The sequence below is a fragment of the Ostrea edulis genome, chromosome 6 (assembly GCF_947568905.1).
Source record: "Ostrea edulis chromosome 6, xbOstEdul1.1, whole genome shotgun sequence".
NCBI classification, from domain to species: Eukaryota; Metazoa; Mollusca; class Bivalvia; order Ostreida; family Ostreidae; genus Ostrea; species Ostrea edulis.
In genome coordinates, this window is record NC_079169.1 from 64,678,928 (window position 1) to 64,821,450 (window position 142,523).

The 142,523-nt window shown below is 35.5% G+C and overlaps 8 protein-coding genes across 11 annotated transcripts in view; 6 read left to right on the forward strand and 2 right to left on the reverse strand.

Annotated features, from left to right (window-relative positions):
* The first annotated feature begins 7,932 nt into the window (after positions 1–7,932).
* LOC125683015 (branched-chain-amino-acid aminotransferase, cytosolic-like) lies at positions 7,933–29,220 on the forward strand. Of its 3 annotated transcripts, none has more exons than XM_048923686.2 (11): positions 7,933–7,986; positions 17,567–17,647; positions 17,818–18,021; positions 18,911–19,021; positions 20,486–20,605; positions 20,897–21,057; positions 22,192–22,334; positions 23,420–23,505; positions 23,908–23,976; positions 24,240–24,386; positions 24,590–29,220. In XM_048923686.2, the coding sequence occupies exons 1-11, from the start codon at positions 7,969–7,971 to the stop codon at positions 24,629–24,631; spliced, it is 1,182 nt and encodes a 393-aa protein (XP_048779643.1). In that variant the 5' UTR covers positions 7,933–7,968; the 3' UTR covers positions 24,632–29,220. The 3 variants fall into 3 exon arrangements, with proteins under 3 accessions (XP_048779643.1, XP_048779644.1, XP_048779642.1); XM_048923687.2 differs by lacking the exon at positions 7,933–7,986 and adding an exon at positions 15,880–15,901; XM_048923685.2 differs by lacking the exon at positions 7,933–7,986 and adding an exon at positions 15,979–16,079.
* Positions 29,221–34,514: 5,294 nt separating this feature from the next.
* On the reverse strand, positions 34,515–59,698 carry LOC125646068 (choline/ethanolaminephosphotransferase 1-like). Its single transcript, XM_048872201.2, has 8 exons — positions 59,316–59,698; positions 56,386–56,533; positions 49,986–50,127; positions 46,073–46,157; positions 42,565–42,696; positions 41,928–42,086; positions 40,155–40,280; positions 34,515–39,257 (listed from the first exon to the last, which is right to left on the reverse strand). Exons 1-8 carry the CDS (start codon positions 59,538–59,540, stop codon positions 39,129–39,131), a joined length of 1,146 nt encoding a protein of 381 aa, XP_048728158.1. The 5' UTR covers positions 59,541–59,698; the 3' UTR covers positions 34,515–39,128.
* Positions 59,699–68,078: 8,380 nt separating this feature from the next.
* Positions 68,079–73,719, forward strand: LOC125647311 (G-protein coupled receptor 157-like). The gene is given in 6 exon segments (XM_048873991.2): positions 68,079–68,089; positions 68,248–68,390; positions 68,393–68,698; positions 69,987–70,180; positions 70,619–70,795; positions 71,409–73,719. Coding segments are annotated over 6 exon segments (1,074 nt in total). The 3' UTR covers positions 71,652–73,719.
* Positions 73,720–76,711: 2,992 nt separating this feature from the next.
* On the forward strand, positions 76,712–79,049 carry LOC130047303 (GATA zinc finger domain-containing protein 14-like). The gene is made up of 2 exons (XM_056141963.1): positions 76,712–76,735; positions 77,373–79,049. Exons 1-2 carry the CDS (start codon positions 76,712–76,714, stop codon positions 79,047–79,049), a joined length of 1,701 nt encoding a protein of 566 aa, XP_055997938.1.
* Positions 79,050–82,466: 3,417 nt separating this feature from the next.
* Positions 82,467–92,772, forward strand: LOC125646965 (proteasomal ubiquitin receptor ADRM1-B-like). The gene is made up of 10 exons (XM_048873634.2): positions 82,467–82,774; positions 84,662–84,778; positions 85,136–85,265; positions 85,902–85,964; positions 88,973–89,060; positions 89,270–89,469; positions 90,295–90,318; positions 90,415–90,575; positions 90,807–90,909; positions 92,553–92,772. The coding sequence occupies exons 1-10, from the start codon at positions 82,577–82,579 to the stop codon at positions 92,642–92,644; spliced, it is 1,176 nt and encodes a 391-aa protein (XP_048729591.2). The 5' UTR covers positions 82,467–82,576; the 3' UTR covers positions 92,645–92,772.
* A 9,543-nt stretch (positions 92,773–102,315) lies between these two features.
* LOC125647734 (uncharacterized) lies at positions 102,316–113,054 on the forward strand. The gene is made up of 6 exons (XM_048874531.2): positions 102,316–102,462; positions 104,406–104,476; positions 106,513–106,634; positions 108,409–108,532; positions 112,479–112,601; positions 112,926–113,054. The coding sequence occupies exons 1-6, from the start codon at positions 102,360–102,362 to the stop codon at positions 113,052–113,054; spliced, it is 672 nt and encodes a 223-aa protein (XP_048730488.1). The 5' UTR covers positions 102,316–102,359.
* Positions 111,812–117,089, reverse strand: LOC125647732 (retinal homeobox protein Rx1-like). The gene is made up of 4 exons (XM_048874530.2): positions 116,732–117,089; positions 114,085–114,356; positions 113,828–113,974; positions 111,812–113,747 (listed from the first exon to the last, which is right to left on the reverse strand). Exons 1-4 carry the CDS (start codon positions 116,895–116,897, stop codon positions 113,466–113,468), a joined length of 867 nt encoding a protein of 288 aa, XP_048730487.2. The 5' UTR covers positions 116,898–117,089; the 3' UTR covers positions 111,812–113,465.
* Positions 117,090–136,215: 19,126 nt separating this feature from the next.
* LOC125683218 (short-chain collagen C4-like) overlaps positions 136,216–142,523 on the forward strand; it is a 10,411-nt gene continuing 4,103 nt past the window's right edge. For both annotated transcript variants that reach the window (XM_048924105.2, XM_056140414.1), the window contains exon 1: positions 136,216–136,494. In XM_048924105.2, the coding sequence (XP_048780062.2) occupies positions 136,260–136,494 (235 nt within the window). In that variant the 5' untranslated portion in view covers positions 136,216–136,259. The remainder of the gene's footprint in view (positions 136,495–142,523) is intronic.

The window sequence follows — 142,523 nt, forward strand, 5'->3', positions numbered from 1 at the left end:
TAAAAAATTTAAAAATACAAAAATGGAATATGAATGGTTAGACAATTGAAGTTGTTAATAAATTTGTATACCTTGGTGTTTTATGTAAGGGTTAATGTACGAGTATCGCTCCATTCCTTAAAAGTAATGGACCGAGGCCCCGAAGGGGCCGAGGTCCATTGCTTTTAAGGAATGGAGTGATACGACTTAAAATCCACCTTAATAAAAACTAAACTTTGTGCATTTTAATCATGTCTTACGTTTTTCATTCTTTTGTTGCATGCATTTATATCTACTTGTATAAAGATTGACCTACTTTCCGAACACTCCATTCCTGAAAAATAATGGAGTGTTCGAACAAAAGAATGACGTCATAGGTGGATTTTAATTAACTTTAACGGTACATGTAGCTACAATTTTACGCAAAAACAAATAGCCTGTCAAGGTAGAAAAGCTATGTTCTCATTAAAATCAAATGTTAAAAATGTGTGCCTTAACACAGAAACACTATTGACACATATGTACGAGTAGCAAGTATTCTGAATTATGGTTGTGACGTATGGCGTGGTCATGTAATGCCAGAGATGTAGAAAATATACAGTTAAAGTTTATAAAATCTGTTTGAGGTGTGCGAAAAAACAATTTTAACCCCGGTGTATTTTGAAGTTGGGATTCTTCAGAATGTTCAAATTTTGGTTTAAAGTGTTGCGTAGTGAACATTGTATAATTAGAAATTGTTACGATGAATTATATTACAACTGCGATAGAATGAAAACTGTAGCAAAAATTGGGCCTATTGCATTAAACAAAAATTGTTAGGATATATTTGGTGTGATCAGGAGAATGCAACTTCTAAATTTTTCTTTCCAATTATAAAACAGAGGTTGACTGATATATGTGTTCAAAGTTTAGTAGAACAAATTAAATGTTCTTCAATGTGTATTATTTATAAACATGTTATTAGTCACCTTTCTTTACAGTATTACCTTTGTAAAGCTATACATAATATGTATAAAAGGCACATTTGTCGAACATTGTAATTTAGGGAAATATCTATTTCTTGCAGTTACGTTCCCAGAAAACTTTGTTTAAAAGTTATTCTCCGTTGCTTGCTTGAATTTGTAAACCGCCATACAACACTTTATTTGTCATTGTTATATATATATATGTGTGTGTGTGTGTGTGTGTGTGTGTGTGTGTGTGTGTGTGTGTAACTGACGTGATAAGACATATGTCTTAGCAATAAAGAAAGTATCATAAGTATTCCTTATGTAAAATGTGTCTTCTTAAAAGTTAAATTTCTGACTGTGCAAAATTAAGATGCTTTCAGTTAGAAAATTGACATTTCACTGGTTTGTTTGTAAACATAAAAAGTCTCGAGTCTTTGTTTACATTTAAAGCTAAAATATTGTTTTTATTCTTGCAATCAGAAGGTCCAAATTTTGGCTGACAATATTGAATAAGCTATGTTTTTAATGTTTAACTTAAAAAATGAAAAACAAAAATCAGGAAAACGTGAACCAGTCCCTTTAAACTATATTGTGAAATCATTACACATCTAGAAATTTTACATGGGGGAATAAAATATAGGTATGATAAGTACTTTATTATCATGCATCCATATTCATATGCCAAAAAATAAGTGGGACTTTACCGACACAAATACAGTTCAGAAATAAATTTCATTTTTGAAAATACTCGAGGCCATGAACTGTGACGCTATACCCCAGCATGCTTCATAAAACGCATTAGCACTTCATGAAAAGCACGCTGGCATGAAGCACTGCTGTTCATACCCTTCCACACTCGTGTGACGTCATAGGATTTTGCAAAGTCAATAATTTAATGATAGGAACATAAATTTTGTTGGAATCTTTTTCAATAGTTATTGTAAAAAATCTTGTTAGCCATAAAATAATTCAAAATTCTTAGTTATATTTGAATAGTCAATTATATGTTTCAAAATATTGAATCCAAGGACAATAACTCTGTTTTCATTCAATTATTTATCAAGTCCATAATGCGATATATTTCCTTCATTTTTGACAAACCTTTTACCAAGGTGATAAGGAATCATTATCTGTGTTTTTTCATGAAATTACATACAAATTTAATCCCGAGTGATTTAAATAGCTCAGCTGTATGGTGCCAGACTTCAGTTTTTGATGGGGGTATACATAATCTGGAAGCTATAGATTTGAAATTATTAAGGAAAGGTATGGATTTTTCCCCATGAATAACTATAACAGATGTAACTCTACTAATATAAACAGAAAAAATGATATGTAAACCATGCTATAAGGAAAATGCGTCCACATTTGTTTGTTTTTTAACATTTTGGGGAATAACGCTAATTCAATAATTTTCCACATATTATTCTAAAACTTGATGAACATATTGAAAATGACATGCGTTTTAGTTATTGACATGTTTCCCGATAAATAAATGCAATTCAAAAAATATTTTGTTGTTTTTATATTAAAATGAATTTCATAAAAATCTACATCGGGGTATACGACTTTAGTGGTGTATGTAATGAAAATTAATATGGAAACCCTTAACTGTTTTGCCTTTTTTCATTACTCTGAATGTTAATTTATTGATTCCAAACAAAAAAATGCTACCTAAACCCCAAAAATCCAGGACTAAGGACCTACCTTAAGTATTCTTTAAAATGAAATTTAGTTTTTATATTTACATATTTTACTTTTATTTCTGTGGGAATATTCCCAGCTGTTAAGATAACCATACTATATTTATAAAGACCCGTACGCACATTGAACACATTCATGAGGAAATGACTATCATTCAATTGGTAAAAATAAAGAAGGTAAAAACATTGGAAGTGTAACTCTTAATGAATGAATTCGCATAGAAGCTCTAAATTTTAAGGAAATATCTGTTAAAACCCACTAAAACAGGTCGTTTAGGAGGCTTAGATAAACCCTGCGCAATGTCAGCCGAGCTAACTGTAAAGTCAGCAAAAAAAACAAAAAAACAAAAAAAACTTAAACGTCAACCAAACAAACTTTAATATCAGACAAACAAACTTAAATATCAGCTAAACAAACTGTAATGTCAGCTGAATTAACATAAGCTAAACAAACTGTAATGTCAGTCAAACAAATTTAAACATGAGACAAACAAACTTTAATGTCAACCAAACAAACTGTACTCTCAGCCAAACAAACTGTACTCTCAGCAAAACAAACCTTTACTCTCAGCAAAACAGACCTTTACTCTCAGTCCAACAAACTTTAATATCTACTAAACAAACTTTAATGTCAGCTGAACAAACTGTAATATCAGCTGAACAAACTTTATTGTCAGCGGAGCCAAGCAAAAATTTTAAGTTGGCTCATGATCCAGTTTTGAAGTAAGTAATTGAATTGATAAAATAGAAATAAAATCAGAAGGCCCTAATATGCTTCCATAGAGCATGATAAGCTCACTTTGCATCGTCACACACATGCCTTCACTCTGAAGAAAATGTGCCAGGCTAAGGCTATGCTACAAAAGACTGGTATATCATAGATATATAGAATACAGGGCAACTCTGCAAAAAAGTGGGAGCGGGTGAACTTGAATGATTCAATAGTTTATTCTAGTGTTTCTCACTAATTAGTCTGAAACCTGTGCACTTGCTATTTAAAACTGTCCTCATCTGGATGTGCTTGCTGTATTAACATATATATATCTTTGAGGTATTTTATCACATAGGTTTATGCATGAGCTACAGGGTGAAACTGGCACTACATGGGATGATCAGAAAACATGCATTATGATCTAGATAAAGATTTTTACTCCTGCTTAGAGCTTTAAATGCTTATATCGCTTTACAATGAACTTGACAAATTATGTTTCTGTTATGTTATAACGGATTTTGTTGGTTACACCTGTGATTTTGTTGGTTACACCTGTGATTTTGTTTGTTACACCTGTGATTTTGTTTGTTACACCTGTGATTTTGTTTGTTACATCTGTGATTTGTTTGTTACACCTGTGATTTGTTTGTTACACCTGTGATTTTGTTTGTTACACCTGTGATTTTGTTTGTTACACCTGTGATTTTGTTTGTTACACCTGTGATTTTGTTCGTTATGCCCGTGATTTGCTTGTTACACCTGTGATTTTCATTTTGTTCGTTACATCTGTGATTGGTTTGTTACACCTGTGTTTTGTTTGTTACACCTGTGATTTTAGTTGTTACCTCTGTTATTTGTTTATTACACCTATGTTTTTGTTTGTTAAACCTACCAGTATGTTTTTGTTTGCTACACCTGTGATTTTGTTTGTTACACTTGTGATTTTGATTTTTTTGGTTATATATCTATGTTTTTGTTTGTTACACCTGTGTTTTGTTTGTTACACCTGTGATTTGTTTGTTACACCTGTGGTTTGTTTGTTACACCTGTGGTTTGTTTGCTACACCTGTGATTTGTTTGTTACAGCTGTGTTTTTGTTTGTTACACCTGTGATTTTGTTTTTGTCCATGACATCAACCTCTATTGTTCTACACAGTTCAATAAACCTCGGTTTTATGTCCAGTAAGTTACTTGTTACGGTAGCTGTCCAAGAAGTTGGACCGGGATTCATAAACATGTTTAAAATATACTTACAAGTAAGTCTAAGAAATTGTATAACTACAGGTAGAATCAGAATGGAGAAGAAATTGGCACATCCTGGGCAGGTGAAATGGTTTGAACTACACAGACCAAGGATATTGTCCTGGATAACTCAGTGATTAGAGTATAGCTGCAGATCTGTACCTCCCAAAGAATGCCTGACTAATAGTGCAGGGATTCTGGGTTCAATTCCTGGCCCAGCCATAATTTTTCTCCTTACTCTGTTACACAGGTAATTAAGGCACTGAATTAATGAGGAATAACACAGCAGAGAAATCTAATACAGATAGAAAGTGGGAGATATGTACAATTATGTTTTAAAATTGAAAACTTTCAAATTTACCTCTTTAAAAAATATGCAGTTTTAGTAAAAAAAAAAAAAAAAATAATCTGAAAAAATTAAAACCCTAGCAAGACTCAACCCCACAATCTACAGGTCATCAGTCGACATATTCACCTCCTCGTACGGAGTTGCCCAATTATGTCAGTGCAGGTATTGCTAATATTTGTATGTCAGTGCAGGTATTGCTGATATTTATATTTTCATTCATGTAATGTGTCATATTCCTCCTTAGATTTCACAAATAATCCAGAGATGTTCACATGAATATGTTTTTAAACACAATAACTTTGTTAAATGCGAAGCCTGGGATGACCCTGGTTTAAAATACACTGTTTCAATGAATCCTGATAAATTAATGGGTTTTTCCCATACATAGTAAGTAAGTAATTTATTATAGTACATGACATGTGTTCTACAGTATCATTCACAACATTCTTAACTCTCTTTCTCTCTCCTACCAAACCTACTAAATGAGGACGTCCTCACAATGTGTAGAAAAGAATACACACATATATTATTCTAAAGGCAAAAAAGTACTATGTTAGATATAGCACATGTATCTGAATTTTAATCAGTAGATAGATATGAATAGAAAAAAGAAGAAGAAAAACCTACATAGCTATATCTATACATGTATATATAAATACATAAATATATTTATAGATATAGATATAGTTTTTAGCTCACCTGAGCTGAAAGCAGCTTTTCTGATCGCCTGTTGTCCATCTGTCTGCAAACTGCTTACATTTTCTACGTCTTCTCCAGAACCACTAAGCCAATTATAACCAAACTTGGCCAAAAGCATCCCTGGGTAAAGGGCTTTCAAGTTTGTTCAAATGAAGGGCCACATCCCCTTTAAAGGGGAGATAATTACATAAATGCAAAAATAAGGTGGGGTCATTTAAAAATCTTCTTCTCAAGAACCACTGGACCAGAAGAGCTGAAATTTACAAGAAAGCTTTCTGAGATAGTGCAGATTCAAGTTTCTTAAAAACATGGCCCTTGGGGATAGGATGGGGCCACAATAGGGGATCAAAGTTTTACATACAAATATATAGAGAAAATCTTTAAAAATCTTCTTCTCAAAAACTACTGGGCCAGGAAAGTGGAAATTTATACATGAAAGCTTCCTGACATATAGTGCAGATTCAAGTTTGTTAAAATCCAGACCCCTGGGGGTAAGATGAGGCGACAATAGGGGATAAAGTTTTACATACATATATATAGGGAAAATCTTGAAAAATCTTCTCAAGAGCCAGTGAGCCAGAAAAACTGAAATTTACAAAAAAGCTTCCTGACATAGTGCAGATTCATGTTGATTAAATCATGGCCCCTGGAGGTAAGATGAGGCCACAATAGGGGATTCAAGTTTTACATAACTAATAAATAGAAAAAAATCTTTAAAAATGTTCTCCTTAAGAACCATTGGGCCAAAGAAATTTACATTTGCATGAATGCTTCCTGACATAATGCAGATTCAAGTTTGCAAAAATCATGGTCCCCAGAGGTAAAATGGGGCCACAGTAGGAGATCAAAATTTTACACACAAATAGAAATCTTTAAAAATCTTCTGATGAAAAATCACTGGCCAGAAAAGTTTACATTTGAAAGTTTCCTGACATAGTGTAGATTCAAGTTTATAAAAACCATGGCCCCCAGAAGTAGGTTGGGGCCACAATAAAGATCAAAGTTTTACATGCGAATATATAAAAAAAAAAAAAAAATAGGAGCGAAGGTGACTCAGGTGAGCGATGTGGCCATGGGCTTCTTGTTTTTCTCTCTTTCTTTTTTCAGATACCTCACTGTGCTGTGGGTATAAGCTATAGGATATACCTATGAAAGTTTATCTAATACATGTATTCTCTTTCGAATTATGAAAAAAAGGTTTTTGAGAGAGATTATTAGTAAGGACATGTCTTTACACCACTTGTCCTCACTATTTGTATCTACACAGTGTGCAAAATTAACCAAGGACCGATAGACAATGTCTATAGAAAATCGAGTCGGTCTATAACAATCGTAATAGCTATAGACCGACTTGTCTATAGGAATTCTGAGTAAATAACTTATCAAACGTATACCAGTTTATATGTATTACGCTGATGTTTCTGTTCACCCCTTAACTGTAATAAAATGTTCCACAATGTAATTACAAATCATTCGAATCAGGTTATTCATTTTCAACAGGGGTGGGGGTGGGGATCAATTTGATATTTACTTAAATGGTCACCATTTTCGTGCAAATTTGGAATGTCCTTTTTTGAACGGTTAAAATATGTGGAAGGTGCACGCCCTGGAATCAAACGGAAAGTGGTCAGTACAAGTTCCAGCAAGGCTAAAGTCGCAGAAAATCATGAGAAAACGAAACGTAGCAGAAGTAACTTGACAGCGAAACTGAGCTGTAACAAAATGAAAAAGAAAATGGAATTCTAATTGAAAAGCTTGTGCATGAAATTGAAAAAGAATATAATTAAACTATGAACGAATTACCAAATCAAATTTGTGTCTATTTTTTATTTTTTAATAACATTGAATATAGCATGTTAAATTTTGGTCTATAAGAATTTGTTGTGGTCTATAGGAAATGAAATGACTATATATGGACCGAAAGTCTATAGGACTTTTAAGTTAGTTTCGCACACTGTCTACATCTTTCACATGCTGTAGATCACTTTTATGAGGACGTAATATTGTGAGGACATTTTCTTTTTTGTTTTTGTTTTTGTCCTCATAGTGCAATTCTGTCCTCACAACTTCTGTCCATTGGTTGAAATTTGTTCTCACTTTCCACATTTTACTTTCTCTCTCTCTCTCTCTCTCTCTCTCTCTCTCTCTCTCTCTCTCTCTCTCTCTCTCTCTCGCTCTCTCTCTCTCGCTTTCCCCCTCTCTCATGGAAAGCGCTCGTAGAGAGCGTAGTTGTTTCCCTTTATACACAAACTGCCAAAACTGATTTTAAACTTCGCGCGCGTTGTATTCAACATTTATTACCTTCAATCTAGAAGAGCATATATAAACAGGAAAATGGCGGTGAGCTGCATGGTAAGAACGTAAACAGATCTGTTAGCTATTAATTTTTCATTCATTTATTGTTTGTGTTTGATAGAATGAATTACATCCTTCAGGATATATTGAAAGTAAACAGGTTTAGCGTAAAAACTCTCGCAAAGGGATTGGTGTACATTAGAAAAATTACGAAACATTGATTTGCGCTAGCCGTGTTCTGTGTCAATCTTGCCTTTGAGAACCTATTTTCCATTTTTCAAGGTCGATGTAGATAGATTTATTTTTTCACTTCTTAATGTTAGAAATTATCATTGTTATTCTAATGGAAATTTAAATTTTGATAATTTGTTTCAATTTTCTTTTATTTCCACCGTGTTAAAATATAGATTCTAATGGCGGATACCCCGTTTGTTAATAGTTAGGCCTATTGTCCATGTATATGCTGTTGTTTTTCATTAATATGATTTATCAAGACTCTTGTGAAAGTAGAATCTGTAATATATATATATACATATAATGTATTATGTCCTCCATAGTGACATGTCTGTAAGAAAATGAAGTTCATAAATTCACTGTCACAATTTATTACGTGACTACACATAACTACTGGGTTCTAAAGCCTCTAGGTCCTGACAATAAACATGTTTATTGCCCTTTAGGCTTAATCTTACAGACTTATTCAACATGCATTCAATTAGTATTGTGATTGAGGATGTAATATGTAAACATGGGATGGTTTCTATTACGCACTTCATCATTACTTATGTCAGATTTGATTATCCAGATCATTAGAAATATTAAAGATGCTCATTTTATACTCTGAGTTTTAAAATGGATTTGATCCATATTTGTGTTGGTTTTGTATTGTCTATTTAATTCATAAATAATATGTTAAATGAGCTACATATCTTTTGTATCAGTTTTTGTATTTGACATGCTTGACCTCATTTTTGGAGGTGTGCCTGTTTACTAATTTCTGATTGGTTCTTTTGGAGGTGTGTGCTGTACTATGTCAGCTTATCTTTTGAGCATTTGATAGTCCATTATTTTGTAAAGTTGTAAACATTCCCCATTTTATAGAGTGATATAAAACTTATTAATCTAGCTGGAAACAAGATGTGGATAGACAGGTATAAGCTGGAAAACTTAATTGTATAATATATGATATATAATAATATTATATGGATATTGACTCACCCATGCCTGCATGCATGCTGTGAGTCTTGCTATGGGGATAAGAAGAGGCATATGATTTAGAAGGTGAAAGGTAATATAAAGGTCACATTCTGTGTGTGTTGGTACAGATTTAAATGCTCATTGAACTGATGCCCTATGTTCTTTAAAGAGGTTCCCATCTGAATTGTGATGTATTGTCAATTCTTTTTGAAGTATGTTTTTAATTTCTACATTCAAGGAGAATTTATAGAGACAATGATAGATCATAGTGCTTCTTGTGAACTAGACTAACAGTGTGTCAAACTTGACCTTTTTGCACTTGGAATCAACTTTAGAGGATTGATGCCAACTAGATTGTCAACACGAGATTAATGAACTTGCATATTCTTTAACATAAAAATTAATATGCAAAAGTAAAATTAATTAGTAAATTGAAAACAAATGATTGATACATTATTTTTTTTTTGCTTGTAAAATACTGTAGGCATACAAGTTAATTCCACAAGGTCAAAATTCCACAAATTGAAGTTTTCCATTTTCAAAACTGTCTAGGGTATTAATCTAGACACTTCACATTCAGGGTTGAAAAATGCTGAATTAAGCAGACTGAATCAGATTTTAAGTGGTGGTTCTGTGTCTTTATCATTTGACTGATGGGCAATATGAATTGTTTTTATTGCATTTTCTTAATGGTGTATTGAATGTGACATGGAAATTACATATATATTTATTCCATTGGTGTTCAAAGTAAATTGTTTTTATTGCACAGTGTATTATATCCAGTGCCAAAGAAATAATGACTTCACCAATGTGTGACATGCTTGGTAACTGCCTAATCACTGTTTGGCACCTGTGTCGTTTAAATGGCCAAATGACTTTAAAAACATACAAGTATGCAAGCATTCTCTCAAAAGTACTATTGAATTTTAAATTTTTTTAAGACATATACATCATGGTTGCTAGATGGTATAGGTTAATTTTGACTCTTATCAGAATGACAGTAAAATCCACAGTGTTTGGTCAGTTGTCAATACCCTACGTGTAGTATAATTTTCAAAGAAAAACAATGAACTCAAAGTACACTTGTTCAAAATTCTGCAGATTTCCTGTGACTGTGGATGTGGACTTAGCATGAATTTGTACCATAAAAAAAGTTTATAGTAAGTCATCTTCGCTAGCCAAGGGTTTTCGGTCCACTGCGCTCCCCATATGGAAAACGGAGTGGACTGAAAACCTTTGTCTAGCGAAGGTGACAGTGATTATATAAAAATTCATTGTATAGAAATTGAATATTAATTTTGAAAAACAGGTTAAAGGTATCATCAGTTTTAAAAATGCAACACAAGCTAAAATGTCTTGTCTCAAAGTTTAATAATGAGCATTAAAACACTTGCCAATGGGTTTATAGATTGATTTTTTTTTTTGTGAACAAAATTTTCATTCAAAATTTCAGGAAAGGTCATTAATGAATGCAGAATTTCTAAGACTCAGGGTTCTTTATTGTATCGGCCACATTAAAACATTGTTTTAAAATTAGTTCCAAATGTCTTATTTGTTTCATAAAGTACATGTATAGTGGCATAAATATTGACAATATATTAAAGGAAATAAAGATGACATAATCATGCAGATTTCTAGACCTTAATTTATAAAAAAAAAAATCCACCACATGATAAGAGTCCTTCCCAAAACCTTTCTAAATTTGAATTGACATGAAATAATAACTGAGAAATGAGTTTTTATGATTTCGAAAACTATTTGATATTATGTATTTTCCTATAAATTATATATATGCCTTATATAAAATAATATTATAATAAAATACATTCAATCCAATGGACCCCTGGCACCATTGGTGAGAATTAAGAGGGAGTATCCGAGGATATTTTATCCCAAATAGTATGTATACTTTTTAATAAATGATGAAAATATAAAAAAAAAACAACTGAGAAATGAGTCAATAACATAATCAGGTCAGTGAATAAGTATTCTTCTGAGAAATGAGTCAATAACATAATCAGGTCAGTGAATAAGTATTCTTCTACACAGCTATAGGACCACAGCCATTAAACTCAAAAGTTGAGGGGCTAACTTCCTTAGTACAGTCAGACCTGTGTTAAGCATTTTGTCATTAGAAAAAGTGGCTGATTGCTGTAATTCCAGGTCGGAAATATGAGCTTATCTTGTCATATGCTATGTGAATAACATTTATGCCAATTTAATTTGATTTTTTTTTTATTTGCATCCTTCTAATTTTGATATTGAAGGACAAACATGCATATTTTGGATTGCTTTAATCAAAGTATACAAAATCATGTTTAAATCATTTACATTGCATTGCTCGTGGGAAATGTTTTCTTTATTTTTTTATTTTTCAACAAACATTCTGTATATATTTCATAGTATATGATATAGAATTACAGAAGTGTTTAACTATATCAGAGAGAGAGAGAGAGCTATGAAAAGATTTGGTTCCATCTGTTCCAAAGGATAGATCAAATTTTTCAGTATCACCGTTTTTTGTAAGAAATTATTTTTTGTGTTAATCATAGAAGAACTTTAAAAATAATATTGCAAATAGCACACTCAAATTTTTCTCTGTACACCTTGCTGAATAAATATAATATTTTATACCCTTGTTTTTCTCAAGAATGCCTAATATAAAAGGCTTTTTTTTTTGTAAAGACTAGTTGACAATTTGTTCTCTGTTCTGAATAAACTTGTCTTTTTTTTCATGATATTTCTGAAATGTTCTTGTCAATCTCGAAATGTTGTAGACAATGTAATAAATTAACAGCTCGTTGGTAATTTAGCATAATTATATATGTAAACGGCATACTTTTCGTTGATAGTCTACAGATTACAGTCGTATTTATAACAAGATTTATTCAAATTTATTCTTTACTGCTCTCATAGATGGTCAGGCCAGTGGTTGAGGTAAAATTATCCCGACCACAATATTCTGACATATGTCACTCCTGGATCAGACATTCTATAAGATTTCTTAATGTCTGTAGGATTGAGGGGGGAGGGGGTGTGCATATTTGCCAAAAAATAAAGAAATATTTGTTCAACTTAGATGGTTATAATGCCTATATACTTAGTGTATTGTACAGATATCCTTTTGACAGCTGTAGATTTTGAAGAATTTTCCTCTGAAGGGGGGGGGGGGGGCAAAATGAATATTTAAAGAATTTGAACCACATACTGTACTAACGCACACTCTGCATCAAGGAAAAGTTTGTTTAATAACAGAATGAGCATCGGGAGCGGTCCTCTAGTGCCCAAAGGCCACGACACAGGGGTCACTCCAACAGGAAGTATGCATGAAAGACTGGTGTTTATTAAGTGAAACCCTGCCATATAACAGTTCAATTTTGAAGGGCATGGAAATCCAAAAAATGCTGTCATGAAATTCCTGATTCCTTGTCGCATATATTTAAGGATCTAAAATAAACAGAATAAAAGCAGACCTTTGTCCTCCCTTGGTGCACATCTCAGGGGCATTCTCTCACCAGAGGGCGCGTTACGCTAGCTTCACATACACCTCTGTCAATGCTTGGAATCACATGACAGTCATTCTCGGTTTCCTTTCCCTTTAAAATTTCAGGCAACAGTTGATACATCAGGCTCTTTTTATAGCCCACTGACACTTTAATAAGTACATATTTACCATTTAGCTGTTTGTCTCTTATTTTACAAGTTTTATCGTATTTTTACAGCCTTTCTTACTTTGGATTCCATGTTTACATTTAAATCACCACGTGTATGTCCTACATTCGTATGCATATTACGAAGTAGTTCCAACTTTATGATCAGAAAATGGCGATTTTAAACAATTTACAGTAAGCATCAATTTAACTGCACCAAAAACATATCATAATATGACTAAATATTTAGTCCAAAACATAAATGTTGGATAATAGAAACTTTTACAAGATTTCTGTAAAAAGCCGTTGACAGAGGTGTAGTGCGAGGAGCGCACAGAACTCTGGGTAGAGAATGATCTCAGGGGGTCACAATCTCTCTGACGGGGTCATTGGACCTACATCTCTCACACATGACCATTGCCAATACCTGGGTTGCAGCAGTGAGAACAGAGAAGCGAGTGTGCTTCCTCTAGACACCTTGTTTTAATTCTTTGTCTGTCTCACTCTAATTGTCTGCAACATTTATAACCTTGGTCATAACTTTTGAACCATACAAGAGAAACTTCATTCTTCATGATACTTCATGAATGGAAAAACCAGGGTTACAGTTACATGACTTAAAATGCTCAAGGTCATCAAGGACAATGTCCGAGTCCTATTTGACTAAACTAAGGAACAAATTATAGCTTTAGCTCACCTGAGCCAAAGATTTAATTTTTCTCATCTAATTTGTTTATCACAGTAGTTGTAAACTTTCCACATTTTAGACTTCTATAGAATTTCTGGACCAATTTCAAAATAAGGGGATTCCTGTTACTAAGGGGAGAATTTTAAGAAATATTGATAATAGGGTAGCATGTTTAAAAAATCTTCTTAAGGAGGTACTCTACATCGTCATAATGGCTGACTTCCTTTTAAAACATGGATGAAAATATGAATATTAGCAATATTTGTCTATTTATTTAGATTGTTATCACCTAGCTGAGTAGCTGACCGTAGGTTTGCACGCCAACTGTTAAACTGTTTTAAATGTTTTCAGATTGCTTTATACTAAAACTGTATTCTTTGACTAAATAAAGTAAATTTGAAAGTTTTCAATTTCAAAATATTGTTGTACATATTCTCCACTTTTCATCCATATGAAATTTCTCTGGTGTAGCATTCCTCCTTAAAAACTACTGGAACCAGAAAAACTAAGAAACTTCCTTATATAATATATTATGATTATACTCTATTTTATAAGGCTTATATTATTTTATGTACATGTGTTTGAAAAGTCAACACAATATTTCTGCCCTGTTTTCTATTAAAAATTTATATTTTATTTTAGTGATATAAGATATTTTATTGACCACAGATGTTTATGGCAAACTAACATTTCGACTTTATGATAAACAGGATGACTTCAGCTTATCCATCATGAACTTCCCATATTTATGTAGCAATATTCCTGGACCATTATCACTTGCATAATATGGTGTTTATAAATATCTCTCAACTGATTTGATAAACAAGAGCATGTTTTGTGTTGATCACTTAAATCGAGCCACACTACTGACAAACAAGTTGATGTTATAGGGGTTTCAACATTCTCATTTAAAGTCAACATCCCACAAATACTATGGTCATACAATGATCTAATTTACAAATACAACCTTTCATTAGGTTGAATGCATCTTTGCTAGCCAAGGGTGAAGCTCCAAAAGAGAAACCGTGGAGCGTCGTCCTTGTTTAGCGAAGATGTGCTGAATGCTGTCTGACATGTTTCATACCAATTATTAGGCATTTTTCTACATACTAATTTCGACTACGGATTACTCTGTTTACTTGATCAAGATATAGGGCTCATAGTGTGACTGGTGAACGGGATTCTTACTTCTCCTCGACACCTGATCCCACCTTTCTTGTTGTGGCATACATTACAAATAATGAAACTGCATAATCGATGAATGCCAGTTATTATTAATTCATGTCAGAATGTAACGTTTTTCACCCTTGGCCTAGAGAGAAAGGTTGAAGCCCTGACTGGGTTGAATATAGATATCCTTATATTCAGAGAATTCCTGCTTTTTACATGTAGATTGTACGTACAGTATCGATTTTCATGCAGGGCAGTTCTGTTGGTCAATTCATTGATAGTATTGAGTTTAACAATAATAGACAATTTATAGATCCATGCTATGGACTGAGGTGATCATGGGAAAGTTTGTGTAGTGTACCTACACTAAAACTACAACACATTACCTCAGTTTTGAAATTCTCATGCCACACTGGCGGAGAGCCATGGATAGTGAAGCAGTTTGTACCTTAGTGAAGGCCATTTAAAGTTTGACCCATATGGATTCAATCCAATTTTTCATTACCTAAATCTGCTGGTCTCAAGTCATGAAGCATATGGGTTCCAACTTAACATTTTGTAAGGTCTTTAAGACTTGTTTATGAGGTACATGTATGCATGTAAAGTATTTATAAATCCTTAATTGTGTGCATGCATATTCCATACTTAATGTATAGAGAAATAGGATATTAAATGCGCACCACAGCTTGCATCTTTTATCATTAAAGAGAATTACTAATATATATGTAAAATAGCATATATACTTATTCATTGGCTAGGAGGGTGTTAGCAGGTTTATTCAATATTATTCCCTGAGAAAGCAGTTATTTGAGCAGGGGAGAGAAATAAATTGTTATGGCGGGAAACAATAAACTTGCTGTTGCCCTCATAGATATTGAATAGGTGTTTTATTATACCAAAGCAGTTTAAACTTAATGCTCAAGACACTTCCAAATTACAATTTAGTTAAAAGCAAGAAAATGAAATAACTGACAGAGCTTTAAAATTGATGTAACAATGTGAATTAGCTTCGATGTATAGTTTGAAGGCTACTATCATGACTATATTTCCTTAAGATGAATATAGCACAAAAACTAGACATTTAGTGAAAATAGTGGGTTTATTGTCCTCTGTCTATAATGATACATGTGTATTTATATAGTTATTGTTGAGAAAATCTAGTGTTATTATATTCAACTGGTTAAACTTCCCGATTACACATGATAGTCTTGTTAATATATAGATTCTTTCTTTCTTTTTTTTTAGCTCATCTGAGCTGAAAACTCAAGTAAGCTTTTCTGATCACTGTTTTGTCTGGATTCCAGCCATATGTAAAATTTTAACATTTTCGACTTCTTCAGAACCACAGGGCTAATTTCAGCCAAACATGTCATTAAGCATGCTTGCATGGGTAAAGAGTATTCAAGTTTGTGCAAATGAAGTGCCATGTCCTTTATGAAGTGGAGGTAATTAAGAATTAGTGAAAATAAAAATTTTGGTATCTTTTAAAAATCTTCTCAAAAACCACTGAACCAATTTCAATCAAACTTTGCTCAAATCATCCTTGGGGTAAAGCGGGTTCAAGTTTGTTCAAATGAAGAGACATGCTCCCTCCAAAGAGGAGATAATCAAGAAAAGGCAAAAATAGGTTGAGGTCATTTAAAAATCTTCTCAACAAGAACCACTGGGCCAGAAAAATTGAAATTTACCTGAAAGCTTTTTGACATAGTGTAGATTCAAGTTTGTTCAAATCATGGCCCCTGGGAGTAGAATGGGGCCTCAATAGAGGATCTGAAGTTTTACATGGGGATGTATAGGGAAATATCTTTGATTTTTTTTTTTTTTTTTACTTAAGAACAGGGCCATATGACTCTTATTAATATGCAAGCATCACCTGGTAAACTAAGGTAGTGCAGATTGAAGTTTTTTCAAATTGTGGTCCCTGGGAGTTGGATGGGACCTCAATAGGGGATCAAAGTTTTACATGGGAATATAGGTTCACTTATTTCATATGTACAGTATTTGAGACAAGAGTTTTCTTCTTTCTTTCTTTTTTTTTTATGACCTTGTGACCTTGACCTTTGAGTTTGACTTACTTTTGAGAAAACCTAAGAAAGGCAATGTCTCTAGGACTTTATATTTTGTATATAGATTCTTTATGGCAAGAATGCACTGATGTCTGACTTCGGGACTTTGACTTTGTAATTTGACCCAAATTTAAAAATTTTAATCAAAACTTCAACCTTGCTCATAACTCTTGTATTAAGAAAAGTTAACGTAGGCAATATCTTCTGAACTGTTTAAGGTAGGGTTTTCATATTTTGTGTATAGATTCTTTATGGCAAGACCTTGCATTTTTACCTTCTGACCTTGTATCATGGTTATGTTGTGACCCTTTGGTGCTAGGTTGAGACCACAATATGGGGTCAAAATTTGCATAGGAATAATCTTTTAAAAATCCCAATAGTTGAAAAACAGCAGGGCCAAGGTGACTTGGATGAGCAATGTGGCCCATGGGCCTTTTGTTTCACTTCACTTGCTTTTTCAGAATGAGGAAGAAATGCTTAAAATTGTCACATTAAAGTAGTATTAAACACAAATTGAATCTAAATGAAAAATAAGGAAGAAAATTCAAAGCAATTTAATCAGATAGAGTGTCATCGGACATGTTTATTTGAAATAAAGCACAGATGCATAATTCTATAAGTATGGAAATGTGAACTAACGGTATTCATGAACTTGGAAGCTATAAACTATTCATGTCTATAAACTATTCGTGTCCACAATCCTATTCATATGGTTCCTGTCTTATTGCTTATCTTGTCTGTAAATGGAATGCAAATGACAGGCTGTTAATTTTTACACTACCACTTAGATATTAGATACTGGTTCCATTGTCAGAATACTGTTGATTCTTTTGCTTTTTATGACAATGTCTTTGTATTCAATACAGAACTTACTTAAGAATATCCAGCCTTTGAAGAGATGCCACATCTTATGCCAATACAGATATGCATCATCTAACACATTTAAGGTACATGGAACATTTTTTTTATAAATCTAAATTTCATGAGAAAAAAATCTCTTAGGCAGTATTATATATCATTTGCAGAGGATATTTAAAGGTATGGTAATCTATTGAAACAAAATCAGCCAGACAAATTTTATCTAGCATACAAGTTCTTACTGCTCTGTCTGTTAAAGTTTGCAGATCTACAGGTACAATTGACTAGTTCCCCCAAACCAAAGCCAGATGACCCAGACAATTTGCTTTTCGGTCACCACTTCAGTGACCACATGCTTGAGGTCCCCTGGTCAGCAGACAAGGGGTGGGGAAAGCCACTTATATCTCCATTCCATAACCTATCCCTCCATCCCGCGGCCAAGTGTCTCCATTATGCTACAGAGGTAAGAGCAGAGGGCCTATGTCATGCCTCTTAAGCTTATTGCATGCTAATCTGGACCTTTGTATCAGCAATGAGAAAGATGCTTGCAGTAAAACTGAAATATACATGAGGGGATGGGGTGTTTACATTGTATGATATATGTTAATTATACTCCCCGAACGAAGTTCTGGGGGGTATATAGGAATCACTCTGTCTGTCTGTCTGTGCAGATTCGTGTCCGGGCCATAACTTCTTTGTTCCTTGACTTAGGCATACCATATTTGGCACACAGGTAGATCACCATGAGACGATGTGTCGAGTATCTTCATGACCTCTATGACCTTGACCTCAAGGTCAAAATTAAAGGTTTTTTACAATGGATTCGTGTCAGGGCCATGACTTCTTTGTTCTTTGACATAGGCATATCATATTTGACACATGAGTGTATCACCATGAGACAATGTGTCGAGTACCTTCATGACCTCTATATGACCTTTAACTTTGACCTCAAGGTCAAAATTGATTATAGGGTTTTGACATAGTCATACCATAAGACATGGGTGTATCACCATGAGACTATGTGTCATGTACATTCATGACCTCTTTATGACCTTGACCTTTGATCTCAAGGTCAAAATTATAGGTTTATGCCATGGATTTGTGTTCGGACTATATCTTCCATTTTCTTCTACAAAGGCATACCATATTTTGACACTCAGGAAAGAGGTAATTTATACCTATTAACAACACCCTTTGGGAGATTGGGGTAAGCGGGGGGTATTCTTAGTGAGCATTGCTCACAGTACATCTTGTTTGAAATTTGATAATGGTCATTTTCTCAGTGATTAAATGGTACTCTGATGATAGTTTGGTGCACTTGATTCAATTTTACAAATTTTGCATGTTTTCAGTTGTTTGAAGGAATGAAGGCCTACAAGAGTGCAGAGGGGAAAATTAATATGTTTAGGCCATCAGAGAACATGGCCAGAATGACCAGCACCGCCAAACGGGCATCACTGCCAGTAAGAAATGCCCCAAAGACAAATTCACGCTAGATGTAGAATAGATTCCAAAACGGCTCACAAAAAGCAATAATGAGATACTAAGGCAATTGCTGTGATTGGCTGATAATGTTTGGCCTCAGTTGTGGAGCAACGCGAAATACAATAACACCATAAAATGTTATAAACTTACCATAATTAACACAAAATTACACAAAATGTAGGTTTTTTTTATATAATGTACATATCAAAACGAAATAATATTTTGAGATAGTCTCAATGCAGATTTCATAACCATAAATGTCATGTTTATTACATTTTGTGTGATTACATTTTTTGAAATGTGATATTTGTGCTCATACTTAAGACAATCAATGATAATTATTTCAATAAAAGAGAACAGTAACTCAATATTGCTCTCATTAATGGATAGTGTATATATCTTTGATTTGACATTTTAATTACGCATTAATTCAATGTTAAAGATATCATTATTAATGAGATTTATAACATTCTCTGTTATTTCATTCTGAATTGAACTCAACACAAAATATAATAATTTCTGTGATTTATAAAGATAACGATATCATTAATTTATCATTAACTTAATTTAAAAAGAGAATATTTACATTTTGAGTTAATGCATTCTGTATTGAACTTAACTCAAAATGTAATAAAAATGACACAATAGACAAAATGTAATAATTGAGTTTATTGCGTATTGTGTCTTTATTGCATTCTGTGTTGCTGCACAGCTGTGGTCACCCATTGGAGATAAAAGGTGATGACCTTGTAGAAATGGAGACATGTCTTGTCCCAGTATAAAATTAGGCACCAGCTGTAGGCTGATCACATCCATGGTATTCCCTGCAAAGGAAAAAAATCAACCAATCACAGCATTATTAAAACACACCCAGTTACTTAGGGTGTGGGCAGAAAAACAAATAGAGATTAATGCATAATACATGTTAATGTAAGCAAAATTTGTAGCTATATCCATAATTAGATTATCACAAAATCATACTATAACAGAATCTGACTCAAAGAAAACTTGTTTGTGTTTGTCTGAATGTTTTATTTTTTCACATTGAATCCTTGCCCATATGTTGGAAATGCTTGCATACTAGGGGAAGGGGGCGTGGCAACCAACATCATTTCATAGATGTGATTGGATACTTTGTTCCTCTTCTGCTTTCGACATATATCATTGTAACCGTCTTTAGACTTTCTTGCCAATACATTTTACAAGCTGTTTTGGAATCTATTATAGTCGTGTATTGCACAGGCTTGCATATCTGATACATATACATAAATAGACAATTTTGGATTGTTTAGGATAAAACTCGGAGAGATTGTAAAATATAGAAAGGGAAAATCATGGAAAACATTGAAGAAGTATTTTGTTGATTATGAAGAGAGCAGAAAGATTTAATCTTTGAAATCTCAGTATATGACTTGTAATATTATGAAATGAAACTTTTTCAGACTTTTGATGGTGATGAACTCATCATGTGTATCAAAAAGTTGGTCAGTATTGATAAAGAATGGGTGCCCAGGTCTGACAAAGCCTCCCTGTACATCAGACCTACTCTTATAGGAACGGAGGTATACAGTTTTCTCAGCATTTCAAAATTTAAAAAAAATCTTAGTACATATTCAGTCATTGATTGGTCTTTACTAGGATCATCAATTTTTGCTGTTGTTCTATATATCGGGTATATCAACCATCAGCTTATCACATTTGATGTGCGTAGATCAACCTGTTATGATTAATAACTTGAATTGTTTTGGAAACAATAACAAAGGCTTTAGATAAAAATCATTTTTATTTACTACTATTTATTGCACATTGAATTTAAGGTCTGAAGATTTCTATTTTGTCCCGTTTATTCACAGAGTGTGTTACGTGTGGATGCTCCAAAGCAGGCCCTATTATTTGTGTTGATTGGACCAGTGGGAGCATATTATCCAACAGGACTCAAACCAGTGTCCCTATTAGCTGATCCTAAGTATGTCAGAGCCTGGCCAGGAGGCAGTGGCAACTTCAAGATGGGCTGGTAGGTATCCTGTACATACCAGATCTAACCAGAATGAGGGAGTTCCATTTGTTGACTATGAGAGCAGAGTTATACCATACTTATTACAGTTTCACAGAAAACTTTCTATATAACAATGCTGCACATTCTGATTTTTTCTTTAAAGATAAGTCTTTACTATTAGAAAAATGGAGGGCCCAATTATTTTGTGGGCGAAATGTCTCGGAGTGAAACGTCTTGGGGCGAATCATCTTTCGGGGCAAATCATCTCAAGGCAAAATATCTTGGGGCAAATCATCTCGGGCAATACATCCCACATTCATTCGTGGCAGGGCCACAAGAAGAGATTAAAGTTTTTGTAGGAATATATCAGGAACAAGGGTACAATATGTGAAATTAAATGTGTAAGCATTTTGTTTAGATTTAATTTTGTCCATAACATGGGCCAGGGTGAATTTAATGTTTTAGGTGAGACATGGAAAGTCTATGGTGAGTCATGTGGCCCATGGGCCTCTTGTTTTTTCTTCAGATTTTTTCTGACAGACATCAGATGTGTAGATTGCACTTAATTTATTAGCTCACTTAAGCTGAAATCTCAAGTGAGCTTTTCTGATTGCCTGTTGTCTGACATCTGTCCATCCGTCTGTTTGTAAACTTCGCATTTTCGACTTCTTTTCCAGAACCACTGGGCCAATTTTAACCAAATGTAGCATAAAGCATCCTTGGGTGAAGGGCTTTCAAGTTTGTTCAAATGAAGGGGAGATTATCACAAAAATGCAAAAATAGGGTGGAGTCATTTAAAAATCTTCTCAAGAACCACTGGGCCAGAGAAGTTTACATCTACATGAAAGCTTCCTGACATAGTGCAGATTCAAGTGTGTAAAAAGCATGGCCTTTGGGAGTAGGTTGAGGCCACAATAGGGATCAAAGTTTTACATGCAAACATGTAGGGAAAATCTTTTAATATAGGCCAAGGTGATTCAGGTGAGCAATGTGGCCCATGGGCCTCTTGTTTAATTTGTTACAATTTTTTTTACTATTTGGACTGAATGAAAATGTGTTCAGTGATGTGTGACCATGTCTAGATAACGAAGTTTTGTAAGTTGATATTATATATACATTGAGATCCAAAACTTGTGATGTTGTTTTTTTTAGTAATTATGCCCCCACCATGTTCGTTCAGAAAGAGGCTGCTGCCAAGGGTTGTCAACAGGTACTGTGGCTGTACGGGGAGGAGGAACAGATTACTGAAGTGGGAGCCATGAACCTCTTCATGTACTGGACCAATGAAAACGGAGGTACAACTCTTTTGGTTGTGATGCACTGTTGATACAGCATAAATCGATATTCTACCACAGATATTGCAGAGATTGGAGAAATGTTGCGTCTTTTATTCTCCAATATATACCGATTAATCAATAGAGTATCAGAACAGTGTCACATATTAAACTTCCACAAGAAAAATAAATGGGTTTAAAATGTAATACCTATTGAGACCATATTGGTTTCATGTCTTCAACCTGATTAGACATTGTGTATTGCCTTTAATCATTTGTTAATTGTAGACCTATTTTATGGCTTCTCTGCAATCCTACCTACTGTTTTTACAATTTATGATTTACTAATGCAACAAGAAGATTGATAACTGATTATCATAAAAATTAATCAATGCATGTTACAAATTTATAAATGACTGAAGGATATTTGACATTCAACACATGTGTGTGTAGTTTTGTTGGGCTGCGTATTTAGAGCAGATCAGATAATTACATTACAGTGATATAATCTGCCAACATGAAGCTAAATACTTGAAATATCTTTCAAAAAAGTAGACTCTATAATCTCGCCTTTTTTGTTGGCAAAAATCTTGTATTCTGTTTCGGAAGCTGCCATGACGTTACGAAGTGACGTAATTCGTAGACGCACAGGGAAACAATAGAAATAAAGTTCTTGTTTTTGTGGATGATTTACTTGGTCTCAAAATGTTGTTGGAAATATAAAAGCTAAAGCTAACGGTTCAGCTTTTATTTCAAAACAACATTTCTCGATTTTGGCAATTATCCTGCAACGTCCACAAAAATGCATATTTTATTTCTTTATATGATTTCACTCTAATTTGCTGGAACACATTTGCATTTCTGTGTGCATTGTTTGTAATTTCACTTCTCAGATGTATAAAATCAAAGTTAGGTATGATTTTGAATTCGATAAATGTATATTTACTTGAATTATACAATATCTCTTGGTAAATCTTGGAGACCAACATGGAAGATGCATTAATGGCGAGATAGACAAACAGAATGCCTCTGCTTCTTGTAAGGGATACATTTTCTCAGTAGTTATGCCAAACATTTTGTTTTTACTTGTGGTTTTCCTTTGACAGAGGATGAACTGATCACATGTCCACTTAATGGGCTAGTGTTGCCAGGGGTTACCAGAAAGAGTTTGCTGGAACTGGCCAAATCATGGGTGAGTTAAGTGTAATAGAGCACTCAGAAGATTGTATTTATGAAAACATGAACAGTTATTACCACTGTTTTGTCAGTAATGCCCCTATTTTGCTATTTCATTGTTTGCAATTCTGTGTAATAAATTAAGCAATGAATTATTATTTTTTGAAAGATGTAGCCTATATAATTGCAACGCTGTTCACAAGCAAATTGAATAACATGTGTTAGTACGTTATTAGAACTGTGTCGTGTACCCTTGTGGCATAGTGTTCTGTGTTTAACAAATCAGCAACACTCATTTTTGAAACAAATGCAAAGTCACAATCAAAAAATAGATGACAGAGACACTTACTTATTAATATATCTTGGTTCTTTTAGAGAGAGTTTAAGGGACCCTTATTAATATATCTTGTACTTTTAGGGAGAGTTTAAGGTGTCAGAACGAGAGTATACTATGCAGGATATAATCAAAGGATTGAAAGAAAACAGGGTCAGTGAACTTTTTATTGTAAAATAAATTGACTTTTTGAACAAAGTTAATGAGGATCAAACCAATGATTGGATGCTGTATTTAAATATGGACAAATATTTTTTTTATCTTATAGAAAATGTTTCATAATGATTTGTTTTGACTAAATAAAAATCAGCATCTTGCAATGCATATAATGTTTTTGTTCCTGTTATAAGGGAAATGCCTTTTACTTTTAGTTATCATAGAACAAGTGTGTAATATGAATTCCATTTCACCGACAGGTAAAGGAGTTTTTTGGGGCAGGCACTGCCTGTGTTGTGTCCCCTGTAGAGAAGATTCTTTACAAATCCCAGTGGCTGAGTATCCCCACTATGTCCGAAGGAGCCCCCCTCACAATGCGCATGTATAATACTCTCCTAGATATACAGGTAACAGTTCTTATTTAAAGGTGACATAGCTTACACAGTATTTAAAGCAGATTTTGCACTTTGAATTTGTCATTTTATCTTTCTTAGCTCATTGAAGTGAACTTTCTTTTTTGGGATAGTTTTATCATATGTGTTGTATTTGAACAAGTTTTCAGAATAGCAGTTCAGATGCATTGATGTATTTAAACTATTATTTTTTTTAGTATGGGAGAACCCAACATGAATGGGCAGTTCCAGTGGAATAAATGACTTAACCCAATACAATTCGAGGCTACTACATTATTGTATTAGTGGATTAATAGTGCTTGGAGGTTCAATCACAGCCAATACTTCTGTTGGTGAATATTTAGCTGTTATAAATGGCTTTTTTTCTCTCAGGAATGTATGTATTTAATGAGTTATCCTAGTCTACATCGACTGCAATCTTGAGAAAAGAAAACAAAATGTATGATGCTGCTAGGGACATGCAGCTATGTAAAAAAAAAATTAAAGAGGCATATGCACATATGGGCAGTAGACTGGCTTACAAAAGTTTTTTGACTATATTTCCACAGTGAATAGGGCTCTATCAACTTATTTGGCAAACAATTGATCTAGAAATAAGGCTACATGCAATGCATAAAATACTCTGTATCAAAAAAGCTGGCTCGTGCCTTGTTTTTGACATTGTTTGCTTTGTCATTTGAAGAATTAGTCAACCATACCACATGTAATGACAACAAACCTAAACTATTTCATAGTGCAAGTAATAGTAATATTTCCTAGCTCCTGTTCAACTTCCCCCCCCCCCCCCCCCCCCCCCCCCCCCCCAGCAGCTGTTAAATAAGAGTGATACTTGGGAAAAATTGTAACAAAATCAAATTTGCATGCTTATGTTGTGCATTTTTGTACGAATAGAGGTTCCATCTGTAAACACAAGTTTCTAAGACTGTTTTGTCTTAAAGGGAAGCATATGTAATTGAAAGTAAGGCATCAATTAAAGTACATGGTTATTTCTCAAAATGTACATGAAATAGGTGTATTTGACTTGAGTAATGTGATGTTGTGCAATTTGAAAATTTGCGCCCCAGTTTCTTAACATTTGCACAATAAATGTCAAAAAGTAATTATTCAATGTTTATATTTACATTTTCTCAATAAATTGTTTTAATACTTTTAAATTTACTGCTTTCCTAGTACATGTGTTTGAACAGAACAGCACCTGTTGACTCTGCTGATACCGGGGTACACTGTGTGATAAGTTACGTAACATGAAGGAGCTTCTCTGTGCAGTGTTAAATCCCTGTTTAAAACACAAAGCTTGCAATGTAGTTTAATGAGAAAAATACAATGGAATGTAAATATAACTTATTACTTTACAATGTTATTTATATTTGATTATCTTTTTAAAAATTTCAAGCCCAGGTCACTCAACATGTGTATATATGTCCCTTTAAATTAGGTTTTATCACTATATATCCCCAGTGTTTGTTAATGAATGAATAATAGTTTGTAAAGCTTTCTGCAAATCCATTTGGCTTGTAACTTACCAATTTTTGAAAAGAGCAATGTTTGGAGATCCCAGATTATCATTTAAATTGACTATAACAGGAACTTAAAAACTTCTTGATCGTAGGGTTTATCTGTGATATTTTTTGATTTTGCCATTGTTTGAAGTTTTTGTATATGTGTGCTAGCAATATTCTGGTATTTTTACACTGTGTGCGCTACAAGTTGTATATTTTTACACCGAGTGATGGACGTGACTAAACATGCACATCAAATAACAATTTACCCAGTGCTACATCTTAACAGATTTTAGTGTATTTGTATTCTATGTAGAGGAATACAGTGTATCAGCAAAATGTCAAGATGGATGTATTCCCTTGAATGCTAAATTTCTTGCTAGAGACCAGAAAGGGTATCTCTTGGGAGCAGGAATTAGATGTCCATTGGGTGTGGAGTTTTTCCCTCATAAAATCTAATTGAGAAAATTTGGGAAAACAAAATAAAAAAAACCGAAATAATTGACGTGTTATCAAATATTTTGTCAAAATAAACGGATGAGTTTTCAAGATTACAAATTAACATAAATGCAATTTTACTATTGGTGTGAAGAGAACCCCTTAACTTTTTTTTTCTATATTTCTTTATAAGTAGAATCAGTTGATTAAAGAATATAATATCAATCATTTTATGTATGTTTTCCATTTTTGAAAAAGATTACTGTTATTAAATGCAAAAGGCTTCACCTTTTATCACAAAATGAAGGGAATCACTACCTATTAAAGAGGAATGGTCTGGTTAGAAATTCTCACTTAAAAGGAAATGCATCCAACTTGGTGGAGTATCATCATCACGGGTGTTTGATGGCAGAATGTGACTCATTTTAGTGCACTTATTCAATGTTATGATTTATACCAAATGTTACTTTTCTGTAAAAAGTATATGGTAGTAATAATATTGCAATATATTGATATTTCAGAGTGAATACATATTATTTTTTTAAACAATATTTAATCTGAACATATCCACAAAAATTTTTATTGTTAATTCATGTGGAACACAGTGCTGTTCAAGAATGATGTAATTGTAACTTTTTCAACCTTGAAATACGTACAATTTATGAAAGTACATGTAACAAACATTTGTTTTGATTTTTTATTTGATATAATATGTTATGAATTTCATCAGCATTATAATTGAATATTAATTATGCACACAAGTTTCATAGAAAACTGCCACAGCTTTAGTTTCACTGGTAATAAGTTAAGATGTGATTTGTTGTGGACAATCAAAACTTCTCCTTGAAATCCAATTTCCTCATTAGATTTGGTTTGATATAGAGGTAATATATGACTTTTGTAAATTTGTCATGAAACAGATACTCCACTAATTGTGCATGGATTTTACCCAGAATTTTTACTATATATAAATTCATAATTCAGAATCTTACTCAGAATATGCTCGTTATGAATGATTGCTGATTTTTAAGGTATACCGGTTTTTTGAATTATACAACGATTATTTTGTATTAAAAGAGAGATCAACATTCATAAGAACAGATGATGTGAACGAAGTAAAAATATTTCATATCATTTCTCCCATTATTAACTTTCGTTCGTTCTTATTTTGGTTTACTAACGTGTTCCCCTGGGACAATTCTGATTAGTGGCTTTTAATTTTTCAGTCTTTGAACTTTTTCTTGATTATTTCATTTTGACTGGTCAGAGAACCTGTGTTTAATACATGTGAATGTATATTTCAATAGAGTACATCAGTTGACCCCAAAAAACACAACCCAAAACCCTGCAAGGGTGCAATGGGAGAATCGGTTTCCATAATGTGCTTGTTAGTTACCAGTGCTGTTAAACTCATTCCTTACTAAGTTAGTTTTTGAATTTTCAGGAGACACTAGGCGAACCTCGTGTCTCTTGAAAATGAAAAAAATTAAGAAACAAGAGTTTGAGAAAAACTTGTTACTATCTCACATTGGTTATGGAATCTCGATATCTTTTTCAGAATGAATTTCTGATTGGTGCTTTGTTATGAAGTTGGTTTGAATCTCAGTATAGTAGATAATGTATAGAGGGAAAGGGTTACAAAGTCTCTCTTAATTGTCCTAGATATTAACTGACATCTTTTATGCAATTTTTTTTAAATAATTGTACGAACTTGCTTTATTTATGGCATTTTATTTTGATAAGAGGAATTGACAATTGGAGTTCACAGTTCTACAGATGGTAAGAGTTGTTGCTTTTATCTACTATTGGTAATTTTCCTTGGTTGCAAATTATCCACAATTGTGGTAGAATTGCCAACATGCATTTGGGGTATTTAGAGCCCTCTTTCAAAATGATGACTGGTCAAGCAATTGTGACACACTAATGACTCTTGTTCACAACTTACAATGCCTGCTACAGATGCACATTAGCATAAAGAGTATTAAGTCCTTATTATTGTCAACGAAGGTAGAATAGTTTTGGTGAGCAATACAGATAGTGTAGTTAATATGTATTAAATAGCATCTACAATTTTGCAAGTCTTTCCGCAACATGAAATACTAGGAAAATACACAGTAATGTGAGACATCGGAATTTACGTTGATTTACAGTTTTCATAGTTTTATCTATAATGAAAATGGTCGCAATAAATCGGAAGTGCTACAAAGTGAAATGTATTCCCTAACAAGTTAGAAATGGCAAGTTAAAGTAATTTTTATGGTTCTTTCAGATTTATTGATAATTCCAGTTATTTTTTACTTGTTTTAATATTGAAAAACAATGTATTGCTTTTACATTATACTTATAATATGTACTTAGCATACATGTTTCCCCTGTGTGACTGGTACGTTAGGAATTGTTGATTTTGTGTCTTGATTTTTTCTTTCATTTTTTAATAGCAAGAAAAGGGGTTGGGGTAATGGTGTCAGTATATTGATAAGCACATTTAATACTTTTTGCCTCATATTTTAAAAACTCATAATAATCAGTGGGTTGGCTCTTGTACAGTGGTCGAAAGCTGTATTTTAAAGAAGTATAGAATATGAAAAAAAATATGTATATATAGTTTTGTTGGGGCTTGCATGTGTGATTTAAATACTTAGTTGTGAATTAATACAGGTTTTTTGCTAGGAAAACTTTAAGTTTGTATTCAAAATTGTATCTCTATACACCGGCTACATTTATATCTATAGGCATAGTGTACCGTATTGTTTCTAGACTTAAACAATTTTCCCTTTATTAAGAAAAATGCATTTATGTATATTCATATTTTGGAAATCAAATTGTGTTTTAGAGAAGTGTTTTTTGAATCTATCTTGTTTTCAGTATACAATAAAGTTTTTGTTAACATAGTTGTGTTTTGGTGTTATGTTTTAATTTTCATGGTGGCACATTTCTTCCACTCACTTGTTACCTGATTAGGTGGACTAATCATTCTGATAACTAGAATCTTGATGTCCCAATATGATTAAAATCAGCTCCTTGGTCCACTTTATTTTAATGCCCCTGCCACAAAGTGGTCGGGGAATATAGTTGTACCCTTGTCCATCCTTCCTCAACACCCAGTTTTCCAGACTTTGTTTTTAAACGCCTTGAGGTATTGAATTGATGTTTTTGTATGCAGGTGTATATTGATGAGTAATTACAGATCAAGTTTGGATTTTGTTCTGTTTCATTGATTTTTGATTGAGTTATGCCTCTTAGAAAAATTACTATTGCAATGAGTTTTCCGGACTCTTTTCTAAATTAAGTTCTGTTCTGGTTCATTGAATATTGGGCATATAGTTTTACTCTTGTTCGTCCTTCCGCAACACCCAGTTTTCCAGACTTTTTTTCTAAACGCCTCGAGAATGTATTGATTTTTTGTATGCAGGTGTATATTGATGAGTTGACAGATTGAGTTTTGTTCTGGTTCATTGATGTTTGATTGAGTTGTGCCCCTTTAACATAGAAACATTACTGTTGCGACCAGTTTTCCTGACTTTTTAGCTCACCTGATCTTTTCTGATCACCCGTTCTCCGCTGTCTGTCTGTAAACTTTTCACATTTTTTACCTCTTCTCCAGAACCACTGGGCCAATTTCAACCAAACTTGGCAAAAAGCATCCTTGGGTGAAGGGCCCTTAAGTTTGTTCAAATGTAGGGTCATGCCCCCTTTAAAAGGGAGATAATAACAAAAGTGCAAAAATAGGGTGGGTTCATTTAAAAATCTAAAGAACCACTAGCTGGACCAGAAGAGCTGAAATTTACATGAAAACTTCCAGACATAGTGTAGATAAAACCATGATCCCCAGTTGTAGGTTGGAGCCACAATAAGGGATCAAAGTTTCACATGCCAATACATAGGGAAAACCACTGCATGGGCAAGGAAAGTACAAATTTACATAAAAACTTCCTGATATCGTGTAGTTTGTAAAAATCATAGCCCCTGCGGGTAGGTTGGGAACACAACAGAGGATTAAAGTTTTGCATACAAATATAATGGGGAAACTTTTAAAAATCTTCTCGCGAACCATTGAGCCAAAGAAGTTCACATGAAAGCTTCCTGACATAATGCAGATTCAAGTTTGTTTACATCACAGCCCCTCAGGGTAGGATGAGGCCACAATAGCGGATCAACTGATATAGTGCATATTCAAGTTTGTTTACATCACGGCCCCTTAGGGTAGGATGAGGCCACAATAGGGGATCAACTAACATAGTGCAGATTCAAGTTTGTTTACATCATGTCCCCGAGGGTAGGATGAGGCCACAATAGGGGATCAAAGTTTAACACACAAATATATAGGAAAAATCTTTAAAAATCCTCTCAAGAACTATTGGGCAAGGAAAGTTTACATGAAAGCTTCCTGACATCGTGCAGATTCAAGTTTGGTAACATCACAGCCCCTGAGGGTGGGATGAGGCCACAATAGGAGATCAAAGTTTTACATACAAATATATAGGGAAAGTCTTTAAAAATCTTCTTACGAACCACTGGGCCAAAAAAGTTTACATTTCTGAAAGCTTCCTGACATACATGTAGTGCAGATTCAAGCTTGTTACAAGATGTGTTTGTGAAATACAAATGCCCCCGATAATGGCCAATTCCAAAGATGGCCAAGGTCACAAGAACAAATATCTTGGTACCAGTAGAAAGATCTTGTCACAAGATATGCTCATGTGCAATATCAAAGCTCTAATATTTACCATTTAGAAGTTATGACCAATATCATTTTATTAAAAGTAGGTCAAATGCTAATGTCAAAAGGTTTAGTACCCACGGAAGGTCTTGTCACAAGGAATACTCATGTGAAATATCAAAGCTCTAACATTTACTGTTCAAAAGTTATTATAGCAAGGTTAAAGTTTCAGACAGAATGAAAGACGGGACAAAAACAATATGCCCCCCCCCCCAACTTCGATCTCAGGGGCATATACGAGGGCTGTTTGATATCTCAAAAGCATTCGACCCAAATAGTGAAATGAAAAGTATTTGTATGTAAAAGTATTCTCCGCGGTTTGAAATACAAAATTTCAATCTCTGAATCCATTTCTGAAATGCGTCACGGAACGCTGATTTAGGTAGACCTCTGAGGCACTGCATGATTGATGGCTGAGCCAAGGGCTTGTCGGGACTTGTAATGACGACCAGATAAGAACTTTTTAAGTTTTGGAAAAAGGAAAAAGTCACATGTGGCTAGATCTGGACGAATTTGACTCCAGTTTTTGGCACTCTGGTTTTCCTTTTAGTTCTTACAAGTTTATTGTTATTTTGAATATCCAAAATTTCAGCTTCAGCATCACTGAAGAGACATTATTTGTCGAAATGCGCATCTGGTGCATCAAAATTTGTACCATATAAGTTTTATATCTGGAGAGTATGGTGGGTGTGGCAAGACGGTAACCTTCTCCGACTTCAAAAATTGCTTCACAAGCTCAGATGTATGTGATGGAGCATTATCATGAAGTAGACGAACATGCCTAAATCCTGACACAGGGCATCGTTTATGATAATATTTCTTGAGTTTTAGTATAACATCTCGGTAATACCGACCTGTAACATTTTTGCCCTTCGACACCGGAATCTGTACGGCTATACCATCACATGATTAGAATATGCAATAAAGAACCTTCTTTGTGCATATGGTTCTTTTGGCAACCACAGGCCTTCTAGCGTGTTTAGTTAGCCATATTTTGTTTCCAATTTGTCTTACTGATTCGAAATAGTGAGCCAATGTTTCGTCACCAGTAACGATGTTTGCAAATTGTCTTTGATTGAATTTGGGAAACATTTTGAGCAATTGCTTAGTGGTTTGTACTCGTACCCGCTTTTGGTCATCTGTCAATATATGCGATATCCATCTGGCAATCTTTCGTACTTTCAAAATACGCTTCAAAATGAAATGCACCCCAAGATATTGAAATGCCAACAGCTTTGGCAATATCACGAATCGTGTATCTGCCATCACTTTCAATTATTTCCCTGACTTTTGAGACCTTTGCCTTGCCTGTTACAGTCACAGGTCGGCCAGATTTTGCTGCATCTCTGACGGACTCTGTGCCAGTCAGAAATTTCTTTCTCCACCGAACTGTCTTTTAAGACATCTTAATTATCAAACTCATAAACTTCCCCCAATTCAGTAAAAATCTGCATTATCGAATGACCGAGTTTTATGCGAACTTTTATACATGTATAAGCTCTAATTTCTTCAATATTCTCAACTCGTTTCCCAACCATTTTTACAACAGTGGTCAACGACTGGCATGACTCTATTGAAATGACTATAAGTTTAAAACTATGTGTAGCTGAAGGCTCGTGTTCAACCGTTGGAAAGGTATTGAATAGAGCTATTCAAGAGTATTATTATCCACGAAATCGTGCAAAGCGTTATTGCGCTGTGGTACAATACACATTACATATCGAACAGCCCTCGTAAATCCTGGCCCCCATAAATAACAAAAAAATTATGTCTGGAAAGAATATAATTTTTTTTACTGGGTATTGGTGTACACCCAGTGGGGGTTACAAAAATAGGTCATCAAGGGCGATAATTCATCAAGGGAGAAAATTCCAGGAGTTGAAACTAAGCCATTATATTTTGCCATTACATGGGCTCTTGTTTTCTAAACGCCTTGAGATATTGCAATTGGTTGTTGTCCGTTGTGCGTTAACAATTGAACATTTTAAACTCCTTCTTGATAACTACCAGTCCAATTCTTTTCACATTTGGCATGAAGCATCTTTGGGACAAGGGGAACATAAATTGTAAATTTCAGGACTCCAGCACCCCTGGGGCACTAGGGGCAAGACAAAAACTGCCCAAAATTGACCAATTTTCAAAAATCTTCTTCTCTACAACCGCACACGTGTAAGAAAAACTAAATGCATAGTGATGTAGAGCAGGAAGGCCTCCGCCAAAATTGAAACTTTCATCGTCCCCGGGGTAGGGGTTTTGACCTCAGGGCGGAGCCAAACTTGCTAAATAGTGTTTATGTGTAAAACACTTAAATAACATCTTCTTTAGTGTTATCTATACTAATTAATTGAAACTAAATCGATATTTAGAAAGAGCAGGTAGTCCTTTACCAAAAATTGTATATATTTTATGATACCAGGGTTAGAGGTTCTGACCCAGGGTGGGGCCAAACTTACTATATAGTGTTTAGATGTATAACACTTAGATTACATCTTCTTTAGTGTTATTGATACTAAATTAAAAGTAAATGGATATTAAGAAAGAGCAGGTAGTCCTTTACCAAAATTGTAAATTTGATGATCTCTGGGGTAGGGGTTTTGGTATTAGGGTGGGGCCAAAATTGTCAGTTATTAAATGTGTGAATAATAGAAATTTTCAACTTCTTGATAACTATCATTCCAATTCTTTTCAAAATTAATATGAAACATCTTTGGATCCCCGGGGTAGGGTTTCTGACCCAGGGTGGGGCCAAACTTAGTATAGAGTTTGCTGATACTGTACAAATCCAAATGCATACATACGAATAATAGAAAAGAATGTACAAAAAATGGTAATTTTACACATCTTTGTTTTATACTGTTGCTGAACATTAGAATTTAGCTTAGATATTCAGGACAGTAAAAAAAAATTCTAGATTTCATAGCCCTTTGGAGTAGTGATACTTTTTCACTAGTACTCAGGTGACCGATAAGGCCTGTGGGCCTCTTGTTTGTATGCAGGTGTATATTTTTAGTATTTGAGTTTTGTTCCGGTTCATTGATTTTTGATGGAGTTGTGCTCCTTTAACTTAGAATAATTAGAGCTGGGACCAGTTTTTTCATTTTTTATATAAACATTGAAAATACAACTCATTTAATGTTGACAGCCAAAAAAATGTAGACCTTCTGAATGCAAGAACAGAAGCAATATTTTAGCATTAACTCCTATGTAAACAAAGACTCAATTTTTTGTTTAAAGTTTACCTACAGACTCTTATCTAGACTTTACCCTGGAAGATGCGAAATGAATGAAATTTGTATTTATACTATAACGGAAATTTTATCAATCAAGTGTTGTCATTTCGAGATAAGTTTAAATTAAATCAACACCACACTATTTCCTCATTACCATATGCTCCTCCTTTGAAGATGATGTTGGCCTGCATTGTAATTAAATAGTATGACTATATAACAAAACAACACAATCACGTTCACATATCAATATATTTATTAATAATTTGATGAAATAAAAATCACAGATATACAACTGTTTTAAATTAAAAAGCAAAAACTTCTAAATTCTTTGAAAACTCAAAAAGAAAAACTTTGCATTGTTTTATTGGGAAGAGAGAGAGAGAGGGACAAATGAATATAGACTGACCTTTATTATGGTACACTTTTAAACTAGACCTAAACAATTTCAAATGAATAAAATGGACATCATGAAAATCATGATGTGAACATTTTAATTTTCACTAAGTGCATCTAGTACACACTTAATAAAGTGTGGATTTCAAAATCAAATTGCCAAATGACTGAAGTAGATCCTGAAGTTATCAATCCTACACAATGAAATATACAGGAGAAACATCACTTAGTGCCTGAAATATATCATGTATAATAAAGATTATCTGATTTATTTGCACAGAATGGCTACAATATTAAACATTCTATTTCATAGCATGTCTCCATATAAAGGCCCATCATAGTGGAGGAATACAATGTACCCCAAAACCTTGAAAACTAGCTAGTTTTGAAAATAACCCCCCCCCCCCCCCCCCCCCCCATTTCCCCGCAGTGATAAAATAAGTCAGCTATGATAACAAGCCCTACTTTGATTAAGCAATTTAAAAGGAGTCGTTTATATAAATAATTAATTTCTTTTTCCTTCAATTTGTAAAAACAGTTTTCTAAATACACAAGAGGCCCATTGGCCACATTGCTCATGTGAGTTACCTAGGCTCTGCTGTTGTTGTGATATTTGCAAGTTTTTTGCAATCTTTATTCCCATAAAAATTTTGACCCCATGAAAAGTTGTCTTGAGCTTTAGCTCATGAAAAATTATATCTAATCTTTTTATTTCATGATTGTTAAATAATTTGAAACAGTACTTTTTTAAAATTCATTTTCAAACTGATTTGAAAATAAGATGGCTTTGCAATTGAAAATAAGCCCCATTTTCTTACCAACACTACTGGTAAGTGACTTGCATAAAACCGCAGTTTATTTTCAAGGAATTAGGGTATATCTATAGAAGCTGTTGCATATAAATGATTTACACACTGTCAGGGGGAATATCCATTACATAAATACTTCTAAATCTGGCAATTACAATAATTTTCATTCAGAGTACTGTCTTTCCATCAAATATCACTCAGGAAATAACAATTAAACATGCACAATAAACAGAACAATCCCTGGCAAGTAATGATACTTTTCCTCTGTTAATGAGCTTACAACTAGAATAGCACAATGAAAAGGCCCTTTGTGTGAATATTTTCCAGTATTAGAAGTATTCATTAGTCAATATCTTTGAACCAGAGCTGAAGGCTTTCTGGAGCCTGAATACTGGGGCCAAATAACTTCAATCAAGTTAAAATGAAAAGAACACAAGGGCGCATACTGGTTCTGGAGAGAGAGAAAAGATTTTTTTCTTAGCCAGTTGAAAGTTGAAAGCCTTATACAGGAATTGAGACCCCCATAATTATCAATACTTATTTTGAGACCAATAGGGAGCAATGTTGTACCAGATATGGCGAATCTAAAAGATTGAACCATTCCGAGAAACCAATGGCAGTTACACTGTAATTCAGATCACTCAAAACACTTGTGGAGGGCCACAAGAGAAATGTGTATGCCAAATACAGGGACTAAGGATGCATCCATTCTTGTTATTATGTAGAAATAGCCTTATCTAATCCCCAACAATGGCATCTGATATTTTCACACAAGGTTTACAAAGTTTAACCAAGTTTTTGTACCCAGCGTTCTCTATACATGCTATTTATATATCGCAAAGTGCCAGTGGTTATCATAAATGCACAACTTTTCCCCGAACTTTTGATAAAGAGTGCACATTCTTGCATCATTTTCTTCTCTGTAGTGCAAATAGCAGGACCTGATTACTCTGTTGCTACTCTCTCTAACATGATTCTCTGGTAGGAAAACCATGTTACCCAATGTACTCAATGTATTTAGAACAAAACACTAGCAAATGACATTTTCAGTGGGGAAAAAAGGACTGCACATACTAAAATGCTTCATTTCTGACATGGTCCTGGGCTGGGATTCATATACAGTCTTAGACTGTACAAGTATAAGATTATTCTTAAAATCTATATGAATACCGGCCCTGATATATTATCATATTAATAATTTTTTTTTGGTAAAAACTGAAATACAAGAACTTGCAAATGAATACTTAGTATGTTTGGGACTCATTGAGATATCATGTGACCAAAATTCCACAGACAACACATAAAATTCTAATTCAATCTTTTGACATTATTCATATAAACACGCTCATAATACAATAAATAGTGCTGTACAGCAATGTAAACTTGAACTAAGGCTCTTGACTTACAAACTGATTACACCGGTAGTTGTATTAACTGATCATGCAATTCAATGAGTGCATCTTCCTAACCTACTGAATACAAATCTTATATTTCATTTTCTGGCATTGATACAAAAATATGTAATGTCTTATGGAATGTTACCCGCCTTGTGTACAATTACTACCAGATTAAAATGGCTGGACGTTAACCTAGCTAACTCGGAAGCAGGACTAGAAATCGCAGCACCAATGACATCTCAGCCTGCTTACAACAGTTCCTATCTCTGAATAAATTCTTCATACAGAACTTGGATCCACCAGCTAGTTTCATTACTTATTACCATTCACTGCTCCATGGGTGATAAAGAATACAGTTTGTGAGACACAGAAGTATGTATGTAACAGAGACCGTGTACCATATAAATTCAGCACAAACATCTGTGCATTCAGAAATTTAAGAACTCGTACAATTTTTCTCATCCAGGGTCCGACCAATCAAGTGTTTAAATTTTTCATACCTGTTGACCTTAAATTGCATCAAAAAATGTATTTTTTGTTAAATACCAGCTGGGATCCTGACCCCTCTTGACCCTCTGATGAAATCTGATAAACACTGTTTCTGGTGAATTGGGATTATCAGGTAAGAATAGTTTATAACAGTTCTGACTGCACACATACTATTACTATTTACATTAACAAGAATTTTAAGAATATCGAGAGTAACACACAGCAATAACACTTTTACACTACATGTACCAGTCACGTCTCAGATGTTGCATGTACATATGTATCACAACATTTCTCAGATAAGAGATTTAGCAGCATTACACATGAACATAAAATTATGAGCTACAAGATTTAAAGTTAAAATTAAACTTATTCCAAAAAACAAGACCTTAGTCATTCATCTGCAAAACATAGGTAATATACAGCATCCAAAGTAAGGCTTGATTTATACTAAATATCTCATCTGTCGATGACATATTCTATGAAAATTCTTAGAAATTGACCTGCTGAATAGAATTAACTAGGAATTCCTCTTCAAAATGTAGACCACTTGCAGTATATCACAAGCGCGACTGGTACTATATATCACTGACATTTTCAATGCATGGGTCCATGCTAGATTTATAAATATAGTAACTTGGCAATGAACATTCCCCCTAAATATGGTAAATATCAAACCCTCGACAATCATTAACTTGAAATATATAGTTAAAAAGTGAAAGGTTGTCAAGGTAAACCAAATATTGAGTGTTCTGTGAGTGTGATATTACACTGGTTACAGATCTGCAGCCAGACTTGTGATGTTCGGCCTCCAAATCCAATTCATTCTAACCAATGGGTCTTTTCACTTCTTATTTGAGCTATATGAGACTAGCATTCTTTATTGAGCTTTTCTTTTTAAAAAGAAACAATGAATATGATTATCTTTCAATTATACTTTTCTCAGCTGCTGATAATTATAGGTTATAGTGACTTAATATTGGCAAATATGCCCGCCCAGTCTCTGTGCAGTAAAGTGAGATACCCAAACACAACATTTAGTCAATAACCTTTTTATCAAATATTTTTAAAATTCTGTATAATCTTAATTCTAGAAGTGCACATTCATTAACATTACCAGAAGCAGACGAAATATTTATGACCATTATTATTTGTAAACAGATGTGATGTCACAATTGAGTTTCCACCTTTACTTGCAATCAGAAGTGATGTAAAACCCAGACATTTACAGTGTGAGCTTTTAGGGCTTAATAAAAGCCAAAATATTCTCTATAGAATTTATAGAAAAAATATATCAAAACGTAATATTAGTGAATGACAATGTCCAATAATATGTTCAACAGAGTAACTGTGTTACTATGGAAATGGCTGAGTATATATCTTAATGTATTGCATAATGTGACTAAATCACCCAACTTCTCAAACACTCCACAAACGATATTTTAAAAATGAAAAACAATGAAGCAAAGTAGAAAGCTATATATTTAAAAAAAAAAAAGAAAGAAAAAAGAAGAAGCATAAACTGATACCTAACAAGCTATAAAATATGTAAACCCTGGCCATAACACGAGTTGTCACTTTCATACCCCGAAATTTAAAAATCACATGATTGGATGATTGTCCACCTCATTCACACAATAAAATGAAAGCATCTGTTCCAGTTGAATTCGGCAACTCTTCTGGCCTGAATTGTTCTTACGCTGAAAATTTGTCTGAAGACCTTCGTACCCTGCCATCTTGACTTGATGCCAACATATTTCTTCATGATTGCTTACCGGACTTTTTTCCATGATATGGTGTCACAATGTCAAAACAATATATCCCTAAAAACTGACAAATCTGTTGGCACACTGCCATACAATATCGCAAGATGTCCTGGGAAACGTAAAACTGAAAAACAGAATGGTTTCAACTTGTTCATATGAATTTCCCCTGGTTTTCTTACTGAATCAACAGTACATTCCACAGAGTTTATTCCCATTTTGTAACTGAGGGTCATTGCAACTGTTACCAAAATGAAGTTAGCCCTCTGGGTTATAATCATGCTATTTTTAGAATTCAAGATACTAAAAATTAATGAGAGGTTTTTTTGTGAAATACTGTATCTAACAGTTTACAGTTATTGACTGGGCTCGAGGACAACAGCTGTTTTGTAGGCTGAGGGCAACAGATCCGCTCTCAGGTCAAACAAAACAGCTGCTGTCCGAGGACACAGTCTATAACTGTTTTGTTATACATCTTCATTTTTTGAAGGTTGTTTTTATGAGATGCACATGGTTCATTGGCTTCGAACTTTTAACGAGACAGTGTAATTGCGTACGTTTATCAACGTATCCACTAGTTTAAAAGAAAACATACCCAATATCCTAATTAATAATCAATCATTACATTTTTCGTATTCCTGCGTAGCGTTTCATCTAATAAATTCTGTATTTCATTATCAGTTAAATCACTGAACCTCGCTGTTGCGTAAGCAAAGCAGCTGACCAATAATCATGTGACTTGCGTAGCCAATGGAAAGAAGGCAGACTATTGCCCGGTCAACAGTTTGTAAACTGTTGACTGGTCAATAGACATGAGTGTGAGAATTGGTTTAACAGTTAAAATGTTGGTTCTAAATCGTATTAGTTTTATATAGGAAAGAAAATGAAGGTGTATAACAATATCTTTTATGCTCTTATGAGAATGGCTGCCCATGGTCAAAATTTCTTGTAAAATTTTCAAAATACTCAAATTAAAATCATTGAGGGTTGAAAAATTTATGGATAAAATGTTAATAATACTTACAAAGCAAATCCACAGGACAAATGTTTCATTTATTAAACAGTTAAAGTATTGATTTAAGAACAAGAGAAGTGGACCTAAAATTCCCGAGTCCAATAGGTCCATTTCACTCTTAGTCATGTGAGCTACCTGTAAAAAAAAAAATCAATCTGAATTAAGACTTCCATCATGCAAATTCATTGAGATGGTCACTACATCAATAAGCATCATAGTTTTTCAGATCATAGCTTTATTATAACAATCCTTCATAAACACTCTGTATAATAAGAAGATCCTCACTAGAAAACTTTTGGAGGAATTAGCTAGACAAATTATGTACCCTCCAAATAAAGGGACAAAACTCTTCCAAGAGAAGTCAAAACAGATGATCTAGAGGGACCCACAAAGAAGCTACACAGCAAGTCTCAGGTTGAAAAGTGACAGAAAAATAGAAACAGAAAACCCTGAACAGATGGACAGATGGATGGATGAACATATATCGCTATACCATAATACATCCGGTCTAAAAACAGGTGCATAAAAACTCTCATCTCTGTGACCACAACCTTTTCTCAGTGACAATGATTGAGAGTCATGACACACCTTCAGGTCATTAGTAATGTCTGTAGTTGTGAGTCTCCAATCTCTTTCTGCTACAAAGACATAGTCCAAACAGAGAATTCAGATTTAATTTTCTAATTACCTTGACATTGGCAAGGATCATAAAAACACTTTTATAAATCTGTGGCCCAGATAAGAACTGCACCCTCAAGTAATATACAATAAGTTTTTCTGTTACAAATCTACAACCCATATAAGGACTGTTCAGACAGATAGATAGTCATGGTGGTTTCTCGGTTTCTCTATACCCCACAAACTTCAGTTACCATGTTACATGTATATGTCTGTGATAAGTCATGATCCAAAGACGTAAAGCTTAGCACTAAGCTATCATTATATATTTTAGTACAGGAAAAAACAAAATGTGTTTGTGAAACGTGGATGCCCCCAGCAGGCTGTCCAGCACTCTCGGACAAAAAATAAGGGCTAATTTTAGGGATAAAATTACAAAAATCTAGGACTAAAATTGGGAATTTCATAACTAAATTAGGACAGTTTTAGACATTTAAATTGTCTTAATTTGCAAATTTGACAATAAAGAAACTCACAAAAAATACTCTACGTGCAGGAAGGGCGTTTTCCAGATATTATTGGCTATGACCTTAATAGTCACATCTTTGTCAGAGTCACAAGCAATAAACAGCTTGACACATGGATCCACTGGTCATTTAGTTTGAATGCATTTTCAAAATTGCTAGAATAGAAATATATTTTTTAAAAAATAGGAAATGACATGGAAAATTTGGGCTTTTTTTAAAAAGGATTTCTTCCATGAATTCAACGTTTTTAAAGGAATCTTAATAGCAAAACTAAAAAAAAATTAGGAATTTTAGGGCCACTGGATAGCCTGCTCCAGATTACAACAAAGTGGAACCAGGTCAAAGGTCAATGTTAAGGTCACCAGTTCAAATGTTTTGGTGTAAATGGAAAGGTCTTCCCACATGTGAATACCAGATATGAAAGATCTACCTCTTACAATGTAAAAGATGCATGTGACAAAGGTTAAATCTATTTGCCAAGCAGACAGACAGACAGACAGGTCAAAAACTATATGCCCCTAAATCTTCGATTCCAGGGACATAGAAATCAGTATAACACTCATTTAATATCTGTTTTGTATTCCTTTCATATCAGTCTGACTGTAAAATTAATTTCATTGCTATGATATACACTTACTATCAATCTGTTGATGACCTTTGCTGACAATATGCCAAAACTAAGGAGGTAGAGACAGGGATTATTTTCAAATAAATGTGATGGAGATTTGTGCGCTATCATCACAGCTAAAGCTATCACAATTCCTATAGGAAATGCTGGGAATATCGTGCTGGTTCCCTGAAAATGTCAAACTTAGTATCAATAAAGAGAGAAAATACAAAAAAATCATATAATTAATAAAGCTCAAATCATACACAATATACATGTAACAATACAATCAGGTTGTATCGAGTTTTCAAAAGAAGTGTATTGGCCCCAAGAACCAGGAGCCCATTCTATGAAAGGTCTTACGACGATTCAAGAAGACCAATATTCTTAATTTGTTGAAGTTTTCTCTGTAAAGTTTGTGAAAATATGCCGGTGTCTACTTTCATTCTAGGTTTGCCTACATTTGCATTTTTTATAATACTAAATAAATTGTAGAGTCTTTCTGAGCAGGCCCGGAGCCATAAAGCTAAATGGGCTTACTTTTGATTTCAGTTTCACCTTTATGGGCCCCAGATAATGAACATTTTAAGACCAAAGTCATAATAAATCAGAAATTCGTACGCAGTATGAACTGTCACTATATTCTGTTACTAGTTACCACACTTACAGCTATAGTGGACTTATTTTTCCCGGTGCCACCTTGTAAAATGATGCCAACGTTGTTATATAACTGAAGAAATGCAGGACCGAGGCTAAAATACACCATAGCCATACGTAGCGGAATCCCTAATAGAGGCAACTGAAAATATAAAAACTTGTTAATTTTTATGTTTCTAATAAAAAGTAAACAATTCTTTGCATGCCTTTACTATGCATCTCATCATTTATATAATAACCTTCAATATATATATAATATTGTAAAATTAAGGACTGTAGATCTGAAACAGGTGCTGTAGAAAATACACTGCATATATATATGTATAATATTTAAAAGAATAAAATCCAAAGTGATCACATAATAATCAACTATCAGTTCCTGCTAGCATCTTTCCCAACTGTCTGAAGAGCCGTAAGGCGAAAGTACTAGCAGGAACTGATCGTTGATTATTGTGTGATCATTTTGAATTTTATTCTTTTAAATTATTTAACAATTGTTCTTCATTCATTTTTTGACATTATATATATACATATATATATATATATATATATATATATATATATATATACTACTCAAAATTTGATAAGGATCATAGATATTTTTATATTTAAAAAATTAATAACTGCATAACTGGCAATATTGTGTCCAAGTGAAATAAAAAACGTCTTCAACAAACTTGCACGTGCATTTCATGCCATGGGAAATGCGTTTCTCATCACAGTTCATGCTTTTGCTACCATTGCACGATTTTCATTCAGGCATCGGTGTCTGATTCTTTCTAAAATTTCAAACTCACTTGAGTGTTTACACTACATTTATCAACACAATGCCCCCTCAACGTGTAAGGCGTCGCCTGACGACAGAACAACTGAGCAGATGTATTGGAATGCTTGACGCTGGCTATTCACAATGTGACGATGCAAATGCACTAAACGTCAGCCAGAGCATTGTAAACAGGGCCTGGAACCGACAGCAAACTTTTGGTACAGCAGTACACCGACATGGGGGTGGTCGTCAGAGGTCGACAACCCAACGCCAAGACCATTTTGTGGCTCTTCAGACACGACGACATCCCTTCTGGACAGCAACCAGCCTACGTAACGACCTCCTGAACGCCTCGGGGGTGAATGTGTTCACTCAGACGATAAGGAATCGGCTTCACAATGCAGGTCTCAACTCGAGAAGGGCATGTGTTCCGAGTTCCTCTGACTGTTCGACACCGGCGGGAGCAATTGGACTGGGCTGACGATCATGTCACATGGACACAGAATGATTGGGTTCAAGTTCTGTTCACCGATGAGTCCAGGTATTGTTTGGACTTTACAGACAGGAGGCACCGAGTGTGGCGACGACAACGTGAACGTTTCCATGATGCCAACATCAGTGTACATGACCGTTATGGTGGTGGTTCCATCATGGTCTGGGGTGGAATCAGCAGGGATGGAAGAACAGATCTTTATATCCTGGAGAGAGGAATAATGACGGGGGTGCGGTACCGGGATGAGATCCTCGATGTTTACGTCAGACCCTACGCTGGTGCTGTTGGCCCTGAGTTCTTCCTGATAGATGATAACGCCCATCCTCATTGCGCCAGGGTGGTGTAGCAGTACCTTCAGCAGGAGACAATTGTCTGTATGGACTGGCCAGCGCGCTCGTCGGACTTGAACCCGATTGAGCATGTATGGAACATGCTGCAGGTTGCCCTTTCACGCCGTAGAGCACAACCCACGACTTTGGCAGAGCTCGGAAACGCCCTCGTGGAAGAGTGGAACAACCTTCCCATTGGAAACGTCCGGGTGTTTATTGACAGCATGGCTCGACGTAGTCCAGCCGTCAATGATGCAAGGGGAGGCCATACCCGGTATTGACACTTCATCGATTAAGTGTAATGATGGACTATCCCCAAAAACTGTGTAATTCTTTCTCTGGTTTGCTGTTAACTTTTTGTAATGAAATGCCTTTTGGTGTGGTTATCAGATTTCAAGCATTCCATATTGATAAAAGTTCATGCCGTTTATGAATTTTCATTCATAGCCTGAGTAACCACGTTTCTGAGTCAAATTTATGTCTTTTGTTATGTTAGTGGTAAATTACACACATATAACCTAGTGATCCTTATCAAATTTTGAGTAGTATATATATATATATATATATATATATATATATATATATATACACATATTAAACAGGTGCTGTAGAGAATACATTGTATATATAAGGCCACTATTAAAAAATTGTTTGTTGGGCGTTTGCCTACCCTACCCCTTTGATGATGGGTAGGTAGGTAGGCTTTTTTTTTTTGGTCAGGATTATTTTTTTTGCGTGCATTAAATATTGTTCTCCCACATACGTCAGTGCTGCTGGAATTTTTTGTACATCGTCTAAATATATCTGTATATTTTGTTTGCTATATTATATCTCATCATTAGCTAAGTTCTTTGTCATTAATTAAATATGCTTTTAAATGTACATATGTGCCAGCCTTATCATATTCAGCTCTATCATATTTATATATCTGCTTTTGTATATAACATCACTATTCATCAGTACACCACTTTGCACCACTTTATAAATAAGAATTAGTTTTGCTTTGCACTTTTGTATTGTTCTGTGTATGCACCCTTTAGTTCTTAGTCATCCTCTGCTTTATGCTAACATCCACCGTGTCGGTTTTTTTTAATGTGTCATTTCCCATTGCTAGGGTGTCTTCCAAAACCTCTATCCACGTTGAATCCATGTCAAACTCAAGCAGTCTATTGGCTTTGCTTCGTTCCTTTGAGTTTTTAAACTCTATATTTACGCATAAAGTTGCGTACGATTTTGTCCTCTTCAGGTCGGACATTTTGAAACAAACCATCAAGGAAGCAAGGTGACTGTCAAGCGCTTTACTGACTCGGACGGCTAAAATCCGGCTCGAACTCAGTTCTGTTCCGCACCGGACAATAACCAAAAAAAACCCAAAAAACATCGCTGTTGGACCAATAAAAAAATTTTTGGGTCGGCGACCTTTTGAGAGGATCGGGCGGCTAATGCCCAACAAACAATTTTTTAATAGTGGCCTAAAATAGGTGCTATAGTGAACACATTGTATATATAAATTGAACACAAATTCTATTAAGTGATTTATGAACACTGAGTAGTTTTCAGCAACTGACGTTGATTACATTTATTCTTTGAGAAAGCAGCCTGATTAATGCCATACCTCTGTTTACAATATCGCTCTATGTCATAGCATAAATAGAGGGCTGGCTTTAGTCAGACTAGAATAGAAGGTTGCTATTGTTGCTTGGGGATGTTTTTGACACAATTCTAAATGTTGTTGGCCCTATGTCTGACAAATCGTTATCAAAGAAATTTTCAAAGAACTCGATCAGTATTTCTGCAATATAACCATTTCACATTTCTCTCCAAAAAATTCGAAACGATACTTCTATCAGAAGCATTGATTATACATTTAATTGCTAGTTACATGAACCAAAAAGTACATTAGTTTATTAACTTTAATCCAATTACAAACCTTGAAGTTCCATATATGAGATCCAAATAAAAAGTTGACAAAGTGTAATACAATGATCATAAACTGAGTTTCTGTGACATCAAACCTAAAACACAAATAACATTAAAAAATTACATCAAATTTAAAACTCCAGCTAAAATATTGCTTGTATGGAATAAAATCTAATTAAATCAAACTGTGTCGATTTGATTACAGTATTTTCCATTTGCAAGCATAGAGTTATGGCATCTTCTTAATGTACATGACCATATCAAATCTAAACCAAAGATACTTAATGCAAAATGCTTCTGTTATATATGCAAACCATTGTAAGGGCAACAGATATGTCTCAGTAAGAAAGAAAGTTGGTTTTATATTGCTTAACGTCCATCCCGAGAACTTTTCATTCATATTGTGATGTCACCATTGCTGGTGAAGGGCTGCAAAATTTAGGCCAATGCTTGGTGCTTACAGCCTTTGAGCAGGAAGGGATTTTTCAATCGTGCCACATCTGCTGTGACAAGGAGCCTCGATATTAGCAGTCTTATCCGAAGGACCGCCCCATTTAGTCACCTCTTACGACAAGCAAGGGATACTGAGGACCTATTCTACCTGTATCCCCACGGGTTAAGAAAGAAAGCAGAACCTTAACTATTTCACTGATTTGCTTTAATGCAATTACCAATAGAATTCTTACCAAACCAGAGCTAGCTAGCCGTCATAGTGGGGCTAGTACTCCCTGTGGGGCACATCCAAAGCAGGGTGTATTTCAAAAAAGGGGCCCTTGGGGCTTAATGGTTATCTGAGTAACATGTACCACCTCTTCAGTTTGATGGACAGCTCAATAAAACATGGTGTTCATATTTTGAAAAGATGAAAATAGCAATCAATAATTTTTGTTCAAAGCTTTATCCTTTGTCTAACTATGAGTCCAGTTTTCATTCAATACCTTTTATCTTGAAGAGGATTTTATAATATCAATTAAAGACATTTACAGTCTTACCATAAGATTTTAGCCCATACGATGGCCTAATTTGGCCCCAGAAATTTAAAATTTTGGCAGGCATCTTTATAGTCTTTCTAAATAATTATGCATTCAGTTTAGCAGAAGTAAAAAAAACTTTAAAATTTAAACAATTAATTATCTACTACACTAATTAATACCATTTGGCCCTGCCCTGGGGTCTGAATCCCTTCTCTGAGGGGCAGTTTTTTTTTTGTTTTTTTTTTGTTGTTGTTGTTGTTTTTTTACAATTTTGACAGAAGTAAGTTTTATTTCAGCTTTAAACATAACAGATATCATTACACTATATGTCCAATTTGGCCCTGCCCTAGAGATTGAAATCCTGCCCCAGAAGTCAAGAAATTTTCAATTTTGATTGAGGACTTTCAGTTCTGCATAACTACATATTCAATTTTCCTTTCAGATATGGCAGTGCGGAACTAAATAGAAAGATTTTTTTTTTTAAATTTACAGACATTAACACAATGTGTCCATTTTAGCTCCACCCTAGAGACTGAACCCCCAACCCAGAGGTCATTAAATTTACAATTTCGATGAAGGACTTCCTACTCTGCAAAATAATGAATGCAGTTTTCCATTCAGATATGTGGAACTAGAGATTGTAGAATTTTTTACATTACAGACATTAATGCTATATGCTCATTTTGGTCCCAACCTAGAGACTGAACCCCTGCCCCAGGGGTCATGAAATGTAAATTTTGATAGAGGGCTTCCTGCTCTGCATAGCTATGGCATTCAGCTTTCCTTTTTGAAGCCTTGGGACCTGAACTCCTCACCCAAGAGACATGAGTTCTACTATTCAGGTAGAAGCCTCCATGCTCATTACCACTTTGTACAAAGTTTATACACAGTATGTTCTGAAGTTTATTAAAAAAAATGTACTTTTATTATGTAACATAATAAAAGCCTCACCCTAGCACCAAAATCCCTGAACCCTCGAGACATAATTTTCAGTTTTGTTAGAGAAATCCCTGAACCCTGGAGACATGATTTCATAGTTTGGGTAGAGAAATCCCTGAACCCTGGAGACATGATTTTCATAGTTTGGGTAGAGAAATCTCTGAACCCTGGAGACATGATTTTCATAGTTTGGGTAGAGAAATCCCTGAACCCTGGAGACATGATTTTCAGTTTTGGTAGAGAAATCCCTGAACCCTGGAGACATGATTTCATAGTTTGGGTAGAGAAATCCCTGAACCCTGGAGACATGATTTTCATAGTTTGGGTAGAGAAATCTCTGAACCCTGGAGACATGATTTTCATAGTTTGGGTAGAGAAATCCCTGAACCCTGGAGACATGATTTTCAGTTTTGGTAGAGACCTGCATGCTCATGCCATCTTATTTTGTTATCTGATGTCCAGGAATCAAGATTTTTAAAATACTAATATAAAGCACCTCTACTATTTGAGCCATAGAATCCCAACCTATTACCAAAATCAGTGATCCAGGAGTCATTTTGATAGATGCAGCCTTGCTCATAAAGACTATGCACACCAATTGTTTGTCAAGTGGCAGTTAAAAAAAGATTTATTTTTTTTAAACTGCCTCAGTTTATAGGGTTTGACTAAGTTCCCTGAATTGTGTGCCCCTTAATCTATGCATGTTTCATGTAGTATGAAACATGCATAGATTAAGGGGCACACAATTCAGTAATAGAAAACAAGAGGCCCAAGGGCCACATCGCTGACCTGAGTCACCTTGGCTAATATTTAAAGATTTTCCCTATATATTTGTATGCAAAACTTTGATCCCCCACCTTGTGACCCCATCCTACCCCTGGGGGTCATGATTTGAACAAATTTGAATCTGCATTATGTCAGGAAGCTTTCATGTAAATCTCAGCTTTTCTGGCTCAGAGGTTCTTGAGAAGATTTTTAAAGATTTATCCTATATATTTGTATGTAAAACTGAGATCCCCTATTGTGGCCCCATCAAACTCCTGGGGGCCATGGTTTGAACAAACTTGAATCTGCACTATGTCAGGAAGCTTTCATGTAAATTTTAGTTTTTCTGGCCCAGTGGTTCTTGAGAAGAAGATTTTTCCTATATATTTGTATGTAAAACTTTGATCCCCTATTGTGGTCCCATCATACCCCCAGGGGCCATGATTTGAACAAACTTGAATCTGCATTATGTCAGAAAGCTTTCATGTAAATCTCAGCTTTTCTGGCTCAGTGGTTCTTGAGAAAAAGATTTTTAAAGAATTTTCCTATATATTTGCATGTAAAACTTTGATCCCCTATTGTGGCCCCATCCAACCCCCCGGGGCCATGATTTGAACAAACTTGAATCTGCATTATGTCAAGAAGCTTTCATGTAGATCTCAGCTTTTCTGGCTCAGTGGTTCTTGAGAAGAAGATTTTTAAAGATTTTTCCTATATATTTGTATGTAAAACTTTGATCCCCTATTGTGGCCCCATCATATCCCCAAGGGCCAAGATTTGAACAAACTTGAATCTGAATTATGTCAGGAAGCTTTCATGTAAATTTCAGCTTTTCTGGCCCAGTGGTTCTTGAGAAGAAGATTTTTAAATGACCCCACCCTATTTTTGCATTTTTGTGATTATCTCCCCTTTGAAAGGGACATGGCCATTCATTTGAACAAACTTGAAAGCCCTTCACCCAAGGATGCTTTGTGGCAAGTTTGGTTGAAATTGGCCCAGCGGTTCTTGAGAAGAAGTCGAAAATGTGAAAAGTTTACGACGACGTCGACGACAGAGAACGAAAAAATTTTGATCAGAATAGCTCACTTGAGCTAAAAAAAGGTTCTTTGGCACTTCAGAAGTTGAATATTTTACAATGTTCATGACAGACAATGGACAATGACAGACAAGCACAAATAGCAATAGGTCACCTGATTGATACAGAAGCCTAAAAGTTTATAAACTAAAACAGAGGGCTGCACATACTGTGAGAACCGTAGAGTCCCCGTGACATATGCCTGCCAGTGAGCCATGTAGAAGAGGAAGATGGCCATGAAGAATTCAAACATCATCCAGTACAGGTTTCTGCCTAGCTCCAAGCCAACGGACACACCAAGTCCAACAACCACTGTCAACAAGAGAGAAAACAAGTGTATACGAGTAAACTAAAGAACTAAAAATTCAAATGGATATACAAAAAAATCAATATATGCACCCAGGGGTGCATGAGCCGAGTTGCATGGGATACATTGTAAAGTCAGGAATGATGTGACATATTTATAATTGTGAAGAACTAATTTCAGTTTTAAACTTTTCAAGTTACTGTCCAGAAACCATATTTGTCTGAAGTTTTCAATCTATTTTCGGTCACTGTAACCTTGACCTTTGTTCTCCAAAATCAATAGGGGTCTTCCTTACCTGGTACCCAACAATATATCAAAGTTTCATTTGATTAGATTGTAAACTTTTCGAGTTATCATCCAGAAACCAATTGTTGACGCCCAACCGCCCGCCCGCATCACCAAACCAATAGCCGAGTTCAACTTCGTTGCAACTCGGCTAAAAATATATATTTGGAAAATATTCAGGAAAAAGTTAAAACTGTACTCCTAATAGTTACAGAATCCATACTCTCCATCTTCATAACAACTACTCAGTCAATCAGTTCCTCTCTCTTTAGATCAACCACTTTTCCCTCTCTTTAGATCAACCACTCCCTCTCTCTCTAGATCAACCACTCTCTCTCTCTCTCTTTAGATCAACCACTCTGACCTCTCTTTAAATAAACCACCCCCTATCTCTTTAAATCAACCACACCATCTCTCTCTAGATCACCCAATCTCTCTTTAGATCAACCATTCCCTCTCTCTCTCTCTCAAGATCAACCACTCTCCTCTCTTTCCATCAACCACTCTGCCCTCTCTTTAGATCAACCACTACCTCTCTGTTTAGATCAACCACTGCCCCTCTCTTTACTCAACCTCTCTCTATCTCTCTCTCTCTCAACCCATTCCTTCCCTGGAGTCTTCCTTTAGATCAAACACTCTCTTCCTCCTTAAATCAACCATTCCTTTCCCCCCTTAAATCAACCATCCCCTTCTCTTTAAATCAATCTCGCAAAACAATTGTATTTCCATCACAAAGGTCTACAGATTATTTTATATTTCCTTACACTAGAATGACCCTCTGTCTATGGATAAAATTCAGCACATGATTGCTAGTCATACCGTATAAACAGAATTTTTATCGAATATTTAATTTTATTAGCGAGAGTGATGAGATCACTAAAATTGAATATCGATATCAGAGGTAATCTTTCCAAGAATTATAAAGTCGCTAAAATTTGCTCTCACTAAGTATATAAAACCCATTTTCATGGAAAAATCACTAAATTTGTGTCTCACTAAAAATTCCACTTATACAATATTTCCATTGACAATCATTAGCTATTAAATATAGATTGCAAAATGGCAGACAGTCCAGACACTGCCTAAATTTATAAAGGATTCATAATAGGTCATAAATTGTTTGTTCAGGCATCGTCCTCAACAAAATAATAGTTATTAGGTTTGTTACTGATCATCTATGAATATTTATTTTTCTTCAGACTAAAATGTTGAGTTGATCAAGCCCATAAATGATGAGGCTTTGCCTTGCTGTCTAAGCCTTGATCAACCCAATATAATTCTGTACATGATCAGTAACAAAGCTAATAGTTAACAATATCAAATTTCACAGGAGTCTGAAGTTTTATTTTAATAGAAGGTGGTGGATAAATTTTTCTGGATTGGATAATTTTTTTCTAGATTTTATTTCAATTTAATTGATAAAACTTCAGACTCTTATGATTAAAGTATTAAAGATATAAATACACAAAAAATTCTGTAAAACATGCAGATTTTAAAATTGAAAACCACAACCCCTAATTTTATGGTAAACAGACAGTTAAGCACATGCACATAGATATCCACCAGAAATAATTATTGTCCTATAAAAACCAACCATGATGAAAGTTTGTTAAAAACTTTTATATGCTTGACATATTTCATGTTTTATAAGTTTACAGCAGCTGAAAAGCAGCATTATTCATAGATCAAAGGATCAATTTGTTAAAAATTGGAGAAATTTTCTCAACTTGAAAGGTATTTAATCACAATCTAGAAATTGTATGAACTGCTATGCTGGCATGCTTTATGCACTTCACAAAGTCTGATAGTGTGAAGTGTCACAGGTCATAACCTCATATATTTTAAGGAAATTAGCTCCTGAGCTTTTGAGCAAAACTGTGCAGGATGCTACAACTAAGTAAATACTGGTTCAATACAGATTCCATTGATGCAATCATATTACACATCTATTACTAAACCCTATCCAGTTGAAAAAGAAGTATGTTCATTCAAATTTTGAAAGGGTTTTGAAGGGACTATATTTTATGGTGGAAGGATTCATTAATCAAAAAGTTCTAAATCTGCGTGATATTACAGTTTCTGTTTCATCTAATACACTGAGCAAAATAGACTGTGTCATTCATTAAAATATTTTTGTACATACCCAAATATATACGAGTACAATGCATTCACAGTTGTTTAATTTGAACAAGAGTACGGGAAACAGTACATAGTACACCCGTCATAGGCTTATGTAAGGTGAAGATAACCAACAGTGATCAATCCCATAACTCCTATATGCAATACAAAATAGAGAGTTGGGCAAACACGGACCCCTGGACACACCAGAGGTGAGAGCAGATGCCTATAGGAGGAGTAAGCATCCCCTGTTGACCGGTCACACCCGCCATGAGCCCTATATCCTGATCAGGTAAACGGAGTTATCCGTAATCAAAATCAATGTGCCAAGTACGGTCTAACAATCGGTATAAAACATGTCAGACAGCTGCTTATGTAAGATGTTTTTACTAAGGAGTTTGATTTCTATAATTCTGATAAACAAGCCATGAGTTCTAGAACTTTACTGAAGATAGTGTCAGCCGTCATCAAACTAAGACATACTTTGTTTTGCAATGTAAAAATATCATTCGTTTTGGTGTCATAATACAAATGATTAAGTAGTGGATCTTAATTGACGATACATCTTGCACAACAAAAAGAAAAGATGGAAGAAAATAATAATTATATCAATAGGATTTTCCATAGAACAGTGGAGAGCCCTAATTAAGAATGAGGTTGTTTAACATGTATCAGACATGAATCTACATGAACAGTTATTTACTACAGTGTATATGTAAATGCTGAAACGTTAAATATCCTGATTCTATACTCTATAAGGGTTATTGACCTTGTGTTGGTACAGTATAAATATCCTGATTCTATACTCTATAAGGGTTATTGAACTTGTACTGGTATATATCCTGTACACTCGGTACATTGGGTTCAATTTATCTGTTCAACCTCACGAAATTACTACCATTCACAGTTACTATAATAATGATCAGTTAATAAATCAATCTTTACATGTAAAAATTAATAATAAACTGAATGTAATAATAATGGGATAAGTACATCACACGACAAGAAAAATGGGGCAGGTAGAGCAGCAGCCTACCCCACCCACTCATTGCTACGTGCCTAGAGATTAATGCATAAAACGTGATTATCATATCATATTCCATAGTGGTGGGTTGTTATAATTACATGAGAAAATCTGACAAACTGAGTAAATATTCACATACGGCAGAGGAAATAAGCAGTACTGTGATTTTTTTGTGTTGTCTTCCACAACCAAACATCACAAATTTAATGTAATAACTCATGTATTTGGTTCTAGAGTATTCCCTTGTGATATTCTGAAAAATAATTTTCAATTCAGGCAGATATTTTTGTATCAGAAATGAATTGTCTTTAACCATCACTAATTCCTAACGTACAAAAGTTGCAAAAGTGATGCATACTTTTCGTAACTTCTTTAAGTTTCTCTGAAGAATTCCAGAATTCTATAGTTTGGACATCCCGTATTAAAACAAAAAATTGCACACTGCATGCTGAGCACCGATGGGATAAGCTTGTAAACAAAGATAATAACGAAACTGTTACAGAACCGTACACCCAGTAATATGTACATATTACAGTAGTCAGGTATAAATGATGCAATTTATTTTCCACCACATGGATTGTTAGTATCAATTAAATATGACGGCTATTACGTAATTCACTAGGCATCTATTCTTTGTATAAATATAGACATCAACTATATTGTGATTAAGACCAGCCTCCATCACCTCGCCAGGTCACTCGTTATAATACACACTGCTAAAGCATTGTAATAGCTCAAAGTCTCTTACAACCTGTTACACAGCTTGACTGATAAATAACACTGGAGGGTATCCAGTTAAACCGGGATAGTGAATCAAACGAACTGTTATCAGAGGGAGAAGGTGGACTGAAATAGTACTCTGTAAACTGTCACAATATTTCCTGCATTGACTGTCAAGTATCGGATACAATACATTCTACTTGATTATAGATAACAGATGACGCACTGCAACTGTACACCCTAAGAGGAAATATGACATTTGCATACATCATGTTAATTAAATCAAAGTTGTTATCGCTTTACACTTATTTCTGTGCAAGCTACAACTTTCTAGCGGTCTGATATATGTATGCTAAAATACAGATTTATGTAAATGCAAATATGACAAAAGTGATCAGACAGGAAATCTCTATTGATTCCTAGCTTAGCTATCCTGGAAACCGAATGATCAGTGAGTCTCCCATTGTGGACAGAGGCTAATGACAGTTTATTACCCCTTAATGCATGCAGTCAGTCATAAATGCTACTAAACAACCTGCAAATTTAAAGAATACTTTGGTCTTCCACTTCGGAACTTGCGGTGGAGGTGTTAGTACATTTTGACTTTAATCAAATTGTATTGTGAAAGGAATGATTTGAGTTTGGTCTTTTTTGATAATGGTCATAGTGGTGTGGTGTGTGTGTAAAGGGGGTGGGGGTGGGGATTAGTTCACCCTAGTATACCTCAACAGGTAATAATTGTCACAGGAAGTATAAATACTGTATCCTGCCTCATTTTTGCTGCAGTTTAATTTTCACTTTTTGCAACAGTATGCCAAAACTGTGAAATTAAAACTGGTCAATGATATTGAATGGAGATATGAGTTCGATAGTTATTAAAATCATACATGTACTTTATTCAGCTTCTACAACAAGCAAAGTTGTATCAACTCCTGGCCACCACACTGAAAGTCAGTGGAGTGGTTAAGTTCATTACAAACCTATAAAGTAAAGTAGTATTTGCAATCATTGAAGGGTGTAACATACACACAGACAGACATACAAAGACAGAACAACCCCCTAGGCCTTACATTGCTTCCACACCAGAAGAAGATGTTGTGCCTCCTAATCTTATCATCATAAACCAGTATCAAATCTGAGAGAAACTAGGCACATCAATTCTATCACTGACCACTGTATCTACTAGTACATTGACCAGGAATGTGACCTTGGGAATATCACTGTACATACAAGATTGTTTGGAGAAAAGTATACACTTTACACAGCAAAATGGAACACCATTAATCTGATCGTGCTGATGTGAAAAATTAAGACCGTAATAATGTATATATTGATATTAGCATAGTACTGTACTTCAGTTTGAAAAGAACACAATATGAATACCGTATTATCACCGACTGTAAATGTCTTACATTTGGTGTATTTTTCTAAAGCAACATTGGTGGAAGTGAGCTTTCGTTGAATCAAATCATACATCGATAAATGATTGCTGATATTTTAGTTGTATTACTGAGTATGAGAAAAAAGTTAATCAACCTTTAGTTAGTATATTGCACATGCAATCATAAAATGTTTACTGCGCATATTCTGCAATACTTCATTTCTGTGACTTTGACTTGTTAAGATTTATCAGACAAAAACTTAAAAATTGTTCATTTTCTTATCTTAATCACTTTGAACATACATGTACACAGGATTATTTCATGAAAACCTTATCATATTGTAACCAAAAAATCGTATACATGATTATCCTAAATTATGTATAATGTACAATGATTGTCATTAACAGACTGAGATCTCTTTTAATTACCAGGTATTACTGTACAGTAAAGCCCAGTTATAGCAAACATGTTTATAATGAATTAATCCTTACAATGAAGTGATTTTTAATCCCCATGGTAAAAAAACTAATGAATAGCTTACAGGATATGATAAATTATGCTTATAACAATGCCAAACTGGTTGTCCTTCATGCTTCCTTATAACCATATTTTACTGTACCAGCGATATCCATTGCCTTATCATTTACCATTGAAGACCTCAATCACCCCCTATAAGTCTGTAAGGCAAGCCAAATAGCTTTAGCTAAATTTTCAAACACAAAGTACTTCTTTACCTGTTGAGATTGAGTCACACCCATGGTCAAACAGTTCTCCTAGAGGGGTGTTGGTTTTGGTTCGGCGGGCCTGCTTTCCGTCTATGGCATCAAGGGACTGGTAGATAAACAGGCCCAAGGAACACAAGAGGTATACGAATCCAGGAGCCTGTCAAAAGTTTCATAGAAGTACATGCGAAATGTCAGTATGTAATGATTAACATTCATTAATACAGTGATTAGAAATACCCATAATTCTTCTGTATGTAAACATCGCAGAATCAGTTCATAACTTATACTTACTTTAAACCTGCGACTACCAGACACTTGTGGTTCTTAATAAGGAGACATTTACAGATCATTTTCTAATATTGAACCCCAATTAAAAACTTCACAACCACTCTCTGTAGCCCTGCGGCTCATGGTTTTTACTCTATGTATGGATAATTTTAGCAAAGTTTGGTATATCCATTCCATTAATTTTTGATAATAAAGATTCTCGATACACCTTACCCTAATTTCACTATTTCCCAATTATCTATGCTTAGAAGGAAGTAACAGTCCCCTCATTGTACAAACATGAATTTCCCTTCATGCTAGGTTACTTTATGCCAAATTTGCTTAAAATTGGACTGGTGGTACCAGAGAAGTCTAGAATGTCAAAAGTATGTGATGTTGATGACAACAAAATGATGAACAATTTTAATTAGAGATAAGCTAAAATGGAGTTGTGATGTCAAACAACATTGTATTGCAATGAAACCAAAACTTTCCATATTAAAAGACTTAGACACTGCAATATTGATCTGGATAAAGTTTTCCTCATGATATGCGAATCCAGCACATTCTATTCCATCAGTACAAACAAATTAGCAAATCGAGGACATCAACAGAAAAAACAAACAAAGCATGTGCACATGTACATAGAGAATAAAACAATTAACTTTCTGTCTGTATGTCACACAATTGAGCATGTTTATGGTACCTTTATAGTGTTTGAGCATTAAGTCAAACCTTGCAGAACTTTTCTGATCTTTGCAAAAATAAACAGCGTAATCCAGTTGCAATGGACACATGTTTGGTAAAGCAATATTCATCTTGTCATTAAACATATCTAACTACTGATTTCTCTCAAATTCAGAATAACTATAATCTAAAACTTGACATATCATTTCAACACAAATTTCATTCTGTATCCAAGCATAGCCCTAAGATTTTAAAATAGACAATCATATATATATATATATATATTCACTACGTAAAGAGAGACTTGAGGTCCTTTACACTCTTTGTGTCACATAGTTTAAGTCTCTATATCCTGAAACTTGCATTTGAATTTATGAAGGATATCCTAATGGCTCCCTGCTCCTAGTACAATTTTTGTGTACGTTCTGATCTCTCTCTCTCTCTCTCTTTCACCAATTGCTCTAAAAATGGAACTTTTATTTGAGATAATCTACACCATATAACAGATTTTGCAGGGGGCGTCATCATCTAGTCTCACTAGGTGATGGCCATGCTTTGATAATGCTAACATTCTTGTCTCATAGAAAATATCAAACAGCTACTGTACATATTGGACACGAACATTTCTCGCCTTTATTAATATATATCAAAAAAATTTCACAGTGCTCTAATTATATCTTTTAATTAGATTTTGTGTAACAGTCTATAACCTAATAACAATATGGATTAATGAGTAATGTTATTCTTTTATATATAATTGACCTAATCTAGCAATAAGGATGGAATAAATACATCACACAGGTAACATGGAGTTAATCTTACACATGTGTAAATCAGGTAGTTCTAATATATCTACACATGCATGCACACTGATCATTTGTGAAGTGAAAGTTTACTATTTGAATTACATGTATACAGTATAATACCCTTAAAAATATCCGTAAATAATATTCATAATACAATGTTGAATTGTAATACTAAAAAATAATATATACATGTATAATAATTAATGATCTACTTTTTTCTCTCTGAGAGTTTAAGCTCTTTATTTAGTCCCTTAAACCTTATCAGTTGATTTGTGTCAATGTGTGTCCTCAAAATATAGCCATCTAGGTCATGAAGTTCTACCCAGAACAACAAACTTTGGGTAGTGGACTAAGTCTATGATATGTCAAAATGTTGGTTCCCCCCAACCCCTTTTTCAAATATGTGGTGACCCTGAGATAGTAATGGAGCTGCCTTGCTTTTACTTTAAGAAAGAAATTTTGAAAGTTCTCCAACGTGATGTCCTTCTCACTCATTACTTAGCTGTTTCAGGCATAATACAAAAAGTCATGATCTTATTAATTCACATATAGTGCTACAATTACAACATCAATGATGCTTATAATATTGACTTGATGAAAAAAAAAAATTAGCCTTGATGTAAAAAAAAAAAGAAGGCATTTTCTTTGATAAACAAAAGTTATGTGTCCCCTATGTGGGCCCATTCCAGCACTTGTACCAATAGGCCTCTATAGAGAGATCTACACAGAGAAGTTTCAATATGGCCCTGTACTTTGGACTATGTTTGGATGTTAAGCCTTATGATGTATTATTTAATGATATAACTCCATTGTTTTACCCTGATTTTCATAATGAGATCTCGCATCTCCTTCATATATGCACTATAAAGCTGGTTATGAAGTATTTCAATTCAAGTATAGGAAATAAAGAACAGGCTAGGGGTCGATGACTATATATCCTCATGTGACACTCCATCGTGTGTTTGTCTATGTTTATCGTGTTGACAACCCCATGTAATCATAACAGTGATGTACACGTACTAAGACGTTGGTAATATGATATTCACAATCAATGTTTTGATTGTTTTCCTATCAAAAGTCATACACCTTTCAATGTGCTAAGCCTGTAATACTTTTGAGATTTGCCCTAAAATTGCCCGTTCGAAACACCGGAAATAAACATTTAATCGTAATATTTACCTCTCTTACACTGTCTGGAGAACATACAACTAATAGAAGAGTGGTCACTATGTTAATAACAAGTCCGAGCAGTGTGATGCTATTTGGTGCCCATGTCACGGGAACTTGTTCAATCAGCCATCGCCAGTAAATTTGGAACCACGGCTCAATAAGCGACTGTCCCGTAGCACTGTACTTGTGCTCTTTTAAATTTTTTAACTGTGTTTGAGTAAGAACCTCTTTCATTATTTCACTGATATGTCCAGGAAATCTTATAGAATCTGCACCTCTATGGTAGTACAATTTTACCCAATGTGTTGCACATTGTCAGTGTACTATGACCTCAGCCTTCCAAAACAAACATGACAACATGGCGAGAAGTCATTGCACATGCGCAGCCGGAAATTCTGTGGGAGGGCAATATCAAAAGTTTTGATCGTATAATGGTCTATTGTTAAGGGGGGTGGGTGTATTTCTTTTATTTGGGGTGTGTGTGTGTCTTTTCCCCCCTTTCTTGTTTTGTTTTTGTTTGTTTGGTCTGGGTTTTTTTTTGGGGGGGGGGGGGAGTGAGGTTCAAACCACACGGGGATATGAAATATAAATACACTTAATATTAATGTCACGGAAAACTGTTAATATTTCTGTAACCTTTTTATGAAGCCAATTAATAATAATAATAATGGAATGAATAATACATGTCTCTGATGATGTAAAATTCCAAAAAAGAAAAAAAAGAAAAAGGCAGATAAGATTTAAAATCATAAAAAATTCAACTAAGAAGAATATATCTCAAACAAAAAGAGATACATCTCGAAGATAAACTGAGTTATCTTATATTCTGGTTGAATGCGCGCAAAATGCTCCACAAAGCGAAAAATGACCAGCCAAAATCATCCATTTGAAGATTCATAGATCGGGGGATTTCGATACTATTCAAATGAACATTAATCTTTACACTATAAGTACTACTAATTTTTGGGCCCAAACTCTGTGATACCATAAATATAAGCCCGTTTTGGACCCGAACTCTGTGATACCATAAATATAAGCCCGTTTTGGGCCCGAACTCTGTGATATCATAAATATAAGCCCATTTTGGGCCCGAACTTTGTGATACCATAGATATAAGCCCGTTTTTGGGCCCGAACTCTGTGATATCATAAGTATATAAAGCCCGTTTTTGGGCCCGAACTCTGTGACCATAGATATAAGTCCGTTTTGGGCCCGAACTCTGTGATATCATAAATATAAGCCCGTTTTGGGCCCGAACTCTTGTGATACCATAAATATATATTTATGGTATCACAGAGTTCGGGCCCAAAACGGGCTTAGCCCATGTGACCTGATGGTCATGCATCGGATAAATCATTAGTCAAATGGAAACATCGTCGCACGCCACGGCTGGAACGTACGTTCCCTTAGAGGAGCATACGTTTCAGCCGTGGCTTGCGACGGTGATGGAAAGAGATACCTAAGATATATATCTCTCTAGCATTTAGATATATACTACTCAAAATTTGATAAGGATCATAGATATTTTTCTGTTTAAAAAATTAATAACTGCATAACTGGCAATATTATGTCCAATTGAAATCAAAAACGTATTCAACAAACTTGCACGTGCATTTCATGCCATGGGAAATGCGTTTCTCATCACAGTTTATGCTTTTGCTACCATTGCACGATTTTCACTCCAAAATTTCTAAAATTTCAAACTCACTTGAGTGTTTACACTACATTTATCAACACAATGCCCCCTCAACGTGTAAGGCGTCGCCTGACGACAGAACAACTGGGCAGATGTATTGGAATGCTTGACGCTGGCTATTCACAACGTGACGTTGCAAATGCACTAAACGTCAGCCAGAGCGTTGTAAACAGGGCCTGGAACCGACAGCAAACTTTTGGTACAGCAGCACACCGACATGGGGGTGGTCGTCAGAGGTCGACAACCCAACGCCAAGACCATTTTGTGGCTCTTCAGACACGACGCCATCCCTTCTGGACAGCAACCAGCCTACGTAACGACCTCCTGAACGCCTCGGGGGTGAATGTGTTCACTCAGACGATACGGAATCGGTTTCACAATGCAGGTCTCAACTCGAGAAGGGCATGTGTTCGAGTCCCTCTGACTGTTCGACACCAGCGGGAGCGATTGGACTGGGCTGAAGATCATGTCACTTGGACATAGAACGATTGGGTTCAAGTTCTGTTCACCGATGAGTCCAGGTATTGTTTGGACTTTATAGACAGGAGGCATCGAGTGTGGCGACGACAACGTGAACGTTTCCATGATGCCAACATCAGTGAACATGACCGTTATGGTGGTGGTTCCATCATGGTCTGGGGTGGAATCAGCAGGGATGGAATAACAGATCTTCATGTCCTGGAGAGAGGAACAATGACGGGGGTGCGGTACCGGGATGAGATCCTCGATGTTTACGTCAGACCCTACGCTGGTGCTGTTGGCCCTGCGTTCATCCTGATGGATGATAACGCCCGTCCTCATCGCGCCAGGGTGGTGGAGCAGTACCTTCAGCAGGAGACAATTGTCCGTATGGACTGGCCAGCGCGCTCGTCGGACTTGAACCCGATTGAGCATGTATGGAACATGCTGCAGGTTGCCCTTTCACGCCGTAGAACACAACCCACGACTTTGGCAGAGCTCGGAAACGCCCTCGTGGAAGAGTGGAACAACCTTCCCATTGGAAACATATGGGTGCTTATTGACAGCATGGCTCAACGTTGTCAAGCCGTCATTGATGCCAGTGGAGGCCATACCCGGTATTGACACTTCATCGACTAAGTGTAATGAAGGACTATCCCCAAAAACTGTGTAATTCTTTCTCTGGTTTGCTGTTAACTTTTTGTAATGAAATGCCTTTTGGTGTTGTTATCAGATTTCAAGCATTCCGTATTGATAAAAGTTCATGCCGTTCATGAATTTTCATTCATAATCTGAGTAAACACGTTTCTGAGTCAAATTTATGTCTTTTGCTATGTTAGTGGTAAATTACACACATATAACCTAGTGATCCTTATCAAATTTTGAGTAGTATATATAATTATCTTAGAGATATATCTCTTCAAACTAAATAAAGCTTTAAGATAAATTACTTTTTCGTTAAAGATATATATATCTCTAGCTTTAAGATAAATTACCTCTTCGTTAAAGATATATCTCATTAGTTTGAAGAGATATCTCTCTAAGATAATTATATATCTAAATAGTAAAACAGCTTGCTATATAGTATTACCTTGTCGAATGAAAGCTATTCAAAGCTTATCAAATAAACATGTTTGCGCATATGATAAAACTTATATATAATGCATTAGGCCTAAATATATAAAAGTTATAAGTACTTGGCCTACCCCCTCCCCCTAAAATGACATTAATCTTTTTTTAAACAAAGTTTCAATAATGTACATTCAAATTCAGTTTTATTAGATACAGTGTACTTAAATTATTTTACAACCAGCCTTTTTCGTACCTTGAGTGCAGAAAAGTTATCCATATATATACCAAAAATACGTGATGAAGGTAGTTGCAAATGGGAACGAGTCATGACAGGATTAGAAACGTAAAATATCAAGAAAACAACGCGTCACACTGTTGTCTGAAAAGCTACAAATAAGCCACTCTGATATAACTTTCAAACATACATTCTTTATCTTCTCCAAAATTTGTTTGACTTGATAATGCTTTATCTTCAACAACTGTAATAAGTACAAAGAGATTGCCCGTTTAGTTTGCCAAAAAATCGAACAATATCATGGGTCCCATTTTATTACCATTTCTTTTCATTCATATCAAATTATATAGGGAATGCATGAAATTGTAAATTTAATCTTCAACCAAAGATATTATTTTCCAAACATAGGATTTTTCTTAAAATTGTTTGATATAGAAATATTTGACATTCAATGGCTGTGTACAATATGAGAAAAACCGTCCTCTCAATTTAAAAAGAAAAGAAAACACAGGACCAAGTCACTTATATCAGTCCCCCGACCCCTTCATCAGACTAAGTCTCTTAAATCAGTCCCCTGCCCCCTTCATCAGACTATCTCACTTATATCAGCCCCCTTCATCAAACCATGTCACTTATATCAGCCCCCTCCATCAGACTATGCCACTTATATCAGCCCCTTCACCAGACTAAGTCACTTATATCAGTCCCCCGCCCCCTTCACCAGACTATGTCACTTATATCAGTCCCCCGCCCCCTTCACCAGACTATGTCACTTATATCAGTCCCCTGTCCCCTTCACCAGACTATGTCACTTATATCAGTACCCCGCCCCCTTCACCGGACTATGTCACTTATATCAGTCCCCCGCCCCTTCACCGGACTATGTCACTTATATCAGTCCCCCGCCCCCTTCACCGGACTATGTCACTTATATCAGTACCCCGCCCCCTTCACCGGACTATGTCACTTATATCAGTACCCCGCCCCCTTCACCAGACTATGTCACTTATATCAGTACCCCGCCCCCTTCACCAGACTATGTCACTTATATCAGTCCCCTGCCCCCTTCATCAGACTATCTCACTTATATCAGTCCCCTGTCCCCTTCACCAGACTAAGTCACTTATATCAGTCCCCCGCCCCTTCACCAGACTATGTCACTTATATCAGCCCCTTCACCGGACTATGTCACTTATATCAGTCCCCCGCCCCCTTCACCGGACTATGTCACTTATATCAGTCCCTCGCCCCCTTCACCAGACTATGTCACTTATATCAGTCCCTCGCCCCCTTCACCGGACTATGTCACTTATATCAGTACCCCGCCCCCTTCACCGGACTATGTCACTTATATCAGTACCCCGCCCCCTTCACCGGACTATGTCACTTATATCAGTCCCCCGCCCCCTTCACCGGACTATGTCACTTATATCAGTCCCCCGCCCCCTTCATCAGGCTAAGTCACTTATATCAGTCCCCCGCCCCCTTCACCAGACTAAGTCACTTATATCAGTCCCCCGCCCCCTTCACCGGACTATGTCACTTATATCAGTCCCCCGCCCCCTTCATCAGGCTAAGTCACTTATATCAGTCCCCCGCCCCCTTCACCGGACTATGTCACTTATATCAGTACCCCGCCCCTTCACTGGACAAAGTTACTTATATTAGTCCCCCGCCCCCTTCCCACTTTCCTTATGACATGCATGAAAGTATGTAGGTGATGTATACGAGGTCCTGTTCGATATGTAATGTGTATTGTACCACAGCGCAATAACGCTTTGCACGATTTCGAGGATGATGATACTTGTGAATAGCTCTATTCAATACCTTTCCAACGTTATAAACACGAGCCTTCAGCTCCACATAGTTTTAAACTGTTAGTCATTTCAATAAAGCCAGTCTTTGACCACTGTTATAAAAATGGTTGGGAAACGGGTTGAGAATATTGAAGAAATTAGAGCTTATATAAAAGTTCGCACAAAACTCGGTCATTGGATAATGCAGATTTTTACTGAATTGGGGGAAGTTTATGGGTCTGATAAGGTATCTTGTGAGACAGTTCGTAGGTGGAGAAAGAAATTTCTAGCTGACGCAGAGTCCGTCAAAGATGCAAAAAAATCTGGCCGACCTGTGGCTGTAACAGGCAAGGCAAATATCTCAAAAGTCAGGGAAATAATTGAAAGTGATGGCAGACACACGATTCGTGATATTGCCAAAGCTGTTGGCATATCACTATCGCGGGTGCATTTCATTTTGAAGCGTATTTTGAAAGTACGAAAGATTTCTGCCAGATGGATACCTCATGTATTGACAGATGACCAAAAACGGGCACGAGTACAAACCGCTAAGCAATTGCTCAGATTGTTTTCCAAATTCAATCAAAGACAATTTGCAAACATTGTTACTGATGACGAAACATGGGTTCACTAATTTCAACCAGTAAGACAAATTGGAAACAAAATATGGCTAACTAAACACGGTAGAATGCCCGTAGTTGCCAAAAGACCCATAAGCACAAAGAAGGTTCTTTATTGCATATTCTTCTCATGTGATGGTATAGCAGTACAAATTCCGGTGCCGAAGGGCAAAATTGTTACAGGTCGGTATTACCGAGATGTTATACTAAAAAAGCTTAAGAAATATTATCATAAACAACGCCCTGTGTCAGGATTTAGGCATGTTCGTCTACTTTATGATAATGCTCCATCACATACATCTGAGTTTGTGAAGCAATTTTTGAAGTCGGAGAAGGTTACCGTCTTGCCACACCCACCATACTCTCCAGATCTAGCCCCATGCGATTTTTTCCTTTTTCCAAATCTTAAAAAGTTCTTATCTGGTCGTTACAAGTTCCGACAAGCCCTTGGCTCAGCCATCAGTCAGTGCCTCAGAGGTCTACCTAAATCAGCGTACCGTGACGCATTTTCAGAATCGGATTCAGAGATTAAAATTATGTATTTCAAACCGCGGAAAATACTTTGAAGGGATGTAATGTTCATTTCACTATTTGAGTCGAATGCTTTTGAGATATCGTACAATACACATTACATATCGAACAACCCTCGTACAACTACTCACGGTATATTTGTGGGCCGAAACGTCTGGGTCGAAGTGTCCAACTTTTGGGCCGAAGTGTCTTTGGTCCGAAACGTCCGACTACCCATCAGACATATCATTAGTAGTGTAACTACACGTGTAAAATAAACATGTGTTTTAAATGCCTATACATGTATTAATTCTTTGAACAAAGATTATTGTGATTTTGAAATGTAAAACGTCAAAACTATTTTCGAAAACTATTTTTGAATACCGATTTGGAAAAAAAAGTTGTTCATCTTATCGTTGTCTTATATTTACATTCTCTGTGTGTATTCTGTTTCGTTTCCATAGAAATCCATTATACTTGTCACTTGCAACTAAAAGGCACTTTTAAAGCCGTCTATTCGCGTGTGGATATATAGACCAGGGTTTTAGAGCCGTCTATTCGCGTGTGGATATATAGACCAGGGTTTTAGAGCCGTCTATTCGCGTGTGGATATATAGACCAGGGTTTTAGAGTCGTCTATTCGCGTGTGGATATATAGACCAGGGTTTTAGAGCCGTCTATTCGCGTGTGGATATATAGACCAGGGTTTTAGAGCCGTCTATTCGCGGTGGATATATAGACCAGGGTTTTAGAGTCGTCTATTCGCGTGTGGATATATAGACCAGGGTTTTAGAGCCGTCTATTCGCGTGTGGATATATAGACCAGGGTTTTAGAGTCGTCTATTCGCGTGTGGATATATAGACCAGGATTTTAGAGCCGTCTATTCGCGTGTGGATATATAGATCAGGGTTTCAGAGCCGTCTATTCGCGTGTGGATATATAGACCAGGGTTTCAGAGCCGTCTATTCGCGTGTGGATACACATATTCCATGAACTCCGCAACCTATTTCGCGACATTGTTGAAATTGTTGGGAAACATGTTTTCTGATTTATATTTTATTTGACCTTTGATTTGAATTTAAAATGATAGATAACGCCCACCTATATCATGCGATTCTTTATCTTCAGTTGTCCTTCTTAGACTATTTCCCTTTACCATCATTCAGATATGGAAATCATTATCAAATATGCATGTAGACAAGACAAGGAATAACTAACCTGTCAGTAATAATTTCTGTGGAAACGAGGGTGTTATTTATATTCAGTCTTTCGTATCGATGCTGTGGGTTTGTATAAACAAAATCAAATTCTAATTTTAAAAAACTCGACATCTATGGGCAACATCATTTTCGTCCAAGTATTCCATCGCAGTAACTTGTGAATAGCGTGTAAATAAAAAAAATACAGAATTCAGGGGAAACTAACTACATTTTTAGTATCCGTCGTATGAAATACACTACCCTTTGGGTTTAACGCTATATTAGTTTTTACTTTATTAATAATCATTATCTATAGAGTTTGTTCGTGGTAACTGTGCTTCGATGAGTTTAACACTATATTAGTTTTCATTTAATCTATAGAGTATACTCTTGGTAAATGTGCTTCGAAACAATGTTAAATACAACAGTAAAGCCGTTGAAATTTTCCAACCTGAGATTCGAGAAAAACAAAGCGCCAGTTCTTAATTGGTATGTTCGATAAAGGTCTAAAAAGACAGTGAGGTGCTTGGCATTAAAATATTGAAAATCGGGTAGATTCTATGCAGTTGTAGATCTAGTACATGTTTTGTATTTACAAATTGTAAGTAGGTGATTTTCAATGACAATGTGTTTGGGTGTGTTTTGTTGTTGTAATGTAAATGTCAAACCCGGGGATGCAAATATTTATTGGCACAGATAGAATTATAGTACTTTGCAAAGGCCCAACATATCCATAATGTTCATCAGTTTACTCAGCATTAGATATTACTATAACAAGTAGACAGGTATGATTATATATAAATTGTATAAACATACATGTGTACATTTATATACACATATACATGTATATATTCTAGATCTATTTTTGTATAGCATTTCTAGATAAAATACATTTGTTGATGAATGAGTATGGTATTTTAAAGTAATTTTGGGGATTTACTATTAAAACAGAGCTTGACGTTTTGAATATGTTTGTATCCGGATGCAAATTGACAAGTTTTGATCCAATCATGTACTGGTCAGTTGCCAGGAGCTGTCAACAACACACTCAATCCTAATGGAGGACTCTCTGACTGATACATTCCCTGAAACACAATCCTGGTTCTAAATCAGGGAAGCCTAATACTCTACCTAGAGGACCATCTGTCCACATAATTTGTTTCCACACGATGCTTGACAACCGCGATGTTTCACAGGTTTAATTAGTTGGTTTTTGATTCGTAATTACTCGAGGTGTATCAACCTCATTTCTGTCAATAAAATTACATTTAGATATGCCTGAAGTTTTATTAATTTTTATTCCGAGTAGATACAAAATAACTTAATACACCAAATCCTGGCAATCGTTCCACAGAGTTCGAAAAGTCATGTCGAACACAACCGACCAAGTATTTTTCCAGTTCACGATTAGGAACGAAATATATTCTGTTCTAACAGCACTGTCATCTTCATTGTCTATTTTGGGGGGTATTGGAATCATTGCCATATACGTATGGTTTAGGATCTCCGCACCTGTGGGAGAGAGTTGTTGGTGTATCTGAGTCTTATGGACGTTTTAACCGCGTTTGGTAACATTCTTGGTGTTGTCTGGTTGCTCTGTCGAGCCGGGACAACCTGTCGTTCCGTGTACCAGAGCATGGACTTCTGTCGGCTTCACGCTATTATAACCATTTTTTCAAGCATTAGTTCTTTTCTTTGGATGATAATAATTGGTGTGAGTTTAATGAAGAGCATCCTGTGGAACGCGCCCTCGTTCGCTCGGACACATATGAAAGTATTCTACATTATTGCGTGGTCAGTTCCAGGTAAAGTGCAATTTTTCGTTTTCTTTACTTTATCATTTGTGTGTGTCTACATAGTCCTTTGGACTGTCGTAAAAAGTCAGGAATACCAGTATCATTTACATAGTTTATTGATGTGCCAACTCAAACTACAGGTACTAGATTTACATAGTTCATTGATGTGCCAACTTAAACTACAGGTACTAAATTTACACAGTTCATTGACTCAAACTACAGGTACTAAATTTACACAGTTCATTGATGTGCCAACTCAAACTACATCTTGCACTAGTACATGCGCAATTTGTATATCTTTGAAAACAGTCATTTCATATTTGAACTTCAGTCACATACATCCAAGAGTTTGCAATTTTAATAAGATATGTGTATTAGTTCGAGGAATTCTTCACTACTTTGTGAAAATGTTCTGTTATATTTTATTTTTTTTCTATCATGTTTGAATTTGTTTGTATTTACAATCATATAGTAAATAAAAAAAATAGACATGTATAATAAAACACAATCGACGGTTGGATAAACACGAAAATACTTTATATGCATATTTGGTTTATTTTATCACCCACTGAGATGGTAACGTCAAAGTTATAATTATGTGCAATATTTTACTTTTTCAAGCTTGAATTTGCAACAGAATAAAATGATTACAAATTTCTTCGTTGAAACATTATCATGAAAATATTTCACAAAAATAGAATGAAACACAACTTGCAGTCGCAGTGGCCCAGTGGTTAAATTGTTCGTTTCGTGACCGAGCCGGGATGTCGTGGGTTTGACCCCCTAATCGTACCTTGACCGGGTCAAACATGGGTAGTGGTTGATCCTTTGCCAAACGCTCGGCAATTAAAAGTGAACAATTTTGATTACTTATACCTTAAAGATTATTTAGTACAGTTATTAAAATTATCATTTACAATTTTATTTGTTTATGAAAATTATTTCAAAGGTTGGCTGAATTCGAAATTTAGACTAAGTCTAGTCCTGAGACCCGAACTTGGTAAGCATGGTTAGCGACAATGGCGTTTTACAATCAAAAGAATATTACAGTTTGTCGTATCTGCTGTCAATTTACAAGGTTATATGAATCTTCACGATATAGGGGGATTTAGCAGAATTATATTTCATTCCGAATGTAGAAGCCAGGTGTGTGTGTGCGTGTGTGTGATGCTATTCGATAGGTTTAATTTCTTCATGGAATGGTGCGGTATGGAGTATCATGACATGGTATGACACGGTGCGGTTTGGTATGGTATGACACGGTACGATATGTTAACTATGCTATGCCATTTTATAGGACTGGTTGCCGTTTTGACCCTGTCACTGGACGTGATCGGTTACGACAAAAACATCGCCAGTTGGTGCTGGATTGATCCGAACACGCCTGCCATTTTATTCTGGCAGTTCTTTACCGGAAAGGCATGGGAGATGTCCGCCTACCTTCTGACCATAATCATGTACACTGTCGTCCGATGTTTCCTGCTCAAACATGCAAGTATAAAGGTGGAAGAGTGGTCCAGATCGGACTGCCGCGGTGGTTCAGTCAGTACTTCGTCAGCAGGATGTAGGTTTAAGACCAAGTCATGACAAACCGAATGCATTTTAGAATATGTAGCAATAGTTCCTTAGCGAAGCCCTCGGCATCATAAGTTAAAGTCGAGTTTTTTGGGTTTTTTTGTTTTTTGGTTTTTTTTTTTTTAGATCCGGGGTCTTATAAGTCATGATCGCCATTGACACGATATAGATCAGACAAGTTTAGTGGGGATATGTTTTTTTAAAATACCCACCACTATTTTAAAAAGTTCGAGGTGGCGATGCAAGGATGTAGCGATACCAGACCTCAATTGTGCACACTGTAAATCGAAGATTTTTAAAAAATATAAAAATTAAGTATTGAGTTCGCAGTAACATTGATTGAAATCATTTCAGGCAAATAAAAGTTTAGCAAAAAGTAAAAAGAAATCTCGGAAGGCTGCTCTACAAGAAGCAAACCTCAAGCTAACGTTTGTCCCGGTTGTTTTCATCGTTCTCAGGGTGTGGGGGACGCTTCGATTTCTGCTGTATAATCTGGCTCATTATGACGCTCCATGGATATCGTACCTACAGGTCTGCGTAGCTAGTGTGAAGAGATAGAAGGTCCTGTATTCAAATCAAAATCGGTAAAAACAGAAACGCCGTTGTTGCAAAATCGCCAGGACACAATTTTTTGAGAATTGGATATATATATATATATATATATATATATATATATATATATATACATGTATACAGCTTTATATTTAGTGCTGGTTTTTGTCAGGATTTTATTTTGTTTATACCCGTTTTTGCAAACCTTTTTAATTCATGGTGGGTTTTTAAATGTCCATTCTATATAAAGGTGGTGGCTAGCTAGAGTTTGTATTCATTCAAGATTTAATATCACAACTTTGTTCGATAGTAAAAGTAGCGAAGATTAAACTGCAGTAAAAATAAAGATAACTACAGTATCAAAACAGATCATCGGCCGTCATAGATATCTGCATGGATAAAAACCCACACGAGAAGGGGTTTATTCTGAATGGATAAAAACCCACACGAGAAGGGGCTTGTTCTGAATGGATAAAAACCCACACGAGAAGGGGCTTGTTCTAAACACAAATGAAAGTTCTCTATCGGAAAAGTGCAGTTTTCTTTATTAGACAAAATGTGAAAGTACAACTATTTTTGCGGATTTTTTCAGGGCATCGGCGATAGTTCCCAGGGATTTGCCAATTTTATCCTTTACTGTGCGTTGACGGACAAGGTGAGGGGAAAGGTGTATTCTGTCGTTTGTCTGCGTCAGAAATTTGCACAGTCCACTGAGAATCCCCAACAACCCCGTACATCAGCTGTTGATACACTACCTTCTCCAAACACTGCTGCACGGACAGAAGTCAGTCGGACCACGCGCTTGTCATTTTCCGCAACCGGGTTAGGGAAATAGCCGAGTAGTTACGATTGGGACAGAAGTGTTAATTAAACTAAGCGAAGACTATCGAATTCATAAAGTACGCTTACTGCAAAAGTATGTTTTAAAAAAAATGAGTGGTTCTTTATACACTCGTCACTAGTATTAGTATTATGTTATGGCACTGTCCGTGTCTGGCTGGCTGGTTGTCCGTCTGTCCGGTGTCATGTTTTCCGGACTTTTCCCGTAACATATGCATGTACAACTTTGAAATTTAATCACAATTTCTCTCTCTAGAATTGTAGGAGTTTGCATTTCAGCTGGATTGGTCTATCCTTGACCTACTTTAGGGCTATAAGTAGGTCAAATAGTTTCTGGACTTATTTTCTTACAGATACAGATATTGCCCTGAAATTTACACGTAAGCTTCCTCTCAGAGGAGTACAAGTTCAGTTTTCATTTCAGCTGGATTGGTCCGTCCGTCCGTGACCTACATTAAAACTAAAAGTAGGTCAACCAGTTTTCCGGGCTTTTTTCATTATGGATACATATATTGCCCTGAAATGTAGTCAACGGCTTCCTCTTGGAGGTTTACAAGTTCAGTGGTTCGATTCCATGTTAAGGAAAGCAATCCGAACTAGAAACACTCAAAAAGCAATAAAATCAAAAAAAAAGGAAAAGCACTGGATAAATTATAGGAGAGTTCGAAATAAGGTCAATAACATGAAAAAACATGCTATTCTTAACTACTACAATAACAACACATCTAAACGACCGCTCAAAAAATAATACTAAAATATATTGGAAATTAATTAAAGAGGTTTTTCAAGTTAAAGCAAATAATGATATTCCGCCTATACAAGTTATTTCCGATAATGGTATCAATATGCTAGCGTTTTCAGATAAAGAAAAAAATAGAAGTATTGAATAGATATTTTTCTTCAATATCAAATATCAACGACACAGGCCAAAATCTACCAAACTTATACTCCTTATGCAATGACAGTCTTAATGATATTTTTATCGATCAAGAAGTTAGAGATATAATTTCCACTCTCCTCGTAAACAAGGCTTTTGGGCCCGATATCATACATGTAAGTCATAATAGAATACTGAAATTAACAATGCACACTATTTCTATACCACTCTGTATGCCTTTCAATAAATCTCTGCGTGAAAAATCCTTTCCAAGATGCTGGAAAGTGGCTCATGTTTTACCTCTTTTTAAAGAGGAAGACGCGTCTTTGTCATGCAATTATAGACCAGTGTCCCTTTTAAGTTGTGTTAGCAAAGTTATGGAAAGAATAATTTTTAAACATGTATACAATTATTTTCACAAAAATAATCTATTTTACAAATATCAATCAGGATTTTTGCCTGGTCATTCTACAGTTTTCCAATTACTAGAGACTTATCATAGCATTGTAAAAAGTATCGATGATGGAAAATCTTGTTGTATGGTCTTCTGCGATCTATCTAAAGCATTTGATAGAGTTTGGCACAGAGGTCTTTTATTTAAACTACATACTTATGGATGGATGTAACTCACATGACAGCGATCTGTTAGAGAAGGTCCAATTATATGCGGCACGAATTATGGCCTTCCTATACTAGCTTTTAGAGATTCAACTGGCTTCTTCAATTAAACAGTTTCGTAAAAACGTTAGCTCTAATATCAGCAATCCCCCCCCCCCCCCTGTATACTTTTCATATGGTTCTCGTCTGTTGAATATAATTCATACCAAACTGAGGCATATATGTACATGTATTTTGAATTATGATCTTTATAAACGCAATATTGTTGATTCTCCATTATGTTCTTGTGGCATGCGTAAAGACGCATGTCTTATCTACTGAATTGAATAATTGTATTTTCTCTTATGTTCAGACGTATGTTCATGAAACCAAAAGATTTGGTTGCTGATCATATCGTATTCCATTGTTTATCTATAGAACACTTACCATTATGTATTCTGTGTATATTATTTTTAATGACAATTGTGTAACATGTATTAGATTATAAGGAGAAGAACTCGTAAGTTGTAAGAACTTGCTTCTGATCCTTTTGTATATATTATATACAATAAAATACGTTCAAATCAAATTAAACAAGTTCAGTTTGAATTTCAGCTGGATTGGTCCGTCCGTCCGTGACCTACATTTGGACTAAAAGTAGGTCAAACAGTTTTCCGGGCTTTTTTCATTACGAATACAGATATTGCGCTGAAATTTACACGTAAGCTTCTTCTCGGAGGAATACAAGTTCAGTTTGCATTTCAGCTGGATTGGTCCATCCTTGACCTACTTTTGAGCTAAAAATAGGTCAAAGTTTCCCGGTTTTTTTTTCATTACGGATACAAATATTCATATTGCCCTGATATTTAGTCAAAGGCTTCCTCTCAGAGGAATACAAGTTCAGTGTGCATTTCAGCTGGATTGGTCCATCCTTGACCGACAGTACTTTAGGGGTAGAAGTAGGCCAAACAGTTTTCCAGATTATTTTTGGTATGGTCACAGTTATTGCTCTATTAGTCACAACCTCCCTCTCAGAGAAATACGTAATCGGTTCACATTTCAAACATTTCAACTTAATTGGTGCACCATGACCTACTTTGGGGCTAAAAGTAGATCAAATGGTTTCCTTGGGTTTTTATCATCATAGATAGATATTGCACAGACATTTTGTCACAACCTCACTCTCAGAGAAATACATAATCAGTTCACATGTCAGATGGTTTGGTGCACCATGACCCACTTTATTAAAGGCTTTTCTATTCAGAATGTGTGTTGTATCAATTCAGAGTGCACAATATTCTTCCAGGTTGAATTTCACTGTCCGACGGACGTATATTGTACCGTTTGTTGAATTTCGCTGTCTGATGGGCGTATATTGTACCGTTTGTTGAATTTAACTGTCCGGCGGACGTATATTGTACCGTTTGTTGAATTTCACTGTCTGACGGACGTATATTGTACCGTTTGTTGAATTTCGCTGTCTGACGGACGTATATTGTACCGTTTGTTGAATTTCACTGTCCGATTGGCGTATATTGTACCGTTTGTTGAATTTCGCTGTCTGACAGGCGTATATTGTACCGTTTGTTGAATTTCACTGTCTGACGGACGTATATTGTACCGTTTGTTGAATTTCGCTGTCTGACGGACGTATATTGTACCGTTTGTTGAATTTCACTGTCCGATTGGCGTATATTGTACCGTTTGTTGAATTTCGCTGTCTGACGGACGTATATTGTACCGTTTGTTGAATTTCACTGTCCGATTGGCGTATATTGTACCGTTTGTTGAATTTCGCTGTCTGACAGGCGTATATTGTACCGTTTGTTGAATTTCGCTGTCTGACGGGCGTATATTGTACCGTTTGTTGAATTTCACTGTCTGACGGACGTGTATTGTACCGTTTGTTGAATTTCACTGTCTGACGGACGTATATTGTACCGTTTATTGAATTTCGCTGTCTGACGGACGTATATTGTACCGTTTGTTGAATTTCACTGTCTGACGGACGTATATTGTACCGTTTGCGGTACTCTTGTTCTACATACACTACTGTATTTCAATTCTGGTAATTATATATTCTGTACATGTATTAGTACCCGGCAGTCATTAACATGTTCTCGAGATTAATCTGTTGAATAGGCATAGTACCGTATTGCAAAGCAGATATCTAGGACACAAAAACTGTAAAATCGGTTACCACCAATAGCTTTTTCAATTTCTTAGGGAATTTAGATAGGGAATCAATTTCTTTCTGGATGAGCTGCCAACCAATACGCATGAGTCCCATATATAATCGACACCCTTGAGAACTTTTTGATCTTTCGGCGTCCGGTATCCATCCAATACCTCGGAGAAGTGTCGCGTGGGGAAGGTTATGTATTTGCAGGAGAGCCTGATGGACCTCTGTGATGAAGTTAATTTTCATTTTAGTTAGTTTTTTGTGGTGTTTTCTGTAAATAGTTGTTTATGCTTGTAAGGTGTTTCCATAGTGTGAGTGTTGGTCGATAAGGCTATTTTAGCATACCGGTTTGGTCAGTCAGAGTAGCGGCTGTTTGTCAAGCGTGCGGCCACGTTTTCATGCTGTCCAGCAGGGGTCTTTTCTTGGCGAATTCCAGAAGTTAGTCTGGGTAATGGGTAGGCAGAGAGACAAACATTTTACTGTGTTGGCATAGGTCTTCTCCAGCCGGTAAGCTATTTTTGTGTGAAAATATTTGCGAGGTTTTCGGGTTAATTTTCTCGTGTATTGTGTTTTCTATTTTGTTGTTACCCAAGTCACTTTGTGTATAGGTTTTAGGTTAAGTAATTGCTATTTCAGTGCAGAGGGGATTTAAGAAGCTATCTGGGTCATATCAGGCAGTACTCTCAGCGTTTCAGTAGGTGCTCGGCGTGGGAATCAAAACACGTGAGACCGCACTGTACATGGGTGTTCCACGTGGTGGACTTGGCAATAATTATTTTGTGAGCCTAGTGTTGCCATTGGTTCGAAGTTGGCGTTATACCCAGTATTGTTGTTCAGTGAGAGACCTGTGAGTCCGGGACTGGAAGCGGAGGGGTTGTTTGCGCTGTATGGAGGCCTGGTGGTGTCAAGTGTGACGTGGCGTTATATTGAATTGTGCTGAGTAGCCAAACTTTCATATTGTGTTTCAGTAAATTAACATTTTATCAAAAAGGAATTTGAGAAATTTGTACAAAACGTAATTTACTGCTGTTTAACCTTTTCTGTAGATAGCGGAATTAGCGACTATTCGAACCATTATGTAATACATTTATTACCAGTTATATTTTCAGCCTGGAATGACATACTTGTTGTATTAACTATTGAATTGTCTTGACAGTTATACGTTATATTGATTGTCAATATTGCCAGGTTTATTATACCAATTTATATTTCTTTCTCGGTGAGAGAGTATGGGTGTGTGAATGTGAAAGTGTGATTTCTTTGTTTTTCAAACATCTCTATATTTCTTATCTTATTGCTAAATAAATTTTCTTTTTATTTATTCTACGATTTATCATTTTCTCTATTGCCTACACAAAATCCAAAAGAACTTCATTACAACCTCATTCTATCAAAAAAGATGCTAGCTGACAGTGAAAAAATGGCAAGCACATAAAAACTACACAAACACCAGACACATCTCATCAACAACACCAGATACATCTCAACACCAACAACAGACACATCTCAACTCCAACAACAGACACATATCAACAACAACAGACATATCTCAACAACAACAGACACATCTCAACACCAACAACAGACACATAACAACAACAAACACATCTCAACACCAACAGGCACATCTCAACACCAACAACAGACACATCTCAACACCAACATACACATCTCAACAACAACAGACACATCTCAACAACAGACACATCTCAACAACAGACACATCTCAACACCAACAACAGACACATCTCAACAACAACAGACACATAACAACAACAACAGACACATCTCATCAACAACAGACACATCTCAACACCAACAGCAGACATATGTCAACACCAACAGACACATCTCAACAACAATAGACACATCTCAACAACAACAGACACATCTCAACACCAACAACTGACACATCTCAGCACCAACAGGCACATATCAACACCAACAGCAGACATATGTCAACACCCACAGACACATCACAACGCCAAAACGAACACATCTCAACACCAACAACGGGCACATCTCAACACCAACAACAGACATATTAACACTAACAACAGACACATCTCAACACCAACAACAGACACATCTCAACACCAACAGACATATCTCAACAACACCAACAACATACACATCTCAACACCAACAACAGACACATCTCAACACCAACACCAGACACATCTCAACAACAGACACATCTCAACACCAACAACAGGCACATCTCAACACCAACACCAGACACATCTCAACACCAACAGGCACATCTCAACACCAACAACAGACACATCTCAACACCAACAACAGACACATCTCAACACCAACAACAGACACATCTCAACACCAACACCAGACACATCTCAGCACAAACAACAGATACATATCAACACCAACAACTAACACATCTCAACACCAACAACAAACACATCTCAACACCAACAACGGACACATCTCAACAACAACAGACATATCTCAACAACAACAGACACATCTCAACACCAACAACGGACACATCTCAACACCAACAACAGACACATCTCAACACCAACAACAGACACATCTCACCAACAACACACATATCAACACCAACAACAGGTACATCTCAACACCAACAACAGACACATCTCACCAACAACACACATCTCACCAACAACAACAGACACATCTCACCAACAACAACAGACACATCTCAACAACAACGAACATATCAACACCAACAACAGGCACATCGCAACACCAACAACAGACACATCTCGCCAACAACACACATCTCACCAACAACAACAGACACATCTCAACACAAACAACAGACACATCTCAACAACAACAGGCACATCTCAACACCAACAACTAACACATCTCAACACCAACAACAGACATATCTCACCAACAACACATATCTCACCAACAACAACAGACACATCTCACCAACAACAACAGACACATCTCAACAACAACGAACATATCAACACCAACAACAGGCACATCTCAACACCAACAACAGACACATCTCACCAACAACACACATCTCACCAACAACAACAGACACATCTCAACACAAACAACAGACACATAACAACAACAGGCACATCTCAACACCAACAACTAACACATCTCAACACCAACAACAGACACATCTCAACACCAACAACAGACACATCTCACCAACAACACACATCTCACCAACAACAACAGACACATCTCAACACAAACAACAGACACATAACAACAACAGGCACATCTCAACACCAACAACTAACACATCTCAACACCAACAACAGACACATCTCAACACCAACAACAGACACATCTCACCAACAACAACAGGCACATCTCAACACAAACAACAGACACATCTCAACAACAGACACATCTCAACACCAACAACTAACACATCTCAACACCAACAACAGACACATCTCACCAACAACACACATCTCACCAACAACAACAGACACATCTCAACACCAACACCAGACATATCTCAACACCAACAACAGACACATCTCAACACCAACAGGCACATCTCAACACCAACAACGAACACATCTCAACACCAACAACAGACACATCTCAACACCAACAACAGACACATCTCAACACCAACAACAGGTACATCTCAACACCAACAACATACACATCTCAACACCAACAACAGACACATCTCAACACCAACAACGGACACATCGAAATTCAGTTATGATGCGCGCATCAAATCAATTGATCATTGCAGTAAATAATTCGATGCGCACATCAATTCAGTGGACAAGAGCAATAATTGATTTGTGGGCAAGAATTGAAATAATCATATTTTTAAAAGCTAATGCTATTGAATAAAAGAGCTTTAGGATGTTTATGACTCGCCGTTCTAAAATTGCCAAGAAAGATTGTTTGGAGAAATGATCACCATATTCATAAAAATGTTTGCTATATCCCGCTAAAAGTGGGATGGTGTATATATAATCTTTGAAACTGTAACATTATAATCCCACGATGATTTTTAACGATGTACTTTTCACACCAGTCTTCCTAATGATACAATCTTCCCAAATACGGAACAGGAACCCCTTTCCTTCCAGTCTAAGTAAAACCTCAGATTTTACGTCACTGAAACGAGAAACCATCGCTTCCAATACAGGCAACAGACGCACCGACGTACCAGTTTTAAATTATACGATTATGTGTTCATGTACTCCGGCTGTATTTATGTTACTTAGTTCATGCCAAGAAATCCCGTCCGGTCTTGAATTCGTTGGCTTCAATAGGACCATATTACATGCATATTACATGCTGATTAAAAGTAGCCGTCGCTTATCTCTTAATTGCGGTCACTGATTTATAACGGTTTTTCTACACCGGAGATTTTGCTAGGAATTTCTTGGCATGTTGACGTCACTTTGACCTTGGTCATGACTTTTGAATATACTAGATAGGGACTTCTACTTGATAAAATATAAGGCCACAGCTCTGTGGACAATAAAGGTCAGGGTATTCGCCAAGGGCAGCAATGGGCACACTCGGGAGCATATCCTGTCACAAACATGCGTTGTTTATTGCTGTGGTGTTTTAGTACATGTACATTGTGTATACGCATTCTGCGCTACAGCGGGTTACCCCTGGTAAACCATGTAATACGTACGTCTTTTAACTTCGTGAGTCTTCAGCAAAATTTACTTACTACTGTCATTTTCTGGTTCCACGAATCTGTTCTGCCGCGGGAACTAGATTTCAAAACAAACAAAAGAGTACACGTGTAACGTGTAGCGGTCACCCCGCCAAGAGCTGATCACGTTCGCCGTTGCTGAACTTGCGTGATCAATAGAGAGACTCTACCACATCGCTAGAAAAGCTAGCTCACTAGCGAGGCAGTATAAGTTCCCTCTTATACTGACCGCTACACTTCCCCCCGCCCGGGGAAGCTTCGTCCCGAAGCATAGCGTGAGTTCCCTCTGAATGTTTAACACCTCTTCACCAACGGCATCCGCCGTTACCAACGACAATCACCCGTCGTCCCCGAAAGAAACCACGTCCGTACATGGACACGAAGTCCCAGAGCTCCGAAGAGACTCTACCTGGGGAAGGCCCACCAAACACCAGAGTCACTACGCTGCCACCATTTTGTAATTAACGTGTAGCGGTCACCCAGCCAAGTGCTGATCACGCTTGCAGTTGCTGAACTTGCATAATCAAGAGACTCTATCAAATCGGTAGAAAAGCTAGCTCACTAGCGAGGTAGTGATTGCTCCTTCGACAAACGCTCAGCATTTACTTTCAATTCGAATGGAGCTCTGAAGGTATGTCTGGACACAAGTAAGTTGAGAAAATGTCTTAGGAATATTTTTGAGGTGGCTATTCATTATAATTTAAAACTACAGAAATATGTTAATCTAAATCGTATGCAGAAAAAGTCGATTGTGGCAAGGCTGTTACAAATCGATGAAAAGGTGCAATATCAGGTTTTTCCATACCACAAGAAAGAAAGAAAGAAAGAAAGAGAAAAAAAAAAGAAAGAAAAGAATATTTTTTTTTCAATATCTATATAACACTTTCTAGACCTTCAGTATTGTATTCATTCAGAATTAATTAAATGAGAATGTTCTACTCTCATTAATACTAGATATTTTTACTGGAGTACCCCAGGGTTGTATTTTAGGACCACTCCTATTTGATATATGTTGCCGTTGATTGATTGTATATTGTTTAACGTACCACTCAAGAATTTTTTGCTCATGGAGACGTCACCATTGCCGGTGATTTAGGCCTATGCTCAGCGTTTACGGCATTTGCTGTAAATATGTTATCAATGTGTAGTTGATTTGCTGATGACAATTCACTTCAATTTTCATTATTGAATACACGACTTACATAATTATATTGGAATCATGGTCAAATAAGTGGCTATTAAAATTCAATTCATATTAGATCCCGTGGGGATCCGGGTTAGAATACTGAGGTCCTCAGTAACCCTTGCTTGTTGTAAGAGGCGACTAAATGGGGGCGGTCCTTCGGATGAAAACGTAAAACCTAAGGTCCCGTTTCACAGTAGGTGTGACACCATAAAGATTCCTCCCTGCTCAATGGCCATTTTTAAAAGCACCGAGCATAGGCCTAAATGTTGTAGCCCTTCTGAGTGTTCAAAATATTTCCATATTAGACATTTACAAAGAAAGACAAATTTGTTTCACTTGAATTATTTTTCCTAGGTGACAGACTGGAGTGTGGTCCTGTTTTATTATAGATATTTAAAACGTAGAATGCTTGTGTAAAAAGCTTATTACGTTGACTTTTTTTAATGGCTTCTAAATAAAATTGGTAGAAAACATATTTCAAAATTGTACACAGCATTTATTAGACTAACACTTGAATATGCTTTGTTTGGGATGGTTGCTCTTGTCTTTTCATCATTTGAAAAAGTTATCCGAGTCATCCATCAAGTTCACGTAATATAATATAAGGTCATAAGCTGGAACTTGATTCGCAGCAAAATCGGGCCGCCGGTCATGTGACCGGGCTGAAAATGAATCAAGTGTGGCGGCACCCCCGGCTCCAAATCCAATATGGCTGCGCCTAGCATAACCGCTACAGTTTTATACACATTTTCAGAAGAAGAGCTTGACGATGATAACGACGAAGTATTCATTGCCGCAACAATGCCGTATGTGTCAGTTATGTTAATTAGACATCTATTGATAGCATGCCATATAGTTATTTTGACACAATAATTGGACAACCATACATAAACTACTGTCTGTCCTAGCCTCTCTTGCAACTGCAAGTGGCTTTTCTAGAACTATTTATTTAACCCTAATAAAAATAAAAATTGGCAACTGACCTGTAAGATTGGATGAGTCGTAACTAAACAACTCACATTCTTTTGTTATTTCATAAATGTAGGGTCTTCGAGGTGTATGCATTGACAAAAGTGATGAAATGAGTAATAAAAATATATGTTGTTACAAGATCTTGTAAAAATATATGCATAATGCACTTATGTAGAAGCTGCTGTTCGTTAATGAAACTGACAAAACTTGCATATCTAGAAACGACGCCATCTTGGTCCCGCTCACGCCTGTCAAAAAATTCGGCGCCATCGGGCCGGCCCGGTTGATGCGCACGCATTATCGGCTTCCAATCAAGTGTTCAGCCGGTCAAAAACCGGCGGCCCGGTAATACCGGCGAGGTCGAATCAAGTTCCAGAACGGGTTAACAATATACGACACTTCCGGAACTTTCGGACTGTCTCTGTGTCTTTTGTACAAAAAGTAAAATGGCTTCAGGAGCATTATTTGGCAGTACTGGTCGTTCCCAAAGCAAAAACCTGGTCGAGTTTAGGGCCGGGAAAATGTTTATGAAGGGTAAAATGGTTCATCCAGATAAGAGAAAGGGATTAGTGTATGTATACCAGTCGGAGGACGCCCTTATGCATTTCTGTTGGAAAGACCGCACCAACGGAACTGTTGAAGACGTGAGCCATTTTCCATTTGTCATCGTTAGAAATTCCGAATTATCTCTACATGATATAGAATTTTTTTTTTTTTATCTCCTTCGCTTAAAAGGAAGCATGTTATGAAACTAATATGTTTCTAGATAAGTTATTTCATTTATATCCATCGTTTTTGTGCATGTCGGTACTGTTGATTTCATAAGTCACTTAGTGCATTCGACTTTCGTAGGTTGCCACATACCACACTGTCACTGGGGTTCACTGATTCTCAATGTCCTCTAAAGACGATTACTTCACAATGCATGAACACACTTTTTGTAAAAGTTGACCAACAGCATCACAGATATACAGCATACACGAAACTTACTTTTGTCTTTTTGCCAAAAAGTTATCATGATCACCTAATGTGTTAAGTGGCTATATGATATATTTTAAAATATGTGTACACAGTCACTTTGCTCTGTATCATCATAAGAGTATCTAGATCACAGGGCTTGAAGCTAACTTTTTATGTCACCAGTCCAGCCGGACTGATGGGGTATAATTTCAACCAGTCTGCAGAAAAATTTACCAGTCCAACAGTTTTCCAGAAATAATTAAACATATTTCGTTAATGTTATTAAAATGAAATTTAACTCAAGATGCCTCAGACAATATTGAAACATTTAAATGTGGGATTTATATTTACGAACCAGATTCATCTAACATTTACAGATCGAAGAATGCCAAATGTGTGTATAAAATTTCATAAGTATATTTTCCAAAATGATGCTTTAGAAAATTAACCAGTCCCATCGGACTGACTAAAACAAATGTATGTCAGTCCGCCAGACTTTTAACCAGTCACAGACTGACGGGCATATGTTAATTTCGAGCCCTGAGATCAGAGGAGTAAGACCCACCCAAACCTCGCTCCATATCATCACTAGAATATTTAGATCAGAGGAGTAAGACCCACCCAAACCTCACTCCGTATCATCACTAGAATATCTAGATCAGAGGAGTAAGACCCACCCAAACCTTGCTCCGTGTCATCACTAGAATATCTAAATCAGAGGAGTAAGGCCCACCCAAACCTTGCTCCATATCATCACTAGAATGTCTAAATCAGAGGAGTAAGACACACCCAAACCTCGCTCTGTATCATCACTAGAATGTCTAAATCAGAGGAGTAAGACCCACCCAAACCTCGCTCCGTATCATCACTAGAATATCTAAATCAGAGGAGTAAGGCACACCCAAACCTCGCTCCCTATCATCACTAGCATATCTAAATCAGAGGAGTAAGACCATGTGACAGTAAAGCTGTGTGTAGGCCACAAGTCTGTAAACTGATTAGATACCATGCAATATCTATACTTAAAATATAAACTGTATTGCATTTAGTTCAATTATTGAAATTTTCCATTGAAAAGGTTAAATTTAACAGCAAAAATGGGTGACTTTTTTATTTTGGCACAACATTATTCCATGGATCTGTCTTTAAAGCAATATTACTATTTGTTTGGCAAACTGAGTGACATGATCTTCTGATTATTGACAAACAAGTAATTAACACCAAACACTAGCTCCCTCCCCCTCATTACATATGAGTTCACCAAACTATGACAATGTACTTCCAAGATTTCTGTGTAGACAATCGTCAGAACTACAAAAACGAGTTTTTCAAATACTTAGATGATTTTTTTTTAAAATCAAGTTTTGCTTTGATGGTGTTTTCAAGGATTTAAAAAAAAAATGTTTTCTACTGTATCCCAAATGATTTTGCTCGGTCTAGGATTGCATATTCATGTCTTAATATGGAAAACCGTGGATCATCAACATTTTTTCTGTATGTGTATAAAAATGTGCAGCATGCATTTTTCATCAAAATAAACTTTGTGTCAAAAACATTTGTTACTGTTGTAGGACCTGATCATATTTCCAGAGGACACAGAATTCAAACAGGTGTCACAGTGTACCACTGGTAGGGTGTATGTTCTCAAGTTCAAGTCACCAGCTCGCAAATTCTTCTTCTGGATGCAGGTAATTAAAGAAGAAGTGTCACTTAACTTGTTCATGAAAATACTATGGTTACAAAGATTTCAAGGGGATCAAATTTAAGGGTTTTCCTAAAGAATGCAATATTGTTGGCAAGTAAATTTGTGGACAACTACCGATTGTTCTTTTCTCATATGTAAAAAACTGGGCGCCACCAGATAACTGAAAAATTGTTTAGTGTGGCAGAAAACATCAATCAATCATATATAAGAATTGTAGATTACTTGATTTATTGGTCTTGCTTCACCATGAAAACAATGAAAATTGGTGCACACGAAATGATTATACTTTTAGTTCATGAGACCAGTCAAAATGAATTGACCATGATTTATATTTAAATAGGAACCAAAGACCGACAAAGATGATGAGTACTGTAAGAAGGTGAATGACAATTTAAACAACCCACCCACCCCAGGCTCCAGTAGAGGGGGAGGTCTGGCGTCCGGACTGCCCTCAGAACTCAGCGGACTCGGTATGGAGTTGTTTGATTTACATATGTTGTATAAGACCAATCTGAATCCAATAGGTCATCAATATACTACATATAACATGGTTACACCTCCAGTTATACAGAGCAGAGACCTAGCAAATTAATAGTAGAAGTGGGGGAGGGGTGAAGAAAAAATCTTCATTTTTAAAGTTTGTTTGCTGAATTAATTTATATTTCAATAGTATGAAGTTAAGAACACAAATTAATTCTCACTGATGAAAAATATTAGCTTTAATAATAAATAAATTTTTAACTGAATATATACATTAGAGTGCAATATTCCAATAATGATACAAACAGACAATGTGTTGTGTGTTCTTTAGACACCATATTGTGAGGGAGGTAGCATTCTAATGCTGAAATCAAAAAAGATTTTATCCAGAAAAATATTTTAATATCTAGTAGATTGAAGTTAAGGTACATGTAAAATTACATTTGAAGCACCTTTTTGAACAGATTCATAGAATTTATTTCTTGATGCCTAATGAATGCTAAGAGATACTGTACAGATGTGAAGGACACTTGAAATTTACACATTTACATTACTCAAAGTGTATTTTTGAAAAGAAATAAATTTCTTTACCAGTAATACTTTTCATCAAACATTGTAACTTACAGGAGAACAAGACCTGCAGAGTATCTTGGGTGGAATGAGTCAGCAACAGTTCATGCAGCTGATAGGTGAGATACTAAATATGTAACTAACAGTTCATGCAGCTGATTGGTGAGATACTAAATATGTAACTAACAGTTCATGCAGCTGATTGGTGATACTAAATATGTAACTAACAGTTCATGCAGCTGATAGGTGAGATACTAAATATGTAACTAACAGTTCATGCAGCTGATTGGTGAGATACTAAATATGTAACTAACGGTTCATGCAGCTGATTGGTGAGATACTAAATATGTAACTAACAGTTCATGCAGCTGATTGGTGAGATACTAAATATGTAACTAACAGTTCATGCAGCTGATTGGTGATACTAAATATGTAACTAACGGTTCATGCAGCTGATTGGTGAGATACTAAATATGTAACTAACGGTTCATGCAGCTGATTGGTGATACTAAATATGTAACTAACGGTTCATGCAGCTGATTGGTGAGATACTAAATATGTAACTAACAGTTCATGTAGCTGATTGGTGAGATACTAAATATGTAATTAACGGTTCATGCAGCTGATTGGTGATACTAAATATGTAACTAACGGTTCATGCAGCTGATTGGTGAGATACTAAATATGTAATTAACGGTTCATGCAGCTGATAGGTGAGATACTAAATATGTAACTAACAGTTCATGCAGCTGATTGGTGAGATACTGAATATGTAACTAACAGTTTATGCAGCTGATTGGTGAGATACTAAATATGTAACTAACAGTTCATGTAGCTGATTGGTGAGATACTAAATATGTAATTAACGGTTCATGCAGCTGATTGGTGATACTAAATATGTAACTAACGGTTCATGCAGCTGATTGGTGAGATACTAAATATGTAATTAACGGTTCATGCAGCTGATAGGTGAGATACTAAATATGTAACTAACAGTTCATGCAGCTGATTGGTGAGATACTGAATATGTAACTAACAGTTTATGCAGCTGATTGGTGAGATACTAAATATGTAACTAACAGTTCATGCAGCTGATTGGTGAGATACTTTATGTAACTAATGGTTCATGCAGCTGATTGGTGAGATACTTTATGTAACACTCTATAGATACAGTGTGCGAAATTAATGGTGGACCAATAGACAATGTCTACAGAAAATGTTGGTCTGTATTGATCGAAACGGCAATAGACTGACTTGTCTATGAGAAATCTGACCAAGTCTTATAAATGTCTGTGTAACCATACTTACGCTGATTTGTTTCTGCCCACCCCTTTGCTATACTAAAATATTCCACAATGTAATGACAAATCATTTGATTCAGAGTATTCCATTTTTGACGAGGTGGGGATGGAACAGAATCAACTTGATTTATTCTTTCGCTTTCATCTTTGTGCATTTCTCCGATCCAAACTTTCTTGTTGCATTTAGTAAAAAAGTAAATCCAAGTTTTATTACCAGTAATGATCTCATTTAATTGCTGTTGATCACAGTCTTCGTAATTGCTAAGTAACTTGGTGGCCATTTGTATTTTTGCTCTTCTGTAAGGAGTTAAGGGACCCCTCAGAGGCTTTAACTGTTCTGTTAGAATGCTGAAAACAGCTAACGAATCAATGTTTGGATTATTTGCAAGGTTTTCCATGGTATATCTTGCATCTTCAGATATTGCAGTTTTTATTTTGGTCGATGGAAATTTGTTGTGGTTTATAGGAAATAAAGTGATTGTAGACGGAATGTCTACAGGATGTAAAAGTTAATTTCGCACACTGTAGATATAACAGTTCATGCAGCTGATTGGTTAGATACTTTTATGTAATGTTCAATAAATACAATGTTGAAAAATATTGCATTACTGTTATGAAGGCAAAAATGTGTCATTCCATGATCAATACTGAAATTTTTATGATGCTTTTAATTTGTGATTGGGCCAAATAGGCATTGACCAAGATTTCCAGTAAATTTTGAATGTAGACATTCTGTGTAATTTAGAGTTGTCCTTGATAAGAGTTAACAATATTGAGATATCGAATGACAAAACATTGAATAAAAAATTTATTGAATTTCTCCATTAGCTAATCGGGTATAAAGATTAGCAACACATTTTTTATGGTTTTTCCTTTACCAATAAGAAAAGTAATTAAACTCTTTTTATGAAAACTATCATAAAATAAAGAGTTTGTTTTCTTTGAATTTATGTATTTTCATTTGTCATTGTACAAAGCCCCCCCCCCCCCCCCCCCCCCCCCCCCCCCCCCCCCCCCCCCCCCTTTGTTTCATTTTTTTTGTTGAACTTAAAGTTGTATGGTTTAAATTTCAACAAATTTTTTCCACCTTGTAAAAATGCTGTTAAATTATTGCACATGTTTATTCATGAGGCAGTATGGTATATGTATGTCCTACATGATTTCACCTGTTTTAACCAGAATTATTTGATTTTAAATCTGTTTACAAACAACCATCACTCAGCCATTTCTAATGTACGAATCAAGTAACTGTCACATGTCCAGTTCAGACTGATCATCGGTGGTCTTATCTGTGTAAACCAGTGTATTTTGTTACAACAGTACCGTGCCATAAGTTTAAGAGAAATAAAACTATCAAATACCTCTTAGTAATTTGTTGTTTTACGCTCTGTCAGCCTCAAAGTTAGATAGTTGCGTCTGAATTTTATACATCATGTTAGGATTCCTGTAACGTGTGGGGCTACTTATAGACACCTAATAAATAACGTGTAATTTATGCGTACCCACTATATTTACTTTTTAAATAATCTCACCGTTTTCTTTTTCATGCGAAAATAAAAGTTGCTGTAAATAGCATATAAACCTTGGTGATAGAATGAAAGCAATTTATTTGAGAAAGATAACTATCATAGAAACAGACTGAAAACAAATGAATGGTTTTTTTTTCAAGGGACAAAACTTTGGTCAACTGTTGATATGTCTGCTTGTAGACAAGCTTATTCCCCAAAATAAAAAGATGCAGTATGAGTATTGTTAAATTTTTGTCCATGTATAATCAACTTTGCAGTGTCACTGCATTACCAAAGTGTTTTATTACTGACTTTTAGGTGGGATGGGGATGGGAGGTCCAGGAGGAGGGTTGTCTGCTCTGATGGGAGGACGACCCAGCAGTGCTCAGTCGACCGCTTCAGAACCGTAAGTAACACATATCAAGTTCAGTGTAATGGAATTCTTTAATTAATCGTTAGGCAAGAGGTCTGATTAATTACAATACAAATTTTACATAGGCATCACTTGCACTAGGATTGATGTTAGATATATATGTATTTTGCATAGAACCAGGACTTCTTCCTCTTATAATGCATTATTTTTTAACATCTGTTAAACTAAATCTTGTATTTTAGGCCTATGAGGGTGCAGTCTTCCCCAGGAACCAGAGGGAGTGGGGGAGGGTCTGAGTCCTCCCAGCGACCAGTGACGGCGGCAGCCCTGCCCTCACAAACCCCTCCAACCACTGCTGCACAACAATCTTCTGGTGGCGCCACCACTCCTAGACAGGCAATCCGACTCAGCGATTTACAGAACATACTCTCAACCATGAATGGTTAGTATTGATTATTTTACTGTGGCACATTGAATATTGATAACACTTTGATAATTTTCGAACATAGAAATTTATGCTTGTTGATAGTTTTCACTGAATATACTCACCCCCTTCTATGAATAAACTGCTCAATGGAATTATTAGCCAGTCACAGGGCTGACTACTCAAAAGTTGCCAGCCGAGTTCAAAATCTGCTAGTCCTGATTTTCAGTTTTGTGATGTTATCATATTGCATGAATGAATGTTTTAATTAAGTTTATTTGTAACATTTGTTGTCACACACTGGCTGTTTAAATTCCTTTTTTCTTTGTTTCCTACTTTTCTTAGCAATCATGTCTCAGGCATTGACATGTGAGTCAGTGTGGGAATCAGTTGATATGTAGCGCTCTGGCATGGTGATTATTTTGATAGTTTAAGGTCTAGATGATGTTTATGGTACACCAGTGATTTGAACATATTTTATTGTCTAGATGTTATAACAAAAGGATTGAGCACAAGTTCTTAAAACTCAGAACACCCTCTCCAGTAATAGAAGTTACAAGAAGCATTTGTCTTGGGACCCTCTTACAGTTGCTAGAAACATTCAGAGCATAAAGAAATTGTGGTGACTTGTGTTAGATGGAGTCGCTTAATACTTCCCCTTTATTGAAAATAGTAATTTATATCATACAGTTGTATACAACAGAGTTGCTTCAGGGGAACACTAGGGCAGTCTAGACTGTATTTGATAACTGAAAGACAGAGAGTGTGTGTGAGAATATAAGATTTCATTGTTGAATGTTGTGTATACATTTTTATGAATGTGTTGTATCTTGTAATTTTTAGTGCCAGCTGGACCATCAAAGGACCGTAAGTAATGTTACTGTCATTTGATTCTGGAATGGGTGTATGAAACAAGAAAGAAGTCTTCGGAGAGATGATAAAAAATTTCATTTCTATTTCCAGAAGTGGACCTTGTCAGTGCTCTGAATCCGGAGTCAATGATTCCTATTCTGGCCAATAAGGATGTACAGGAGAGACTGATCAAGTTTCTGCCAGAAGGGGAATCCCTTCCAAAGACAGAGGCAGAGCTCAGAAACACTGTACAGTCTCCGCAATTCCAACAGGTGATGTACCAGAATTATTCTAAATTCCAGAAAGACACTGCTTCAAAGACAAAGTATCTTAATCTTTCTGAAAAATAGTCCATAAGTGAAATATGTTTCAGATTTTCCATATATAAGGCCTTACAAGTTGTATTTCTTTTTACATACAATTTGATGACAAATTAATCATATAAAGTCATGAGAGGATGTGTTCTGTAGTGTTACTAGAATTTCCTATGAATGTATTTGCAGGCGCTGTCATCCTTCAGCGCTGCCCTGCAGTCTGGACAGCTGGGCCCGCTGATGTCACAGTTTGACCTGGGAGAGGACGTGGCTAATGCTGCTGCACAAGGAGGTCAGTCATCCATTACTTCATTATGTACTTAAAACAAAGTGGATGTAATCAAGGAAGGAACATTGATTCTTTTCATTTATCTTGTAGACACAAATCATTCATCATGAGGACGTAGGTCATTTCTCGATTTTGTTGTTGTAAGAACATAGATCATTCATCAATTTATAGTGCTTTTTAATTTATCTTGTAGGGCATATGTCATTTTTTTTGAGTTGGCTCGCGATAGCGAGAAGGCCCTTGTTATCACCGGCACTGCACTTCAGACTTTGAGTGCAAACCTTTATTGATACATACACAAGATAATGCAAATAGTTCTTAATCACTGGTCATTGAAATTTCAGCAAAATATGGGAAATATTGTGCATATCAAAGTGGTTGGTTTAAACAAAGTATTGATTATTGTGTTCTTGCATTTAAAAGCAGTGTTATCTAATTACAATTATATGTTCTTTATCATTTGGTTTGGAGATAACATGAACGCGCATGAATAGGTTATGTACATTGTTCAATCTCTACCCAGAGTTATCGTTCCTTACACTCACATTAGCAGTGTTATTCCACATGTAAATCCAATATTCTAACAGAATTCTTATGAAAATATATCTGAAATGAATGAACGAATTCTATATTTGCTTTGTTTAAGTAAATAAACAACAAACGAGTTAACATCATTTACATACACATGTGGTACATTTTTGCAAGAATACTTCATGTAAACAGAAAGAAGGTAGAGCTCGGCGATCAAGATATTTGAAGACTTCAAGAGAATAATTTCTATCAATATCTGTTACAAATTGAGTCCGGGCTATTACTGTTTAGTCTTTTGCAGTAGGCTTTTGATATTTGTCATACATGTACCGATAAATGATCATCTCATGTAGATGTGCTGGGTTACCATGGGTAGTGACCTTTGATCTTGAACTTTTATGTTCGCACAATTTTTGAAGCTTTCACGGGTAAATTTCTCAAGCCGATGTATCATGTTCCTAGTTTGTAACGTTGCATTTCCATAGATATCTAGTTAAGCATAATACACATATTTTACCATACTTTAAAGATTCAGAATTAAAGCTTATAAGACGGTGCTGTATACCCCTACCCATTGTTGGAAATCGTGGGCACGTCGACTCTGAGGCCCTTGAGGCCTTTGATTAATTATCATGAGGACATAGGTGATTTCTCAGTTTATCATGAGGGCATAAATTATTTATATAATTTTTCATTAGAGCACAGATCATTCATTAATTTATCATAGACCTTTGTCATTTTTAAATACATCTTGAGGGCAAAAGTTATCTAGTATGAAGGCATACAGGAGGGTGTTGGGCATTTGTTGATTTATCATGATGACATAGGTCATTTATTTTGTGGGCATGGTCATTTATCAATTTACTTTCCCACTCTGAGACTTATAACTGTGATTATTTTGTAGTAGCCTAGTATCTTGTAACAATTTCAAAGTTGAATCATCACGTTTGCCTTGTTTTGACTGCAACAAACATTTCTACATTAACATTACTTACAAGTATTGCATGTGTGTGTTTCTCAAAAAATGAAATCTTTTCAGTTCAGACTGGCAATAAAAGAAAAAATTTTATAAGATGGATTATAGAATATTTTAAGTGAACCTCTCTTTTTTCCAGATTTGGATGCTTTCGTAAAGGCTATGCAGGAACAGCAGAAAAAGAAGAATGAGAAAGGAGAAAAGAAAGAAGAAACTATGGATACTGACTAGATACTGCCAAATTATTCATATCAAATACATGTATTGTGAGCAGTGCATAGATATAGGTTTGCTAAGTATGAATTCTTATTGTAATTAAAAGATTATTGTTTGATTGAAATAAAGGTCCATTATCAGAGTGAGATATGTGGATTTTTCAGTCACATGAGTCAGTCAGATGATCTATTTGTCTGTATCTGTACAGTCACATGAGTCAGTCAGATGATCTATTTGTCTGTATCTGTACAGTCACATGAGTCAGTCAGATGATCTATTTGTCTGTATCTGTACAGTCACATGAGTCACTCAGATGATCTATTTGTCTGTATCTGTACAGTCACTCAGATGATCTATTTGTATCTGTACAGTCACATGAGTCACTCAGATGATCTATTTGTCTGTATCTGTACAGTCACATGAGTCACTCAGATGATCTATTTGTCTGTATCTGTACAGTCACATGAGTCACTCAGATGATCTATTTGTCTGTATCTGTACAGTCACTCAGATGATCTATTTGTATCTGTACAGTCACATGAGTCACTCAGATGATCTATTTGTCTGTATCTGTACAGTCACATGAGTCACTCAGATGATCTATTTGTCTGTATCTGTACAGTCACATGAGTCAGTCAGATGATCTATTTGTCTGTATCTGTACAGTCACATGAGTCACTCAGATGATCTATTTGTCTGTGTATCTGTACAGTCACATGAGTCACTCAGATGATCTATTTGTCTGTATCTGTACAGTCACTCAGATGATATATTTGTCTTGTGTATCTGTACAGTCACATGAGTCAGTCAGATCTATTTGTCTGTGTATCTGTACAGTCACATGAGTCAGTCAGATGATCTATTTGTCTGTGTATCTGTACAGTCACATGAGTCATTCAGATGATCTATTTGTCTTGTGTATCTGTACAGTCACATGAGTCACTCAGATGATCTATTTGTCTGTATCTGTACAGTCACATGAGTCACTCAGATGATCTATTTGTCTGTATCTGTACAGTCACTCAGATGATCTATTTGTCTGTGTATCTGTACAGTCACATGAGTCACTCAGATGATCTATTTGTCTGTATCTGTACAGTCACATGAGTCACTCAGATGATCTATTTGTCTGTGTATCTGTACAGTCACATGAGTCAGTCAGATGATCTATTTGTCTTGTGTATCTGTACAGTCACATGAGTCACTCAGATGATCTATTTGTATCTGTACAGTCACATGAGTCACTCAGATGATCTATTTGTCTGTACAGTCACTCAGATGATCTATTTGTCATTGGTTGTGTATCTGTAGAGATGGGAACAAACACCTCTCAAACGGAGGCCTATGGGTTTCGTCACTCATCAAATGTATAACATCGATTCCTAATACTATGATGTCCATCTTGTGCAGGGGTCATGGTGTGAACAAACTTGAATGTACTCTTCATTCATTAATATGCTTTCATATTGATCTGACACATTGTAACACTCGTAAAGATTTTTAAATTAATTTTCTTGTATATATATATCCTATATATATAGAGAGAGAGACAGATACAATACAGTGTCACTTTCTTTAAATATAATATGATACTCCTCATGTTTTTACCATTATCTACCAGTAAGTATTTGTTTAATACATTTTATTAATCCTGCAACACAGTGCAAATAGTTTGCTGTGTGAAAATGGTTTATTTTGCTTCGAAACATGGATAACATCTGGCAGTTTTTCTTCTGACATCGTACAGTTTTACAACATTGAAAAACCTACAAGATTATATTGGGGCCTTTCTCCAGCATTGCCTGTTTTTCGAGTTGCTTTTATTGGTTAAGAAATTGGGAAAGTTGTACTACTTTCAACTCCCTCCTGTGAATATAAAGTGAACAGACGTTTGTAGCCTGGGATACTTCTAATTTAGAATTTGACACCAGCTTTGTGGTTTTGAGAAAATTTTGAATTCTTGCGGCCCTGCTCTAGCCTTTTCTGGTTCGTTGGTCCTTGAGATGGTGTCTTTAAAACAGTTATCCTCACTCTATAGTTTTTCATTATCTTGCATGCTTAAGAGGAAGCTTTGAGCTCAGTTAACAAAACAAAACACTATAGATGAAGGGAACTGGTACTCGTATTAGATTCTTGAGGTCATTGCTTGAATGCAAGATTTCCTTCTGGAAACCTCGACTGTTGATGTGATGCTGAATACGGCACTACGGAAATAACTTGTGTTGTTAAAAACAAGATGTGTTTGTGGAACACAATGCCTGAGATGGCAACAAAGAAAAGTAAACAAGATGATAAATTTTAGAACTAAAAGAAAGGTCTTGTTACGAGGACATGACACATCAAATACCTATTCGCCATTCAAAAGCTATGTACAGGGTTTACATTTTTAAATCTAGGTTAAACTCGATGCACAAGGTCAAAGAAATCTGAGTCAAACGTAAAGATTATGATATCAAATAAAAGGTCTTGTCATAAGGGATCTATCCGCTAGATTGATTTATTATTTTAAGTCCCATAGACAATTTTTCACTTATATTGAGACGTCACCGGCTGTAGGTGAAGTACCACAAATTTAGACCTGTCGCGACACGTAAGGTCATATCCGAAAGACCCGTGATTCTCGATTCTAAATGCCGAGCCTTTGGCGGAGGAGCAATCATTACCTATTTTAACGTCTTGGGTTTGCCATAGCACGAGCGGTGCTCGAACTCACGACCTTCCGGTTACGAAGCGAACGCTCTACCATCCGGATTAGAATAGGTCCTCTGTACCCCTTGCTTGTCGTAAGAGGCGATTAAATGGGGCGATCAGGATTCGGATGAGACCGCAAAAACCGAAGTCCCGTGTTACAGGAGGTGTGGCACGATAAAGATCCCTCCCTGCTCAAAGATCATAAGCACCGAGCATAGGCCTAAATTTTGCAGCGCTTCACCGGCAATGGTGACGTCTCCTTGTGAGTGAAATATTCTCGAGAGGGACGTTAAATATATGAACTACCGAGACCGGTAGATATGAAAACCCGACCTTAAGTAGTTACGAGATATTGCCTACATGTAGGTTAAGTTTACTTGAAAGTAGGTCAAGGTCAAACACTTTGTCACCAAAAGAAAGTTCTTGTCACAAGAAATTCACAAATGAAATATGAGAGCCCTATCACATTCCATTCAATTTTAATTCCTTCTGAGATATATCCACAGTGGCCTCTTTAATTGAATTGTTGCTCTCTTTAAAAGAATCGATGCGCGCATTTATAATTCCTTACACAAAATCGTTATAAATAATCAAAGATATCTTATATTTAATTTTAAAGAGATCGTCAAATCATTTATACCGAGCTCTGAATTATATTTTGTGTGCAATAATTCCACCACATTGATACGCGCTGAACAATAATGCACGCTTCACTGCGAGTTACGTCAGTGAGAAGCCAAGTTTACCAAATGTGAAAGGTCACTACTCTGAATTATAGCCAAGTATTATTATTTTTCATACATGTTTATGAGTTGCCTCACTCTCAAGTCAATTATTGCTCTCTTCTAATGAATTGATGCGAGCATTAACTTAATCATTGCCGCAATAATTTACTTGGTGCACGCTTGATGAGTGTATCAATTCAATTATTGTGCGCAATAATTCAATTAATGATATTTTCAATAATTAAAGATACTTCAATTATTTGAGTTTATATTAATTTGGCGCGCCATACGTCTGTACTGATCTTGGCCCTTTAGCCCTTTCCTCCATGGGGATCGTGATTTACATTTATGACAGTGATTGAAAATCAATACTTTATTAAGGAGGTACTCTACATCGTCATAATGGCTGACTTCCTTTAAAACATGGAGAGAAAAATCAATATCAGCAATATTTGACTTTTCCTTTTCAATTTAAATACCTAGACGAGTAGATCAGTAGGTTAGCATACCGACTGCTGAATCGTAGGTCGCAGGTTCGAGTCCAGCAGGGGTTTTAAATTTTTTTCAGATTATCTTCTACTAAAACTATATTTTTTGACAAAATAAAGTAAATTTGAAAAATTTCAACTTCAAAATATTGTTGTACATATCCTCCACTTTTCATCTACATCAAATTTCTCTGGTGTAGCATACCTCCTTAATAAAAGGGATTCGGCCTTCTTCGGGACTGGTGACCGGACATGGTGTATTGCAAACATCGTACCATGCCCTTGGCAATAGGATATCAAAGTAAAAAACTTTATAATTTATTTCTAAATTAATTCTACATAAAGTCAGTTATCACAGCAAAGCTCGAATTTCATCAAGGACGCATCCCGTCTCCTCCTGCCGTATCTAAAAAATAATTCACATCATTATTGTCAAAGAAAACTAATCCCCGTTCATATTCTTTCTCAAAATCTATTATAATCTTAGTGACTTTCCGTGGTGTAAAATTGAAATATGAAAAGACAGCACACTGTTTGTAATTGGAATCGATCGTGGGTTTCCAACAGTGAATCGCACACATACTATCGTAACATCACACACGCTATCGTAACATCACACACGCTATCGTAACATCACACACGCTATCGTAACATCACACACGCTATCGTAACATCACACACGCTATCGTAACATCACACACGCTATCGTAACATCACACACACTATCGTAACATCACACACACTATCGTAACATCACACACACTATCGTAACATCACACACACTATCGTAACATTACACACACTATCGTAACATCACACACACTATCGTAACATCACACACACTATCGTAACATCACACTAAGTTTGAAAATAGTTTCATATATATTCTTTTTTAGAAATACATCGTTGTAAGTTTGATGTGCTTTCAACAGCGTACTTTGCGGTAAAGCCACCGCAATTGAAAAATTGTACAATGTATTATCATTCTTCATCAACCAAATACCCTTCGTCCTTTTTAAAGGCTTTATGCTTAATTCTATGGATGATCACAAGTTCAAGGCATATGCGTAAAGTGTTGTTTTCTTTTTGTTTTTGGTTGTTGCTTGTTTATTTGTTTGTGTGTAGTTTTCGCTTGGCAAAGGAACAATCACTACCTCTCCCAAACATCTTAGGGTTGACGTGGCGCATTAATCAATATTGTTAATCAATATCTAATATTTACGCATTTCATTGATAAATTTTTAAATTTTTTAAATCTCCCTTGCCCAATGATTCTGACCCTTCTTTGTCAGATGGATTAGCGCATCTTTGTCAGATGGATTAGCGCAAGCTCTACGAAAACGGAAGCCTTATTAGATCTCGGATTTTCAATTTAACAGCCCTCTGAGTAGGTTTCCTTAGAAACGATACCTCTTCAATCCAGGAACCAGACTCATTCCCAATCTTAACCTCTCGGGTCTTTCCGGCGAGCGGGAAAACAAGTTTTTTCCGAGCTTGTCAGGGAGACTCAAGAACTGGACCCATTCCGGGTATTGTGCGCGTCATTCAGTGCACGTGTAATGACTTACCTCATTAGTTGGTAATATTGACAGTCTACATCTCCACAAACATTCCCCTGGCTGGCTCTTGCTATTATTGATGGTAAAGTTAGATCAGCTAAATACCTTTTATTTATTCTGGAAAAAAATTATGAAAATACGGTTTTACTATTTAATGTTGGAAAATTTATCCGGCAAATATTACTTTCTGGAATTAAAAGTTTGGGAGGGGATAATTTCTATAAATACAAATGAAATCAAATCGTAGAATTTATGTTTTAAAAGGCTGTCTTACGCATAGTATTCTCTGTGAATTTAGCACACACAAAAAAAATAAAATAAATCAGCCTTTGGTTCTTTGGTTATAATTGCAACGTAAATAATAAATCTTTACAAAAAAGATCATCAACATTTCTTACATCAACTAATCTAAAACATACATGAATACTGAGAACTTTGGAAACGCCTCGGGGGGGGGGGGGGGGGGGGGGGGGGACAGAGAGAAATTACATTCATATTTAGTGTTTAATCAATCTTAAATAATTTTTGATATTGAAGTTCAAAAGTACACATCTTTATTTTAAAATCATGTATTAAACATGTAGATGTTGTAAGTGACTATTATTTTGCTCAGTGAAAAAGTAAGTTCAATTAGAATTCTATTCAATCTCTTATCTCGGCATCACTAGAAACGGACACCCCCACGATAAAAACAAATGTCAAGTGATCTCACATTTCCGATTATTATCAAAGTTTTTTTTTATTTCATTAGATGGATGTAAAAAGCACAAGCAATCAAACCAATATTGAATATGTTTGTCTTACCTTTGTTGGTTCATAACATCTTCCTGAGCAAATATATGAAGTACAAGCACTGTCATCGCCATTACTACAGGTATTCTCATCTCTACCTAGGCTATAATAAAAATTGTGACGAAATGAAAATGGAATCATAGATTCATTGTCAAATTGTGTGAATTAGGTATTTGACTGCTCTATCGATAGCGTAATTAAGCTAACTGTTAATGCAAATCCCAAATGAATTGATTCTTTTTGACTATTGAATTTTGTACAGACAATATGACATATGAATTAACTTTCATAAAACATTGATAGTCCACAAAAAAAAAAAGGAAAAAAAAGTGGAAATTATCCAAGTATGTCAAATAGTCCCATTCAACAAATTGTTCATACTATACCATACGGAAGTATTACATGTTGAATGCTTCTCATCAAGCACTACTATGCACAACATGTACTAGATACGGGTTTCTTACCGCTTACCTCTGTAGCTCTCTTTTGTGAATAACTTCCTAACAGATCGACATTTATACAAACTCACCAGCTAAGCAAGTCGTTTATAATATTCTACAGGGGGATCCAATTCTAATTACTACGCAATAGGCCCCGATTGGCCCACATTCTCTATTACTCCACACCATCTGACAGCTAAGAAAGGATAAACAAATTGTGTTTTCCACTTCGTCCGCTATTAACTAATTACGAAAATCTACCCAATCATTACGTAGTCTTACGACTGACGAGATTTGGCCGATAAGACCACCCCCTTCTTTATGCTAAATCAAATTCATTTCGGACTCGAGCGCGTTATAGGAGACAGTGATAAAACTGGTGCCAATGTCAAACTGCTACCAGTGACAAACTGCAACAAGACAACGTCATCAACAGCAAGATTCTGAGAAAAAATGGGAAATTGGATGCCGATTTCTTGTAAGACTAGGTCGCAACACTGATCAAAAATAATTACAACTGATGAATCTTTTCGGTGTAGAACTTGTTTAACCAATCCGTACTAATGAAACTATTCAAACCAATTGGCAAGGACAAGACTTAGTCTCAGTTCAAATTCCTCTCTTGTGTGTTTGTTAGTTCTCAAAAGTGCGTATAATGGTGCCGTTTTGGATTTCAACAAATTGCAAATTTTCAATGATTATATGGCGCATATACTCAATGATGATTGAAAGGTGATAATTACTGAAAGGCCATAATATTGATTAAACAATAACGATATCACCCCCCCCCCTTTTTTTTCTCTCTCCAAAAAATACGACAGATGCATGTACTTTTTTGTTAGGCCAGAGAGAGAGAGAGAGAGAGAGAGAGAGAGAGAAAGAGAGAGAGAGAGAGAGAGAGAGAGAGAGAGAGAGAGAGTCATTGTGTCTGTGATATGGGGTTAAATGCTTCCCTGTGGTTAAGAATTTCAGTGCTTATTGCGATAATACATACCTAAAGTTGATCATTACCATAGTTTGTCCGATTTCAGGCCTATAAAAGCTGCCATTACTCTCGCATTCAGGGTACAGTGTTACAATCGATGACCATACATGCATAACTTTATATGACGACTGAGGTCGAACTACTTTTATCTTGTTACTTTATCATGAAAATGAATGCAAACATTTATAGTTATGATATCAAATGGAATACCTATAACTTTTTCCAAAGAATTTGATGAAAAGGCGGAAACTGGGAGAAACTCAGTATTCCAATGCCCAAATTTTGAGGTACTTTACTAAAAGAATAAAGAATATTATGTAAATCCACTTCTAATGCTTTTCTAATACAACAGATTGCGTAATTGCAAGTCTAATGTAGGCACGTAGGATCAAGGACGGGGCCCGCCCTTCCCATTCCCCCCGCACTTTTTTGAGAACGTACATTTCCCCTAATATTTACATACAAAGTTAGTTATTTTCACATACAAAGTAAGATGTATTGGATGATTGCCCATCCTTATGCAAGCTTAAGCTTGAAGCGATGAAATGTAACACCCACCACCACCACTACACACACTATCTAAGGTTTTATCTGGGTTTTTATTTTCGTTGGTGGTTTGTTTTGGCTTTTGTTTATATTTTATTTCATTTGTTGTTTAGTTTTTTTTTTTAATTTTGACTCGTGAGGAATTTTAGACAATAGTGAAGTCAACTTCTCCTCCGCCTATGAAATACGATGCAACATACAAGTAAACCCTAAACAATTGAATGGGTATACAGTATTCAACATTTCTATTTCTTTTAATCTATGAAAATAAATCAAGTCAAGTACATCTTATCATCACAAGTACGAAATAAATTCTAATTTGATTAACTTCTAATTTAATTATGTATAATATCTAAGTGTATGCATCATACTTATGTATCTAATCATAAAATTATGTGTGATTGAAATAAGAATGTGTTTAAAAGGCATTGGTGTATGTATTGCTAAAACTTCAAAACGAATGAAATTCAAATGTTTGCATCCCAACAGTAAGCGGTACCAACAAAAAAAAAACAAACAAAAAAACAAAACAAAACAAAAAAACAACAACAACAAAACACAAAAAAAAACCAACATCAAGTAAACAACAAAATCAAAACAACAGCAACAACAACACACAAAACAAAGACAAAAAAAATAGAAATAAACAAACAAACCTACAAATACAAAATTAATTCTAAAAATACGCGTTACAGCAGATTACGGTTGTCTTTTGATATATATATATATGCAAACATAAATGATAACGCTTTCTGGTGATTGTTAGGTGTTGTAACTCGATCCAGAAAGAACGAGGGCGTTGACACGATCACAAAGAAGCTAAGAAATTAACCTTAACATTTTCTGTTCGGAGGAGGTCGATGTATTAAGCATGTGGAAGATATGATCTCCTTAAGCATTGTTACGTGAGGTAGGGTTTCAGAGGGACCGTAATATCATTCATGATCAAGAACGCCAAGTAATTTAGTGAATTATTCATTTATCTTAGTTTGTAGTCAAGATGATACTTTAACGAAATCGATTGTTATGAACCCGATCAGCCTATGGTTCTAGCCATGACACGACTACAATACGTCTGATATTAGTACTATGGAGCATGATATATAGTTTATTGAAAATACATTCTTGTAATAAAATTTAATGCCTCCCCTCCCCCTTTTTTTCAATACATGCAGAAACGTAATTCATATTGTATAAACAAAATACACATGTAAACAAGTGTCCGACTGAGAAATGATTATTACTATCGTGCCAATCATTATCCGACAGCAATCGCATCTTTTGGGGCCTTTCCTGCAAGTTTTTTCTCTCTCCAAACATGCCGGAAAGACCCGAGAAGTTGAGATTGCGCAGATAGGCGAGTGTACGACAAAGCTTTGTGACGTCACAAAGACTATGACGTTGTTTATTGTGACGTTATCCAAAAAACCATCTAAGCGACACATTTTGAAGGCAAAAGAACAGAAAAGTAAAAGAAACATACATTAGGAGTGTTTGTTTAAAGATGTTTCGCGCCTACCAGTCGTTGACACCAGTCTCCAACGTATATTTGGGACGAAGATGGGACCAACAGTTTTATGAACACCATAAAAAGAAAATGTCTTTGGGCAAGTATCATGATAGATCTACGGTTGTCATTTTTATACAGTTTGTTTGTGAAAGTATTCACAATCGAAGGCTTTTGTAAATTGACCACAAATACATAAAGTAAAATTGTCTCATTATCGCCAAGTGGGTCAACATCTACACATACTTAAGTTAAGGGGATTTGTATACAATGGAAAAAAAGGAAAATTATTTTCTACATAACAGACAGGCATAAAAAATACTTTTTAATCTTGTATATATCTTGTTGGTCATTTAAGGTAAATTAAGACACTACCTCAATATTGTGTAGGCATGTATCTGTACGTTGTACTTTAGGGAATATAAAATTAATCAAGTTTGCCATAGGGAACTCTAATTAATACATGTACTATCTAATTGCTTATTATTTATTAAAAGCAAAACTACTTTTATTATGGGTTCGGTCCCCTAAAGTAATTTAAGGAAATCCCCTCACAAAGTAAATGAAATAGAGTATCAGTGATCATTAATGTAGAAAAGTCGTCTCTAGCAGTTCAATGGTGACAGAGGCGACAAAGGTCATGCATGGAAACCCAGGAGTAATTCAGTTGGTGGAACACTCCCTCTTTGAGCGGGGGATCAGCGGCTCGAGTCTCGATTGCGCAGACTTAAGTCGTTTTAAAAAGTTCATGACTGTGTTAACACTCGACAAAAGATATAATGATCTGTTCTTTGAGTTTTCCTCTAAAAAACTGTCGCTTTGAAATTTTGTTTCACGAGGGCATTTTTTGTAAATTTGAAAAAATCGAAACGACTTCACTAGTATTATTTTCAACTTCACCTGTACGTTAATTTTCCTCAGAAATGTATGGTCCACTGCGTGGTCCAGTGGATAAGGTCGTCGACTCTTAGATCTTAAAACCTAGACATACGTTTAAACATACGTTCCAATTGGTTCTGTCATATATTTGAATAACTTCAATTTTTCGATCTTCGATCTAAAGATGTTTTCTATTTTTAAAAAGACCGGGTTCGATTCCCTCACGAACATATTTTTTTTCATATTCCTTTTCCATCTAGATTTTTTTTAAATTCTTAATTGAAACACGCTTCTAGTTTTTATAAATGTTTCATGTTCCGAGTTTGAAATAAGCTTCCAACCTGGACACTGTTTAGTTTGTGAATAAGACTCAACAAACACGCCGAATACAACATGCAATACCTGTGTTTTGATAGTCAAGGCTGTTAACGAGAACTTGTCTTTTTTTTCTGAATGAAAGTTGTTGACAAAGGCATGGTGCCTTTTACGAAAAACCGTTGTGAACTTTGCAAAGCTTTGGAAGAAAAACTTTAAGGCCAAACGAGGTAAATAACCGTTAAACAGTTTGAGTTTATATCTTTTCCAGTAGCAAATTCCTATGTTGAATCAAATTTTACAGGTGCATGTACTTTGAATAATATTGAATTTTATTAATGCGTATTAAACTTCCCATATATTGTTTTGTGGCCAGAGTCATGTACAGTTGCCAATTGTTGGTTGTAGAAAATAAAACATACGAGTATAAGGGCTTTTGGACTGTAGTAGTATAGAATATCAAATATTTTATATACTCGTAACATGTAACCGTATACATTGTATCTGATACTCAGGAAAAAAAGAAGACAATTTAATTTTCACGATTTCAAAAATTATCTTTAGACTACATGTATAATGTATCGACACATAAAATGTATTAGGCTTGTCCCTAGTACTGGGGAATCCTTCAGGTATTTAAATGGCAAATGCGCAATGAGTATAAATATGAATGAAGGTCAGTTCTACGTCACGAATGTTGGCACGGAGCTCCGATTAGGGAAAATTCCCGCTTCTGTGCAACACCCTCTTTACATGTTTTAGTGTATTTCAAGGTTTTTTTTATGCAGTCATATCCGCTTACCTGTAAAGGGACACGTTTGTATGAATGAGTTTTTATGTTATTTTCAGCGAAGCCTGTTGTCGACAACAAACCCCCAAAGACTTACGTGCACCTCCACGTCAAACTAAACAAATTGCAGGTATAGTATAGACGGATAGTTATACAGTAATACAGCAACGTTTAATGGGTATCATGGAGGGAAATGTTTCGCACCAAATGATGTTCTTTAAATCTTGCGAGATATATTTTGATTGCGAACATTTTTTCCATTTCGATCGGAAACAAACTCCGGTGTTTTATCTTAATTTCATATATATGGTCTGACCTTCAAAATTCAATAATTTCAAAGATCACTGCATATTACATGTACTTACTCCAGTTCTGAGATTGGATGTGGTATGAAAAAGATTGGATCACAAGAATAGAAAACGTAATTTGCACCAATATTTTACACAGTGCTTTAGTTTGACATCAACTATTACATTCGGTCAATATCACTGGGCATCAATTACATAAGATCAATGTGTGTATGAAGTCTGAGAAAAAAATGGGTCAGAAGGAAGATAGATAACTTTTTTATTTGGGGGTCAAAGTATCCGTTTACCGCCTATAAGCGTCAATAAATGGGTGGCTGGATATTCCGTTAGACCTGCAGTGGGTGGACAGACAAACAGACGGAGGGTTGGACGGACCGTCATAAGGAGTCCCGATGATTGCTTAAAGGAGAGGACCAAAGATAAAAGACAAAATACAGTCTAAAATTGGTCTGGCTAGACCTTGACCTTTTCACTAGTAATTTAAAGGGACTGATTCACGATTTTCCACAAAATTTTCTTTTTCACTTTTAATGATCAAAATCTACTGTCTAATGTGTTTAAAAGATTTCACATAAAAATTATGGTTATGCATCATCACAGAAGCTCATTTTAGAGAGTTTGTTATGTTTTGTAAACAAAGATTGCGGTGTGTTATTGTTTACGAAATTTTCAAAAGAATTAGATATCGTTCTAAGTTTATCATATCTTTCACATTTCAAGCATTTTTGGGGTAAAATATGTCATCCAAAAGTTAAAATTTGTGACTATGCAAAATTAAGATGCTTTATATTACAAAATCAATATTTCACTTGTTTTTTTTTTGTATAAAAAGACTCGAGTATTTGTTTACATAACACATATTTAAGGTTAAAATATTGCTTTTATTCTTGCATTCAGAAGGTCAAAATTTTGACTGTCAACATTAAATGAGTTATATTTTTAATGTTTAACATCGAAAATGAAAAATATTTTTATCAAAATTCGTGAACCAGTCCCTTTAAACCAAGGCCAATATGTTTTAAAAAGAGATTATCATAGAGAAGGAAGAAACTTAACACACTATAGATAGAAAATTATCTCAGGCGGCATGATTCTTAAAATCCCTTTGCAAGGTTGATATGTTCTTATGTGGGTGAAATATGAAGGAAATTGAGTCACAAGGAAAGAAAATATACCTCATACAAGCTATATCGAATGGACATACAAGCTATATCAGACGGAAGAACAGCTGATCAATGATTGTACACCAAATATTTTATTATATGCTCGTTTTGATTGGCTGAGATCGACATATTCATTTCCACTTCCTATTTGATATTTCTAATATCAGACCAACATTGAATTGAGGATTTCCAAATTGATACTATTTATTATTTGTCGGTCGTTCAATGAAAATTCCCGTCTCTAATCACGTTAGACTAGGTCTTAAATTGTGACTGACTTCTATTTTGAACTGGAGTAATAGCAGTTGTTGATTTATAGTAACATCGAATCCAATATAAAGACGACAGACCATGTATTGTTTGCCGGTTTCAGTGTTTTGAATAATTCAGTCATATAACAAACAAAAACTCCCGTCTAAAATAACTTTCGGCTAAGTCTTTCACTTTAACTGTATACCAAGATGGCCGATCAGGTATCAGTTTTGAAAGCTCTAGTAACCATTTTCAAATTATTCAATCATATGATAAACCAATTATCAACCTGTTCTCAGTTAATACCGGTACAATGTTTAGCTACATTCACCTCGCCTGGTCTCGGTAAATATCACATACACTATGTACTTATCATGCATCTAAAACATTGTACTGACAAACAAAATGACCGATACAATATCAATAACTGAATTATATTACAGATGGATGGTGACAGACTAGCTATAGTGGAAAGAGACAACGAGAATCTGTTGAATAAAATGGCACACATCATGAAAACGGGCGGGCATGTGGATAACAAAAGAAAGGATTATAAACAGAAAAGGTAATTGGCATGGATATCATCAATATCATCATCATTAACAACAACAGCAAAATCACAATCAGATCATTTATCATTAGCATCAAAATCATCATCACATCACCAACAACAAAATCATCCATTATCATCACATCATCATCAGCAACATTATCATCCATATGTCATTAACAAAAACAAAATTATCATCGTATCATCATCAACAATATTAGCTGCAAAACTGTAGTTCGTGGGGGTGGGTGGGGTGGGGTGTAGTTGATGTTGTTGGTACATATCATTCGGCAAACTTCGGCAGATTCCGGTACCCTACATCTAGATGGAATCGACCGAGGTGATCCGAGTGGGTACAGACAAGAGAGCTACAGATTCACTACTTATGTAAACCTGCGCAGTTTTTTCCCCTCACGGTTGAGGCATTCATTGCTGTATTCTTGCATTGCTGCACCAAAATTTTGATATGAAATAATTTCTAACATATTTTCCCACTACTTTTGTGATAAAGATACAAAGATACGTATATCTTCAAATATTCATTATTTAAAGCCCTATGCGAACCGTAGCTAGAAAACCTCGCCGTAAATCGAGGTTTTAATGAGGGGTGGATCGGCAGCTCTCTGGTTATAAGGGGTGGATCTGTAGCTTTCTGGTTTTTATAAGGGGTGGATCATTGATGCGCGTATTACTTCAATTCTTGCGCGCAATAATTGAATTGATGCGCACATCAATTGAATTTATAAAAGCAACAATTCATATGATGCGCGCATTGATTCAGTTATTGCATGCTATAATTGAATTGATGATATCTTCAGTTTTTCTCACAGAATGTACCTATGTATAACAGTGTTTTCTGGTGTAAAATACCCCTGTAACACTTCTCCATCTTACACTGCTGATTGATTGATTATAGCACCATATATTTCTATGGTTTACATTACATGGTGTAGTGTTTTGTTCATATTTCAATTTGATGAGGATTTTGATAGTTTTGATTTTTTTTTCAAAGCTACTAAAATGCACGACAGTGGGTAAAATGTGAGAAAAATGACCCTTCATTATTTACTCATTTGTGATATGGAAATTCCATTTCTGGAACAAGATTTGCTGTCTAGGACTCGGCAAAGCCTCGTCCGAAACATCTCACTCGTTTTCAACACGATACAGGCTAAAAACTTAAACTTGACAAATGAAACTCTTCATAGCAAATTAAAAAAAAAAAGCAATCCCTCAGATAAAATATAATGCAAACTTACCACACAAATCCAAAATATTCAATATAAATGCAAACTTGCATAAAACACATGGAACAAATAATATAAGACCGGACACTTATACAATACTGTAACAGGAATAGAGCATGCAACGGACCAGATTCGAACCGGGGTCCCTAAATCTCTAATCTGGCGTTCTACCAACTTAGCTATCTGACCACCGTCGATCGAATCCGTCGGACCGCCACATTCCTCCCTCCATTAATGTCTTCACTCCTTGAAGATATCTATCCCTTAGCAAGCATTTTCAGTTCCAGGGGCTGGTCTACGGCACCGAAAGTAATGGAGACAATGCAACGTACTAGACCGGGATTCGAACTGAATCTCCAGTCAGGTGCTCTACCAACTGAGCTATCTGACCACCGGCGATCACTGCAATAGAAATGGAAAATATACAATACAAATTATATAATATATGTATAAATGGGATTATAGAAAATTATACAATACAAATATTGCAACGTTTGACATGCCATCATTTTGGAATAATGAATATAATTTTATTTTCACAGCCTCAATAAAGTCAAGCGACACCGAGATCTCCTGAGAATAACTCATGAGAATTTTGCTATACTGAAAAGATTGAATGCTGTAGAACCCTTTCATAATCACCTACAATGGCAGGACGATTGGAACGTAAGCCAAGCATTTGTGTAGTTTTTGTATTCATGTAACGAAAGTCTATATACAATTATGAAGACTGTATTCATGTACCTACATTTGAGAATGTTAAATAATTGTAAGGGAACGGTCATTTAATTCTAAATGGAGAAGTTGGCACATTTAAAAGGTTCAAATCATTTATTTTCAAATACCCTAAAACTAGTCATTTATTTCTTGTTTAGCCAAGGACAACATATGATATTCCAGTCAATGTTAAAACGCATGTTACAATGTTTAAAATAAAATAGACCCGTGGTACATGTCACTCACCTCAGCAGCTGCATTTTGCTTCTCCATTTACATGTATCTACACTCTGAATACCATCTTCGCTATCCAAGGGTTTTCGGTCCACTCCGCTACCCATATTTATGGGGAGCGGAGTGGATTGACCCTTGGCTAGCGAAGATGTCTGAACACCAGCATAGACTCTTGTAATAGTGATCGCACACAAACCATCTAGGGTTTTGAATGATTTAATACACGAGTATGTTTGTTCATTCCCTTTGCCTTAATGTTCTTGATTCTTGAAAGGACACCCCCAATGACCTCCATAAAAATTGATGCAATGCTTCATCCTTATCCTGAATGTCATACTTATTACTTTTAACTGTTTGTATATGAAGAGCTGGGTACGGTAAATATAGGACATCGGCCGTGTCCACACGGCGTAAAAAAATAGAATTATGCTATCTTCAATTTTATTGCTCCAAATAATTTGTTCAAGTCCTCCTGTGTATGGAAATTACTTCTGTTTTTGAAAATGCACGTGCGTCTTATGAATGTGTAACTTTGTGGATCTAAAAGGAAGGTTTCCCTGGGCAGACTTTGATCGTATGGTGTTTAAAGAGAATGCTACAGTATATTATTTGCTTTGTATATTTTGGTTCTTGTGAATTTTTTTTTCATTTTAGTAAACAATCAGTATATATCACAATGCAAGTACAAATATAGCTGCAGAACTGTAGCTCTCTGAAAAAATATTGTGACTGTCCGTTACAATATTTTTAGTTCACCTGAGCTAAAAGCTCAAGTGAGCTTTTCTGATCACCCGTATTCCGGCGTCCGTCCGTCTGTCCGTCTGTAAACTTTTAACATTTTTGACTTCTCCTCAAAAACCACTGGGCCAATTTCAACCAAAGTTGGCACAAAGCATCTTTAGGTAAAAATAGAGTAGGGTCATTAAAATATCTTCTCAAGAACCACTGGTCCAGAAAAAAAAAATGAAATTTATAGATAAGCTTTATTAGGTAGTGCAGATTCTAAATTGTTAAAATCATGGCCCCCGGGGGTCGGATGGGGCCACAATAGGAGATCAAAGTTTTACATACAAATATATAGGAAAAATCTTTAAAAATCTTCTTCTCAAGGACCACTGAGCCAGAAAAGCTGATATTTACATGAACGCTTTCTGACATAGTGTAGATTCATGTTTGTTCAAATCATGGCCCCCAGGGGTCGGATGGGGCCACAATAGGGGATCAAAGTTTTACATACAAATATATAGGGAAAATCTTTAAAAATCTTCTTCTCAAGAACCACTGAGCCAGAAAAGCTGATATTTACATGAAAGCTTTCTGACATAGTGCAGATTCAAGTTTGTTCAAATCATGGCCCCTGGGGATAGGATGGGGCCACAAGGGGGGATCAAAGTTTTACATACAAATATATAGGAAAAATCTTCTTCTCAAGAACCATTGGGCCAAAGAAGTTCACATTTACATGAAAGCTTTCTGACATAGTGTAGATTCAAGTTTGCAAAAACCATGACCTCCAGGGGTAGGTTGGGGCCATAATAGGGACTACGGTTTTACATGCAAATATATATGGAAAGTCTTCTGATCTGGACCAAGGTGACTCAGGTGAGCGATGTGGCCCATGGGCCTCTTGTTTCAGAGAGCTACAGTTCTGCAGCTAGTACAAATATGCATAGCAAAAATGGTGTAGGGATACAGACATGTTTTTTTTTTTAGAGAGATGACGGCGATGGTGTAGATTTATAGTGCAGACTGCCCAGTAGGGGCCCTGCTATACTTTTAGAGAGAGAGAAAAAGGTCATTTTATTCCAATTTTTTGAAGGAATTGAATTATGTCCAAATGACTCGTACAAGTCATTTTCTGTTAAAAATAACAATGTTATGCATTTATGTGCATTTTGTTCCAAATTCAAAACGATTATAATCTTCAAATTATGTCCCTTGAATTTTTGCTTCCTGGACAAAAAATCGATCTGCTATACAAGTTGGTTCCTAGTGTAACTCTTGACAAACACGCAGTCATTTCAAAGTTGAAAAATTTCATTATACGTGTATCTTTAAAAAAAAAAAAATCATATTAGAAAGGAATAAGATGATTTGGGGTGAGACATTTTTTCTCACCAAATTGAGCTTTACTATCTCTTTAAACAACATTTTATTCAAAATGAATGATATTTGGCAGCAGGCGCAGCCCATTTTAGCCCTCTCCCTACACCATGGTCAAAGCGTACGTTCCATCTGTTCCCCTGGGCATCAAATTTCTCGTTATCACCAATTTTGTGAAATGTGAATTTTTGTGTTTCATAAAAGAGTTCAAAGTAGGATATTGTAAAACGAATGCTCAGTGATATCTCAGTACATCTTGCTGTGTAAATATAGTGTAGCGCTTCTTGTAAATAAAAAAAAATCTCTTTTAAATCTTCACAACAGCGATTAGGCTGGCCTTAGGAACTTCGTTAATACTGTTGTAAAAGTGCATCTCAAATAATTATACACGATTTCATAAGGATTTCCAAGGATTGTGCGACGTCACGTGACTGTGTCCTAAATGAAAATTAAAAAGTACGCCCCTTTCCCCGTGACTACTGTTGATTGGAACTTCAACAAAGTACTGAAACAAATATAGATCAACGAGAAAATGTAAGAAATCTTCTAAATACATAGTGGCAATGGCAGCCGATGTGCTGTGTTGTCAGTTTTTGTAAACTTTCAAGAAGATATAGATATGCGAAGGTGAAACTCTGGAAAAGCGTGTACTATAGTTGTTTTCAATTTGTTTTTGGTTAAAAGTTTGATGTAAACTGGGAGCAATAGAATATGTTCCACTATGGGTTTTTTTCCACCAGAGCTTCAAGAAGACATCATTTTTTTTCTTGATTAGTAATCTCAATTTTGCTTGTACGAGGCAACTTTCATATTGATCTCAATATAAGCCAAGGTTGAATCTATAGTTCGATTTGATTTTCATGATAAAATGGGAACAAATAAATGTGTCAAAAAACTCTTTTTTTTTTATTTTACAAAAGATTCATACAAATCATGTACGAGGCAACTTTCATATTCATCTTAATATAAGCCAAGGTTGAATCTATAGTTCGATTTGATTTTCATGATAAAATGGGAACAAATAAATGTGTCAAACTCTCTTTTTTATTTTACAAAAGATTCATACAAATTCATACAAAATTCCGTTCTCAAGAATTTACATGCATCAGCCAATTATGAAACCATTCATACTGATCTCAAATTTACCCGCGCTTATGCAGGATAAACCGAAAAAGGCATTTTTTTCAAAAGCCAGCGTCGCTTTTTATCTACATTTCAACATAGTTTTTGTAAAAAAAAAAAAAAATATATATATATATAATTGAAATTGTGAAAAAATCTTAAAATTTCACAACTATCAAAATAGGAAAATATCTGCAACGTGTGATTATTAACAGTGCTCTCCTCAGATCTGTGGCTCTCTGGGGAAAATATTGGAACAGACCACGTCTTTCCCGATATTTCCCAGAGAGCTATAACAAACGCTAGCTCGCATTATTGAATTTGTCAATCTAAACATTGAGAGACATTTATCAGAATTCCGTGACAATGATACATACATGTATTCTCAGGAAAAGATAGGTCTCGTTTTATATACGGAAGTGATCATTTATTTCAGGTCAATCAAAAATATATGGCCAAGATCGAAAAGTTTCCCCAATACTGGAGGAATAAGCACCTGGATCCATACGATGTTCACAAGGAACAAATAGCTGCCGCCAACAAACGAATCAGGAATCGGGTAAAACTTACAAGACATATTGTGAAAAGTACAGAATTTCATAGGGAAAGCACGTGATATCAAAATGTTAAAAATCAAGAAAAACCTGCAACTGACGTCTGTAACTGAGCATAATCTCACCTTTCCCCCGATTACATGTACTATAATATAGATAAAAGGTCCGAATTGTCGATTTATATGCAAAAAGAAAATATAATAGCAATCGATATATTATACCTGGAAACAAAACATCATTTCTAAGAGTTCGAAATCTTGCGAAGTTAAGGGAAATATTATGCGTGTTGTATAGATCATGCTTACATTTATTTTGTGTCACCCATACAGTTGTTGCGGGAAGAACAACAAATAAGGAACGGTGACACAGGAACCAAAGTGAGTGACCACGCCTCTCCTCCTCCCAGACCCCTGAGCCCCCGGGCCAGTTCTAATCACCCCACAGAGAAGACACCATAGACAGGAAAAGAACATTTCAGTGATCATTCAAGAATACAAGTATTCAAACATTCAGTAATATTTATGTAATTATAGCAAAAATTAAAAAACAATAAAAATATGAATAAAATATTGTAGTTGAATTGTCATTACATACACATATATATACAGAACATGGCTGCACATACTTTCATTTGTTCAGCTCTCGGTATGCAAGCTCTCAATTCATTCACAAAATGAATCATCCGGTGTTTTATTTTACACCCAAACGCTTCATGTACATGGTACAATTGTTTATGTGTATATAATGTATATCACAGATAATTTATGAAATATAAAACTGCATATCTAAATGAAGACAATAGCCTCCCATGTGGCAAACATCGGAAAAATATGGAGGGGTGTATAAAATGTGAAGTTAAAAATCCGTTGCTATTTGAATGGAATTTGCATTCCCAGGGCTGCTTCGTGCTCACGTGCTTTCAGTCGGAGTGACGTAATACTTCCTGTGCGTTGAGATGGATCTGGAAATGGTGAACCATATTTTCCAAAAATGGACAAGGTAGCTGCATATGCAAAGGGATTCATTCCATAGAACGGAAATGTGGATGGGAAGTAAGGCACATGGGTTTTTGTTAGATTAAGGGGCGTGGCTTCATCATCGTCACTAACGGGTTCTTTCTTTGTAGCATCGTACATCTTTGGTATTGGTACCTAAAATAATACAGGAAAGATTTACAACAAGATAGAATTGCTGTACCTATAGATGATGATGATGATGATAAGGGGCTCACCTGGAGTGGCAAGGGTGTGCCGTCGGCTCTGAAAGTCGCGGTTTTAGGGGCAGGAACATAATTCACTTCTTTCAGGTCTTGCAGACCGCCAAAGTTACCGAGCTTTTCATATTTCCTCCACTTTGCTCTTCTGTTTTGGAACCAGATCTGCAACAATATTCATAACTAAATTAAATTGAAAGATTAAACCCAAAAGTAAAATTATGTTGAGTAAGCATACACGCGCTGAAACTATCTAGAGTATATAAAAGACTGACCTGTACCCTGGCCTCTGGGAGACCTGTTTTGTGTGACAGCTCCTCCCTGGAATTGACATCTGGGTAGTGTGTGACCCGGAAGACGTTTTCCAATGATTTTAGCTGATCAGCAGTAAAAGTAGTCCGGAATCTCCTCTTTTTGTGAGAATCCATATTCATATCTGGTTCTGGTGAACTGGATTTTCGTTTCAGCGTAGTTTCAGAAATAGAAATCGTGTCTGGCATGTGCGGGGAGTCTGGTGGCGATGTACTTGTCCCTAATTCCCCGTTCTCTGTTTTAAAGAAATAGTACAAGTATTTGTGAATGAGGAGACACAGTTATAAATTCTAAACTGTGAGAAGGAAAATATTGCCTCTTCACGTTATCAACAATTGAACGAAGACACGTGCGCATTTATGCAATTTAATCACACTAATTAAAGGAATAAATGTTTTATGGAATAAAGGAATGTCATTGAATTGTTATTGAATATGCCAATATCAACTTTGAAGTATCCTTCCTTAAATTTAGAGATAGCAATTTTGATCAAATTGATCTCGCACCTACTCGAAAAATGACAGTGCTTCGGAAACAATATGGTACGGTTCAAAGACGAGTTTATCCGGCGATAAAATTCTCTTCCTCGGCAACCGAAGAGACGGTGTTTGCTGAGTTGAAAATAAATACCTTGTCGGTTAAGAAATATTGCAACAATAGTCGTTTGAAGATGTAGTGACATCTCGGAAAATTTACAGATTATTTAGACAGCAGAGACAGAAATGTTAATTTGATGTCTATTGCAATAGTTATTAACCTCAAACGAAAGGTTCATAGAAGGCAACGTCATTCAAACCACCTCGTCTTTAAAACATCTTCCGTCTTTAAAGCTGTAAGTTTTGGGATGCTGAAAGTACTCTTTCATTGTTGATAAGAATCATCAACCAAATGCACCCAATTGGATATCATTGCTTATGTTGTAAAAATCACTGAATAACCAAAATTTGAATGATATATTTTGCCCTTATCAGCGTAGTAAAACGATTGTATTTTGGTCCAATACTTTAAATGTCGTTTGAATTACATTGATGACTATTTGGTGTTGTAAAATATATCAAAATAAGCCTATTGAGGTCAGATGGACATCATACATCGGATATACACAAGTCCCTGTCTTCTCTTGACTTTGAAGACCCGATAATTTATAGACCAGCCTACCGCTCCCGACTAGAGAAAAAGCACATTTTCTCGACATCTTTTATTTGGCATCTATTTAAACAGGATCAAAACAAAACCCCTTCTTATTAAACTTTTTTGAACCATGTTTGATAAAATTAACACTTTAGATCCTCAATTACCCAATAAAAGTAGACTGTGTTTGAATACCCACGGTGGACAAACGCGAGCTTCAATTTTAAACGACATAAATTACATTTTTGCAAACACGTTCATGGAGTTTCATCTTGTACTTTCTCTGAGAGGGTCAACTATAATTTACAATTTTGATAAGAATTTCCAGAGCTTTTTTTTCACAAGGATGATTCAGACAGCGGCAAAGGTTTCGAGTTTTTTTTTTTTTTTATTGGTGACAGCTCCTCGTTTGTACTGTCAAACCTTTTACCGTACCCATGTAAAAATAAATAATAATAATTTATTATTAGTTTTAGCGTTTAGATTGATCTTTTTTCTTGCTTGCTTTAAAAAGAATTTTTTTTCCGTTTTTTTTTTCCAATTTCAGATTATCCAGCAACACAAATCGAAATCGAAAACTTGTGGGAATGTAACACGTTTGCTAATACGGCCTTTTTCGCACACTACGATTTAGTGCTTTATCTGTGTGATAATGAACCGATACAAATTGGAATCCCACAGACGGAAATCCTAACCAGATTCTCATGCAGCTGTACTGATTGCAGAATACACCCCAAACCCGAATTTCATTTCATTCTGGAAAATAATGTCCATATCTTAACAAAAATATTTATACATTTTACAATGCAAGATTTAGTATTAGATAATTTATTCATCAAGTCAAATTTTTATATATAATTATAATCCAGAAATAAGTATAGAAAAATTTATACAAATAGCAGTATAATAAAAATATCCCCGGTCTCTGTCTTAATTGTCTTCCACGCTTTTCAGATTATCATAGTTCCAGCAATAAATAGACAATTTCTTAAAAATTGACAACACTAATCAATTCAACGTAAGCGCTTTCATTTTGATCAGCAGACGTTTTACATTCAAAGCAAGTGACGTTGAAACGTTGCAAATTAATGACGTTACGAACAATAGAATGCAAGTATCATACGGTAGTGCAAATTCAAGTGTGTTCAATATATATCTATATTCCGTACTGCCCAAAGACTATTCATTGCAATACCCATGTGGAAGGAGAGAAAATAAATAAAATAAAAAGTGCTAAATTGATCTGCATAATCTTTTATGTCATATTGATTTGCTTTTTACCATATCATTTAGATCATGTGTTTAAACGGATAAAAAAAAAAGGCAATTGCTGTATCTTTTAAATTAACAATTTGACGTAATGTTATAAAATTTGTAAATCATAGACTTGATTTGCATATTTAGGATTTAAAAATGTAGTAAACTCGAAGTGACATAGGTTTTTTTTTTTTAAAAACTGATAAATGATGTATTACATACCAGTTCTGTCCGTGTGTGGGGGCTTGACTCTGCTGTTGGTTCGATCTCCGTCTTGAGTCTCTTCTACTCTTGGCTTCTCAGATTTCAGAATAGCATCAATGGAATGTGGAGTCACTCGTCGTACTGAGGAAAAATCATCTTTTGCAACATCAACATCCGTTAACATTTTGTTATGTTCTCCTAAATTGTCTATTCGAATGAAATCAATATCTTTACAATACAACCCAGTGTACAATGAATGGGAGATTAAAGGATGTGTCAATGTTCATGTATCGATTGTTTAAATATGATAAAAGAAAAGGCCATAAATTTCCACCTTGTCAACTCCCTCTGATTCTTTTATTTCTTGTATTGGTTGCTTGAAGTCGTTTAATAGTTAGAACTAGATGATTGACACGAATGAAATCCTCTATTGCAAACAGGTAAAACGAAAGAGCACGCCTGTCTCTTACAGACTTCTGATAACATTTTAACTTGAATGGATTTTAGAACCCATAACAAAGAAATTTTATACAAAAAGATTGTCATCAATATAGGCAGATTACTTTACCGATTTTCAGTTCAAATTTCGAGAAAATTTAATAAGTAAATTCTCTTTATTACTTTAGTTTTAAATGATTTCATTTTGTTTCATCAAAAAGTAAAAGAATTTTCAGTCATCTAAATTGAAATCGTAAAACAGACATTTTTGTGAGGAAAATTTACGCTTCTACAACAACTTGAGAAATTAAGCAATATTTCGGCCTTGACGGGTGTACATAAGAATACAGTTTTATGCGTCCTGATCGATTAATTTAGACCCCCCCCCTCTCTCTCTCTATTTCACAATGTTGATCTTGTTCATCGTCTTAAACTAAATGTACAAAACAGAAACTTTATACTTGTGAACTGAAAGGTAAAGGTCAAAGCTAAGTATTTGAAAAAGGACATGTTCATCTATAAAAATTGAAGGAACCCAGTGTCGCTCGAAACAAAGCGTTTCACGGAAATTCATAAAAATAATTTGATGATTCGTAAAGGTGGTGAAAGCTGTGAGGCATGCATGCGTATTGTGTGGTTTTTGTTTTTGTTTTGCTGGAACATAGTTTAGTTCGCGAGGCATGTGAAAGAGATATAAAGTTTATTCATTTAACAAATAGTCATATTGTATGATAATCATGTCAAATCTCAAGACAAAAAACAAAAATAATGAACAAAACGGTGAAGAAAATCAATCAGAATTTGATGCTGAAGTCAAGGACTTTTAACTGCTAGATCCCGAAATTTAAATTATATACATACGTATGTAGTGCATGTAAAATCAGCAAATATTATCTAATTCAAGTAATTTTCGATAAATCACATTGGTCTTTGATATGAAATTTTAAGAAATTTTAGTATTATAATCGGAATAAACACATGTCATTCCCTATCTATTTAAAAAAGTTGTAATTATGAAAGACCTGCCAAGCGCGTGTGTTGCATTTGAAACGAACACGATTTCATTTTCAAACTTAACATATCAGATTATTGTTAAAATTAAGAATGTAAATTGTATTTCAATAAATATATAGTGTTACTACATATGCATTACCAATATCTCATAACAGACACTGCATACAAGTATATACTTACAATATGAATGTATTTCTATTGCCTATATTTTCATGTATTTTCCCCCTTTATTTCTTAACGATGCACTCTTTTCTTCATTTCTTTATATACTGTATTTAAGTTTTGTGTTTAAAGTGACATCTCGTATAGGCCCGATGGGCCGGGTGTTCGATTTATTTTTAAACTGCCAGTGAACAGAAGGTATACACATGTCACTATAGATAAATTACTTATTACTTACATATAAAGAAACACACAATATACATATGTACTTGTAACTCTTTAATTTCATGGCTTGATATGCTTTCTAGATTTACATTATTTGCATGTTTTCTAGCTAGCCGTCTTTTATTATATTCCTCATTCAATAGAAGTAACACATACGTATAACAGCTCTAGATATTTTCCAGGGTTCAGCTGCACATCTCCTTTTTTTTTTTTTTGGAAATAATTTTAGAAGAACTGTTCATCTCAAGTTCAGGAAATTGATTAATTCATTTTACGTATTTCTAAAATTTTTACAATTTTTTCAAATAAAAATATTTACATGTGCAAAAATGTAATATATATATATATATATATATATATATATATATATATATATATATATATATATATATATTAAAATTCATATAGAACACAAATTGCGTTCTAATGTTTGGATATACTTGACACACATCAATTATTCTCTAGAACGTGGGATGAGCTTATTCAAATTCTGCATATGTCAAAATATGATATCTTCCCATAAAAATCAAGAAATTTAAAAATCCACACACCAGGATCTTCCATAAATGAACTCTTTTGAATAAAAGAATGTTATCGCTAGTAAAAATTATAAAGTCTCAACATTTTATTATTCTTTAAAGAATAATAAAAAGTAAGGGCTTTATTAATTATTCGTTCAAACAAATTTGTTTGAACGAATAATTAGCATGGACATTTAATGTATTTTGTGAAATTAGTGTTTTATTTCTTCTTTTTTTGGTTGTCAGTTTATTCCCTAGACACCTTACTTCTTCGATACTTTTGAATGATAATTAAAAATAAACGAAAATGAACCAAACAATTTTAAGTCCAAAAGAATTTGTGGATAAATATTTATTGATAAATATCTATTTTATTAAATATCAATTTTGATTTTTAAAAAATCTTTATTTCAAGTAGACTATATAAAAATCAACATTTTCCGACTTCATAGATGAAAATGTGAATGAATATCAATCAAAGCGTCAGTAAAACACACATAAATCAAGAAATGAAATAGAACACCAGATGCATCGAACCCCCAGTAGAGATAACGTGCATACATAATGACGAAAGTTTAGGAAAAATGACACGTATAGATAAATATATTTATAGTACCATCAAATGAAAAAAATAAAATAAAACAACAGTAAAAAATGCTGCTGGAAAGCCTTGCATTTACACAAATCTGTAATACAACTGTGTGAATTTAAACTGATTAAGATTATTAACTTCTCTGAAAAAAATCAGGAAGAGAGTTTCACTGCTTAGCAGCAATGTACAGTATATATAAGATTACAATTGTTCTTATATTTGGTAAAATTGTCGTGGTTGCATATCTAAACGATCGGACTTTTTTTATTTCAATAAAAATCTTGCAAATGTAGTCTTGTATATTTGCAAGATTTCTATTTGTATAAAAAATCTTGCAAATATACAGGACAATTCTTATGTTTGATTTTTAAGGACTTTAACGCGTCTTAATGGTAGTTTTGATCTGTACAGCGGAACATCAAATGTACCTACGAAGTCATTCATACAAAAAGGAGGGCTCTTTTTGCCCCCCCCCCCCTCTATTAGTGCCAGATTGATGAAAAGGACATCAAGTACATGACTCTTCCGTATGCCATGGTTAACCAAATGTATTAAATTAGGCCCTCTTCGTGGCCACAAACGGATTTTCCAGAGATGTTTTAATGTCATATGAAGAAGTGAAAAACAAATGCTTCAGAGTATAACAGTTTCCTTCATTTGAATTTTATACAAAAACCGTGACCACAGTGTTTACATTCCGAAAACAAGAAAACTAACTTGGATCATGTAAAATCTGCAGGGCCGCCTATCCTTAATCTTACTTTTCTCCAAAATGATATGTCTTTGTTTTATTCTCTCCATAAATCTCTTTTTAACAGATTGGTATATAAAAGATAAAAAACTGCCATATATTTGTCAGTTCAGGCATTTACTTTCACTCGAATCGCTCTCCTGCCTCGCAAAGATCTGGCAGAAAATGGCTACTTCAGAAAGTTAATACACACTCAAATTTGAAGCAATTTAGCCGTAATTCGGCGGTTATTCCTATACTTTATCTACAATACAGACAACTCAATAGACCTCGTATGTTAAACAAATATTCCCCGTGGTAATTTATGGGGCATGTTTTAAAAGTCAATGGGAGTATATCGGCGTTTGCCTAACTTTCATATATATTCATTAAACAAGTATTTGGCTCGATTACGACCAATTGAAGACCAAAGTTTATGGCTTGTAGATAACAAACGTGTTTTAATTCTTGATAAAGAGCATATTTGTTTTCGTTTAAGGGTGTGAATAATGGTTCTAAATTTGACCGAAGGTGTGAACGGGAAAAAAGTATATATTTGCCAAAATCTTCAAATCTCAGTTTTACCAGTAAATTTACAGCTTTGGGACCATGCGATTCCCAGGTGTTAAAAGATCAAACTAAGTTTAACAATTTACTTACTTTCATCTGTTAGAGGGCGCTCTTTTTCTTCTTAAATCAATGATTTAAAAAGTCGCTGGGTATTCTTTGACATTGAACCATTAGCAGATATCCTGTTCCAAACACATACCCAAAGTGCATTAAAACAAATTGTTTTCCATTATCTATATCTCATTAAAAAATGCTGGGAATCTTACGTTTGATTAAAACTAATTTCATCCCAGTGGTCTCCCCTTTCTTTTTAAAGCATTGCCTAAATCGTGTGGGTTATATTCATACAACTTTAATAATTTATCAAATCAAATTAAATAATATACCGATAGGCACAAATTTATTCCGACCAAACTATATGGATTTAAAAGATCGTTTTTGATAGGGATTTCGCTAAGTGCAGCGGAAATAAATCAAAATCAAAATTTGTCTAGCCACCGAAGAAGTCAATAAAACCGAGATAACGACGAAAGACCAAAGCCACACTCTTCCTTCTTTTCTTCAATAATTATTCAGTAATCTTTACGTGGCGGAATTTGATGGTCGCAGGTGTATCGTGTGGGACTCGGGCTTCTGTATTTTTACACAAATATTCTTTTATGGTCCTCACTTGTCCGCACTGTTTATGGTACTTCATATTGATGATCTTGGCGCACCTGAGTCAACCTCTACAAGGTCATGAGATCCATGTGACATGCTACCTACTATCCCATTTAAGTTTTTGTGTGACAAAAGTTTCGAATAATTCTCCATAACATCATAAATTCTAAACGCTTCTGTAAAATTAAATTTGTTCTGGTCTTCATTGAAGGCATAATCATGAATGCATTGCTACCAAAAATACCCAAACAGTGCATCGACATTTTTGGAAACAGATTCATGTAAAAACTAAGCATCCTCAAATCGTGCATGATAAAGATCGTGTCATGCTATCTACAAACTGATACAATTTCGTTTCATGAGCAAGAAATGAATCGGATTGTACAATTATTCCTCAATATTGCAAAGATATCTTGTCTAAGTCGAATTTTGACATTTTGATTATACCTACGGCGATAGTTCGCGGAGAAGTATCAACAAAATTGAAAATCAAAATCCACAAATACCACAAGCACTCTACAAATTTATCGGCAATAGAAAATCAATTAAAGATTGTGAGGTGATCTGATCGTTTTCCTGTGTATGTAATCTGTGATAATTTGAAGGATCTGATTGCTGATATAACGGCAAATCTCGGAGCATATTATCGTGTCTCGTCGTACTGGTCTCGAGTGTTTCAACATATATATACAACAGAGATGACAGCTTATTTGATTTTAATAATTTTTACGGTCTCTAATAATTTTTCATAGATACTAGCCAGATATACATCTCTCGCATAAAACGAAGTTCCATTAACTATTTACACAGGTGGATCCAGAATTTTTTTAAGAGGGCTGGGTGTAACCAAAAGGATTAATTCAGGGTCACAAAAGTCCGGATCTGGTTTTAGTTTTTACAAAAAGCTCGCTCATATAATCGTTCTAGATTGTCATCAAAGGCTGATTAATGCATTTGATATTTCATATTTTTATGATAGTATAATACAGGCACTCGACGTTTTAAATACGGTATCTATGATAACAAAAATTGTCTTCCTGTAAACAAAATATTAACAAGGTATGCCTTGAAGGACTTCAAAGCCAAGATTCGTGTCCAAAGCGGTGCTTAAATGGAAAAAATGTTGTTTAGGTCAACTTTGAAGGTTAATGATAATAAAATCAATTATAGGTTCAATATGATTCCTATATATGTACGACAGAAAATAATGATGTATTGTTATATTGCAATCTTATTAAAATTAGATCTTTTATCCGCTCCCCGGTTTTCAATACGTCGTGTATTGAAAACCGGGGAGCGGATGGAGGATCTAATCTTAATTAGATTGTGTTATATTGCAGAAAAAACGATCGTGTAAGAAGTAACATCTTCCCAAGTCAAGGGTTTCTGATCCGCTCCTCTCCGCACAAGGAGACAACACTACTGGGCCAATCTTGATCAAATTTGGTATGTATAGCATCTGTAGGTGAAGGAGACCGCAAATTGTGAATTTCATGACTCCAACCATAGAGAAAGTGAGTATATAGTAATGATAAGCAAGGAAACTTCTACCGAAATTGTAAATTCATGATCCCCAGGGTAGGAGTTCTGACCCCTGGGTGGGGCCAAACTATAGTGTTTATGTGTAAAACACTTAAATAACATCTCCTTTAGTGCTATTGATACTAAATTGAAACTAAATACATATTTAGAAACAGCAGGTAGTTCTTTACTAAAATTGTAAATTTGATGATCCCAGGGGTAGGGGTTGTGGTATCAGGGTGGGGCCAAAATGGTCAGTTATTAAATGTGTGAGCAATAGAATTTTTTATCTTTTTCTTGATAACTATTCCATTTCTTTTCAAATTTAATATAAAGCATCTTTGGAACAAGGGGGACATCAATTGTAAATTTCAGGATTCCTGCACCCCTGGGCCCTAGGCGTGGGACAAAAACTACCCAAAATTGACCAATTTTCAAAAATATTCTCCTCAAGAACCGCACACGTGTAAGAAAAACCAAATGCATAGTGATGTAGAGCAGGAAAGACCTCTACCAAAATTATAAATTTCATGATCCCCAGGGTAGGGGTTCTGACCTCTGGGTGGGGCCAAACTTACTATATAGTGTTTATGTGTAAAACACTTACATAACATCTTCTTTAGTGCTATTGACACTAGATTGAAACTAAATGGATATTTAGAAAGAGCAAGTAGTCCTATTATAAATTTCATGAACCCCTTGGTAGGAGTTCTGACCCCAGGGTGGGGCCAAACTTGATATATAGTGTGTATGTGTAAAACACTTAAATAATATCTTCTTTAGTGCTATTCATACCAAATTAAAACTAAATGGATATTTAGAAAGAGCAGGTAGTCCTTTACCAAAATTGTAAATTTGATGATCCCTGGGGTAGGGGTTTTGGTATTAGGGTGGGGCCAAAATGGTCATTTATTAAATGTGGGAATAATAGAAATTTTCAACTTCTTGATAGCTATCATTCCAATTCTTTTCAAAATTTATATGAAACATCTTTGGAACAAGGAGGACATAAATTGCAAATTTCAGGATTCCTACACCCCAGGGGCCCTAGGGGCGGAGCAAAACTGCCCAAAATCGACCAATTTTCAAAAATCTTCTTCTTTACAACTGCACGTGTAAATGCATAGTGATGTAGAGCAGGAAAGCCTCTACCAAAATTGTAAATTTCACGATCCCTGGTGGGACCAAACTTAGTATAAAGTATTCATTTTGTTATATTTTCATGTACTATATTAATTTTATTCTGTCATAACTGACCTTTGACCTATGGCTTATACAGGCATTGTGTCTGCTGCCTAATCCTATTTATGTATGTATTTTCTATATACATGTATACATGAATAAGATAATGTTGAAATGAAAGTATAAAGTCTTTATGTGCAAGTTTGCTGATACTGTATAAAATCTAAATGCATACTTAGGAATAGCAGAAAAGGATGCACAAAAATGGTGTATTTCATAACCCAGGGTTTTGACTCTAGGACGGGTCCAAATTAGTCGCATCTTTTGTTTTAATGTTAATCCACCTATTATATTATGTAAAGCCTTTCATCAGCGTATGCACTTTTGAGGGCATTGAAGTTTTAAGAACACATCTTGTTTTATACTGTTGCTGAACATTATAATTTAGCTTAGCTTAGAACAGGACATTTTTTTCTAGATTTCATAGCCCTTAGGAGTAGTGATACTTTTTCACTAGTACTCAGGTAACCGAGAAGGCCTGTGGGCCTCTTGTTTTATCATTCCGGGAAAAATCACCAAAAAATATAATCATATAAAATAATTGAGAGCTTCTTTCACTCTTTCGATGGTGAACTCATACTTCATAGGGGGTGTTTTAACGAGCCATTAAATAAAATTTTAGTGTAATGAGCTATCTTAAATGCCAGCTGAGTCGGGTTTACCTGAGGAAGTTCATGCTCTTGCACGTTATAAAACTGAGATTTATCAGACAATCACAGCACTTCAAAAGTTAGCTACAGTGTATATTAGAACTTCTGAATCTCGAAAAGGACATCCCGAACAAAATCAGCTTTTGTAAAAGACGAGAGAGAGAGAGAGAGAGAGAGAGAGAGAGAGAGAGAGAGAGAGAGAGTCTGCAGGTGGGTACTGCCCTAGGCTTGGATGGTGTTTTCTAATATCAAAAGTATTAACTTACCAAAGTATCACAACATTAGGAAGATAATAATCTTGTTCTGACATTACCCCCACTAGATAATAATCTTGTTCTGGCATTACCCCCACTAGATAATAATCTTGTTTTGGCATTACCCCCACTAGATAATAATCTTGTTCTGGCATTACCCCCACTAGATAATAATCTTGTTCTGGCATTACCCCCACTAGATAATAATCTTGTTCTGGCATTACCCCCACTAGATAATAATCTTGTTCTGGCATTACCCCCACTAGATAATAATCTTGTTCTGGCATTACCCCCACTAGGATGGGCAGTCTCTCGGTCCAATTAACAATCTTGCACTCTTTATTTATTCTTTAAAGTTAGCTGTACATTGGTGTACCCCAAACAATCCACCGCCATATACAAACTGACGAAGTTGATATGGTACGAATTAGTTAATTAGTTACTCACAGTTTGTTCCTTTCTTATCAGTCTTTCTACACCAAAACGATCCAGAATGCCAAACTATTTCTCCATTATTCAAGGTGAATAATGTAAAGTAAGATTCAAACCACCTCTACCCTCAGTTCAGAATGTAACGTAAATCTGAGCCGTACTCACCTAGACCAGCTGTAAAAGTCTTACGTATAGGTTAAAATCCGACTACCTCTCCATTCCTTAAAAGTGTTACAGGAAGGGAGAAAATGCAACGGACCAGACCGGGATTTGAACCCGGGCCCCCTGAATCTCTAGTCAGGTGCTCTACCAACTAAGCTAACTGGCCACCGGCGATCGAACCCGGCTGACCGCTACATTCCTCCCTCCTGAAATGTCTTCACACCTGAAGACATCAACCCAGGATCTTTATCCCCTGGCAAGCATTTTCACCTGTCAGTTCCAGGGGCTGGTCTACGGTACCAAATGTAACAGGAAGGGAGAAAATGCAACGGACCAGACCGGGATTCGAACCCGGGCCCCCTGAATCTCTAGTCAGGTGCTCTACAAACTGAGCTAACTGGCCACTGGCGATCGAACCCGGCTGACCGCTACAAAAGTAATGGAGCCGAGCCTAATTCTGATATCTAATACAATATGTAGTAATTTTATAATTTACTAATATGAGTTACATTTATAGTTAGATTTAAACTAGGGGTGGATTTTAAATCGGTCAATATCCTCATTCCTCTCCATTCGTTAAAGCAATGGACCTCGGCTCCATTACTTTAAAGGAATGGAGAGGTACTCGGGCAACATATATACTAGCAGGCATAAATAAGACCGTAAAATTAACCGCTGTACAGAAATAGTACCTATACATAAATATAACGGGTATTTTCTGCTGTTGTCTATTTTAATTTTTTGCGGAATTTTGCACGCACGCACACTTTTGTTTTGTTATTATTCTCTGTTAAAGGGACTGATTCACGATTTCCCCCAAAATTTTCTTTCTTACTTTTAATGATCAAAATCTACTGTCTAATGCGTTTAAAAGTTAAAATTATACATTATCAAAGAAGCTCATTTTAGAGAGTTTATTATTTGTTTTGTAAACAAAGATTGCGGTATGTTATTGTTTATGAAATTTTCAAAAGAAATGGATATCGATCTAAGTTTATTATATCTTTCACATTTCGTAGCTGTTTTGGGGTAAATGTGTCATCTAAAAGTTTAAATTTGTGACTATGCAAAATAAAGATGCTTTATATTTCAAAATCAATATTTCACTTGTTTGTTTGTATACATGTACATAAAAAGACTCGAGTCTTTGTTTACATAACACAGATTTAAGGCCAAAATATTGCTTTAATTCTTGCATTCAGAAGGTCAAAATTTTGGCTGTCAATATTAAATGAGTTATATTTTTAATGTTTACCATCAAAAATGAAAAATAGTTTTATCAAAAATCGTGAACCAGTCCCTTTAATATTGGTAATTCTTTTCGTTTGTCCTGAAGAAGGGACAGGTCGTCCTGAAAATTTGACAATCTGGTTGTTCGTATCGTTGGTCATTTTAGTGCTTTGCATAATTTTTTTGTATTTGACCTTATATCCACGTTGTGGATCCGACACTTCAAGGTATCGGGAGTGGTTGGAACTTAGTACTTATACATACATACATACAGTCAGAACAGGACGAAAAACAGATATTACTTATATGTGGGAATTATTTAATAAAAGTATTTGCCATATACAAAAGAAACATGGAATTTAAACAGAAAGTTAGGAATACACTAAGTTCTTTGTATATCATATTTTCCTTCTTTTTTATTCATTTACATTTAATTTCATAGGCGTCGGAAGCAAATTGAATGGGGGGGGGGGGGGCTAAACAAACAAAAACGTTTCTACGTCGAACACACACACAAGCTACTTCCTACTGACTATTGAATCATATACAAATTGTAACTGAAACTACAGTACTTGAGTGAGCTGCCGGAAATGGCTGTTGGCTCATCAAAATTTCACAACTTTTCAGTCCGTTCATTAAAATTTTCCAAAAACGGATAGTCTGTGTTGATTTGCCACGCCCCGTAGATCCAGATTCTCGGTCTCTCCTTGATATACGTGAAGGATTATCAGGTTATTTGGTCTAACTTGGGTCATAGTTGATCGGGCGCAATTTTTTGGACGCCTCCAAGGATTAACTCACTTATGTATATATTGTATGCATGTTCCATGTACTCTATGACTTGTATTTGTACTTTCACTACATGTATTTTTCTAGTCAGTCTCAAAGGGGGATCACACTTTACGCGACACCTATCTACATGTTTCAGCAGGTATTGTTTATTCAGGTGATCCCCCTTAATGGTTTGTTATACATTTTACTTAACAATTTACCTTATGTCATTCAATAAATGACATATTCGACAAAACTGCATTACAGTGTTTGGTTATTTGTTACTGCTTGGACGGTTTCTTCTCATAGGAGGCATAAACAATTTGATGCGTTTCAGTGTGCTGAACATTCTTTCGCTGGTAACACTTGTTGCTGGCATTACAAGAAGTTTAATCAAAACTGCAATTTCGCTATACAGTAATATGCCTTCTGTTTTGATGAATTCAGTTATTGTCTGAATGGAAGGAGTGATGTCTTTGGGGAGATTGCTCCTGAGTGTTTGAAATTGAATACTGAAATTTTGGCATTGATGTCTGTACCGTGACCAACTCAAATTCCTTATCAAAATTTTCTCCTCTGGTCCCCTTCAACAAAAACAATTCCAGCTGCATATATTTGGCATATTCTGGCTGATCAAAACGATTTCTAATGCCATTCACAAGTAATCAATTACTTCAAAATATTTAACTCTATACAAATCTTCACAAGTGTCGTGGTGATACAGAGATCCTTCGTCAATTTTTTTTTTCGGAGGACGTCTTCGACGAGGCACTGCAGGACCAATATTAAAATCTGTGGCTCTTGTTTTGGCATCCTCATAGAATGAGAGAAAAGCTTCGTCTGTTCTAGAGACTCCTGAGATCACCGTACTGAGAGCCATTTTCTGACCTTCTGCAGCAGACAAAGTTTTTGTCTGAAGGGCTTTGCTAAGAATATCGCTATGACGGAGCAACTGTTCACCTAACAGACAGCCAAAGAGGAAGTCAAATTTCTTCATGTAGGTCATAACCCCTCTTATTCTTCATCTAATGTCTGAAACGTTTACATACTCCATCGATTCCTCCCATACGCCCAATAATACTTTGTAGTTAAGTATTACACTCTGAAGAGCATCTGCTCGAACTGACCACCTTGTTGGACACAAAACTCTTATTCCAGGTGATGAAGTCTCTAAATTCTCAAATTCTTTCAAATTTCTAAAAATTGCTTCTCTTCTTGGCGACTCTTTGATCAATTTTGTTATCTCACGCGTTACTTCAAGGGCATCTCTCATAATTGTAGATGATTTCACAGCATCAGAGCATGCCAAGTTAGAGCATGACCATAACAGTGCGAATAAAGAGCTCTGCTCTCTTTATCTAAAATTAGCTTTGCAACTCCACTTTTTGACCCTGTCATTGAGGCAGCCATATCATAACACTGACCCCGTAATTTAATAAAAGGAATATTGAACCTGGTCAAGGTATCGGTGATTACAGAAACGATTGTATCGGCTTTAATGTTGTGGACTTCATAAAAGCCAACAAAATTTCGAGTGCCACAAACTGGTCATCGATGTATCGGAGGCAAATACTGAATTGTTCTCTATTAGAAATGTTAGCCTCATAAGCCATTATGGTTAGAAATTTGACATTCTCTAAATCTTTCATAACATTTCTAAGAACTTGATTGGCCATTACTTTAAGTGCGTCGTTTTGAACTGGTACTGAAACCTATTTGTCAGTTTTTCTCTGAATCCATGTCTGCAAAACAGGATCACTCTCTATCTGCAGTTTAACCAACTCGTGAAAATTAGAAGAACTCTCCTGTTTCCCCCTGATTGGAATATTTTGTTTTGCTAGATATCTTAAACTCCCAAGTATTTTCAGGAAACAATATCTGTTGTCTTTTTTCTGTTCCGAGTGTTGTTTACTGAGAGATTCACCAACATCCTTCAATACTTTTGGAAGTGTAAACGATCTCTCAACTGCTTCTCAATGACACTTGCTGTTGGCATGTTTTTTGAAGCGGAATCCTGTTGAAAAAATGCCTTCTCCTTATTATGATTGGACAACATACCACCCTTGTAACAAAATGCTGCATCTAAGGATACATCATAGTGGAGCCATTTCCATTTCTCACACCAATATCCCTGAAAAGACCTTTTCTGACCCCCTAAACTTGATAAAGGAAATTTGAAATTGATGGGTTGGAAAGGAGACTTTATTATATGAGGTGTAGACCATCTGACAGAATGTTCTAAGTTTTCTGGTCCGTCCTTGTCCAGTTTTTGCTTTTAGGGCGTTGAAGTGTTACTTGGACTATCTTCAAGCTAAGACATCACACTATTTAGATCTCCATCACCCATTCTGAATGTAGAAGGATTTTCTTCTTTTGGCTTCATAACCGCTTTCCAAATCAGAGCTGCTAGGGTTTCTTGAACTCTCGGTAAGAACATCCGATGGAACACAGGGAACAAAGTGGTTAGAAGACCAATTCTGTTGTACCACATTGTATGTATGAGTCCACTTCACACATACTTCATTCGAAGACACATCGAAATCCTTGAACGGCTTTATTAGCTGATTAGGGCAGTTACTGCTGATAGCAGCATTCATCATCTCTGGGAAAATGCTTCGGATGGGCCTACAAATTGCATTGCAAACAGCATAAATGTGCAGTAATGAGGAATACTCGCCTAACTTTGCAGTTTTCAGAATTTCATTCTACAGCGGTTTTGTTGCATTACCAGTTAATCTGCATATATCTGATAGCGAAGTCTAAAAAATATGGCATCAAGAATGCACTTTCCGACATTTTGCCTAAAATTTCAGCATTTAAATACCATTTCTCATTATGAACCAGTTCAAATAAAGTTCTAACTCGCATTTCAACAAAGTGCTTTTCACATCCAAATATTGAAAGGGAAATTGAGCGGTAAAAACATATTACCATCACCTAACACTTTCACTGGAGTTTGACCTTGAGGAGCGTCAGAAGGATACAAGGTCAAAGATTGATCGTCTTTGAAAATCTTGCTTTCAAAATTGCTCTGAGATACGAATGGTAAACATACAGCCTCTATGCTCTTCTTTTTCAACATGACTAGGAATGTCAGTGCTGCCCGCCCTTTCATTGGTGCATTCAGAGCTTCACATAGTATTTTCTCGAAAAATGATACACTGGAATTGCCATCCATTTAGCTGCAATAATGTAGTCCTATCCATTTTTTTTTTTATTCTGACATTTTCGGGATAGGGCTACAATTCCATAGGATCTCCGTATGGTGCAAAATAATTTTATGAATAACCGATAATAAACTCTGTGTACTAGTCCCAAATGTTGTTTACACCAAAAGGAGTACCAACTTTGTGCTCGGGCATGTCTAATAAAGGTGTTTTTCATTAAATATTATGTACAGCATGCAAAATTCTTCGTCTGCTCCGCCATGCTTGTTATCGCGAGATCTCGTAGGTGGATCTAATGAAAAACCTAAACATTGACAATTAGCGCGAAAATGTAGTTACTCGAGCCACTTCGACAAAGAAAGGAAAATCATATTGTTGCAGAAAGAATTTACACTCTGCTGTTCGGTTTTTAACTTGATATTAAATTCAAACCTTTTCAATACCGACGAAATATCTTTCGCCTCCATACTTGTCCATTGATGTAAATACTACCTTATATGGCATATGCAAATGACTTGACAATCGGAGGTTGAAACTTCAGTACATCAAACATGGCGCACAAATATGAATCGAGAAATTGGAATTTATCGAAATTGTTGAAAACGATAGAATAGAGCCTCACAAATCTTAAGTTACAGGTTGTAAATTTATATATTGACTAAGAAACATAGAATATCATTTTATTTACGTAAAGAAGGTCAGGAAATGTTTAGAATGAGCGCAAATGTCGCGGGAGTGAATCACTCCCACATTTGCACCATTACGGAGATCCTAAGGAGTTGTAGCCCTCTCCCTAAAGGAAAAAAAAAAAAAAAAAAAAAAATCAGAGAGGGCTACATTATTGCAGCTATCATCCATTGTGAACCGTTATCTTTCAGTTCAGTATCAATCACGAAAGGTAAATAAAGATAATCAAAAAGGTATAAACGAAATTCTATCAATGACAAGATGGCAATATAGACAAATAAAACTTTATTCTGATAATGTGAACAACCAATATGAAAAGACGAATAACGAATACGCGGTGCAATGTAAAATCTAAAGGTAGTTTTAGAATACTACTGCTCGGGTTAATTTTTTCCGGATTAAACCGCTTAGTGGTGCAATTTAAAGCTATATGGTCCGAATTACAACATTTTTTTTTCCATCTCGTAAAAACGATATTAAATCATCGCACGTATGTAGTTATGAGGCTGTATGACATATCATACATTATTCCACCTGTTTTAACCAAAATTATTTGATTTTAAATCGATGTTTACAAATAACCGCGTCACTCTGCCATTTCAAGTGTCAGTCACGTGACCAGTTCAAACTGTCAGATCATCGGTGGTCTTCTCTGTGTAAAGCTGTGTATTTTGTTACAACAGTACCGTGCAATAAGTTTAATAGAAATAAAAATATAAAATACCTCATAGTAATTCGTTATACAGCATGTTGGGATTCCCCTGACGCGCGTGGGTCTATTTATAGACGTCTAACACTGTATAATTTATGCGTTATCTGGATCACCTCGGGCCTTTCACCGAAAACACCGTGTTTTGGATGAAAAACCCGAGATTTTCCGGATGATTTATATATGTACCACACTATATTTACTTTCTAATAATATTCTCACTGTTTTCTTTTACATGCAGATGTTTTCAAGCATCTAATTAAGGGAAAGTTAATAACTTTATAAAGTAATTAATACATGAACATCGGGTCATACAGCTTTAAATGATTGATTATTTGTAGTTTTACGTCCTGCTTAAGAATCTTTCACTCATATGGAGACGTCATCACTGCCGGTGAAGGGCTTCAAAATTTAGGCTTATGCTTGGTGCTCCTGAAGGGCCTTTGAGCATTGAGGGATCTTTATCGTGCCACACCTGCTGTGACACGGGGCTTCAGTTTTTCCGGTCTCATGATCCGTAAGTCGCCTCTTACAACACACAAAGGGATGCCGAAGACCTATTCTAACCCGGATCCCCACGGGTCGTGCAATTTAAATGTTATAAACTGGGTAAAAGAAATTGATTTATAACGATCAGCAATATTATCAACTTTATTTTCATACAGTTTAAATGAAATAAATGAAATGGCTAATTTAACGAACAGTGATCAATGTCATTGAGCTAACTCTCTGCCAAAAACGTTTGGGGGACTAAGCCCCAATTTTCATTGCCTATACCATGTCTATCTTTGCAAAAAAAGTTAAACTAGCCCCCCCCCCCCCCCCCCCCCCCGGTTCCGACGCCTATGAATTTAATGTGTTATGTTCTTTCCTTTCCTCTTTGATTTTACATTTTCATATTTGTATACATGTTATATGATTCATCATTAATGTAATATACAGGTATGTATTTCTAATGTACTCTCTGCAAGGAGGAATAAAACATTTTGATTAACTTGTATTGAGTTTATTTGTTAATAATTACCTGGGTTGTTCAATTTTAAAATAATATGTGAGAAGTATGTTGTTTTAACTGTTATTGAGGGACCCTGTGAACAATGTTCTTAGTGTGGTTCAGTAAATGATAAGAGGAAGAAAAACAAACAAATGTTTAAGTTTCTTTATTGTCTTATGTCGTAGAACTTATCATTTTACAACAGACAATTCAAATATAAATTTACATACTAGATAGTCGACACGATACATACACATTATATTTTGACATAACTTAAGGTCATTACCACATGTATAATACTGTGACCACCTCTAAACAGAAGTACAAGTGTGAGTGCGTGTGTGTGTGTGTGTGTGTGTGTGTGTGTGTGTGCGCGCGTTCATTGTCAAACGAAAAAGAACCCCCCCCCCCCCAAAAAAAACCCCACCCACGCACATGTATGATACTTACCTCATAAAACTAATTAATTTAACATGTATAATATATAACTTATTGATTTAACATATATGATACATGTACACAACTAATGAAACTAATCAATTTAACTTTACATTTTGAATTTATTTTCAACTAATGAAACTAATCAATTTAACTTTACATTGAAGAATCGTTTCAATTTTGATTATTTCCCTAAATTACACCAGTTCGCTTGAATAAGTTTGAATATATTTGGTTTATTGAACTAATAAATTTTGATATATTGTTTTGATAGGAATTAAATTCGTCTTCCATATCTTTTTGTACATCTGCCCTGTCCAACTGAGACAAGTGCAATGTGATGACAACCGAAATTGAACAGTATGTTTTTGTATATGTTACATCAATTGGTTTATGAAAAGCCCAGCGCTACTTCATATTACAACCCCGCACTACACACCCAGCAAATTTTCATTGTCAATTTTGTCAAGGTATGAAAAGTAAAAGAAAAACAAGAATTTAGATACATTTGATTTGACAAAGGTAAGCATGATATCTGACACAATGGAAGAATAGTATACTCTGTTCTGTAGATAGTGTTTTAATTAAGAAGAATAGTATACTCTGTTCTGTAGATAGTGAATAGTATACTCTGTTCTGTAGATAGTGTTTTAATTAAGAATAGTATACTCTGTTCTGTAGATAGTGTTTTAATTAAGAATAGTATACTCTGTTCTGTAGATAGTGTTTTAATTAAGAATAGTATACTCTGTTCTGTAGATAGTGTTTTAATTAAGAATAGTATACTCTGTTCTGTAGATAGTGTTTTAATTAAGAATAGTATACTCTGTTCTGTAGATAGTGTTTTAATTAAGAATAGTATACTCTGTTCTGTAGATAGTGTTTTAATTAAGAATAGTATACTCTGTTCTGTAGATAGTGTTTTAATTAAGAATAGTATACTCTGTTCTGTAGATAGTGTTTTAATTAAGATGAATTACAAGTAATTGTAACGCTATTCTTTACTTTATGAAAACTGAAGGACAATAATACCCGGTAATTGCATTGAATTTTGGGAAAAAATTCAAATTCATTGAAACAATTGGCATGACATTTGAAAGTATTGTATTTCAATGTCATTCATTCCTCCTCTGTGGGTGTTATAAGATGAGCTTTTAACGTCTCTACGTTATAAAGCTAAGGCCTGAGACAATGGTGAGCTTCTAACGTCTCTACGTTATAAAGTTAAGGCCTGAGACAATGATGAGCTTCTAACGTCTCTACGTTATAAAGCTAAGGCCTGAGACAATTTATAAAATAACCATCATGACATGGTCTTGGATCAAATCGCACCGTCCCGTCGTTTATCATGTACCTATCATGAGCTTGGAAGACGATATAACCCCTGATTTGAACAAACTTAAATTCCATGGACAGCTCACTTAATGGGAACATGTAGCTCATATGACCCAGATAGGTTTTGATTATATGTGTGATATACATTAAAACCTTCAAAATTTTCTCTGATGAGTCTCGAGAACATTAATGACCATGCTATCTTGAAAGGTAAACGTACAACGTATTGCGTTTCACTGTGGTTACAGACGAGTCTTAAAACAGTTCAAATCAGTTCCTTTCTTTACTTCTGAAACAATAATTTCACGTTTCGAAACTTGTCTTAGATAGGCCATAAATCGGTAAGATTTCGATCAGTGGCATTAACAGTAACTATAGAATCTCCATTTAACACGCATTATATACAATCAAGAGAGCCGGTCCTCACTATAAACCTATATTTCCTTGACTCAGAGGTCTCAGTCAATAAGCTAATCACGACTGCACACAAGAGAGAACCTGACGATATTATATGATTTTGTTTACATAGTTTATTGTTTCTTGCTATTAATTTATGCTTACGTCAACTAAGGGTCCTTATGGTACTTAGAATATCGTTAAATTTTAATGTCATACACCTCTCTACATAATATATCAATTACCCATCACATTCAAATGTTGGTTTCTAAGGAAAATCAAGAGACCCTCTAGCCAGGCATAGCATGGAATTCCGCGCCCTGTCTGGTGCTTGCCAACACTGGAGAGCAACCTTGTGCTGATAATATGCAACTGTACATAAATTTAATAACGAAGATTTGTTAATTTAAACTCTGCAACACAGTATATAAGTGTATCTAATAGTGAATATCTACAAGTGACATTATTATCTTGCAAAGTTGTTTGCGCATAACCCGTTTCATACACAAACATAATTCATATGTAAAATACGCATTGAGACTAGTATATCACGTGCTAATTCTTATTTGGCATTCTAATCTTAAGGAAACAATATAGGCCAATGTTAATCTTATCAAGGGACTTGGTTTGTAGAATTGCAGGAAAAATGGAGATACCTATATGTACCGTCATATTCATCATGGTTGTATTTCTCGTGTTGCGGTCTGAAGGGAATTCCGAGAAAAGAGAAAAAGAAAAACGAATTCTTCTGAACGATCCCGATTTGATAAATTCTGAAATAGAAGCCCTTAGGAGGGAAGTCCAAGCACTAACCAATGCCCAGACTACCTACCAATCCAAAATCACGTCTCTGGAAAATAAGATACTCCAAAGCAACCGTGGTAGGTACTGGCATCATCTACCTCCCCCACGTTTAAACTCATCCACTTTAAGCCTATACTGTTTCTCCCCACTTGGCGTCCGTCTTTTGGTTTCTCAATCTTTATCTTCTTAAAGGGACATGGACACGATTTGAGCTGAAAATTTTCATATTTTATATTTCCATTTTTATTGTTTACAATGCTACTAAAGTATTTCTAATGGCCAACGAAAATGTTGAGTTATAAGTGAGATACAGCACTCGGTATTCTTTGTTATGTAACCACGGCTCTTGTAAATTGAAAAAAATACTTTTACTCGTATATTAAAAACATGGCACGAGCCACGTGTACTTAACAAAGAATTGTAAGCTTTATATCTGACTCCCATGTACCATGACAACTGACATTCAAATTTTTGCTCACCATTAGAAATACCTATAGTTAAGCATTCTAAACATTTGAAATGGAAAAATAATATTTGAAAATTTTCAGCTCTATGGGATATAATTAGTGTTAGATACTAATAATTTGAAATTTACATTTATAGAGCGTTAAGTAGATGATAATGGTGAGTTAGATTTTAAAACTAACCATTGTGTAACTGGTCCGGAACTATACACGATTTCCGATTGGCCCAGACAAAAGAAGGTTATAGCCTAGGACAAAATACACTGAAGCAAATCGGAACATTACTCGAACATTTCCAATGTCTTCGCCCTTTCATATCTGTACAAATTGTTTAGTTTAAACATATTCTATTGAGAAACTCAATAGGATCGGGCAACAGGCATAGCCTATGTAGTCCCTCTCCCAAATACAAAGGTCAAGTTCAATTGATTGATTGATTGTTTTTCGCCACACTCAACAATTTTTCAGTTATCTGGTGGCGCCCAGTTTTTATTGGTGGAAGAGAGAACCAAGATACAATGTACTTTCCGAAAGTAAACTGGGGAACTTTTTCACTTATCGGCGCGAGCGGGATTAGATATGATGGATAACAGGATTATTTGAAGATGTGACAATATTGTAACGGGGTTTACATGAAAATAGTTAATACGAGTTTTGCTGAATTTTGCAATGAAATGATTTTTTTTAATAGATCAACATGTTCTACACATGCACACATACATTTACAAAACCCTCCGCCTACATTCACACACATACATATATTAATATAGATCAATATCAATATTTATTATATAGCTAATAAATAGTATATTATAATATCTGCGTAAAATCTAGAGAATGTTAGCGTTCAATATCCTGAGAATTTATTGAACGCTAACTTTGCATTGAGTAAATTGTATGCGCCCGAAACATTCCGAGTATGAGCATTCAATATTGACGTTACCATAACGACGTAAACAAGCCAAAATGGCAGACGACGGTCCTCCAAATCTGACAGAGGCGGTATTTGATATTTACTTAAGCAAAATGTTTTACTGTACATAAATTATGATGTCCCCATTTACAAAATCAGTTTGCTTCATGCATTAATGACGGGTTAAATATTGAACAGTTAAGAAATGCATGCTGTTATTGCACAGCTGCACCTTCACCTTAGATGCCAATATTGATGAATTCTCGTCTATTTTGGAGTAGTTTGAGTGAAAAGGGAAACAATTTAACAACTAAATACTTTAGCTATATAATAAAAGGGTTATTGAACTTATATAGGTGAATATTGGCACTTGTTGGCTGTCAAATGGCACTCGCAAGCTCGTGCAATTTTACAGCCAACTCGTGTCAATATTCACCAATATAAGTTCAATAACCCTATATTGTTATATAGCTAATACATAGTCTATTACAAAATCTGCGTAAAATCTAGAGAATGTTAGCGTTCAATATCCTGAGAATTTATTGAACGCTAACTTTGCATTGCGTAAATCGTGTGCGCCCGAAACATTCCGAGTATGAGCGTTCAATATTGACCTTACCGTAACGACGTAAACAAGCCAAAATGGCAGACGATGGTGTTCCGAATCTGACAGAGCCGGTATTTGATATTTACTTAAACAAAATGTTTTACTGTACATAAATTGATGTCCCCATTCACAAAATCAGTTTGCTTCATGCATCAATGACAGGTTTAATATTGAACAGTTAAGAAATGCACGCTGATTATAGGTTATAGACTTTGTATGCGAAAATATGGCGACCGAGCTTTCGTCCGCGACAAAAAACGAGGTCGTCATATTTTCCCATACAAAGTCTGCGTAACCTTTTTATTATATGCTTTCAATTTCATTTAAAAACTAGCAATCATTTTATTGTTTTTAACAATTTCTTTATTGGTTTAACTGAGTAAAAGATGAAAAACACGAAAAATTTGAAAATTAACGACGTAGTAATTTGATTGTGACGTAGTGTTTGCAGGCTGGAATGTTTCCGCAAACTTTTCAAGAAAAAAGAAGAGATGAAATTGAAAGTTTGGACATTCAAGGAAATAATGCACATTTCCTTCGAATTGGTAGCCACAATGCAAACAGTGTGGATCATCAGTCAAATAATCTTTCAATAAATGAGCATTCAAATTGCTAGCTTTATTCCGTAATTGACAGAGAATAATATTTTCCATTCTCTACCCAGAGTCCCTTGCACTCCTCGCACTACACCTCTGTCAACTGCTTTTTAGAAAAATCTTGTAAAAGTTTCTAATATCCAGCATTTGTGTTTTCAACTAAATATTTAGTCCTACTATGAAATGTTTTTGGTGCAATTAAATTGATGCTTACTGTAAATTGTTTAAAATCGCCGTTTTCTGATCCTAAATTTGGAACTACTTCGTAATGTGCGTACGAATGTAGGACATCCACGTGGTGAAGATTTGAATGTAAACATGGAATCAAAAGGAAGAAAGGCTGTAAAAATACGATAAAACTTGTGAAATAAGAGACAAACAGCTAAATGGTAAATATGTACTTATTAAAGTGCCAGTGGGCTATGAAAAGCCTGATGTCATCACCTGTTACCAGAACTTTTAAACGAAAAGGAAACCGAGAATTATTGTTTTTATCATGTGATTATATTGTCACGTGATTCCAAGCGTTGACAGAGGTGAATGTGAAGCTTGCGTAACACGCCCTCTGGTGAGAGAATGAATATTTTCTTGTCTATTGCTAAAACTAAAGTGCTTTTTGATTTTTGGAATTTTCATTGTAATTCAAACACTTAGTTTGTTAAAAATGAATGGGATAATTATTACTGTTACAGTTTTTAGCCAATCATCAAATAGGAAAAGAGTAATATAACTAAATAGATGAACGAGTTCATGAGTTTCTTTAAATAAAAATATACGATATCTTTACGCTTACATTTTTACCACTTTGAATTTGTTGGTTAGTTTTGTTTAGTTTTAACTGTCTTTTAAATTACAAACGGGATATACATGTATTGTTGTTTAAAATTGTTTGATTTGAAAGAGAGAGAAAAGCCGAGGCGAAATGTGACATCACAATGCACGCTTTACATCGCCTGGCAAAATTCCGCCAGAGTTCGTTTGCCCACAAACCAAACTCAATCGGATCACGCGCTCGTCCTTTTCCGTAAACGGTTCATTTGCGGTTACGAAAATAGCCGAGTAGTTACGATTGAAACGTGGGTGACATAATGAGGCCACGACGGGGAGTTTGGTCCCCTGGATGTATATTCCCCGCGTTAAAATCTCTTGAGGATCCGGGTTAGAATAGATCTAGTACCCCATTGATTGTCATAAGTGGCGACTAAATGGGGCGGTCCTCCGACTGAGACCGCTAAAACCGAGGTCCCGTGTCACAGTAGGTGTTGCACGATAAAGATCCCTCCCTGCTCAATGACCATAAGCGCCGAGCATAGGCCTAAATTTTGCAGCTCTTCACCGGCAGTGGTGACGTCTCCATATGAGGGAAATATTCTCAAGAGGGACAGCATACAGTATCCAATCAATCAATCGATCAATCCCCGCGTTAAATGAATAGGCAGATCCTTTATCTATCCTCATATGTCCCCCTTTCATATATAAATGTTCCTGGGTGTTTAGCACAAGAGGAATTTCATAAATAAAAAATATTTTAAATGAATTATAATATATCGTACTTAACGTAATTATGATTATCACTTGTGACACGCCAATGACCATTCCATGCTTAGCTCGGTCCAACGGTCACACCGTATACATATTATGTTTAACCTTTTGCATGCTTTTTCATAAATACTAGAAATATGCTGGACCAAGAACCACCAGACAGCAAATGAAAAGAGATAATCTCTACATACGTTCACTGAAAATTTTGTGATCCTTATGGGCGCCGCCATTTTGTTTTGTTTATTAGTTGCTTCTAGAGTTATTCGGGTTTGAATTTTGAATGGCAAAAATACAAGACTGGCGTGCAATTTGTAATTAAAACACTCAGTTTGTTAAAAATGAATAGTATAGTTATTGTTGTTACAGTTTTTAGCCAATCATCAAATAGAAAAATAGTAATAGATGAACGAGTTCATGAGTTTCTTTTATAAAAAAAATATATACGATATATGTACCCTTACCTTTTTACCACTTTGAATTTGTTGGTTAATTTTTGTTTACTTTTAGCTGTCTTTTGAATATTGCAAACGGGATGTATTGTTGTTGTTTAATTTGAAAGAGAGAAAAAAGTCGAGGCTACATGTGACGTCATAATGCATGGTTTACGTTGGCTGCAAACTTCCACCAGAAGTGACGTAATGAGGCCTCGACGGGGAGTTTGACGTTGGCTGGTGTTATATTCCCAGTGGTAAAGGAATAGGTGGATCCTATAATTATCCTCATATATCCATCCTTTGATATTTAGATGTTACTGGGCATTTAGCAAGGGGAATTTCATAAATAATATATACATGTATTTTAAATGAATCATTATTTAATTTGAGTTTCGGATGTTGAATCCCTAAATTTTCTTGGACCAGCATACTGAATAAGAATACCATTAGCAAATCCATTGATGAGGAATGCCCGTTGGCTATAATGTTTGAGATATATTTTTAACTTACGAGGGTTAAATGGAGTCTTACTCAATGAATTACTTCTAAGACTTTCTGCATTTATTGGTCGGATGGTTGTCACCACATTCTCTGCATGAGTGTTTGAATCTGCAATTAGGAAAAATTACTTTAACCTGGTTGAATAGATTGCATGTGACTAAGGGATTTGATCGACCATATTTGTTGCCCGTGTCTGGCTTTCGGTGGTGTTTTGTTTATAAGACCGAGTCTGCCCCACACTAGTACTAACTTTATGAGAGAAGGGATTGACGATATAATATTATAGCGAAAGCTCGCTGTTTATCTGGCCCCAGGGAATATTTGAATTATAAGCCGTTCTATGTCTAAATTGTTTCTCATAGCTGCGAGGCTTGTGTCCCTCCCTCATATACATTTATATATGTATTTTAGTAAATATTGTGCAGCATGCTAGAAAAAATTAAGAAGGCCGATGTCCACTATTTACGTTGGACTTTTGTTTAATGACACATGCGGCCGTTTTTTATCTAAATTACCCAGTAAACACTATGTTTTGCATATCCATTATCATTTTGTATAGAAATATTTGAAAACAGTTATTCGATTTATTTGTAGTAAGTGTCCTTTACTGTCAACCTTGCGAAGTGCGACTTTTGTCATGCTATCGTAGAGTATTTAGGTCATAAAATAGGTCAAGGTTATGTTACTCCTATCATGGGTAAAGAGGAAGCTTTTGCAAAGTTCCCGATTCCTATAAATAAGAAAGAGTTAATGAGATTTTTGGGCATGACTGGTTCTTATAGTTTTATAGTCCAGTTTTTATAGATTTTTTTTGTCCAAATCTTTCTTCAATAGCTGGTCCATTTACCAACTTATTGCTGAAGATGGCTAGACTTGAATTGAAAGGACTGTGATAGAAATTAAATCTCTCCTTAGGAATAGTACAGTTCTTTCAGGCCCAAAGTTTTCTTAGCAATTTAAGCTTATTGCTAATGTTAGTGATGCAGGAATCGGGTCTGCTTTTTTTCAACAAGAACATAATGACCATGTGGATAGAGGTTTTTTGTTTT

Bases quoted from the DNA above. Each gene is read 5' to 3' on its own strand.
- LOC130047303 (XM_056141963.1), top strand. From the start codon at position 76,712: ATGCTAGCTGACAGTGAAAAAATG. The intron at 76,736-77,372 runs GCAAGCACATAA...CACTAACAACAG, and splicing joins TAGCTGACAGTGAAAAAATG to ACACATCTCAACACCAACAA.
- LOC125646068 (XM_048872201.2), bottom strand. From the start codon at position 59,540: ATGAAAGAGGTTCTTACTCAAACACAGTTAAAAAATTTAAAAGAGCAC. The intron at 46,158-49,985 runs GTATGTGCAGCC...TTTGTGTTTTAG, and splicing joins GGGACTCTACGGTTCTCACA to GTTTGATGTCACAGAAACTC. The intron at 42,087-42,564 runs GTAAGTGTGGTA...TGACATTTTCAG, and splicing joins AAAATAAGTCCACTATAGCT to GGAACCAGCACGATATTCCC.
- LOC125646965 (XM_048873634.2), top strand. From the start codon at position 82,577: ATGGCTTCAGGAGCATTATTTGGCAGTACTGGTCGTTCCCAAAGCAAA. The intron at 85,965-88,972 runs GTGAGATACTAA...ACTGACTTTTAG, and splicing joins ACAGTTCATGCAGCTGATAG to GTGGGATGGGGATGGGAGGT. The intron at 90,319-90,414 runs GTAAGTAATGTT...TTCTATTTCCAG, and splicing joins AGCTGGACCATCAAAGGACC to AAGTGGACCTTGTCAGTGCT.
- LOC125647734 (XM_048874531.2), top strand. From the start codon at position 102,360: ATGTTTCGCGCCTACCAGTCGTTGACACCAGTCTCCAACGTATATTTG. The intron at 102,463-104,405 runs GCAAGTATCATG...TGTTATTTTCAG, and splicing joins TAAAAAGAAAATGTCTTTGG to CGAAGCCTGTTGTCGACAAC. The intron at 106,635-108,408 runs GTAATTGGCATG...TTATTTTCACAG, and splicing joins AAGGATTATAAACAGAAAAG to CCTCAATAAAGTCAAGCGAC.
- LOC125647732 (XM_048874530.2), bottom strand. From the start codon at position 116,897: ATGTTAACGGATGTTGATGTTGCAAAAGATGATTTTTCCTCAGTACGA. The intron at 113,975-114,084 runs GTCAGTCTTTTA...ATATTGTTGCAG, and splicing joins TCCCAGAGGCCAGGGTACAG to ATCTGGTTCCAAAACAGAAG. The intron at 113,748-113,827 runs GTGAGCCCCTTA...GTATTATTTTAG, and splicing joins GCACACCCTTGCCACTCCAG to GTACCAATACCAAAGATGTA.
- LOC125683015 (XM_048923685.2), top strand. From the start codon at position 16,050: ATGAAGTGCCATGTCCTTTATGAAGTGGAG. The intron at 16,080-17,566 runs GTAATTAAGAAT...TATTCAATACAG, and splicing joins ATGTCCTTTATGAAGTGGAG to AACTTACTTAAGAATATCCA. The intron at 17,648-17,817 runs GTACATGGAACA...TGTCTGTTAAAG, and splicing joins CATCATCTAACACATTTAAG to TTTGCAGATCTACAGGTACA.